The sequence below is a fragment of the Aulonocara stuartgranti genome (genome assembly GCF_965226115.1).
Source record: "Aulonocara stuartgranti genome assembly, chromosome: 20".
NCBI lineage: Eukaryota > Metazoa > Chordata > Actinopteri > Cichliformes > Cichlidae > Aulonocara > Aulonocara stuartgranti.
The window spans coordinates 4,179,432-4,287,100 of NC_138956.1; the positions used below are offsets into that span (position 1 = coordinate 4,179,432).

Sequence of the window (107,669 nt, forward strand, 5' to 3'; positions counted from 1 at the left end):
CAGAGACACATCATCAAACCAGCAGGAGTCACACAGGTGTGAAAATATTCTTGCTCCTATTTCTAACACATGGCTCTTGATGCATTCTCATAAAGTCCTCACTGCTTGAAAAACAATCTAAAAGGGAGTATAGAGTCTAATTGTAGCTGCCATTCTGCTGAGTAGTGGATTCAATAATATGCCACTCCAAGCCCAGGGGCCACTTTGAAGTCTACAGAGAGACATTACTTTAATTGATATTGGCTAGCATGTACTTTGTCTCACGATAAAGCAGGGACTGATGTTTCTGCAGCTGTTATGGTTTTGGCCACAATCGCTGTGTGCGTAAAAGTCAAGCTGTTTGCCTTCCACACTCAGTCACACGCTTCCTTCCTTGGCTTTCCAGTGCACTTTGAAGAACGTCTTCCCATTCTGTCATGTCGTAAACAGATCATTTCCCGCCACAGTGTAACATGGGAGACCCACAGATAGGCTGTGATGACTTAATAATGCACATACAGAGAAACTGTACGTGCACGCGCATTGATGGGAATTACACCAGCAGAAGATGTTTATCTAAAATCAGCGCACAAAGCCAAGACGCTACTTCCCATTTTCCCACTGCCACGCCACCTGATCCGGGAAAAGACTGTGTCTGCGGACATTTTTCACACTTTAACCGGCATTTTCCTGGCAGACTGAGTTTGCGTGGGCAGAGATCCATCAGTCATATTCTCACAGGCGCTTTCAGCTACTGTCAGCTTCCACAGCAGAGGCCAAATGGTCCTGTGCAAGGCCTGTTAAGAGGACCGGCCGAGGGGCCCTGACGGCTCATTAGTGTTTGACCAGCTCGTTGCAAACAACGCTGAGCTTCAGCAACACTGACAGTAAAGAAGGCTACACAGGCAGTATTTTCATCCAGTGAAGCTTTTTATTCGTTACTTTCTTTGAATTCAGCCTCTTAAGAGGTTTTTAGAGACCTCCAGCTTAGAACAATTGTATTATTTAAGCTACACATATTACTAGAATCTATTTCACTTTTTTCTTCTCTGTTGTAACAGAATCTTAAAATGATTTACAATTTGTTGTTACAATAACGTCAGTGAGAGATAAAGCCATATGTATTCTTCAATCTAACAGTAATGTTCAAAGCTGAAAAATTAAACCTGTAAGGTGTCATTTATAATTGGTGATGACCCCAACCCAAGCCCTAAGCCTTTGAAATCAGAATGTCATTTTTGCTATTTTTTAATTGTCGCAAATCTTGACAAACAGGAAGTAAAGGAAATAATCGTCGTTACCTGCACAAATCTAAAGCACTTACTGTTTTTCCAAAAAGAAAAGTCAGTTCTGCTTTTCTTGGCTTGGACATCATAGTAAGCCAATAAAAAAAGTGGTAGAATTTGCAGCTCCTTGATTGTCCACCTCAGACTGGGTTAAAAAATAAAATAAAATAAAATAAAATACTCACAAACAGTCACGTTAAAATGTCCAGCTCCACAGCAGCATAATCAGGTTTGCAAAGAACTGTTGGGTTTCCTTTGATAGTCCCACCCTTTGTAACAATTGTGATGGTGGCTTTTTTTCTCACTGTGAAAACTTTCTTAACGTTTGAATCATCATCATCACCACACCCATGCCCAATGGATTCTAAATTGGATGCCTGTTAGGCTTAGCCTCCATTAAATCAAATAATTTACCCTTTGATAGGGTTGATATACTTACACACACGTGTTTTGGTACTTTAGTTATTGTATCCCTATTATCAGCGCCTGTGTGACAGCCATAGTTTCTGAATTCACCTATCCAAGCTCCATAGTCAGCTAGTGACATGTTAATCCAGCCTTTCACCCAGTACTGTGTACCTTCAGGCTCTGCAGAGATCCAAAAACCAGTGGCTGATGTCCATCCTCTATATACAGGGTGTGGTTTTAATAGTCTCAAAACTGGAGTGCAGAATCAAAATAGCTCCAAAATGGGACTTTATAACTAATGTGACGGTAAGGAGAACGCAGAGTAGCACACACTCTCAAAATGTAATACTTTGATATATTTTATGCATCTCTCCTGCCAAATCGCTGTCATGTTTTCATACAACTGTGTTGGAAACAATTTGTTCTATAACCTTTTTTAAACTTGTCAGTCTAATTTCATCATATTTAGCTGACAGGCACAGTTAGCTTCAAGCCAACACTACACAGACTAATAACAACAACAACAACAACAACAACAACAACAATAATAATAATAATAATAGTAATAATGTATACTTTATTGATCCCTGTGGGGAAATTAGTCTCTCTGCATTTGACCCATTCACTCAGTGAAGCAGTGGGCAGCCACTAAGCAGGCGCACGGGGGAGCAGTGTGTAGGTAGCACTCTACCTACTGAGCTATCCCTGCCCCTTACTGAGGATATTTGGAAAATTCTGCCTTCTGGGTTGTTTATCTTTTAGCCAAACACATGATTGACAGTTTTTAAAAAAGCAGAGATTATACTGATGCTGAATTTAACCTCTTCGCACCTGCAGTGCTGTTTCAACAACTAAGTAGGAAACGTAGCCTCAGACAGAGATTAGGAGCAAGTTACAGAGTTCACTTCTTTCTGACATCTTTCACAAAGCATTCTTCAAGACCTAAAAAAAGACTTTTATGTTGGAAATCAATGGAATTTATTTATAGGGAATAAATAGATACAGTGTTACAAAGTCAGGAAATCAGTTTCAGTTACCGGTATGATGTCTGGAGAATTATAATGCTTTAACTGATGTCTACCAAGTAAATTGGTTTACAGCAACACTTAAAACTGATGTCTAAATATATGCATATATGTATATAAAGTGATGAAGGATAACAGTCATAATTAGCTGTGAGACTATTTGGACACAAAGAAACAGGTAGAGCAGGTCACAAGAGGCAGCTGTTTCCACTCCGTTTGTTTTTTCCTGTTGGATGAGCAGCAAGTTGAGTACAAGGCTTCATGCATTGGTGGGAGAGTTGGAGAGGTCAGTTATCTGACGCAGATAGAAGGGAAGCAGGAAGTAAGGGGAGAAGTTTAAGAAATACCCAAATTTAATGTGCATCACACCAAATAATTTAATGAGATAAAGGGAGACATATGGAGAGGGAGAAGGGTGAAATAAATAAAGACAGAAACCATGAAGAAATGTTAATGTAATGTTGTTAAGCAAAAGATCTCATAGATGATGCCTCTCAGAAAATCCTCAGAGCTGTGGGGACAGGAGCCGTTATCTCGATGCACACTCAATCCCTGCCGAACCACAATGCTTGAGACCTGGACACCAACTGAAAACCAACTTTCCTCAATAGTAGCATCATCAGCCCCAACTGTGAAGAGAAGAACAATTCATATTTACCTTTGCACAGAAGCCACAAATATCTCAAGATGAACAATCAGAGGGCTGTTTTTTCAACTACAGCATTGTAGCAACGCAAGGCAGAATGTCCTGCAAAAGCTGCGAGGTGCATATAGAAACCTTAACGTGTAAACACGGGAAGTTAAAAACAAAAACAACACTCCAGTACTGAGAAATTTCTCCCATACAGTTTCCTTTTTTAGCATTTATGCTCACATTCATCTTCGCATAAAAGCTATCTGTATCTGTGGGGTTGAAAGGTTAGAGGTAAACAGGAAGAGTCTTTGAATAGCACCAGGAAGCAAGAGCGAGTGTAGAGGTGCCAGGATCCATCAGAGGCATAAACAAACAAGCCCATAAACCAACACTGGTCAAATCAGGATTTCAGGAGTGATCAAATCAACAATCTGGTACATTTTGTAAAAAGAAGGAATGACACTGGTCAGCCCCACCACATCAAAAAGCTGGAAGACCACAGAAGACAGATCCGAGAATTATTTCCAGGTCAGGAAAAACAGCTTCACAACATCTGCACCAGGTAAACAACACTCTGGAGGTCAGTGTCAAAGTCTTAAATCAAGTAACACCTTTGTGAATAGAAATACAGCAATTTTACAACAAGGTAAAAAACACTGTTTACACTCAATTATAAAAAACCCAGATTAGACGTTGCCAGAAAACATCTAAAAGAGTTTGCACTGTTCTGGAAAACAATCTTTTTGAGGCTCATAAAATGGGAGACTTTGTGCAAAAATGGTTGTAAGTCATAAACATTTAATGTAACACACTTATGATAAACCCTTTGATTTAAAGCTGAAAGTCTGAGCTTTAATCACATGTTAGTCGTTTGATTTAAAATCCACTGTAGTGGTGCAGAGAGGAAAAACTACAAAAATGTTGTTTTATTGTCAACAAAAACATATATTATATGATGCATACTTTAATTTCTTTGTGTCTATTTGTAGTCCTATTGGATTTTCTCTCAGGCAGCTTGATTTCTGTTTAACAGATAGCTGTGAATTTGATCAACATTTGAGATATTCCTCTCGAGGAACATTTCCCTGGTAAGTTATTTTTAGAAGCAGTATCCGGCTTTCGGTCTTTTTGTCTTTTTTTAAACGTTAAATAAATAAGATAATCTGTGGAGAGCACAGTTGAAATTGCATTAACAAAGACTGTATTCAGCTCTAGTCTAATGTATTCTACGAGGGCTCCAGTCCATGACCCTAACCGAATAAGCTGTTAAGAAAACGAATGGATGATATCTAAAATTGGTTGCAATTTGTGCAGACGTTTGTGGTTCTTAAACGATGCGTCCTAAAGGATTTTGATAAAGTTTTCTTCCACAACCAGCTGAAGGTTAGCGGAACCAATGATTTATATTCCTGAATCACTGGATTAAAATTCTAATTTCTCTAACACCTGAAAGCTAATCAGCCTCAGCTTTTCTTTGTGTTCACCAGACCGGTGACCAGAACATGATGACAATGTGAGCATCTAAAACCCCCTAGGTCTCTTCAAACACAGCTTCAAGTCACATAATCCACAATCAAAGCAGGACACCTGACATAACTACGATCAGAAAACTAACAATTCTTTGACAACTCGTTAAGAATTTGAAGGTAGCACAGCAGTTCATGAAAGGACGACGTTGGTGCCTCAATGATTCTCTAGCTACCTGTAAGTGGGTGGGGATGGGTGGGGTGGGGTAGGAGGTTATCACTAATGCATTAGGCATTTAATGGCCCCAGTCAAGAGGGATAATTGCACAGATTCAGCCATTGTGTTGGAGTGCAGCTCTGAAACACCCCGTCTTTAATGACAGCTGAAGAGCAGTGGGCACTGATTAGAGCGCCACGAGAGAAAGAGTGTATGTTCTCATTCTCTAACTCCTCATTGATTTCAGAATACAATAAAAGCTTCATTATGCATTCCTAATGATGTACTTTGTACTTTGAGGCTGAAAGTTTCAAATGCAGCGTCACTGTAAAGACAGCGTTTTAACAAAACTTTGCAATATGTGAAAAAGAAATATTTTCGAGGAGCGATAAATATTCATACGCTCCGAGTGTTTACTTCTATTATCCATTTGTTTAATTATTTCCTTTCAGAAATTCAGGAAGTATTTGCATGGGAATAAATCGATCCAGCATTTCAAACACTTGACAAGGCAAATGCACATGCTAATAGCAAAGTTATTTCCCGCCTGTCTTTAGACATAATAATGGTCGAGCTCTTATAGATGACATCCATCCTCTCTGAGAGGAATCTCATCTCCAGTGACGTGAATTTACTAATTGGCAGCATAGAGCTTTAAGCTGTCCAGCAAACACTCAAACTTCTAGAAACTTCCCACTTAGTTAAGCTGACTTAGATTCACAAGAAAAAGTCTTCTTGGAAACAAACTATTGTCAAACTGTTTACAAGGACAGTCCGACAGCTGAGACGAGGGTGGGCTTCTCAGAAAAGCATTAAGAAGAAGCAGGGTGTTTTTTTTTTGTTTCTGTTTGTTTTGTTTTGTGTTTTTTTTTAAACCAGCTGGCGCAAATCCAACCAAGCCATTTGTTGAAGGCACATTATTGAGACGTCATTCTTTTCCAGGGCAGGAACATGACCAGCATGTTTGACTGTCAGGAAACGTGAGGGGTGAAAGGCTGAGTACACGTAGTGTGTTGTTTTCTCATGTAACAACTACTAATGTGTGCACTCTTTTTTGTACTTTATGTAGTGATTCTTTTTTCACAAATATCTAAAAGCTAAATATGGTAAGTCTATATTTTTAATATTCTAATATTTAATATAATATCTTTTAAAGAGACATCCTGTGTTTGATAACTATGCTTATTTCCATTCTTCCTGACAGTTGACACACTGTGTGCCACTCCCATTTACGAACACACATATCGAACACCATGCATCTAGCTCCTAATGCATGTAAACTGGCACCTTCATTATTCACCATTTATTTATTTTTCCATATAATGAATATGATCCTTGATGAGCTTGTAATGAATGCCCGGGCCTTGCTCTGGCTCAATGACTCATAAGCTGCAACTTGATCACTTATTAAGATGTGAATGCACAACATCTGAGCCTCGGGGGGAAATAGAAAATAGCAATTATTTATTCATTTACCTCTTTTTGGGGGAAAAAGAAGCAACAGATTTTATAATTTTATAACTTCTGTGATATAGTGGATGTACGAGGACACATACTAAGCAACAGCGATAAAACCACACTGATCAAACCTCTTGTTTTGGTATTATTTCAGTCACATGCTGTTAGCAACTAACTTAGCTGTTAGTCGCCCTTCCTTTTGAAGCTACATCCAGTAAACTTCATCTCTGTTAGTGCTCAGTCATAACACATTACATCCACCCCCAGCTGAGGATAAGTTGAGCCTTATTCAGGCTTGAAAGCCTGCCAGCTAGAATTCAAGTACCAATTTAAATCAAATACAATGCAGTTTCTGATTACAGGGGTCCGGGGTGTTCAGAGGGTTTGCTGCTGATGGTTTGAGCCATGTTTGTTGCGGTTAGAATAAGAAAAAGACATAAAAAAAAAAGAGCCGTGGCAAGAGTGGGAGTCTGATTTATAGTCCGCCAGGGTCAGCACTGATGGAGCTGTAGATTCAAAGGCCAATATAAATGTTCTTTCATTCCTGGTTCTACTTTTTACACTAACGCACACGCACGAACGCACGTGCGCACAAACACACACACACATAGACACAGGAGAGCAGGGAATGCTGTCCATTAGTGACCTACAAGTGGCCGGCCTTCTGCCAAACATAATGCTTCTGTTGTGGGGGTGAACTCACTTTAGGGTAGTTGACTGAGAAATAATTCTCCTGCTCTTCACAGATCATTACTTCTTCATCCCTGCTCACATGGTTGGACTGCTTTTACTTAATACTTAGCATTTTGTTCTTGTGGCTTTTCAGTTTAAGGCAATCATGATAGTAACACATATATTTGGTCTGTGAGGTTAGACTCCAACCACCTCGTGACCTGAAATATGATAAGTGGAAGAAAATAGATGGATGATTTGATGGCATCACAGCTGAAGACAGATCTGATCATCCTGATAATTGTGGTTTATTACAGTCTGCCTCATGTTTCTTACACCATCATCTCTATTCATCAACAGTCGAACACTAGTTTATCACGAGCTAGCTTTATAGCTTAAAAGTTATTTATTCCTTACTAGCCTAATTGGAGAGGATGTCTCAAAAAATACTCATTTTTAAAAGCGCTACAGAAAAATAAGGATATCTTTAAGTAACTGACATATGACACGCATCATTTCCTTTAGTATTTACTGTGCTACTATACACCCAAGACACCATTCTAAAAGCCATTTTATTCTTTCAAATATAAGATAATTTATAGGAAAAGACAGTGTGATAAGTTGTGTCTTTGTGTCCTCAGTGTCACAACCTTACTGTGACCTAAAATAAAGATGTTAGTAATTTTATTTCATTAAGATTTTAATTTCAAACCAAGTACTAAAGAAGCAGCAGATGATAATGATGATGGCGTCTCTTGGGCGGATGTGTAGCTTTACTGAGCATCTGCTCAAGCTCTGAAAGGCAATTTTGAGGTTGTTTTTAAAGTGGCATGATGCTTTAACTAAGAAAGTGAAGAGAGAAAAGTTGAAAAAAGAAAGCTGAGCCCCAAAGCGCCATCTGCATAGCAACCATAACCTCTCTACCAATCCTCTGAGTGTGGTGCAGCTGCTTTGGATTCTGATGTGTTTGATATGGCATCGTTGCAGACATTCAAAGCTGCTTCAACTGTTTTTGACAAAAGAACTGAAACAATAATTACAACATTCACTTGTGATCTTAAATTGCAGAGATAGGTAAAAGTATCTTCTGAATATCTTCTGAGCCTGGAAACATTTTGTCAATCAGAACAGAAAAGCAAACGGTGGATGTGAATAAATGCACAGACCGTCTCGTAACCTGAATAAATTCTGCAAAGGTCAGTTCAATGAATTGATCCAGTCCTAACTTTTCACATGCTTTAATCATGGTAAATGGCCTGTATTTGTATAGCGCTTTACTAGTCCCTAAGGACCCCAAAGCGCTTTACACATCCAGTCATCCACCCATTCACACACACATTCACACACCACAGAGCTTTTAGAATTGCTGGGCCACCGTATGCCAATAATGATGCACAATTTAAACATATGGCAAAAGAGCCTTCAAATAACATTAGTAGTCACCCTCTGCATTACATACACGTAAAGCCACATAAAAAAGAAGAAGTGTATTATGCCACCAGGCAAAATAAGTCAGGATGGTTTCTTTTCCACGGTGTTGCACCAGTGAATCAAACTGTGAAATGGCTCAGGCTCAGCCTCTCTCCATGGAAACTGGGCTCAATATTGTCATGACAACCTTCAACAAAGGAGGAAAAAAATCATGGAAGTAACAAGGGGAAACAATAAAAAGGCCTAATCAAGGGTGACAGGACAAGCCCAGTTTCCATCTCTGACTGGTTTTCCTCTACTGAGCTCATCTTATTTCATGAATCACATCCTGATACATGTCACTCATCTTTCTCCAAGCCCCCCTCCAAAGCTGCATCACTAACGTAGTTATTCAGGTACGGCAAAACGATCAATTACTAGCAGGTGACTGCTTTGTGTGAATATAGTCATTAAAATGCAGCATTCAGCAAATGTTCCAGCTGGGCAATAGTTACCCCAGAGCAGAGAGACATAAAACATAAATTTACAGAGGGCTGTTAAAGTGCTATTTCCCCATGGAGTAAGTGAGATCATTTGTGTTGTATGTTGTAAGCATGTGGCTTTTGCGCTGGTGCATTGACTCCAGTTGTAATATATGAACAGTACATTCTAATATGAAGCAAAAATTACCAGCTCTTACAGACAGAAACTAGAAACAAATAACATTCATGCATCAGTCACCCCATGCACCTCATTCGCCCACAATATAAAAAGCTTAACAGCATCTTAGAAATAAACTGAATTCTGGTGCTTCTTTAAATTGTGCAACTGGCAGCATGGATTTGCTTTGTTGCAAAAAGTGAAAAAAAAAAATCTAAAATGTTTAAACAAGCAAAAATGCATCTAGTTGGCACAGAACCAGCCAATCTCTTCTCTTTAATATTTAAAATGTGGAGTCCATTAATAACTCCCATTTTCTCTTGGAGGCAGTGGTTTTAATAAATATAATGTAAAAGCCAGCCTCAATCCCACATAAACAGGAAATCAGGAAAATTGGTTGACTGGAATCTGCTGTATTTACTAAAACACAGTTTACAGGAAGGTATCTTCTCTAAGTGTTTTTGAACCTATTTCAGTTTCTTTTGTCTCTTCTATGTAACATATTAGCTACTGTTACCACTTCCTTACTTACCTGCACTGTATCACTGGCTTATTTGGCATTTTAACAGTCACTCCAAATCTGAGCACTGGCCAAAAGTGATTTCACCATCAGAAGGCTTACTTCAAGTTACGTTTGCAGTATAAATGTAAACAGCTCAGAAATGTTCTTTAGCTGAACTAAACTACTGGTTGGGTTTCCTGCCAGACTGGTTTGTCAGTCTGGTTACCTATTTTTTTCTGGTTGAGTGGTTGGTTGTTTTTATACTTGTTCTGCTTTAGTTATACTGTGCTTTTCTCTTCCTTTACTTGCTGAGTTGGCTGTGACTCAGGGAGTGGAGTAGGTTGTCTGCCAATCAGAACATTGGTTGTCCAACCCCCTATCCTCCAACCTGTACCTCAAAGTATCCTTGGGCAAGATTCCAAGTTGCCCCTCAATGCATCAATCCAAGTATGTGTGTGGGAACATTAAGTTTTTTGTTTTTTTTTAAAGTGTTGTATGCATGGGGCTTGTAGTAAGAAACCACTTGCTCAAGTGAGCTCAAATTGAATAGAAAAGTATTTTAAAAGTAGTAGTCTATTTACTAGAGCAGGGCGATGTGACCAAAAATATTTATCACGATATACATTTGAAAATTTGCGATAACGATATAACTGACGATATAATTGACACTAGACAAAATGCTTTACAACTCCACAACTTTATTAGTGTAAAAAAAAAATCATCAATGTATTTTCACTTAAACAAGCAGCTGTTTTTTATGTGCATTAAAGTTATATAAAAATTTAACAGTGCAAATGCAAATTCCTTGCTGACAGTTTAACCAAAAGGCATTTCCAGTGGAAACTGGCTGACATATCCTCAGCATAACCATGTATAATATCCACAAAACTTAAAAAGAGGTTATACACACACAATAAGGTAATATTATGTTGAAGCACGGTACGTATCACTCCGCGAAGCTCCTGCCAACGATAGCCGTAATGCTCCTACAATCCATCAAGCGGTGCAGCTTCGTAGCTCAGCAAAGTCGTACTAAAACATTTGACAGATTTTTGAGCGCCGTGTACCACAGAAAATTGTTTCGAGGTCAGTAAACACAACCAGAATTCACACATAAGGCACACGGGATTATAAGGGGCACTGTCGATTTTCAGAAAAATCAAAGGATTTACCTTTACAAAGCACTACCAAAAATAGTGCTTTGTTGTGTATCTGATGGACGAAAGCTAAACCAGTTTCACACCACTGGAGTTGCAGCATTTTTACAAACCAATTCCGGTTCATCTGTTTCATTCTACGATAGGCTTTCGCCCTTCTCATTCTCCGTCGCCGGCACGCTTTTTCTGCCATGTGCGAAAACAAAGGCACTGCTCATGCGCGTTTTACCCATGTTCTATCGCGATATTTCATTTTCTTCTCGTTGCCCGACATTATACCGGTATTACCGTGAACGGTATGATATGGCCCAGCCCTACTATTTACCTTGCACTTTTAGAGTATCTTAGTCTCTCTCTTCTCACACAAAGCAGGAACACACACACGAACAACAGGAAGCACACTTGCAAGATAAGAAACATTCAACCACACTTTGCAGCTAAACACCACTATAAACAACTTTCTAACAAACAAGCAGACTCAAAAAAAATTTCTTTGATTTCTCTTTCGATCTCGTTATCTCAGTCTCACCGTTTCATCTCTCATTTCTATGTCAGTTTTATTCAAAATAATTGATCGTTTTCGCAATAATTTTAACAAAATCCTCCAAACCACAGCAAATTGAAAATTGTTTATATGACTGCATGTTTCTAGTCACAAATGTTCCATGTTTTAAATAACTGGAACTCATTTCAGTCACATCCAGTAGTTGTGCAAGTGCACGTAACTTCCACACTTTTTAATTTCTGTAAAACTGAGATTAGGAAACATAATAAGAGCATCATCTTCATTTTGTCATGCTTCTTATCTCAGTCTAACCAGTCTCTCTCAGTCCTCAGAGCTTTTAGTAAAAGACGGTGTGTACCTTTTTTATGAATACATGCCTTCTTGTTTTACACTTACCCATGACAACTTGCCATCCTCCCTCCCTTTGTTGCCATAGTGCTTTGCATTGTATTGCCAAGCATCAGAATGTTTCCTGTGTGCAACGACAGTAATGACGATCATGCTGGGCTGAGGTGGATGCATGTGTGTCTGTGAGGATGTGTGTGATAGAAAGAGTGGCGCTTCTTGCATGTGGCACACAGAGAGAGTTGGAGACGGAGGCAGCCGAGCAGTAATTAGCGTTGCCTGTCATACCAAATCTCCATGGAGACGTGTTCTGTAAGTCATCTACACCTTTGGTACATAATCGTGGAAGCTCAGGAGAGCAGGAAGCACAGCTGTGACTGCCGTTACACCACTCTGAACAAGCACAGCATCAACCTGTATAGTCTGGTGTTTGCTCTATAAATAGCTATACAGTAGAGGTGCTGTGATGACACAAACTTTGCAACGTGCAGTGGGAAGAATATGTGGATGCAATGCAAGCTGTGAATGAAAATAACAACGCACGACGCTCAGTTTATCTTCAACATCTGTGAAGAAATTGATTTTATTTGATTTTCTGCATATAAATGCATGCCTACATGGTTAAACATCACACCCACACACTCAAACAGGCACGCATACATACACACATGACATCTTACCGGGTTAAAAACCATCACGGTCACCTACACAGTGCATACTGGGGAAATGTTAAACCAGCCTACTGTGCTTGACCGTCATATTTGAGTACACGGAACAGGGAAAACAGGAAATGAGGCTTAAAAGGTGAATTATTAAAATAAGCTTTCATTGGTCAACAGCAATTTTAACGTTGCATCCACATGAACAGACAAGAAAAGAGCTTAATGACCTAGAGTATTGCACTGTGCTACATACATACAGCTGTGCTTATATATTACAAACATCTGCATCAGCATAGAAAGATTCTAATGAAGGTAAAATGAGCTTTCCCTTTGTTTATTTAACATAAGGCCACTATGGTAGACCATGAGGACTAGATTATAAGTCTTGAAAAAAGAAAAAGACTCCTGCTTCTCTTTTCCAAATATGTAACAGAGTTTTTACAATACAAGTAGAAGTGTTAACTTACCAATTGAATTACACTACTGCACACATTTAAACTCCATTACTCAACATGAGGCACAAGTGGAGATGATGATATTGTACTGTATGTATCTTTACCAACATGTACTGAAAGTCTTTTACCATCTAATCTAATTGAGTCTACATTTGGTCCTCACTCAACCAGTAATGATACATCAATTGTGTATAGCTAATGTAACAGACAGACAATACTGCTCCATTGATTTTCTTTTCTTTTGTTAAACTCTTATTGTACAAGGATTTACAAACAATGTGTTTCCTGGGCGGGTTCGTATCACATCTAGTCCCTGGCAAAGTATCTGCATGTTTCCATGTGGTTGGTTCTAAAAAGCAGCAGAACAGAGACCACATAATAAAATAAAATAAAAAACGTGGGTCTAATTTGTTGACATCGATCAATAACTTCAAGTTTCCATCTTGTCCTTTTTCACAGTAGGCGTTTTGCTGTACAAACCTACATTCACAAGCAGATTTTCTCACTCCTTATACAATGTAGGGGTTTTGCTGATGTGTGTTGACTCCCAAAATAGACACATGATAATAGAAAGTAACATGGTAACGAATGTAACAACACATAAAAAAGGATGTTTACAACAGACTCACAAAAGCCCCTGAAAACTTTCTTTAAGTTTTAGGTCTGTAAAATGTAATATTCACAATTACTTTTTTTTTTTAATCCAAGTTGACTAAGAGTGTCTTTTTTGAAAACCCAGATTATCGAGTGTGTGGCTTCAATTTGAATTATAGTGACCGAACGCCAGATTCAGATTCAACTGGTGCACGGAGGAATGTGATATCACACTTTCTCGACTTCAAATCAGGCAGAGAAGTGACCTTAACGTCACTTTGGAATAAATCTGTGATGCTTTTTTCAGAGCCTTGGAGTCAAGCTATGACATATCCACTAAATAAAATGCATATGAATGGTAGCCATTTTTTGGAGTATCATACAATGCTTGAGCATGCAGTACATGCAAAATGCTCTCTAACATGTAAGTAAGTGTACACGTGATAAATGTGCTATGCAACTTAAAACAAAAGTTCTCATCCTGAATTCAAAGAATCTCTTCAGCAGTTCATTCAGGAAGGGAAGTGTACGCCACTGAGGAAATCACGCTCTTTCTCCTTTTCATAGCCAATCAGCATCAGGTCAGAGTGGTGACCTCCGGCTGAGCATAGTTTCCCGTGGCCGCAAGGATGTCTTTACAGCTCTCTGTCAGGAAACACAAAGGACAGAATGACAATGAAATATAGTGACTTAGCATAAAAAACACTGAAACTGACCCAAGCGAGTGTGCTATAACCTAAGAACAACGGGGTCACCACCCTTCCCTCCATTATTAATTAATCCTAGGAAAGAAGAAGCCCTAAATGTGGATGCATATAATAATAATAAAACTAAACGTATTTCTTGACTATTAAAATCTTTATTTTCAACAACCACCAAATCAGTTAATATTTTAACTCTATTTCACAGACAAAAACAATACTTTTATTTGAACTTCACATGGGAGCCAGATGTTTCACTGTGACCATCCGTGTTGTTAATGGAAACCTATTAGTGGGAATCATATCTGAGGAATCACTTGGGAATATGGCGGCTCGCTTGAGCTTGGAAAACCTTCCTCTTCTCATCTGTATAGCTTCCTGCCACTTCCTCTTGCAGCACTTGAACTGTTTGCTATACTATTATGCACACAAACGGGTGGTTATCTCATCACAAATACACAAATACAATGTGCTTTTGAATCCCTGTGATGACCTTAGTCACTGCAAAAGCACTGTCTTTTTGTCCTGTTCCTGATAACCATCCAGGCATCTTCAAGCCTGCATCCATCTATCTATTCCTCTAATTACAGCCACACTGCCCTAGTGAAATATTAGATGTACCTTTATATCCTGTAACCCTGTAACTCACCAAAACCATCTCCCTTTGCCACATAGCTCTAAAAAGCGACTTTCAAATGTTGGCTAACAACTGAGTTTTTTTTCTTTTTAATTCTGCACTGAGCACTAAACACTGAGCACTTCTTGCAGATAATGTGCACTAAAATGTGTTGTGTACGTGTGATATAATCCACTGTAACAGACTGGGATATCATTATGTACATACTCACCAGATACCAGGCTAAGAATTGAATTACCCCCCCTCCTCTCTCTCACACACAGATTTGTATTAAGGTGTTCTGGCTTTTCTCAGCTTCCTATTGTTTTTGTCTCTGTGACCAGAATAGCGCTTATATGGTGATCTCATGAGCTGACCAGACAATTTTCCATTATTAGAAAGCTCAGTATGAAACCAAGGTCGGACAGTTTCACCCCATTTGTGTCATTTTCATTGTGTTTGTGAGGCTGTACATTTATATAGTGACAGATTACTTCGTCCCCTGAGTAAACCTGTCCACAAACATCACTTCTTCTCATTTAGGACAGATTTAATTGTGCATGCTTTTTTTATTATATTTTATTTTGTTCATATGACAACATGCCATTATAACTAGCACCAATTTACATCAACATCTTCAGGCAATGACAAGTTATTCAGGAACATTTCTGTATAATGAGCTGTTAAAAAAATACATGGGTGTACTCTCCTAGGAGAAAAGCTACCATAAGTGCTCCAGTTATGATAAACCCTGGTAGTGAAATAAACCTCCGCAAAGTGCAGGGTTTCAGCAAAACACCTTCAGCAATGTTGGACTGTTTGCACACAATTGTCAGGATGTTGACTGGATAGTGCTCAGGGTGTCAGGAATCAATCCACGGCTGCCAAATATAGAGCCTCTTCTCACAAGAGGCTTTTGGGTAGTTTGGAAAGCTCAGACATGAGATGCAGCGGTCATTCAAGCAGACAGAGATGGCAGGGTCACAGCAGAATTACAGCAACTTTGTCTCACCCTCACCCCCCATCTTCTGTTTAAGAATAATAGCGTTGCATACAAACGTGTAGCTTACACGGTTATGTGTGCTGATGTGATCTAGAAGTCAATAAATAAATAAATAAACAATTCAAGTCATGATTTTCATCTTGTGTCTTTAACTGTATCATTTTTTCCTCACATGCTAGGCTTGGTACCCTGCGAACACTTGTGCACTAATCCTAACCTGAGTACTAACTGTGCACACAGAGAGATTGATGATGCAATTAGGGCTCAATTGATTTTCTATTGATCTGAGTGGTAAATAATGGTTGAAACAGGATTTACTCCCTTAGAGGTGAAAGACAGGTGTTTGAATTCAATTCAATTTTATTTATATAGCGCCAAATCACAGCAAAAGTCGCCTCAAGGTGCTTCATAGATACAGAGAAAAACCCAACAATCATATGACCCCCTATGAGAAAGCACTTTGGCGACAGTGGGAAGGAAAAACTCTCTTTTAACAGGAAGAAACCTCCGGCAGAACCAGGCTCAGGGAGGGGCGGGGCGATCTGCTGCAACCTGGTTTGAAGGGTCCTGCGAAACATTCGTTGTGCTGTTCATCTCTCTGTTCTTTTTGTTAGATCAACTATAAGCACAATTTATGATGATTATTGAAACTTTGCTACAAGTAACTACTAATGTTTTACATTTCTTAAACATTTGTGTTTTTGTGTGTCATTTTTTACAGGTATTCATATCTTGCCACACAATGCACACTCCATGTACTGTAGGTATGAAGTTTAGAATAGCTTATAAGCACCACTGAAAGCATCTTAGCACTCTGCATACTCAGAATCAGAAAAAAGACAAAACACTGTGTTCCTTTTAGCCTTGCTAGCAGCAGGAAACTGTGATGGCATTATCTGTCAATCACTCTGTCAATCAAACTCACACTTCAGGTAAGACAAAAACATTCATCCCACAACTATACAACATCTTTCCCAAAAAATTGGTAAAGATATTCATGTTCCCCTCAGGGCTAAATATTTTATAAAAGAAAAAAGAAAACATTGCTCCTCTTCTCATTTTTTTTCTCCTCAATCTGTGAATTATTCTTGTAGTATAAAACAAAAACATTAAATTCCCTTTAACTTTGTATTCTTCATGTATGTCATGGAACCTGGGCTGTTGCCTGAGCTTTGAATTTTTGTTTTGTACAGTCTTTGTTTAGCACATGTTTCCTACATGATTTCTTCAAGATTAGTTGTTCAATCCAGTCTTTCGGTTTCTTACTATTATTTTCGCTTTATTTTGCAATCTAGTTTCTGTTTGTCGGCATGGTTATAGTTTAACTTTAATTCCTGCCCCGTGTCCCCTCATATCTTGGTGTTAAGCCTCTCTATGTCAAGCGTTTCCCATTTGTTACTTATTTTGGTAGCTGTTGTGTTCTTGTCGTTGTGTTCTTGTTGTTGTGTTGTGTTCCTGCTTGACTTCCATTGTCTCATTATCTTTAAATAGCTTCAGCTGTGTTTAGTTCCCCACCTGTTTCCCCTTCCCTCGTTGCCTCTTGCATATTTAAACTCTTTGATCTTTAGTAATTATACTTACTATCATAGCTAATTTATAATATAAGGTGTAATTTTAACATATAAGGTCATAATTTTACATAAAATCAGGAGTTACGTATTGATGCAAAAAATTAGTATTGTTAAAATTTTAGCATGACGATGTTGAAAATAGTCAATTGTCTCCATATTTTAGAATAAACTGTGTAGAAAAATCTACATGCATGTACTCCATAAGTGAAGTTAAGGCTAAAGCCAGCAAGGGGTAATGCTAGTCATTGCAAAAGAAAGTGGAATTGTTTGTGAAAATGATCCTACTTTTCTTTTGATTTTTTTTACCCCAGTTAACATTTTTCCAACAACTTTACTTTGTCAGTTGATGCTTTAACATATCTTGAATATAGCAACAGTGTCATGGTCCTGGGCCATGTTGGCCCAGTATTCTTAGTTTTCTTGTATTTTTGTATTTTGTTCCTTAGGCCATGTTTCCTGAGTTGCCCTGTTGTGTTGTTCCCTAAGTGTTTTCCCTTCGTGGCCTTTACCCCCTGTGTGCCCCTCTGTGTATCTGTGAGCCCTCGTCTCTCCTTATGTTTTATTCCATGTTTCCCCAGCCCGTTATGTCTGTGTTTTCCCCGTGCTCTCTCTCCTCCTGTCTGAACCTCTGTACTTCCTGTTTGACTGCCCGTCTCCCGTCAGTGTTATGTTCACCCCGCCCTGTCTCGTTATGGTTATCTGTGTCAGCTGTGTTCCCCGTGTGTTCCCACTTTCCTCGTTAACCCTCTGTGTATTTCTGTCTGCGTCTCCCTCTGTTCGGCGTCGCGTTCTCCCTCATTGCTGTGTGGATTCCCTGTGTCTCCCTACGAGTGTTAGTTTATTGATTCCCAGTTTAGTTGAGTTCTGTATTTCCTATGTTCTGCCTGTCAGCAATAAAGCTGCTTTTGAGTTCATCCCCGTGTTTGTGAATCTTGCGATTGGGTCCTCCTCCCGCCTGCCACACAGCCGATCCATGACAAACAGTGGTCCAATTTAGAGTAAAACAGACACTAAAGCGGGCTGTGCTACCATAGAACTGGAAGTTATTTCTGTGTGAGTATGCAGTATCCCTCAGCTTGTCAGTCATATCCAACCCGCACTTATTTTTTCAAATCAACAAGGTAGTGACAGCCAAAATGCTAAACTTGGAGCTTCATATCTGGCTCAAATGCAGCATGTACGTACTCACCAGTTTGAACGCTGGGGTTCTCTGAGGTTAGGAGGAAGCAGGTGCCCTCTTTCTTATTCTTGTCTCGACCTCGGGAACACCGCAATGTCCACTTTTCGCTGGGGGACAGCGGCTGGGTCAAACTACAGCCTTCCTCATCTGAAAGGGCCACATTTGCATCCCCGTTCTGTTTGGAGTCTGGACAGGAAGACAAAAATACATGCCAACATAAATGGCAAAGTTGATACAGACCCGAGGGCCCACACAAAGGCAGACAGAGGTATATTGCACAAAACTGGTATTTTTCTGTGATGAAATCCAGTTTGACTGAGATGCTAGGAGAGGTAATTTAATCCCAGTATGATGCTGTCATTGTGACTAAGTGCAGTTCATCTGTCAAGCAAACTCTACAAAACCTACAAAGTACAAGACTTGAAACACGATAGCTCTTTGTACTACTACTACAGTGCAACATTGATACAGTGCAACTTAAGATTAAAAGGTCAGTTTTCATGGTTCACACATGATGCATAAGTTTGTCCTCCAACCTACTGCAAGTGAATGGATGGGGTTTTTTGGTGCTGCCAAGAACAATTTCAAGTAATAAAATAATCTCCATAGACTGAAACACTTTTTTTGCCCCCACTACTCTTAGTGAGGCCACAAAGAGAACATTTGGCAGGAAGCATCTCCAGTGAAACCATGTTACTGCTTAAGGTTAAATAGTGTGTGCTTCAAAAACAAAACTGCCCCAGAAAACCTGAGCACGTGAAACACCGTCACCTGCATGGTAGCCACAACAAATGGTTTGTGAGAAAACATGCCTCTGACATTTTAGAGAGTTTAAAAATTGTACTGTAGCCTCACCTGAGCGGTTCCTACTGATGTTCTCCTCAGGAGCCAGTGGACACGTGTCACTCTGAGTACTGTCTCTGTGCGAGTTTGTTTCTGACTTCCCAAACGAGGCTGAGTCAGTTGGAGCATCAGGGTTTGGGTTGTGCTTCTTCTTCTTTTTTGGCAGCTTCTGTTTTGCCATAGCCAGCGAGTAGTACATCCCAAAGTTATTGACGATGACGGGAACCGGCATAGCAATGGTCAGCACCCCAGCCAGTGCACAAAGTGCCCCTACCATCATGCCGAGCCACGTCTGTGGATACATGTCTCCATAGCCCAGTGTGGTCATAGTGACCACTGCCCACCAAAAGCTGATGGGGATATTCTTGAAGTGCGTGTGATTGCAGCCTGTGGGGTCATTAGGCTGGATTCCAATACGCTCAGCATAGTAAATCATGGTGGCAAAGATTAGCACACCTAGCGCCAAGAAGATAATAAGCAAGAGGAATTCATTGACACTAGCCCTCAACGTGTGACCCAGGACACGCAGGCCTACAAAGTGGCGCGTCAGCTTGAAAATCCGGAGGATTCGAACAAACCGGACCACACGGAGGAAGTTTAGCACATCATTGGCAGCTTTGGATGACAGACTTTTCAGAGCCAACTCCAGGTAGAATGGTAGAATGGCCACAAAGTCAATGATGTTGAGCGTGTTTCTGATGAAGACTACTTTGTCTGGGCAGGATATTATGCGCACCAGAAATTCAAACGTGAACCAGACTACACAGATGCCCTCCACGGTGAAGAGGACTGGGTTGGTCACTATTTCGTTCCTTGTGATGTTCTTTGTCATGTTGCCCTGTACAACATGCTCCGTCCAGTTTTGCACTTCATAGAAGGCATCGTGGGTCTCCAGGCAGAATGTGGTGATCGACACCAGGATGAAGAAGAGAGAGGCAAGTGCAACTCCCTGGAGGAGAAAGATAATGACTATTAATCAATACAATGTTATGTCAACCCACAATTAGTGAACAGCCAGTATAGGGTTTCTAAAGCTCAAACCACCATCTGCATGATGCGCCCATGCTAGAAACGAGTTTTCAATTAACACGATATATAATAAGACCTCTTTTATCTTCAAACTTCAAAGTTTAAAAAAAAGGATGTGCCAATCAACTCTCGTGTGTTGAAGGATTTTATTACTGGGGGAGGTAATGAGCGTCAGTTGACTGACAATAAGCAAACACTGTATTTATGTATCACTGGAAAACTTAACTCAGGCACAACAACTTAATGATTTAAGTTTGTTGTGACTGATCATTGCCTGTGAAGCGAGTTTCACATAGGAGGATAAAAATGAGCCCTCAGTATCCCCAACTATACTGACCGAATGCAAAAAACGCAGGTAAAAAAATAACAATATGACACATACAAACAACCAAATTATATCTGGAATCATTTCCAGAGGAACATTTGTCCAGTAGCTTGACTAATGCAGCAGCAAGATAGCTGTGAATTAATAAAGTTAACATTTATACTCAAACAATTTCCCAGGTTTAACAAACGCAATTTTTTAAACATGTCTCCATGTAAAATTTTGCCAAGTAAACTAAACCCAAATCCAAAACCTTCACAATCATCCACTAATCATCTGTGTAACTGAGATGAAAGCAAAGGTCCTAATGAGTTCTCGTATGGCTTGCTGGCATGCGCTTTCATAATTACTTACAAAGTGAATGTATTTTTTGAACCAAATGCAAGAACATGTTATGAATAGTTAAGCTCAAGAAATAAAAGCTCACAGTTAGTCATCCAGTCCAAGTGAAACCCTCCCTCAGAAACATCAGACTCATTATTCTACCACTTTGCCTCCTCAGGGCATGCTATTTACCTGTCAGGAAATAATGGTTCAGATTGTCTTCAACAGCTCTACTTAGTAGGTGGCATTTTCTTTATGCTTATTTGAAAATGCTCTTTGTCTGTGGGAGAGCGAGGACAATGTTCTCAGAGAAAACAGACCAATTTAACACCAATTACTTTCCATGAACGTATAGACTGAACCATGCTGACAGAAGACGTGATTCTAATAACGCTGGCTGAGACGGGCACAAACAGCAGGGGGTGCTAATACAGTAACAACACCTGCAAAAATAATATGAACAGTCTTTAACATATCATTTTATTTATTTATTTTTTACAACACAAATCACTCTATGACTCACAAAGGAAACAGAAAGGGAAAAACAAGCAGAGTGTCCTGATGCAAAACTGAGAGGAGAGAATGCTGAACGCCTTACAGCCTCCGCACGTGTTTTAGAGCATGTGTTCTGCATGCAAGCCTTCCCTTGTATGAAAAATAGGGTCAAATAGCTTTTATGGTTGCTGACAGGCAAAATGAACAATGTGGCTCCACAGCATTCACCTGGTCCAGCACAATGGCTGTGCGCGTCTATGTTTGTGTTAACGCTGTGTGCTTACTCATACATGATATGTCTTTATTGTTTACTGATACCTGGGCAAATTGTAGTGCCTCTCCAGCCTTTCTAACCTTCCAGCTGGATAAATATGTAACTGGAACTTGCATGCACTTTGCCATTTTTTCTCCCTTGAGGGAATCTCACATATGAGTCAGCTAAATCTCATGAGGAAAAGAACAAATACTGCACTGAAAGGCTCAATGGGGACATTAATTCACAGTGGAATTAGACTAAAACAATAAGAAGTGGACATCTGATGGAGTTGGAGTAAACTTGATACTGCACACTTAAAAAAAACAAACCCTAAATAGATAAATCAACACGCATAACACATATTGTGGAGCTTGTAACCACTAAAACCTTTATATTTTCCCCTGTAGAACACTGAGGTGCTCACTGCTTTGATCCCCTGAGAAGATGACGACTGAGGCACAGGACTATTGGGAAGGAGGTAAAAGCAAAACTGTGCCCCGGGAGGATCTCCTGCTCTGCAGGCACGTTTTCCCCAAACATCATCAGCACTAACAGTGCTCATTATGTGAGAGTCACAGATCGCAAGAGACAAAAATGATGTTTAACAATTATTTTCTTTTAGTGACTGAAACTAAGGGGTGTAACCATGTCAACATAGACTCTAATAATAAAAGCTTTTAATTTCTAGAGGACATTAATTAAGCGCTAATTTATCTCCATTCATTGTATCTAGCTCACAGACATGCATACTCATATAAAATATATTTTCAATGTGTCGTCTCTTCAGTGCTTTCCTATTAGAAAGCTTTTGCAGACAAGGGCCAGATATGCAGCCGGCACCAAATAATTAAGCTTCTCTGAAGACCCGGCCACTTTTACAGCACCTCATTTTCCAGGCTCAATTAATAAAACATGGTGCCAGCATTTCATCAACCCCCTCTGGACTTCCCATTGTCCCAGTCCCTCTTCATGTGCTGTATGAGGGTCTCAAATGTTAACCCTGAAAGGTGGAGCTCCGTGTAAACACCAGACAAAACCTGTTATAGGACAACAGCGCAAGAACTGATTATAGATATATATGTGTCAAGATAAAAAGGCCTAATAATTTTTTATACCAACACCATAATTATATGATAAAGCTAAAAAATACCCCAATATCTATACATTTGCCGGAGCTAAAAGTAGCTTTTCAGATGCTGCTAGTTTGTTTGAATGTCTCATAAAAGGCTCTCACTAGTCATCTCTTTCCATCTGTCAGCAGTGAATTATATCAAGAGGATGTTGGAGTGGTGGTGTTTGTGGTAGCTCAACCAAATTTACCCCCTGGCTTCCCGCCTGAATACAAAGTTAGCTTTGCATAATGGAAAGGCAACAGAGCTGACTCCAGTTTCTTTAGTGGGGGGTAGAAAACTTGCACAAGATGTATGCTTTGTAATTACACATTTACACAAGCTGCTGTACAATAACTCTACCTAAATACAGCAGAATACCAAACTGAATAATATCCAATCGCTCTAACTTTAAGTAAACGAGAGTAACAGGGCTTCCAAACCATAAGCCCAAGTTGGACATTGTTATGTTAACTACTTGTTTTAGGCGTGGCAGCAGAGCTGCACACATTAGCCACATATTCATCTAATGACCTGTCAAGTCTGCTTATGCTCTGTAAACCCATTCAGTCCAGTCTGGTTCCAATCCACTCTTTCTTCACCCCCATCCATTTACCTTATCTCATTGCTCTCTATTCCCATCCATTCATCTTTTCTTCCCTCCTCTCATCTCCTCTTATTCAATCATGGGCATCCCTCTCTTCTCTTTCTTTTTCCAGGTACTATCTGGGGGCCGTAATCAGCTCAGGTGACACAACACCTGCCCCCATATTGAGCCTCCTCCTGCCATTAACTCCAACAACTTCCTCCTCCTACGTTAATTCCCTTCCCTTCATCCATCCATCCATCCTCAACATTCAATACTTTGTCATTTCACAAAAACCTTTAATCACACATTGTTAGTATAATTGAGTGAGGAGTAGAAGACCATTATTTGTAATGAGGAAAGAGGCTGCACTCTCCCAAGCAGCTGTGGAAGTCATAATGGAACAAACTACGCAGAATTTCCACCAGGTTGTACAGCAAATGTCTAACTGACTAGAGACAGGCGTTGTGACAGCGAAAATTTAAAGATCCTTTCGAGATCTGTTGGAAGGATCTGCTTTGAATAATAGCTGCTGTCTGATGGTTTCATAAAAGTTCAATTACCTGGTCATAAATTCTTAAAACTACATCTACGTCTCTTCCCTCACTGAAAGACCCAGAATATATAATGTGCAAAGCTCTTCTCAAAATAAGAAGCAGACAGACTTAACTACATATTCATTACTTCCATGCTAATTAATATTTTGTGATATCTATCTATAGATATATATAGATTCTAGATGCTATTCTTTATTTAATGTGAGGGTAGAAAACACACATCACACATCAGCTACTGTATCAGGTCATTCCTGAGTTCTGAAATGTGTTCCTTTATGCACATTTTCATGCCGCACAGTGTTACCAAAGACATCTTCTACCCAGCAGTAGAATTTAAAATCTGTACGTGTCAAACTGCAGGTACAAACTAATCACCACAGTGAAACTCCATCATTAACACCAATCATCACGCTTTTAAGTGTGGAGGTAGTTTCATTTTGTGTGACTCTAAATTCACATTAAAACACAGAAATATTCAGATGACACAGAAGTGTTAATACATCTTGTTGGTGCCATTCCTGAACCTGTTGAAGAGGGGAAAAATTCTTCCTCCTTACTTATCATCACTTGCAACAGTGTTTTAAAATAAAATAATGTTTCATCATTAGTCAGATCCAAATGTTGGCTGCACACATCTACTGATAATCTATTTTTTCCAAGTGCCATTAATTATTCTGGTGAGTATAAATAAAGCTCGCTCTGGAACGGTTCGCAGCCGAGTGTGAAGCAGCGGGAATGAGGATCAGCACCTCCAAATCTGAGGCCATGGTTCTCAGCCGGAAAAGGGCGGAGTGCCCACTCCGGGTCGGGGACGAGTTCCTGCCCCAAGTGGAGGAGTTCAAGTATCTCGGGGTCTTGTTCGCGAGTGATGGGAGAAGGGAGCGGGAGATCGACAGACGGATTGGTGCGGAGGCTGCAGTGATGCGGACGCTGCACCGGTCCGTCGTGGTGGAGAGGGAGCTGAGTGTAGAGCCGCCACCCTCCAAAGGGTGGCTGGCCATCCGGGAGGGGCTCAGAGTAGAGCCGCTGCTCCTCCACATCGAAAGGAGCCAGCTGAGGTGGTTCGGGCATCTGACAAGGATGCCTCCTGGGCGCCTCCTGGGGTTGGTGTTCCGGGCATGTCCCACTGGGAGGAGGCCCCGGGGCAGACCCAGGACACGCTGGAGAGATTATATCTCTCGGCTGGCCTGGGAACGCCTTGGTGTTCCCCCAGATAAGCTGGAGGAGGTGGCTGGGGAGAGGGAGTTCTGGACTTCTCTGCTTAGGCTGCTGCCCCCGCGACCCGGCCCCGGATAAAGCGGATGAAGATGGATGTATGGAGTATGAATAAACATTTTTCTTACAGCTGAGGAAATGGTTGGACTTTTGGCTTTGAAAAAAAAACCTAACCAAACAGAAAGTGCTCCTGTGGTATAACAACAGATCAGCAGTCACTTTGAGTCCTGTGGTTGTTCAGGAGCTTGTGATGAGCTTAAAAGGGTCTGACAGCAGTCAGTTTATTCAAATGCCAAACAGTTTATCCCACAACTAAACAGAGCTGGGTACTGCAGCCAGAATCATCTCTACAGGGAAGAATCTCAGGGGGCCTGACACACGCAGTGACAGCTACTCTTCTCATAAAATAGTCAGTGTAAAGAGTGCAATCACATGACACAGCCTGACTTTACAGCTCTGTGCATGTGCATCATGGCCCATTCACCTGGGGTTAAAGTGAAGTCTACGATGTGATATTTCTGTTATTTCTATACATCCATGTAGGTGACTGTTTATCTCAGTCAGTAAAGCTTCCAGTATTTAAATGTATGTGTATAGTTTATTTAAGAGCTGACATAACATCACGTTTGTAGTCCAGCAACAGATACTCAACGCAACACAGTCACCTTGTTGGAGTGATTGCCATAAGGACTCTTTACAGCCAAAGCACTGTGAGGCCAAGCGAGCTGTATGCCAGAGCTTTTTATTTTTCAGCTTCTATAATCTTGCTGGGGTTGAAAGCTGAGATCGAGACAATATTTAAGTAGCTTAATAGTTATTTGTAAATTTTGAATCTTTCCCAGTTATTTCTGGCCTGTCTGAAATACTTCCATTACCTGCTTCTTGTTTTGCCATAATGGGGATAAATTACATCTATTCGTGGTACTTTTGCTCAATTTTAAACATATTTGTGCTTAAGTGCTTCTGTGTGATTCTGCCTGTTTCTGCCATTTGTATGAGCAGAAATGCTGCAATTTCTGATGACTTTTGCTGACATTTCACCTCTGACACTGTCCTTATACCACTGTTCAGATCAGGGATGTAACTGGTAATGACTGTAATCTGATGACAGCTGAGCTGCTGCCGTCTGCTGATCAAGGCCATACGATCTTACTCAAAGCTCCAATGGCTAGTGACAGTTAGAGCCTCTTCAACCAACTGCAAGAATAAACGGACACTTCAGTTGTTATTGATATATTAATGTATCGATAACATCTATAGTGATATATTGTATTTGTAATAACTGGGTATACTTATATAAAGTAAACTTCTGATGCCACATATTACTATTTTCATACATGCAACTTTTACTTTATAGTCAAAACTTGTAGGAAAAAAGTAAGAATCTAAAAGTGTGACTTTATGTTGCTACATTAATTCAGTTTGAGGTTTTTTGTTTATTAATCTGCAGCCATACCCTCGTATGGTCAAGAGCTCTGGCTAACAACCGAGAGGAGACTGCAGATACAAGCTTTCTCCAAAGTTTGTCTGAGCTCAGCTTTAGAGATCAGATGAGACGTTGAGTCATTTGGGAGAGACTCAGAGCAGAGCCACTACTATTCCACATCAAAAGGAGCCAACTGAGGTGGTTCAGGCATCTTATTAGGATGTTTGCTGGACGAGGTGTTCCAGACATGTCTTACTGTGTTGAGGTCCCAAGACACACTCGAGAGATGATGTGCCTCTGTTGGCCTGGGGTTGCCTTGGTGTTTCCCCACATGAGCTACATGAGGTGGCTAGGGAAAGGAAGGTCTTGGCTTCTCTGCTTATGCTGCTGTCCAACCCAGCCATGGATGGATGGATGGGATGTTTTTTGATATCTTTGTCTCCTGCTAAGATCGCTTGACATCATTTGAGACATTTATTTAATTTTTTATTATTTTAAGGTGCTTTATTCATTTTAACTAAACAAGCCAAAAAACATTGAATACTATATCATCGCTTTGTATAGTTGATGCAGAACAGTGATTTGTAAAGACACATGCAGCAGGGACAGAGAACGTCACATTCATTAGGAGACATGTTTTGAATCAAATGGAGACCTTCTGTCTTTGGCTCGTGCTTTGGGTTGCCACTTGATCAACAGTTTGTTTCTAGGCTGATATATACAATAGATATTTATTATCTCTATTTATTTTTTTTACAACAAAGTGTGGTAGATCTGAGAACTGCAGAGCTGATAATGATTTGTGGATTGACCACTCATTCATTTAATGATATGGGGAAAATATTAAGTAGTCGACAGCAACGGAGTAGAGAGACACATTTGAGGTTATTTAATACATAACCCGATATCAACAATCTAAACGTGGGGCAAAGAGGATGCGAGGATGCCCAAACCTGGATTGGATGGAGTCGACGTTTAAATGGAAGTTAATTTGTTTTGTGTTTTTTTTTATGTGGTTCTCTTTTTACACCTGAGTGTAAAACAACTACCACTGACACGGGTATATATGCATGCATATCATCTTTTCAGCCACCTTTCTCATAAGTGACATTTGTTGACTTTTGTAAACTTTAGACAACCAAAATGCCAAATTATGGGAGAGGGGACAAGAGGATAAAAATGTTGTTCAGTCCAATATAAAGCGAGACACCTGGTCACCCTTTTAATACTGCAGGTGCCAAAAAGACAATCCAAGGTCACTATGCGTGAGCGTCCAGACAGAGCAGAGGTCCCCAGAGGGGACAGCAGCCAGGTCGCAGCTGGGAAAAGCAGAACAAGGAGCCATAACATGACACACAACAGGCAGCAGGCTGTGCATAAGTGCACAGCAGCTGGAGAATCCTATCACAAGCATCACCTCCAGCTGTTGAACAGTACACTCTGTTACTAATATGGACAGGCTATATGCAGAAACCAAAACAATGAGCCTTCTGAACAATCAGCAGCTCCAAAGGCAATGACAGCAGCTACTACCGAGATTTTCTTAGAATTCATGTCACACTTGTTCACGTCTGCAAGCCGGGACGTGAATGAATTAATCTCCACTCCTCTCCCGGCTATCTGGAAAGGAGTGGTTCATTACCAGATATTTATAATTTATAGATTCATGGAACCAGAAATATTTGACAAGCTGGTAGCGAGCATGCATAAAATGAGACAAAATTTTTAAGGAGATCTAAGGGGCAGTTCTAACATTTATTTCCAAATCAATTAAAAGGGGCATTACGTCACCTTCAGTTTTAACTACCATTCATTTCTGATCAGGGTGTGTTAGCAGGGACACAACATAAGATTAGTGACACGGTGCCTCCTCCACAAAACAGAATATACTTAATAAGGAGGTGGAGAGATCTGCATGGACAAAATCAACCAGTGTTGTAACATCTAGCAACAAGTCACAAACAGCCAGCACAGCACCTACTCTGTGAACACTCGAAACATGTGGATAGCATCAGTTGTCTCAATACAAATCTCAACCTCTGGAATTGCACATCTGATGCCAAATACTCCACCAAACGCCTTCCTTCTATTTACAACCACCGACACTCTCCAGCCAGCTGAAGTATATGGGATGTGGTTGAAAGCTCTGGCACTGACCTTTGAGCAAAGACAATCCTGTTGCAGTATCTTAAAAATATTGACTGAAGTAATTCCTAACAGCTGAAATTAAAAAAAGAAAAAAGACTGCACATATATTCGATGTCGGGATTTCAAAAAAATAGTGCAAAGTCAAGCCTTTCAAATGTCAGAATGCATGAAAATAATCAATCAAATCCTTTCAAGTGTCCTCTAATAGCAGCCAGTGAAAAGGAGCCTTTGGCAGATGTATGAAATGTGCAGATGCATTAAGTTAAACGTATTATATCAATGCGGCATTCAAATAGCTTTAAAAAAAAAATCTGCATCAATAAATGAAATAAAAAATAAAGAAACATGATATTTTCAGTAATGCATATTTATTTATTTTTTTTGTCTGCAAAACAAAGTCTGCAACTATGTGCAGGCATCCCAGACACTGAACTGTTTTCAGCAAACAGCTGAGAACTGAGCAGAGTAAACAACCAGTATAATCACACAGGATTATATCTCTTTCACTGAGACCAGTGGCTGTTAGAAAGTCTCCTTAACAAGGCTGTGCTGCTTTGATGATGTGCGAAAAATCAAATCCTGTGTTCAGTTCACAGAGCAGCCAGGAGAGAGGTGTTGGCATTGTGAAAGCTGATCCCAGAAAGGTTAGTGTTTCACTCAGAACACACTTTAATTATTTGTCAGCTGTGCATCGAACTCTGGATGTTTTTCATAACCAGTAATGTGCAAAGCTGTGATCATCAAGCTGTGATGTGATCGATAGTTAGTTCAATATCAATATAGTTTCAATGAATTTATATAGCATAAAAACACAAAAACAGTCTCCTCATGGGGGCTTTAAAAAAAACTGAGTCATGGTATGTAATCTAGTTTAATGTCACTCATTAAAAATATATATCTATATGTATATCTGAGACAAAATTCAATCAGTCAAACAGGAAACTCAAAATGCAGCAGACTTCAAGAATCCCACATCAGTCTGTCGCTTGGTTTACTGATATTAATTGATTTTTGCCTCTCTGTGGGAGAAAAATGCAATGCTCTTTTCTGTGGGAAAGACAGCTTTAATTGTTCACCACAGATTAAAAATGTGTAGCCCATTACCACAGCCGTAATTAATTATAGTCAACAAGCCTGGAACTAATGAAATATTGCATTATGGAAGAAAGCGCTAGTCTAAACTTAATGCTGATGTCAAGTCTAACTGTCACATGTCACAAAAAGGATTGCAAAGAGATGTTTCCTCAGAGCCTCTTTATAGATGATATAGAGACTCTCTGGATATAAAATCCTATTATGAAGCCTCCAGCTGAGCTTTTTTTTAGTTATCTTAGATTTTTTTGCAATCAGACATCACAAGCCAGCGACCGACTGACAGTTAAACTGAGGGACATGATGTCTGTGAAGGTTCTCAGTCATCCAGGTCATCGTAGTCAAAGGAGCTTGCAAAGAAAAGCGTCTGGACTTCTTTAAGTTACTTGAAGACGTTTCACCTCTCATCCGAGAAGCTTCTTCAGTTCTAAGGTCAAATGGTGGAGAGTCCCAGATATAAACCTAGTGAGAGTAACCCCCCACAGAGGGACAAAAGGACCCCCTGATGATCCTCTAATCGCCTGAGCCAAGGTGTGAAACTGGGTGTGGGTCCCAATCAGCCAGAGTTTCGGGTGAGTTCATTGTGAAACCTGGCCCCACCTGGCCCCCCACGTCTTCAAGTAACTTAAAGAAGTCCAGACGCTTTTCTTTGCAAGCTCCTTTGAGAGACATGATGCAGGTTCATAGGCAAAGAACTGTGTCAGTGACACAGGAACACAAACCCTTTCATTGTCTACCTGCACACTGATTGGGGACCACAGAAAAATAAATTCCAAAATGTAAGACTTTAAGCTATGAAGTCATCGGGATGGTTTCAATGCTAAAAGAAATGAGAAAAAAATGCAGGTTTAAGGCACTTTAATGTTGACCTCACTTTTCAAACCCAGAGGCTACATCCATATTTTATAAAGTCTATGCTTTGCCCTCTGTTGGTTGATTTATGCAGCCAAGTGGGCAGCAGCACATTTAGACCCATATTTTTTCATCAGCAGAGACAACTCACCTCCCAATGGACTGTGGAGAAGATCAGCAATCTTTAATACAGATACAGACAATGATGAAATAATATAATATCAACACGACCTATTTTCTGTACTTTCACCAAAAACAACAAAAACAACAACAGAAATGTGTTATTTATTAGAGGTTGTTGAAAGTATTTAAACCTATTTGTTTAATTCCACTTTAAACTGATAGACTGAACAATTTAGGACGAGCTTGTGGCTAAATGACGGCCCAAACATAGCCTGTATACAGTGGGTAAAATAAGTATTGAAAACATCACCAAATTTCTAAGTTAATATATTTCTAAAGGTGCCACTGACATGAAAATCTCACAAACTATCTAGTCCACACATACAAAGAAATGAATCCATAGATGCCCATAGTTTATGTGTAATAATGAGAAATGATACAGGGAAAAAGTATTGAACATGCTTACTGAAACGTATTTAATACTTTGTCACAAGCCTTTGCTGGTGATGACAGCTTCCTGTATGGAGGAACTAGTCACATGCATTTCTCAGGTACGATTTTGGTCCATTCTTAGAATCCCTTTGGTGAGAATTTCATGTCAATGGCACCTTTAGATGTATTTAATTATAAAATTGGTGATGTGTTTAATAGTTATTGTATTATAGTATGTATAAAAGATGGACATAGCCACCATGAAACCCCATAATGATTTGTGCATTCTGATTTTAGCCTCTGTTGTTGTTAGGATTTTTTGTTTGGGGCTTCTTCTTTTTTTAAAGCGAACATGACCATTTTTAGATTCAAGGATGGAACTGATCAGCTAATGCCCGTACCATAGCCAGTATAAAACATGGATGTGGCTTCAGAAAAATTAAGCCAATGCAGAAGTGCTGCAAGTTATATTCTATATGAAGACCAACAGATGATGATAGCTGTGATTACAAAAAGATTTCTGGTCCTATATAACTGTATGGGACAACAGTTTTCCATCGTAACATCTGTAAAGATTTTCCTGCTAATGTTTTTGGGCTCAGCCACTCATTTTCAGTTACACTGACTGAAATCTACTTTAAAAATCGAATTTAAAATCAAGGGGTCATCTGTGTGCCTCATCCACTAATGCCCTTTCAACCACAAGATCTTAAGGAGCATGCAGTTTCACAGTCAGACCTGCCTCTCCTCGCCGCATCCAATTATTTGCAACAAACCTAGCACATTCTGGAGTCATAGTTTGAATGGTGACCGACTTGTATCGGACTGTGAAAAGTGTGGCACAACCCATAAATGGGGACAGTTTGACGTTTGACCCTCAACACAATCAATTTTTTTTTTTTCCCCCCCAAACAGAGAACTTTGTCCATGCTAGCCATTATAAAGAATGCATGTTTAACACACTGGCTTCACTTTTTAGGACAAGTTCATCACATACATTCGATGTAACCAACAGATCAACAGTTCAATAGTGCAGAAAAAATATATCTGCAATTTTATGTACATATGAATAAGTATTAGCTACTTTCAGCTGCTCCCTTGTTACTACTTGTTACCACAGTAGTTCCACACGTTTGATCTGGCAGTTTTACACCTTTCCTGATGCAACCGCAAAGATGATTTGTGTCTTCAGCTGGAATAGAAGCAGTGACCTTTCATTCGCCAAGCGAATGTGTAATCCACCACGCTATGGAGCCACTTTAATGTGAGTGTAAACACTCTGAAAATTAGACCTGAGAGTAAACACGTAGCAAAGCTGCTACGCTCAATGGGGCAGCCCTATAAGATCACGTGGTGTCTTTGATGGCGCTAACATAAAGAGCCAACATACAGGTGGCTACTTTTCTTCAGTAAATTGAGTTGAAAACAGAAGCTGAGAAGAACCTGAGGAGAAATTCTTTCTTGGTCTAACATAAACTGGAGATGCATAAAATGTATAGTAGCGCATTCTTCTGGGCTCTATTAAATGTTCCCAGGGGACTGCACTCTGTGAACTCGCAGTATAATGGCCTCATGTGCTCGCTTTAAAAGAGCTGCATCTCCAGTCTTGGTTGATCCCAAAGAGGATGTGGCTTACATGATGGACAGATTAACTTCCCTCCAGCTTTTAGGAATCACATTACCTGAGATGAGCTTAGAGGCTCTCTGAAATAAAAAGGCCATAAAGGTAATGTGAGTCCCTCAAAATTCAGCCCCACATCCTTTCAGAAAGCATGCTCTCAGAATGCACACAGAGTAAACATACATATATGAAGTGGCTGGAATGGAAATGGATAAAGAGGATCTTATCCATTTCCATTATCCGCCTCCCTTCTGCAATATTTCAGAAAGCTTCACATGTAGATCTTTCACAAAACTTCACAAATCCTAATTGATTAATTTACAAATATTCAGCGGTGAGAGACAGACGTGATTAACTGGCAGGCACAGCGCGGGTCATCTTCAGACGACACCGACGCAGTGGCAGCTGTGACTCAGAGATGTGGGCTCCTCAACAGCGACAGCCTGCGAATGCCACCTGGACGAGAAGCTAAAATAAACACTATTTGTAGTGTCGCTGGCGTGCAGCGGGAACATTATTCTTCGGCAATGCTGTGAGAGTGTTTGAACAGACTATTCAACTGCACAAACAGACAAATAGAAATTAGAGTTAGCATGAGCCCCTCTCCTTCCTGAGCTAAATGTATTTTTCTTTCTGCCCGATGAAAGCTCCTGGCCTTTTGCCGAAAAAACTCTTGCAAATGATACTCGATACTTGCTTTCATGTTTACTTCAATAAGCATCCTGCTTTTGTTGCTGAGCCATTAGCTATAGCATGCTTTCAAAATGTTTACAGCAGGATGATACCCCCCGTGGAAAGATGGGAACCTTTTTTTTTTATAAACCAAATCTGATAAATAACTGAGATCTCTGTTTTTTGGGGTTGTTTTTTTTTATATATCATGCAGATCTTTGCATAAAACCTTACTCACATGTCACTTAGCATTGGCAAAAGCACAGTCAAGTTTCTTAAAAAAAATTTTAACAAATGATTAGCTTTTTTTTAGCCTTTTAGCTTTTTTTATAGCACTAGTGTAAGTACAGCAGATGTCCATCTACTGATTAATACGGTGTGATTTACGGTACACGGGTCTATGCTTCTGCAGCCTTTTAAACACTCATCTTTCTGAGCACCTTTTGAGTGCAAACCTTGAATAGGATGTGTGGGAACACTTCACCGGCTCTGTATTCCTGTCATGAAACAGCATTTTTGCTATTTTCAGTATTTTGCCACAATTTCGTAACGTATATTTAGGGGAGAAAAAAAAACGTTATTCACATGATTGAAAGAGATGTTTAGCCTCTCAGAGAAAATTCAGGTATTGAAATGCATTTTAGAAAAAAAATGAATTTCTTGTACAGATCAATACATAAATATGTAATGTTTTATAGCTATCAACAGCACAACAAATGTGTGGAGAGCACAGTAAAAGGTTTGGATCCTGAAGAGCTCAGGTCCTTAAAAAATCCACAGTACTTAGCATCGCTTTTTCAGAGTGAGGCATCATGAAGCTTTTTGTGTGTTGTTTTTTAAAACGTAAAATGTTTAACTCATGGATTTTCATATGCTCTGCAGCTTTGACTGATGTAGAGATCTTCCTTTTTAACAGATCCCTGCACTTCCTAACTTCCAAATACTGCAGTCTGTTTCAATTTCTTTTTGTTTCTTCATATGATATCAAACAGAGACAGACCTCGAGGTCTAACTGACCATTATTATGTACACTTTGCTTTGACTGCCTGCACTGCCTTTTTTGCCTTCAGAATCGCTTTAATTCTTTGTGGCATAGATTTAAACAAGGTTCTGGAAACATTGCTCAGAGGTTTTGGTCCATATTGACATGACAGCTTCACACAGCTGCTCCACATTTGTCTGCTGCACATCCATGATGTGAATTTCCTGTTCTACCACAACTCAAAGGTGCACTGTTGGATTGAGATCTGGTGACTGTGGGGGTCATTTGAGTACAGTGAATTTATTGCCATGTTCAAGAAACCAGTTTGAGATGATCTGAGCTTTGCGACATGGTGTGTTATCTTTGCTCGAAGCAGCCATCAGACGATGGGTACACTGTGGACATCACGAGAAGCAGCCTAAACTCATGATACAAGGCAGGAGAGATCCGTGCTTTCATGTTGTTTATGCCAAATTTGGAACCTAGCATCTAAATGTCACAGTATAGATTAAGGCTTGCTAGATTGGGCAACATTTATTCTGTTTTATATTCACCAATGTTAGTGATCCTGTGTGAACTGTAGCCTTAGTTTCTTGTTCATAGCTAACAGGAGTAGCACCCGGTGTGGTCTTCTGCTGATGTAGCCTACCTGCCTTCAGGTTTGATGAGTCTTGCATTCAGATACGCTTTTCTGCTTACTTTGGTTGTAAGGAGTGCTTATTTGAGTTACTGTTGCCTTCCTATCAGCTTGAAGTAATCTGACTATTCTCCTTTGACTTCTGACAACAACTCAGAGAAGTGACTGGATAGACTGTCTTTTTCATGTCATTCTCTGTAAATCATAAAAATGGTTGTGTAGGAAAAGCAGGTCATCTTGACCATGTTTTCATGCTTAAATGCACTGAGTTGCTGTGAAATAGCTGAATAGTGTATATGTCTAAAATCTTAGTAGATGTCTGTCTTGGACTAAAGCAAAAACACTACAGCATTCTCATATATAACTGTCTCAAAAGACCTAAAAGGCATACCAAAGGACTCCCCCACCCTCAGTGACGTTCTGAAAGATATATTTTCATTTGCTTTTTGCAGCTTTGGATGTTTGCTTTTTTGTTAAATGTGTGATCATTTTAACTCAGTGGGGTTCAAACAGTTTCTTAAATGAACTCACGACTACACAGACTCCTGCACTGTATGGTGTAAAAACTGCAGTGTAAGATAATAAGAAATGCTTCTTAAAAGTATAAGCAGCTGTCAAATAAAGAGTGTTTGAATGATGGGCTAAAAAGATTTTTTCTTTGTGTATTGTAGTAGATGTATAGAGTAGCAAAACAGAGAAAACATGTACTGAAGAACAATGCTAGAGCAGATGTTATATGCTGAATTTGGCTGCAAGACTTTGCTCCAAGCCAGATGGGATTGGCTCCAGCTGCTCTACCAGCCTGAATTGGAGAAGTGGAAGACAACGGATGGATGTACTATAAAGCCTGACTTCATAGCACAGAAAACTCTCCAAGGTCAGACTCTTAGCACACTTTTTGAAACAAAAGAGAGCTTTCTACATACTTTTGTCAATTTATTATTTCAATCTATTCAAAACTTGTCAAACAAAAAGAATATTAATCTCTAAACTATCATTTATAATTCATTTGTAATTGTTTAAGACTAGTGGTTGCATAATGTTCCTTTTGATCCTGATGTTCAACTAAAAAACTATATTTTTAACAGTCAGTGAAACTAATGTAAAGATATAAACTTTGGCCTGAAAGCTGTCATGTCCTAAAAACAGACAGACAAGGCGCAGACTGGATAAATACAGACAGCTACAGCCACGTTACAGTTTACAGATCTGTAGCCGCATCAGTAGCTGCTGCAGCCTGACTGGCTGACATCTGTTGATTTGGACAACATGTGCGCCTTTTTTCCTAGTTGGAATGACACAGCGGGCTTTTGCGGACGCACTCTGACATGTGGCCGTTAAAGGGCCGCCTGCTGAACTCACCCTGGCTGCTCTAGATGAATACGGGTCGTCAAACAGCGCCCAGATCTTTGGCTGCCAAACTTCGCGGCAGCCTCTCGACCTGTCGGGGACGTCTTCGATGCCGAACCTCCTCGGCATCTCTCTCTCGTCGTCGGTGTCTTCTGGGTCGGGCGGTTCAAATATCTCCAGGGCCTCCTCCGCGTCCCGGTGCTGCCGGTAGGTCATCCAGCAGCATGGCTCCACGTCAGTCTCGTCTATACCCCAAAACGCCAGCTCTTCCTCGAATAGAGGCCCGCAGACGTCAGCCGGGCAGTGCAGCTTGCCTGTCCGGTAATAGTTGAGCACGTACGCAAAGATGCCGGGGTGTCTGTCGAAGAAGAACTCGGTGGCACTCGGGGACGCAATGTCTGAGTCGGAGCTGACCTGCGACTCCGAGTCTGCTAGCCATGCCAGGCGCGTCCCCGGCAGGGTCCTGAGGGTGCTCTTGTAGGTCTCGTGTCGAGTGCCGCCTACGTTAATAATAATTTTATCCGAGTCTTCCCCTCTGGCCATGTCTTCCTTCAGACATGATTTAGACGGAGGTTTGTTGCCTGACTTGCGTCCTCGGTAAGACGAAACACAAACCGAGCTTATCATTTAGAAGCAGTGGGAGCAGACCTACTGGCTGTTCGCCCCTGGTTCAAACTGTTGTCCGCTGGAAAAAAAAAAATCAGAAAATTAAAGCAAAGTGAGCCTTCATTTCACACCCATGTGGCTCGTTTATTGCTGATTGTTAAGGTGCATAGTAATGGTAAAGCGCGATGAAAACCACCTGTAACCAAACTCAGTCTGGAGGCTGAAAAAAGCAAAACGCGGGTGGTGGAACTCGATCGGTGTTTGTAAACGTTTTAGTCGAATAGATTGGACAAGGTGTTTTGAGTTGTTGCCTCCAGATGTTATACTTAATTCCTGTCCACGGGCGCAAAGATGTTGGACTTATTTCCCGTCCACGAAGACATATTATTGCCAGGGAAAAAAAGAATATTGGCTTTTACGCATGGTATTTCCTATAGGAGAAAACGCTAAGTCAGAAAACATGTGACGATCATCTCCCCCTTTCTAAAAAAAACAAAAAAATATCCAAATTCTGCAGCGCCAAAATCAAATCCACAACTAATATTGGCAACTTTTCTCGCCCCTGCTCGTGATTTGGAAGTCAGAGATTGATCCACTGGTCCAGTCCATCTAATCATGCAGTGAAAAATTTGACAGATTTTTCCTCCTCAGATTTGGTCGTCCCGCGTGCCAGATGTGGGGTTGTTTTCCAGCTGAGATCTGTTGCTTCTCCACAAGTACCCTATATCTTCCCCTAGCGACACAGCCCGGTTGGATGGTGCGCTCAACTGCCTCAGCAGTTTAACCCTTTGTCTGCCGAAGCCTGGCGCACTATTGAACCACTCCCTCTAATTAGACCGAGAGGATGGACTGGTGGTGAGGTGTGCATCTTTGTGTTTGTGCGTGTGCGTGAGAATGAAACTCGGTTTAATTAAGCCCGTTTACGCTTTGCAGCCTTTATTGTACATATTCAGCTCTGAGTCACCATGGGGACTACTGACCTCTGATTTGTCACCAGCACCTGTAATTGTGTAGCGTCACATTAAGGAAGCGTGCCAAGGGTATAAAACGCAAACAGCCGTGGGGGAGAATAAATAAACTACTGTGTACTGTAACGCAGAATACCTTTATTTCATGGCATTACTGCATGCATGCTGGTAGGAGTTTATATTATAGTCACACAAGATAACCAACTTAAATTGAGTTAATAAGATTGATCACATACCCACCAATATCCAGAAGGTTTAGGTGGGATTTTTATCAGGAGTAGCCTCAAGGTGGTGATGATTCAGATTCTTTTTATTTTTCGGTTGTTATTGTTACAGTGTACAGAGTGCTCCAACAGGTAGCGCTTATGGCCAGTGGTTTTAGTAAACTAACGTCCTGATTTCGCCACCTAGAGGATCATTCAGTGAACAACATGTTTAAATGAGTTGCTTAGTTTTCAGTGAGTGTGATTTGTGTGCAGACCCTTTGACATAAAAGTACTAATATTACACAGAGCTGACAACACTTGCAGTATACAATAAAGTCTGTTTACTGTTTACAGCTAAAGGCAGTTAGCACAGCTCTATGAGGGAAATATTTGTATAAATCTCTTCAGAGAGAGCTGCAGAAATTTGTAAAAGTCTGGGGGGGAATATTAAAACTGAAAATATGAGCAAATCTGGAGGTGCTAGAAAGATGTAAACTTGCTATATCTCTGCAGTCTGCAGCTACCAAAGTGTGATAAACCGGCTGTGCTTGTTGCATTTTGGGTAATGCAGGCAAGAAAAGCATGTTTGGTATAAAACAAAATAAAAGTAGGTTTGGGTTGGTTTGTTTTAACAGAGGTGCAGCAGTAAAACTGTCTGTCATACACACTCATAGCACACCTACAGTGTGCATGTGTTCAAACTCTTGTTTGGCATCTAACATGTTTTCATATACATTTTTTATGCTTTACCTTTAAAGATGAGAACTTGCCTTTTGTCTATAAAGCTCCTCACAAGTCTGTCCTAGAATGACTATCCTGTATATTACTTTTTAAGTACAGCTTGAATAGGGAAAAAGAAATGTGAAACAATGTCTGAATAAGGTTTGTCAACCATCTTTAACAAAAATACTTATTGAGTACCTTTATGAATTCCATGTCCAAATTCATCAAAGTCTGAATTTTCTATCATAAACTCTTGGTACTCTCATTGGTACATGGTTTTAAAGAGAGGCCATTCTCAAAATTATAAACACTTTTGATCATGTGCATCAGTTAAAAAGGTTAGCGCTTGTTTCTTTTTTATTATTCTTTTATTCCATGTTCAAAAAAATATTTATCACAAACAATAATGAAGAGAGATGTGCTTTTATAGAATTTATTGTAGAAAAGGAAACAACATTGAAATCATTTATTTTTACTAAACCGCAGTCATAAATTTTCCCATGAGTGTGATATGCTGAGGTGAATAGCTTTAGTCCACTTCTTCAATAGTAGGGCCCTGGGAGGTTCCTCCTGCCTGGCCGCCGCAGCTTCCTGATGGTGTTGCTCCCTGGTACAACTTTGTCACAACTGGTCTGCACACCTTCTCGAGTTCATTCTGCTGGTGCTCATACTCATCTTTCTCTGCAAGCTGGTTGTTCTCCAGCCAGGAAATCGTCTGGTTGCACTTGTCAATGACCATCTTTTTATCCTCTTCGCTAATTTTACCTTTCAGACTCTCATCCTCAACACTGCTCTTCATCTGGTAGGCATAGGACTCCAGCGTGTTCTTTGCTGCAACCTTGTCTCTCTGAATGTCATCATCATCCTTGTACTTCTCAGCATCCTGCACCATCCGCTCGATCTCTTCTTTGCTGAGGCGGCCCTTGTCATTGGTGATGGTGATTTTGTTTTCTTTGCCGGTGCTTTTGTCCACGGCGGATACATTTAGAATGCCGTTGGCATCAATGTCAAATGTTACCTCTATCTGTGGAACACCTCGGGGAGCTGGAGGGATACCTGTGAGGTCAAATTTGCCCAGAAGGTTGTTGCATTTGGTCATGGCTCTCTCGCCTTCAAATACCTGAATCAATACACCTGGCTGGTTATCTGAGTATGTGGAGAAGATCTGAGTCTGCTTTGTGGGGATTGTGGTGTTTCGCTTTATCAGAGGTGTCATAACACCGCCTGCGGTTTCAATGCCCAGAGACAGGGGAGCGACATCCAGCAGCAGCAGATCTTGGACATTCTCTGAGGTGTCGCCCATGAGGATGGCTGCTTGGACTGCTGCACCGTAGGCTACAGCTTCATCTGGGTTAATGCTCTTGTTCAGGTCTTTGCCATTAAAGAAGTCCTGTAAGAGCTTCTGGATTTTGGGAATTCTTGTGGAGCCACCAACCAGGACAATTTCATGAATCCTGGATTTATCCAGCTTGGCATCCTGCAGGGCTTTCTCAACTGGGCCAAGTGTTCCCCTGAAAAGATCTGAGTTGAGCTCCTCAAAACGTGCCCTTGTGATGGAGGTGTAAAAATCAATTCCCTCAAAGAGAGAGTCGATCTCAATGCTTGCCTGAGTGCTGGAGGATAAGGTCCTCTTTGCCCTCTCACAAGCTGTACGCAATCTCCTCACTGCTCTCTTATTCTGGCTAATGTCCTTCTTATGTTTTCTTTTAAATTCCTCTACAAAGTGCTTGACCATTTGGTTGTCAAAGTCCTCCCCACCAAGGTGTGTGTCTCCTGAAGTGGCTTTGACCTCAAAGATGCCAGCTTCAATGGTCAGAATAGACACATCAAAGGTGCCTCCGCCAAGATCAAAGATCAGCACATTGCGTTCTCCTGTTTTGCCTTTATCCAGGCCATATGCAATGGCTGCTGCTGTGGGCTCATTAATGATCCTCAGAACATTTAGTCCAGAGATCACCCCAGCATCCTTGGTAGCTTGTCTCTGGGAGTCGTTGAAATAAGCTGGCACTGTGATGACTGCGTTTGACACCCTTTGTCCCAGGTAGGCCTCAGCTATCTCCTTCATTTTAACCAGGACCATGGAGGAAATTTCCTCAGGATAGAATGCCTTGGTCTCCCCTTTGTATTCCACCTGGACTTTGGGCTTTCCATTATCGTCAATCACCTTGAAAGGCCAGAGCTTCATGTCGGACTGTACGACTGGGTCATTAAACTTTCTTCCAATCAGCCGTTTGGCATCAAAGATTGTGTTATTGGGGTTCATTGCAACTTGGTTCTTGGCAGCATCTCCAATAAGCCTTTCTGTGTCGGTAAAAGCCACATAGCTTGGAGTGGTTCTATTGCCCTGATCGTTGGCAATGATCTCAACTTTGCCATGCTGGAAAACCCCAACACAAGAATAGGTGGTGCCCAGATCAATGCCAATGGATACTCCCTTTGGTGCAGACATTTCGCCGGTTCCTAGTACCTAGACAGATTTAGAAGACATTGCATTTAAATGGATAAAGTCTTGTTTTTGATAGTTTTCAGTATTAATAATATGTTTATTCCAATGATACTAACATAAAGTTTGAGCACTTGTCACACCCAAATCAGGGAGCTGCACTTAGAATTAAGAGCACACTGTCTGTGTAGTCGTTAAAGCTAATTGCTAGGTAGTAGTTTTACAGTGGTGAGGGCTAGAATTCACAAGACCAGTGAATCTAAATGCTTCACTTAAAAAAAATAAGCGAACTATAGATCGGTATCTGGTTATTCATATGTAGCCTTATTTTAATATTTAAATAAATAAACATTCAGACTAGGACTTAGAGACTATCCTTCATAAGTAAAGACTTAATATCAAGTATAACTGTTACACTGTTGCACATAACTGTTAAAGTTCTGGGGTTTTTTAGGAAATGAGTGAATTAGAGTAAGACACCCACACAAAGAAGTCCTCACTGTCTCTACAGTCGAAACTTTATCCAATCAGTGTTGCTACTTACTTTCAGTGGTGCGCTCTCTGGTGCTCAGAAGTTCAGAAGGATATCCTGGGGATGTTTCCTTCGTGTCAGCTTTTGCCTCTGTTTCTTCTGGAGTTCATACCTAGACTGGCTGGGGCTCCTTGCTTATATAGTTACAACCAGGTTTCCAGAATGCTCCCGCCCCCTCCTCCTCAATGACTGAAGTGTTAATATTAGAAACTAATGCAGCTGGCTCGGTGCTCGAGGGCCGGTGAATATTCCAGAGTGAGACGGCAATCTGACCCTCAGCCAGCAGGGCCGACTCAGAGGGATACAATGTGGAGAATGTGGCAGTAAGGCACATTTAGGAATTGTGATGTGTTATGTTGAAGTGTGAGCACCCATGAATGTCAGTTTTATCCCCAAAATATTTACCTACTGAGCCAGGGACTCACAAAAGGCCTCTCCTTCATTTTCTGTTCTCAGTTTGTCATGGTAAAAAGACTCGCTTTATTGCTGATTTAATGCAATCGTTTACATAGATAGTATACACTTATGTCATTTTGATCACATGAAATATTAAAGTGATCTTGTTGGATCAAATTAAGACGACTACAATCATATGCCTGACATAAAGTCTAATATATATATATATATTTTGCCAACACACAGCTCATACATTATAGTTATACTTACAACCAGAAGCAGTGGAAGGAAGACAGTTAATGTACTTCTAATAAATGCAGTTTTACAAAAAGGAATGGTTCATATAATTAAGCTCAGCGCTAGTATTATGTTGTTATAAATCATTTAAAAGGCACATTCATATCATGGCCTCAAAGGTACTATCCAGTCAGAAAAACTCTTCAGTGAGGCGTCTGGAATTAAAGTGAGCAAATGGAAACTTGGGATGAAATGAGGGAAGATAAAGCAGTCAAAAAGTGTTTTACCAGCTCTCTGTAAATCTTCTCCAACTGCCTTTTTAGGAAAGACATCAGCTGCTCCACACCCAGACATAAAACAACATCTTAATCTGTCATTAGCAAAACGACATTACTTGATCACAAGACGTGAATAAACAAGACTTCATCATTTTGTTTATGTAACAGGCAACAGTTCATCATCATCACTGCTATAATAAAGGATGACTGGATGTTACCTTTTAGGGCATGTATGCAGATACCATTGAAACAGATTATTTGACGTATATATAAAAACAAACATTTCTAAAATAATCTAAGTTGTAACACAGAGTTTGTTTTGGCTCAGCCTAAACTCTGGCTCATGGAATGTACCTGGCAAATCTTAATGTCACGGTAGACAAAATCGAAAAGGTATCCTCTGTTTCATTCTTACGGCCATCATTTGGCACTGTGCGTAAATGGGGTAAACAAATCAGCAACTCTGTGATCTAGTAACATAATCTGAAGCAACTAAATACGTGCACATACATCATAGCATGCAAGTAGGCTTTTGTTTAAACACCTGACAAGACGTGTAAAATGTTAGTTGGTTATATGTTTTCTACATGCCTTAACTCGTCCTTTTTTATCATTTAACTCTACTTCTGAGGTGCTTTTAATAAGTTACATTCAGCATAAGTAAAATAATTCCTCCATTCTGTAGCTATTTAGAAAATAAAATAGATATCTCTGTTTGTTGCAGGGTAACTGTGCGTTGAGGATCGGGCATTCTCATTAATACCTGTAGAGAAAAAAACAAAACAAAAAGAGAGTTTAATTAAATACCAGTTTAAAAAGTGAAAATATGGACTGGTGCGTGATAATAGAAGCAGAAAAAGGCAGGAGCACCTACCGGTAATAATTAGGTTTGAAAGGGCCATTCTTGTTGAGGCCCATGTATTTGGCCTGCTCGTCAGTCAGCTCTGTCAGGTGGGCATCAAAGTTGGGTAGGTGCAAACTGGCCACATACTCGTCTGGGGGAAAGAGACAAAATGTGTGTGATGTGATCTTTTTAGTGAAGCCACAGGGTGGCAACAATGAGCAGCCTTTCAGAGAAACAGTAAAAACTAATTAGACTTCACAACTATTGTGATCCACACTTGCATACTGCTTATCATTTCTATACCAAAGTAGCACAGTTTCAGTTTAAACAAGGCTGATTCTTACCCATTTTCTTTGGAAGGAGATACACATCCTGTTTGTAACGTCCTTCTGGAGCATTAAACAACTCAATCAGTGCCAGGGCCTACAAAACACAGAGCACACAGTGTTTACATGACTCACAATCTAGGAAACTATGTGCCTGCAGACTGCAGGTAGTTTAGTAAGAAGGGACACTGTTATTTACTCGCCCAAGAAGTTACTGACACTGGCTCTAAAGGAAGAGTAGAAATTACTAACCTGAGTTGTTGCAGTGATAGACAACACAAATGTCGGCACTGTGGAGCAGCTCAGATTTAAGAGGCGACCCTGGAAAAAAAAATACAAGATGTCTGACAAAACTGTTTAGTGCTGAACAAACTCCTGTTTCAACCTAGTTATGAGCGATACAAACACAAATTTTTGAGAATTTAAAAGACAGTTTTGTGAAGACTATTGAGGAAAGCTACCTCTGCCAGCAGGACGACCCTCTTTCCATCAGGCCAGATGATGTGGTCGACCTGAGAGCGAACCCTCTCCCAGGTCAGCTCGGGGCTGCGCAGGCTTGCCTGAGGACAAAAGACGTAAACACCATTGTGCGAACATTTCCATGTGGCTATGTTACCATGTAAACAAAGAATAGTGGAACTCCTTGAATTAGAAACTTCTTCCAATGAATTCACAAAAATTGAGAAGTACAGCCAAGTCCATAAGTATTCATACAATCACACAATTTTTCTAGTTTTACCTCTGTGCACCTCTACACTCTGCATCACAGCAGATCTTAAAACTAAAAAGAGAGAATCAAGATGTGAACAAGGTGGAGGCTTTAAGCTTTAATTTAAGAGATTTAACAAAAGTATTACACTAACTGTTTAGGAAATTGCAGCCATTTTTATACACAGTCGCCCATTTTCAGAGGATCAAAAGGACTTGGAGTACTGGTTGACAAGCAATTTCGTGGTCATGTGAGGACTGTTCCCTTTTTATTAGTGTTGAACTTCTATTGGTTAACTTTTCATGCTCTTGACTCGAGCTCGTTGCAGAAGGTGAAAGCTGAAAAAATTAAACAAAGGCATCAGAGAAAGAGCAAATATTTCAGCAGTCACCAAATCAACAGTCTCAATGAATGCACTGGCCACCTCAGTGACAGCAAAAGGCCTGAGAGATTACAGAAAACAACTAACCAAGTGAACATCACTCTCAAGGAGGTAGCTGTGTTATTGTCAAAATCTACAATCAAGAAACACCTTTATGAATGTAAATACAGTGTTCACAACAAGGTGCAAACCACTAGTGACACTCGAGAATGAGGAAGTCCAGATTAGACTTTGCCAGAAAACATCTAAAAAGAGCCTGCACAGTTCTGGAAAAACATCTTTGGGTGTATGAAACCTAGATGAACTCGTACCGGAATGATGGGAAAAGAAAAGTCTGAAGAAGGAGAGAAAAAGTTCATAATTCCAAAACATACCATACTAACCTTCGAACATGGTGGCAACAGTGTTATGGGATGGGTATGCATGGCTGCCTGCCAGTGGAACTGGGTCACTAATGTTTGTTGTTGTGATTGATAGAAGTAGCAGGATTAATTGTATACAGGGATATACTTTCTGCTCAGATTCAGCCAAATGTTGCAAAACTGATCGAGCAAATGGATAATGTCCCAAAGAATGCTGCAAAAACTACCAAAGAGTTTCTCAATTTAAAGAAATGGGAAATTCTTCAATGGCCAAGTCACTCACCAGCAGAGCCAGTTTTGTGTTCAGTTACTGAATACAAAACCTAAGAGTGACCCACAAACAAGCAGCAACTTGAATGTGGCTGCAGTAAAGGCCTAGCAGAGCATGTCAAATGAGAAACACACACATTTGGTGATGTTAATGTGTTCTAGACTTCAGGCTGTCATTGACTCCAAAGGATTTGAATCCAAGTATTTAAAAAATCATTATATTTACATTTTTTCAGTGTGTCAGATTATTTTTGAGCCTCTGAAAATGTTGACGTATTTGAAAGAATAGTTTTTATACATTTCCTGCGTGTGATGGTGAACAGAGGCGAAACTACAAAAACTGTGTCATAGTCAAACTTGCAATCTTTACTGTATGTTTTGGATCAAAGGGGCACACAGAGATGTTACTTATGGATGTTTAAATTGAGATATTCAAGCCACAGGAAATTCAATGAGGAAAAACAAATTAAGTCACTTTTGATCATTTTCAAATTTCATTTTTGACTGAAAATTTAACAACACAGAGAACAGGATGTTTTTTTGTTTACAGACTCCTTTCTGTGTTTTACTTGTCATTTAGTGCCTGAATTTTCACACCTTAACCTTTCACTTTCACTTATTTAGGCTCCCCTACTGTTTATTCTAAGTGACCGTGCTTAAGAAGCTTTTAAAATCCATTGGGTATTTGTGGGGTTATTTGTTTGAAGTTTACCACATCAATCTCAGTATTGGAGTGTCCCATATTGCAGACGATGCAGCCATTCTTCATTCGGTCAAGCTGTTCTCTGGTGACGACATTCTTGTTGCCTGTATTTGAAGAAAAGCACACGTAAGGTGTTGTTAACAGAGTCACCGAAGAGAGAATAAGCCAACGAAGATCAAATTTAAACTTGTGCTGCTGCTATAGCGGTGGAGTTACAGCTATATCTGTACTGGTGTTCATATTGCTGTCAACACACAAAACCAAAGAGCATCTGAGCATTTTGACTTTAAAAAATTTGGTTTTCACCCAAAGCCCTTAACTGTAATATTTAAAAAGACACATGCTGAAAATGTTGTGATTATCAAAGCAGAAGTAATGGATGTTACAGCATGGGGTACAGTACCAGTGCAAGTTATCACCACGTCCATCTGCCGAATGACCTCGCTCAGCTTGACCACTCGGAAACCGTCCATGCTGTGTGAACACGCATATTATAGAAGACCAGATTAGAAAAAAAAGAAAGAAAGAAAGGAAAAATCCACTGATAATATTCACTTGTTTGTAGCTTGCAATGCACAGGTGAGCAATGCTAAATAGTGAGAGTCAGTGAGTCACCATGCTTGCAGGGCACAGATGGGGTCAATCTCTGTGATGCACACAATGGCTCCGAGAGCTTTGAGAGCAGTGCAGCAGCCTTTCCCCACCTAAAGAGCACAAGACAGTGCACTAAAAAGATCTGCTGGACTTGTTAAAGTCATTCCATCTAAAGGTAAAAAAAAAATTAATAAAAGAATGATTCACCTCTCCATACCCACACACAACCACTTGTTTGCCTCCAAACATAATATCCGTAGTCCTCTTCAAGCTGGCAAAGACAACCAAAGCGACACATCATTGTGACCATATTGCTCCAAATACAACAAAACCTCATAACAGCAACTTTCTTGGTGATTAATTTTCCTCACCCATCGAGGATAGATTCACGGCAGCAGTAAAGGTTGTCGAATTTCTGCTTGGTAACCGAGTCGTTCACGTTCATGGCGGGCACACACAGCTTGCCAGCCTTAGACAGCTGGTACAGTCTGAAAGGACACATGGGGAAAACATGTTCAGGCATATATGCTGGCCGAACACACGTGAATCTTTCCACACAAACGTGGATGCAATTCTGTGTGACCTTACACTTGGCAGAATATCTGGCTAATGAAGTCCACTGAGAGCTTTGCATATACCGCAGAGTTGCTGTGCCCAGCATTTGAGCTTTGCCATGCTTTTCAAATATTCTCCCATCATCTAATCACAGCTGATCAGTAAAACTAACAGAAATGTATGCATTCTCCTGTCATTTTAAACCATTTGCTACACAAAAACTAACATTATGCTTGAGCACATAAAACTCCAATAAGCAAAACTAAACAGAAAATAATTTTAAAGCAGTGCTGGTGATTTTTATTTGTCCTTACCAAAAAATTAGTCTGTGCATAAAAAAACCTGAATATGACTTATATAATGGCCTTTGATACAGGTCCAATTTCTGTTGACAAAGCCATTCATTCAAAGTCATTCATCATGAAATGTATTCACTGAGAGCTTAAATTGCTTCTAGTGCATCTCTATCTCCAAAAAAATAAAATAAGGAAATACCAATAAAAAAAAAGGATTAAAAGCAGCTTAGTTAAAAAAAAGTAAAACGCAGAGGGCATGACTATGTTGGATAGTTTCTAGATTTATTTTAAACTCTAAAGTAGAGTCGTGTTCAAGACATAGGTACCAAACACACTCCACTAAAAGTCAAATCCGTGTGTGAAAAGCACTGCTGCAAATTATTTGTATTTGTTGGCTGCTACGTGCTGAACAGTACATCCCAGTTATGTTCAGGTAATTAGATCCTGTAACTGCCACTGTAGTGCTAATAGCAGTATAGTTAGTTTGTTTAGCATATATTTTGATCATTTTAAAAATGTTTTACACAACTGATATAAAATTCTAATTAGAAAAAATTTTAAATTTTAAAAAAATATCCATTAATGATAATTTAAGTTCTAACCAGTGCACTTGTCACAGCACAATGATTTGTCCTTTATCTTTTAATTTATTAAGTATTTACATTAGTTTGACTTTTATATTTTGTTGTCAGTATATACAGTACTGAATCTGCAAAGAGCTGATGAGTATTAAATGGCTCAAAAACACTGCGACAAGCTTAATTATTTATAATTCATAATAAGCTGCCATACGCACATGTCTATGCTGTAAAGAATATACAGCCTGGGTCTTACTGACATATTTTATAATGAAACCAATGTGAACCAAAAAGAATTACCAGACAGAAATTGCAGTTCAAAATACAAAAAGGCACGTGCTGCAGATAAAATGTAAACTCCACTAAAGCTCTAGATTTGCGACCTCATCTGACCTGTGAACACCAGTGACACTCTCCTCCACAATGCCCCTGGCTTTTTTAAAGACGCTGGGATACTTCTTGTAAACCCAGTGGGTTAAGTCTCCACCATCATCCAGGATCTATGGGGGGGAAAAAGTCAACATGGAAGATGTGCACACAGAAAAGAGCGAGAGATTAAGACAGGCATTACATTCATCACATGACTATCCAGGTAATACCATATTGGCCTGCCAGCCTTCAGTGTTGACACAGCGATCAATACACCACCAGAAGTCGTCCTCTGATTCACCCTTCCATGCAAACACAGGTACCCCTGCAGGAAACAAAGCACACATAATTACAGGCAAAGACAGCATGAGCCACAGCTACATTAGTGCACATTACACAGTGAAAGGAGAGGTGCAAAGTGCTCTTAAGTTTTAAGCTTTCTTTGGGTTCATCTAACCTTATGAGCAATAAAGCAAAGAAAAATACTTTATTTTATGTTAGATAGTACATAGTTATTTGGAATTACATATTTTTTGTTCCACCCTATTGTTAATAGGCCTCTTCTTGCTTCTTTATTATACTTACCCGTCTCTGCAAGAGCAGCAGCCACCTCATTTTGAGTGGAGTAAATGTTACAAGCAGTCCAGCGACACTGGGCCCCAAGTGCTACCAGAGTTTCAATCAGGACCTGAGAAGGACCAATGAAATATGAAGATAAAGAAAAAAGTAACAGACATAAGAAGAGAAAAAGATGTCACATTAAAGGGACCGCTGATGAGTAGGATGAGCGGACGTACTGCTGTCTGAGCAGTGATATGGGTACAGCCTACTATCTTCGCCCCAGCCAGTGGCTTCTCCCCCTGGGCTCTCTTCCTCAAGGAGATCAGGGCAGACATGTCTGTGGACGAACAGATCAAGCAGCAGTTAATGGTACCTGAGAGGACACAAAGGCCAGGTTTTGTTTTGGGCGAGATAAGAAGGAAAGACCTTTTCGAATTCAAAAACAAACGATACCTAGAAGGCGGATGTGCAGTACATGGCTGTAAAATGGGTACTAACTGAACAACAACGTTAGCAACAGCTGTTGCAACCCAGGTTTTAAGGCTGAACAACACTTGCCAGGCGCTTACGCCTACTTATCTCTCACATGGATAATGTAAACAGGCAGAAAGGCAGACAAGAACAGAGAAACAGCAAAAGAAACCACACCATTGTGTTTTGAATTGTGAAGAAAAGATCAAATGAAATATCATCATGTTCCAAATAACACCAGCTTTGGGTCATAAACCACAGACACCAGGTAATCTATATTTTAAATTAATAAAAGATGACGAACAATGAAGGAATACATATAGTGTGTAACAGTGTAGTTACATAACTACCCTATTACACACCTGCATCACGATAAAAATCAATATGTGGCCATCTTTTAAATTTAAACTACATCATCCTGTTTGAAAAAAGGATTTCATAAGAAAACTTTAACCTGTTATGATCAAAGTACAGACAATCATAGGTAAAAATCTTTCATCTTTGAAATGTCCACAATGCGCCAGTGAGGTCTGATGCATACATACCTTGTTCTGCAATTTCAATTTCTCGGCGCCCAAATTCAGCTTGTTTGATGTTCTTCACACAGAAGTCGCTGCTGCCGTGGGTGTTGACCTGGGCTTTGTCCCGGGGAGAAGTTTCATCATCGGAGCTGTCAGTGTAGGATGCAGCTTACAAATAGAGAACACAATAGGTCACTTTTGTGGTAAAGCACACAAAAGAGCCAGTTGTGAAATTTATGCTTTCAATGCATTGTGTAAAAGCTGGAGCTACAGTGTGTATTTTTGTGATGTATATGAATAGCTTTTCCAGGTGGACATGCAAACATAACTCAATCAAAGAACTGTTAAGTGAACTTCAAAAACATACAAAAAATGTTTTGTTTTGTTTTATGTATGACTGAAGTAATTGCTCAGTTTTCAGCAATGAAAGTGAAAGTACCTGAGCTGTAGCTGTCTGTGGAGGACTGCGAGATGGACCGTGACAGCGAGCGGCGCCCTGCCTTGGTCGGATACTTGCTGAATTCCTGTTTGTCCTCTGCATTCGCAAACTGAATCTACAGAGAGCCAAGGAAAATGCCACACAGTGTAAACATCAAAAAACAAAACAATCCATTTATTTAGCGATTTGATATTTGAAATCTTCTATCTCTATGGATTTATCGGACGTCAATGGGACAAGTGGAGGTCAAAAGGACAAGGTATCATCGTGTTTCACATCTTAAAAGTGATGACACTATACCTTACACCGTACCTTCACACTTCATTAGTTTATGTTTGCATTCATTGTCCTGTTTCTGTTATTATCCCTTCTAAAGATAAATCAGCTTGTTACAGGAAATCACAGGTGGATCAAGAACAAGGGTGCTGATGCTTATTTTTAGATGGTCCCTTGTGATTTATGTTTTGTTCAAATGCATGCGCTTCAGTTATTGTTGGTTGTGATTCATCGTGTCAATCCAAGCCTTCAAAGGGCCCAAGATGAAAGATCTGGAAAAAGATAAATTGGATCACCAAACAGCTAGTGTGGCTATTTTCTAGCCAGGCATTTGATTAAAGTCTAAACTGTTGAATCTCTAAACCAAAGCACTGGAGAACTGATTTTAACTGGTCACAGAACGGTAAATAGAGGACTGTATGAAAGACACAGTTTAGGCCAACATCACAGGCAGCTCAGTTACTCAGTGCTTATATTATAGGTAATATTTCTGGTACCTTTTTGTTTTGTTTAATTTTGTAACCTAATGATGACAGAAAAACAACTACTGCAAGTTTAGCAAGCTTGGTAAGTATGACCATTATCTTCCATGGAAGGACCAACAAAAGCAATGTTACCTAAACATTACTATGTACTATCACTGTCTGCCTTTCCAATAATTTCTACCCGTGTCTTTGTGTAAAGTCTGTGACCTCATCCATGATATTGTGCCACGTGTCTTCCTCACAACACTGTTTAACATCACAACATTGTATAATGTCATAAAAGCATGCCTAGTGTCCACGCACAAAATACTTTTTTCCATGAAAAATGTTACAAGAAAATTGTTCACTTGACCATGTCCAAAGTTCATGACACCTATTCAAAGGTATTCTTATTTCTTGAGCTTTTTAATTCTTCGTAGTCTTCATGGTCATGCAGTCGAGGAGTGAGGATTTCAGAAGGATAGATCTTTACACAACTCTACCATAAACATTTACTATGAGTCAGTGATAAATTGTGGCAATGCACAGAATTCCCTCTGTCTCCTATTTAAATCTTCATATCATGTGTTTGGACTGCAAACTCAAGTGCAGACTGACAGAGTTGACACAACACACAGATGAAGAATCCGGGAACACATGTATCCCAGATTAACAAGAGTGAGTCGGATCACACTCGAGTATGTGTGTGTACACTGCACATACATCAACCTGTAGCTATGTCCTTCAGGTAGCGCGTACTCTTAACAATTATGAAGAGTAATAACGCATTACTGGAACAAAATCAAATTAACAGATTTTCTTTATACATACAAATTTAGTTCTGATAGAACGTTTTACGGGTGGATGCAACAGCTACACATGACTTCACATCAACAAAATCCCCCAAAAAGCTGAGGCTGATTGAATGGGCTAGCATCAGCATAATGCACAATCACTAGGGAAAACACCCCAACATAACCATAACTTTAATTCTCTGCTTTTATCCTAATTACAATGATCTTCATTAACTTAAAATGTGTGGTCAAAACTAACCTTATTTACTCAGCATTTTAACCCACAACGCCTCTTTCCATGAGCAGTGACACCTGGGCTTCAGAAACCTACCGTGTCGGTATAAAGAAACTCAAGAAGCCTGTGAGACAGGCTAAGCTCAGGAGAGCTCTGCATGTCTCTGTTTTCACAACTGTGAGTGTGCTCCATCTCATATGTTCGCAAAATATGTCAACATGAGTACTTTTATGTTTACTTTGCATCACTTTGCAGCCTTGAGGATTCAACAGACATTTCACACAGTCTCTTGAGCTTTACTGAATTGTTCTTTCTCAATATTCAGACCAAAATCAAGAGGCTAATCGAATTAATGATGAATTACTCAGCGTTGGTGAAGACAGCATTATGTTTCCACTACGCCTACACGGGGAACCTGTGTGAATAACCTTGGTGTTTACTAGGAAAAATTGCGCTACTCCCTGCAGGTAAACTGAAATTTATGTTTCAAGGGGAAAAAAAAGTTTCTGTTAACTGCAGGAAGAAGACAAAAACCTGCGACTGCCAAAAAATACTAAGGCTCCTGTGTGTTTGAGCTATCTAGTATCTAGAAGAAGTTCTCAGTGATACATTAGCAGCAACTCACCCTTTCTCTCCCATGCCCATGCCCATGCTTGTGTGCCATTGTTTCTTCCGTTTTCCAGCCTATCTGCCTGTTGCTGTGTGTCCTCTGTGCAGTAGTACTAGGTGTCCCTGATGCTATTATCCCAGAACACTCCCAGGCAGAGCCAGGGGGAGGTTCCCACCTATTATCATGATTTCTAATGGCCAACCTGGAGAGAGAATGAGAGAGAGAGAAAGACCTAAAGAGAAAGGGAGGGTTTATTCCAACCAAGCTTCTCTTTCTCTTTAGTCTCTCCAGTTATGCCCTTGAAAACTTAACGCTAAAATCTGCAGGTTGTATGTTATGGTGAGTTTTTAATTGCTGAGGCAGCACATGCAAAAAGATTCAGGTATATATGTAGGTTGCGCACGAACGAGAACCGTTTCAAAATCACGTGCACACAAAGTAATAAACAAATTTGCCTCAGCTCTTATTTTACACCTATGCGCCTGATTTGCACAACTAAGGTAAACAGAGATTGACAGAAGGAATTAAACTCTGTTTCCATTAGCCTTCTGCTGCATCAATACGTGTCCCATGCAGTCCCTAAAGCTAAAAATACCCTTTCTCTCCTAGATAGCAGGCCAGGTCAAAGACTTAAGCTGTGGAGTGTGACTTTCAGTCAGTGTTGTAAGGGCTCAATGTAGGCCTGACATAAGGCGACGCTAGCTACTTAGTCAGACACAGCTAGTGCTCTAAATCACTGCCCTGCGGAAAAGGCATACAGTCTTATCCACATCACCTGATCTTTGTATACAGACTACTCACAGTGATTAAAACAGGTTCAAAGACATGTGGCCTGCAATATTTATATAAGTAAAAATGGTGCAGTGACACACTCAAAGGAGTGAAGTCCAGTTGCAGTTTTCAAATCAGGGTACTTCGTTTGGTGCGCAAAGGCACCTGTTTAGATCAACACATGCATGACCGATTACAGTGTTGTGAAAAAAATACAACTCTACTAATCCTTTCTCCAAGACTATCCAACCTTTACATAAGTAAAGAGCATAAGTCCTAAAGCAGTTCAGAATCCTAATCTTACTGTCAAGTTGTTTTTCCCCTGGATTATCTTACTGCACTGTTTATTAAGAAATCCAAACTCCTGATAACAAATACTGTAATTAAACTGTACCTGTACTGTACTTAGTGAATGCCAAGGGCAAAACCTAGAACATAGAAAATGGTAAAACTACTGAATGTGCTTTATTTTTAACCTCATGATGACTTTTCCTTCACTGGAAATGACTGTAAGTTTACACATGTAACACAGAATGTACCTGGTACATTTTATCTTTACATTTTTTCAAAGCACACTCATGTCTGTGTCTTTAGAGATGAATGTGAATGTCTCTGTATCCGATTCTGGCAGCAGGGCAACCCAAATCATCCCTGCTTGAGCCCCTGCTTCACCTTTAACTTTACCCATTTTCTTTGCTGTGCTGTTTTACCACACTACATTTTCCAGTCTTCGTTACCACTTACCAGGAGCGGAAAAGTTATGTTTGACCTTCATGAATCTCTTCCATAATGTTGGCAGACACGCAGGATGAGATAGTGAAGCTAAGGTATCATCACATTTCAGATCCTACAAAGCAGCCCACAGGAATCAGATAAATATGATGATGCATGAACAGATTCACGGTGAGCAAGTCCCATTCCCAGGGGGCGTATTACATAACCATTAAATGGATTCAGAGAGAGAGGAGGCAGAGGATTGGTGTTCTCTGACTCATCTGCCCTCACGCTAACTCACTCGTTTTTAATTTGTAGCATTGACTTTGTTTACTCACGTCACCTTTCAATGTAGTAGTTCTGCTGAGTTCTAAGTCTTCTTTTCAATATGTCATTTATTGTGATTTCAATCAGTTTGACACTCTTTCCAGTCATTTACAGTAATTTCTTTAATCATTCTTCTTTTTTTTTTAAGCAAACAGACTGCTCAGTTTGACACCGGGCTCTCACATTTATTCATAACACAGTGCTTTGTTTTCATAAGCACAGTTCACATTCCTACAATCCAATATGTTCTCATCAGGCACCCTGAGGCGGCTCACAGTCCACACATTATTGCATTCTGTGAGCTAGCAGCTTGAAATCTACGATGTTGAGAAAACAGGTGTTTTTATTATTCAGTTATTTATCAATTATTATAAACACACTTTGGTTAAACTTACTCAATTCACAAATCCAGCCACAAAGACAAGATGACAGGAATAACAAACATCCCTAGTGCAATTTTTCCACACTGCGTAATGATACATTGCTTGTAGCTTACTTATGAGTGAGTTTAAGGGCGAGAAAAATCTACTGTTCCTTTAACAAGGTAAGTCAGATGTTTCAGTCTGAACACTGTTTTTTGATGAGCCTTATAGAATTCTAATAAGTGGATCTTTAAGGCATCATACAAAAAAAGTAAGCTCAACCCTGATTATGTAATAAGACAGAACTCGAGACCACTTGTGCATTTGTGTTTTTGAGGTGGCATGAAGTAAGTTTACTCCTGAGTGCTGAAATACTCTTTGTTAAAACACATATGAGCCGATATTTTCATTTCATGCACCTGTTATGCACAAATATCTAATCAGCCAATCACATGGCAGCAAGTTAGTGAATTTAGGCAAATACATGTGGCTAATAATACATGCTAAAGTTCAAAACAATTCACATCGGTGATGTGGGGAGATTTCTTAGCACACTTTGAACACATCGTCTAAATGTCACAGACTGCCTGAGTAATGCTGCTGCTGCTGATGTCCATCCCATTTATAATACAGTGTAATCATCTTCTAATGGGTTCATCCATCAGTACAACACACCATTTCACAAAGCTCAAATCATCTCAAACTGGCTTCACAGTGAGTTCAGTGCACTCAAATGGGCTCCACAGTCACCAAATCTCAATCCAATAGAGCTCCTTTGGAATGTGGAACGGGGGAGATTCACATTATAGGTGTGCATTCAACAAATCTGCAGTAACTGTGTGATGCTATACATGATAAATATGAACTAGCACCTTGCTGAATCTATGCCAGACTTAAGATAGGTCTGAAGGCAAAGGGGTATCCAACCTGGTAGTAGCAAGGTATATCTAAATCTAATCAGGCTTAATATTAGGACCACTGACAGGTGAAGTAAATAACACTGATTATCTCTTCATCATGGCACCTGTTAGTGGGTGGAATATATCAGAGAGCTATTGAACATTTTGTCCTCAAAGTTTAGAAGCAGAAAAAAATGGAAAAGTGTAAGGATTTGAGTTTGACAAGGAACATTATGAAGGGTAAACAACCGTTTCAGAGCATCTCCAAAACTGCAGCTGTTGTGGGGTGTTCCCTGTCTGCAGTGTTCAGTATCTATCAAAACTGGTCCAAGGAAAGAAAAGTGGCAAAGCAGCGACAAGGTCATTGGAGGGCAAGGCTCAATGAGGCATGTGGGGGGTGAAGGCTGGCCTGTGTGTCCAATCCAACAGATGAACTACTGTAGCTCAAACTGATGAAGATTTTTCTGACAGAAAGGTGTCAGAGTACACAGACCATTGCAGGTTGTTGTTTATAGGGCTGCATAGCTGCAGACCAGTCAGGGTGTCCATGCTGAACCCCTGTACCCCCAAATGCACCAACAATGGGCACATGAGCATCAGATGAATAATTTTCTATGTGGTATAATTTTCTTTCATACCACATGGATGGCAGGGTGCACTTATCTGGGGAACACCTGGCACCAGGATGCACTAGGGGAGGAGAGCAAACCAGCCCTACGCTGGCAATGTTCTGCTGGGAAACCTTGGGTCCTGCCATCCACATGGATGTTACCTTGAGATATACCACCGAAGCATTGTTGCAGATAATGTACACCCTTTCATGGAAACAGTATTCCCTGATGGCCTCTTTCAGCAGGATAATGCACCCTGCCACAAATAGTTTGAGGACCACAACAATTTTGACATCTTGACTTGGCCTCCAAATTCCTCAGATCTCAATCCAATTGAGCATCTGTGGAATGTGCTGGACAAAAAAGGCTGATCCATGGAGGCCCCAACTCACATCTTACAGGACTTAAAGGATCTGCTGCTAATATCTTAGTGCCAGAGATCACAGCACACCTTCTAGGGGTCTAGTGGAGTCCATGTCTCAGTGGGTCAGCAGCAAAAGGGGGACCAATACAATATTCGGCAAGTGGTCGTAATGTTATGACTGATAAGTGTATATGCGAGTATTTAAAAGTGCAAAGCAGCTAACATTAGGTCATAACACAGATGTGTGAATCATAAAAATAGGTGTCAAACACAGGCAAAGTCACCCCCAAAGAACCATGGGTATTAGAAGTCAGAGGTCACCTTGAGGAACTGAAATATATCTGATATTACTAACACAGTTGCCAGACATTATAACTAAAAAGTTCCAGAGGGCTTAATCACCACTCTGTGACACAGTCTCATATGATCAGAAAAATTTCCCTGGTAGAAGAGTCTGCAGAGATTTGAGCAGGTTTGTTCTGAGAAACAGACAAAGAAGCCTCTAATCAGGAGTTCCATGATTATCCACTAGCCGGTACCAGATGCTGTGAAGAGCCACCTCATGTGGATTTTTGCTGTTTTCTCAGATTATATAACACGCAAGAAACTTAACATTCACAGGTTCTTCTCACAGGTGCACCCTGTGCTGCTTTTGCATGTTCATGATGCCTTTCCTCCAACTAACACTGATGATGTCCTCATTACCTGCACATGAGAACTAATTAAAGACAGATATAGAGCTCACTACACATTAATGTGATAAAAGTTTAGGTTCAGTTCCCATGTTATTACACATTTGCAAATCTCAAGGTTCTGTAACTGTAAACTACAGTTTATGGTGGATTTATTTTTTTTCCCCACAACACAAGGGTACACCTGATTAAATACCCCCTACTCAACTGGGGGACCCCACAGACTCAGTTGCGTTAGCCCTCACACAGTAGTTCTGCACTTTGCTGAGGTCTTAAATCAGAGGTTTAAGAGCTCAGCTTGGCTTTTAGTTGTTTCCTGCCTGCTGGCATAATGTTGACATTGTGCTTTAAACAGACGGGAAGGCAACTTGAAGACAGATTTTAACAATCATCTTGTCTTTAAAATTATATGTTCTTACCCCAGTAATAACACAGTAGAAGGTATTATTAGAGTAACACTACATATGAGACAGTTAGCAAAGCTTTCCTTAATAGCTGGCTTCTAAGATACATGAATATGGGTACTTTAAATGTTTAAGATTATTTTTGCACTTCCCACCTCACATTGGGATGGAGTGTCCATCATTCAAGAATGCATTAAAGCTCCAACAAAATTCCCAATGACAACTTTGGAGCAGACATTCACACTGCACCTTATTAACAATACATCAACACAGTACATTACATTGCCTACACTTGGACTTCACTGCAGCACGATGCGTACCAACGTGAAATCCCCTCCTTACTGTGTCTGTGCCCAATGGCAGTGACTGCTGGGAGCATCACGTTTCTTACCTTCTTGACGGATTTCAGTGTGGGGACTGCGGTGAACGCTGCGGAAGTCATTTCTCCAACGTTCATATTCACATCACTGCTGTTTTTGCTGACAGTCAACACGGAATATTTTTCCGCAACGTTTTCGGTCTCCTTGACATATTTCGTGCCCTGTTTAACCTCCGTCTTGCTGTCCACAACTGTGTCTGTCATTGCATCCGAGTGATATCGATACTGTTACTGGAGAGGAGAGGGGGGGGAACAAAAGCCGGTTCTGGATTGAGTTGAAACTAATACCCTTAGCTTCGCCTTCTTGCTCTCTTGGCTAAAGCTTCGTGGCTTAAAAATGACCGAACCGACGCTGAAGCACTACACCACGGAGCAAAGCTAACAAAGTAGCCCACTTCACTAGATATGACGCTTTTTTTCTCCCTTATCTACTTTCTAAAAGACTCGCACGGCCACTTGCTTCGGTCCTGCAGGTCTGCTGTCATCCACAGACGGCAACATCTCCCAAGGTGAGGGAGGGAGGGGGCGTTTTGTTGAGGCTGTCAGACAAACCAGTGGGCAGTGTGTAGGCGGTGATAAGCCAGTTAGCTCCAGTGGACAGGAAAGTGACTGCTGAATGTGTAACGGCTGAGGCCTCGCTACCCATAAGGAAATAAATTACATAATTTATTCGTCATTTGTGAGACTAAAATGTCAGATGTTCAGCACTGCAGTTTTTTTCTTTTGCTCTGTTTTTTATGCTTAGTGCTACACTTGACTGTTATACAGCCCCCTGTTAATCAGCGTAGCGCTCTTAACACAAGTCCCGCCCACTTTTTAATGATTGGCTGATCGGGGACCAGCGTCCGCAAGCTACAGCCCCTGATTGGCAGAGTTTGCTAATCGCGATGCTTTACCTGGGAGGTCCTGTTCAGGGAAAAGGGGAACTAAAGTCAACCTCCGGCTAAATGTACACGACTACGCATGACTACTTTGTTTCAGCTGCCTTACTGAATAAGATAATTAACTGAATTTAAAATTCTTTAAGACTGCAGCAGGACCAGAATTCTGTATTTGCAATTTCAAAGGTAATAAGATAATAAAGGCCTTATATATCCTATATTTCTGAAATTCTTTATATGGGTCAAGAGTTATTTTCACCAGCCTTCTCAGGTGGGATGAGTCTAGTCTCCCCAGCACATTCATCATATTAATGTGAAATGAGGGCAGCCAACCAGACAGGATGTTTTCTTTACCATCTCCTGTTTCGTATTATAAATGTTACGCAGGATCACAGACAGATGGCTAGCTCTGATGCCTTGCCCTGTTGCAGTTTCTCCAGCTGTCTCCTTACCTGGCCAGATGTCACAGTCAAGCAGAGGGTGTTAATCAAATATGGAGGAATCTGATCCATGGAGTTCAATTGGGGAAAAGAAGGGCAAATCACTAAGACAGAGCAGGTGTGGACTCCAGGATTTGTAGGTAGCAGCAGCTTAGTGTGAACTAAACCTGTTGAAAAAAAACGTTAAACTCGTTTGCTCTCTCCATTTGGCCCAGTTTGTCTTTCTGTCACCTTAAACCTAGTTATTTCCCCCATTCCACTCTACACATCACTGGTATTGTTCTGCTGGAGTGGGTTTCCAGTTTCTTTCTGTAGGTGTCCTTTCGTTCTTCCTTGACCCCAAGACCCAAAGGCTCTCTTTTGATTGCATTTCTATACAAGGTCTATATCAGCAGGTCTCTGTTGTCTCTAGTGGGCCAGTGTGCATCAATCAATCATAAAACCACTAGAATGTTGGCAGGTAGGTATTTGTAATACTGATCAAATGTGACCTTTAATTTAGTTATTTGGAGGCTACTGTTCACAGAGTAAGACTTACAAAATGTACTCTCATCAACTTGTACAAACCCTACTTTGCTAGTCAGCATCAAACATCACTGTTACTCTGCATATTAATTAATTCCCCACTTTTTCCCCTCTTCCCTGATATTTTTATACTGTTCAAGGTGAAAAACCTGAACTTCATCCCCGTTTCAGAATATGTCACAATATAGTTTAAGTTCAACAAATGATTATCCACCACCACTTCTGACCCCCAATTACTAATATTATGACCTAAGTAGTAGTCACTCAATCATCAGTTAGAAACATCTTGAAAATCTGGTAGTTTTATTTTTGTTTTTTAATCAAAGAATCATATAATGAGATAACTCCTTACTCCTCCTCTTCCTGTGATAGCAAACTGAATATATTTTGTTTTGGAACTTTTGGCTACATAAAATATATTCACAAACAGCTTTTGCTTTGGGAAGCTGTGGGCTATTTTTTGATTGTTTCAAAACATGTTGGTTTTGAAACAAGCTTTACACCTATTCCCCATTTTTCTAGCAAAATATGAAAATGAGGGCTGGTTCAAGACTTTTGCACAATGCTGGACATCTCATTATGAACAAATTAAATACATGAGAGTAAAAAAAAAAAAATGAAATAAGTGCACAAAGGTTTCACAGACTATACACAGAATTTTAATCATCCTTATCAAAAATTGAAATGTATGTTACTTTGTCCAAAATATCTGACAATTATACTCATGCAACAAGAGAAAAACAGTTTCTAATGAACATAGTTGTGAAAAAAAAAAATTCCAGCAAATGTCATCCAAGGCATTATAATGCAAACAAAACTACATGGCATTGGCTAAGACTCAGGGGACATTTTAAATAAATAGATGACAGTCTGAACTCTACACAATCAGGGAGTAAAAAAAAAACAAAAAAAACAGAAGAATCCACCTATAACCTTGAGTCACTTAATAAAATTTAATTGACAAAGGTTACATGAATACAATGTCAGAGTACTATTTAAAAAAAAATAACATTGCAGGACTGCATCTGACAGGTAAAAAACAATTCAAACAAAGAAGAAAAAAAACCACCTAGACGGACTGAACGATGAAGATGTAACTACGTGGATAAGAGTGCGTAAGGTGATGCAACACTGAACTACTTTTTTCCCAACAAACACCAACTACTAACTGTATAAAATGCATCCACACAACTGGGCAAATCAGTAGGTATTCCAAACACATTGGGGAAGTAATGGCTGTACAAAATCTTCACATTAGTATTACATTTCTGTTTTTACTCAGTGAACACAGGGCATGCTGAGACCACCCCTGCGCTATGTGGGTTTAAAAAGATGAAATTCCAAAATAAGGGCGCTTACATAAAGAACAGCAGTGTAGCATCAATGCATAAAGAATATCTCTTTTTAAAAAAAGAAAAAGGAAAAAAAAAACCACAACAGGTACCATTTACAAAAAAATATTTAAACCAAAAAGCATCCACTGGTGACAAAAATCTCATTTTCAAACAGACCAGGATCTGACATGATGGCTTCATGGCTGTCATTTCCTGTCACTAGCTTCGTTATTTTCAAAACTAATGCTTACGAAAATAAAAAGCTGGTCCTTAGTGCTCAACCAGATAAGCTGAGCATGACAGCATCCATTTTTTTGGATGAACAAGGCCAGAAAAGTTCATAGTCTCAGCAGCCATACAGCCAGCTCCCTGGAAGACCAGTGTAGGAGTAGAGACAACAGAAAAAGCCCAGTGGTAGCACTGTGGTTTGGTGTATGGCGGTGAGGCAGGAGGAAGTACAGATGAAAGGAAAAAGTGGTGGCAGGAGGTCAGCTGCGATGAAGAATCTCAGGCAGGGTAGAGTTCAGAAAGAAGTGATGATGTCAGTGACAGTGCTATGAAACTCGGATCATCTGAGCCACTGTCTCATCTGCTGCTGCCTGGGTGACATCCTGCATCAGAAGGGCAGAAATGGGAGGTAACAAAAGCAAATTGAGCTCATACACTTAAAATCTCACAGTTTTAAGTGTATGACAATTTGCAACAAGCATTATAGGCTTGAGTTGCTATGTTCTTTCTACACACAGCTGCCTACCTGTGATAATCCCAGACCCATTTCCTTGTCCTTAGGGGAAAAGAAACGACCACCATCTCCCCGCTTACGCTGCATTGCATGACGATGGCGAGACTCATGTAGATATTTCTGCTAGACAGGAAGAAGGTGAATTACTCACATTAAAATTTGGTTCACAACAAGCCCATCACTAAAAATCACACACAGAGTACAACACAGAAGAATTTAAATATATAGGGTTCCCCCCCCTCCCCCCCCCCCCTCTCAAGTCTATACGTTTGACAGAAATGGCCTACCCTCCTTTCCTTGGGAATCTTGCCCTCTGCTTCCAGCTTAGCCCGAGCCTGTCTTCTCTTTAGGATGCGATGGTACTGTTTGGCATTGACATACAGTGGCTCCTCTTCAAGCATTTCAGCCCCTGGCAATGGGATTCGCTGCATTGTGGGAACGCCGCCACCTCCAGGTACCATCTGATTGAAGGAAAAGACAAAGACACAGTGCTTAATATGTCACGCATTTTACAACAGATCCTACTCACAAAAAGACAAATATCAATCCATTCAAATAAAAGAAAAAATTCACACTGCTCTTCCACACCCATACAGATGTTTTAAGTCATTCTTATTTAGGCTCCCCAACAGTTGCATACTGGGTCTCCACTGCCAGGAAATTTCACAATGTCAGTTTATTCTACTAACTACTAGCTTAAGGATGCAAGCTGCCCAACCTGAAAAGTCCAGAGCAAAATGACACAATGAAACTGACCATCAACTACTGTTTGTACAAAATGGGTAGCATTCAAAGACAAGCCGGATTTGGATGACCATTCACGTCATTAGGATTACAGTCTATGCAGTGAACACGGCATCTTTTAAATGTGGACTTAAATTCAAGGAACCCTATTTATGCTTTGTTGTTTTCAGGCAATATAAGCACCAATAATGAAACTTCCAAAACATTATTAGTTTTACTTATGAACAAAATGCTAATGTGAATTGTATTTAACATGGATACAGCCCGGGAAGAGCATGTATCCAAAAATCACCTGTTTAGAAGGACCACAGGTTTACAGGGGGGGTTAAACAAACCTAGACGTGTTCATTTTAGGGTTTGATAAGGTGAGCTATAATTATAACTGACCTATGAAAACACCAGTGATCATTCATAAAAAATATATGTTTAAGCCCATGACCTTTACCATATACCCATGTGAGAGTCTAGATTAGGAAAAACAAAGGTAATAAGGTGCTGGGTACCTCTGCACAGGGCCTTACCATGACCATTCCACCTGCATTGACCATGTTGCCAGAGACGGGCAGGGTGACGGTCACAGTGCCTTGGCCGCTGTTGGTGGTGTTGGTGTTGGCACTCCCTGCTTGTACAATCTGGGCACCTGCCAAGCTGGCAGCTGGAATTGTGATCATTCCTGAAAACAGATAATCATCCCAAAACTTTTTGAACATGACAACTCACCCATGCTCCTATTTAGAAAGTCTAAATAGCAGAAGTCAAACACAAATTTTGGAGGACAGCCTAGTTTACCCTGCTGCAAGACAGTACCATCTGCATTGACAGGCTGGTAGACGATGGTCTGTCCATCAGCTGTCTGTGCCACCTGTTGGCCCTGCACGCTGATCTGCTGTCCCTTGATAGAGAGGGGGGAAATTACTTTACATTATTTTATGGGGATTTATTTATTCAATAGATTTTTAAATAAGAAGCTTGGGTTTTTGCTTTTTTAATTTTTTCAAAATTTAGTACTTGGTTCTGTCCAGCTGTCATGCCGGTCTGGGGCTGCTGGATGATGATCTGCTGAGGCTGACCCTGCTGGCCCTGCAGCTGCAGAGTCTGACCACCTTGCAACTGGATTTGACCTGGCTGCACCAGCTGGATCTACAGACAGGTACAAAAACATCAACAGTGGTTAACTGGATTATAGATCAACACCACAGCAAACAGAATAACAAGGATAAACATGGAAAAAAAGTACACTTTGCTACCTCGCTATCAACTTAATCTTACATAAACACTAAAAATAACAACAAGGGGAAAAAAACCTACTCAGTGTACAACGTGCTTCTCAAACTTCAGCGTTTACTTCCAAATCTATACTAGTTAGTTTACTATTAATATTATTCCAGAGTAAACAGTGTTGCTTTAGAGAACAATGTATAATTTAATTTAGATACTTTACCTGCTGTAGTCCCTGAGCACCAGATACAGGGACCTGCATTATGGTTTGACCCTGACTCCCTGACATGGCCTGCACCATAATGGGTTGCCCTGACGATGTGATGAGCTGTCCACCGCTCACCTGAACCATCAGAGGCTGTCCCTGGACCTACAGGGAGATTCAGACAGCTATTATAGCAGCACTGACAGTGTTCGTCTCGGTGTCTCTTGTGACTTGCAGAGCTGCATGCAAGTGGTATGACATGAGAAACATCCAGGATACTACACTGTGGATAAAAGCACTTGTTGATCTCACGTTTATGGTTTCCTAAAATACAAACATGAAAGCATCCTGTTATATAGCATAGATTATTTCTGGACCCAATGTATCTAGTGTATGTTTAATCATTTTTCTCATGAGCTTAGGCTACAGAAAAATACAAAACTTCTGCATGTAGAATTTAGGTCTTGTATTTACAGCCATACTGCTATTGAAACAAGAGCTTACAAGAACGGAATTTGCTTCCTGTACCTTTGTGGTCAAGATGTTGGTAAAATTAATTTGCATTCACATGTTCAACTTGGTACTGATATTTCACAGTGACCACAGCGTACAACTTATGGTCTGTGGCAGCAGCAGCAGCATGACAGGAAGTAAAATTGTAAGGGCAAAGGTACCTGCTGACATTATTCAGCACAACAGTAAGAAAAATATCAGACTATGATGAACAGTGGCAGCCAGTAATGGATGTGGATCCATGCAGACCTCAGAAGGTTGTTCTGTTGTATATTCTGCATATTTTTCTCCACAGCCATCGCACTTGAGAACAAGAACATCTGACTTTCTAAACTTGCTTTTAATAGCAAGAGACAAGCACAACTCAGTTTAGACAGCCATGAGAGCAAAAGCAAAAACCGGAGGCTGACACAGAAAACACTGTGCTGAGGAACGTGCAGTTGCAAGACATGCTTGGGAGGGAAATGATGAACCAAACAGCACAGATGGGTCCTGGAAAAATAAAAATACAAACAGCCCTGGCTTTGGCATGCAAACCGGTAGGCTGTGAAACAGTCATGACACTGACACAGGGCGGCGGTGACACCACTACCTGGAGTGTCTGCACCTGCTGGCCTGAGGCCGTCACCACTGGCGCCTCTGTTTGCAGCTGCACAGCCGTCACTGTGCCCTGTGTCTGCAGGCAGGGCAGGATACAGACTCATATATACAGACTCAACAACAAAGTACCAAGAAAATATATTGGAACTGGATTATTGCATCTCAAATCATCAATTTTTTTTTAAAAACAATGTATACTCAACCATTTCCGATTTGCCTAAAAATTATATGGTTTGAGGCTTGGACATATCTATAATGCCTGCTTTGAAGTGTTAGCTTCATGTTTGAAATATATCTAGATTTATTTATTTTAAAAGGCCAGTAAACCCAGTTTTCTGCCTTTTAGGCAGAAAGAATCTGCACAATGAAAACTCAAACAAAGTTTGAACATGATTACCTTAAAAATTTGACCTGAAAAGATAAAAAAGTTTGCATATTTTTAAACAATTATGTTCTTGGTTATAAGTAGAGTAATTAGAAAAGATCTGTTCTATTTAGATTATTAATATTTTTGTGGTATAAATGTGTGTCATGTCTCAATCTAGCATGAAACTTGAATGAAAATAGCATCTTCTTCATGTTTGTGACTGAGGATTTCATGTTAAAAATTATTATACATGTTATTTTGCATTATTGTGAAATACAGCTATATATCGTTGAGAAATTGTCACTAGTTGTCTTTTACAATGTGACTTTTTTATTAGTCTTTACTAGAGATACCACATTTTTATGTCCGATACCGATATCATAAATTTGGATATCTGCCGATACCGATATGAATCCGATATAGTGTTTTTTAATCAATAAAACTGTTTGTTTAATATATTTCTGCATTTTGTATAAGTTCATACTCAAGTTTAAATAAACAACAACACTAAAGCTATTCTGTTATACCTGTATATAAAAAATACACTGCACCCAAAATATTTCATAGTTCAGCAATACTGATCAATCTAATAAACTTAAACCTACTCCATCCTCCCTATTCTGGTATTTTAAAGAGTACTTAGCAGAAATATTAAGCAACCTAACTAATAGGGTTCCAACTCCCAGCAAAAAAAAAAAAAAAAAAAAAAAATAGGGAACCACCCCCCACCTCATGACGTTTAATCAACGTAATCAACTTGGAAAATAAAATGCACAGAAATAAATTATTTTTCAAGAATAATTAAATAGATTCAACGTCTTTCTTCAACAGAACTGCAGACTGCACAGATCGTACCTTCCCAAAGAAAAAAGTACTATAGCTTAGTAGGGTATATTAGACTTAATGGTTACTATATACAGTAATGGACTTCTATACATTTTACATCAGATTAAAATTTTGGGTGTGAGAATCAGATATTATTTATTAAAAGCTAGACAATAAAATTGTCAACCCTAAGCTCACCTGCTGCTGGATCTGTCCATTGGCTGTCTGAACAACAATCTGCTCTCCAGTAGTAGTGGTGGCAGTGGTGTACTGCTCCATGGCTTTTTACCGTGAAAAACCTGATGAGGCAAAGACAAAACATACAAATGAACCAATATTGGATTTCTATGGTTTACAGTGCATTTTATACGTAAACAAATGATAATTTTTTTCGACGGCAAAAAACCCCGTCTTTTTAACCGATATCTACGTGTTTTCAATTTATTGTTCTCAATATTTAAATAGGACCTACTGCTTCCTCACACCGACTTGTGCCGCACTGTGTCAAATGTGAAGTCTACGAATTTCATCTGAAACATAATCCCCCCAGGAGGACACAGCTGTGTCAGCTGCTGGATTCCTTTAAAGGGGAATTTTATTTAGCGGGTATTTTAGTGGGGAAGCTAACACGGCTAGCGCCAGTCCGCTAGCTAAAAGCGTGGTAAATTCTAGAAAGCGCATAAGGATGCCATTTGTGTCGTAAACTCCGAACGTGTATATTTTCTTGTGGGCAGCTTGTTTATTACAGCTCATTATAATGTACCTGGCAGCGTTTGCTGACGGTCGAACGGTGGCTTTATACCCGCTCTTTGTTCGAGAAACGATATTTTAGCGAAGGAGCTAACGCTAGCTAAGGCTTGTGGACCAAGCGAGGATCATGTTTCCTCGCGGTGGCCAACGCTAGAAACATGAAGCTATTTGTAGGTCTTGGGACGCAGCGGTCGAAATCAAACTGCAATTTGAGTTTTTTGCATTAAGCAGGGTTAGTAATTTGGTTGGTCCATGACAAACCAATCCGTGCTGACAACTACCAATGCCTTCAATCGGGGCTTCCTTACCGTATCTTCGCTGTCCGGTTTCCCTCTGATTGGCTCCAGTACAGCTTGCTAAAGCCCAATCAACAAAGTGAGCGGACAAAATGGCGCAAATGAAACAACGGCGACTGGGAGAGAGGTGCGCAGCTGCGTGACACTTGAACAGGGGGGCGAGGCAGCGTGCAGTGTCCCTGTCCCCTCGGCAGATGTCGCCATTTAGTTTGAGTTTTTATATTTCAGCAGACTTCTCCTGACTTGTATTATTTATGTTAACTGGTATTCGATCATGTTAAAAGTGTCAGTACCGTTAAACCTGCAACGCGTCCAATTTAAGTAGTGTTATGGTTCAGGTAATCACCTTTGTTCAGTACAGGGACACGTAATAATGTTACCTCCGTAGCGCTAGTTGGCAGTAGAGCGCCGATTTTATGCTATGAGCCCAGTGTTTGCGGAAGTACTTCTATGAGTGGTGCCATGAGTGCGTGAGCAGCAAGGTTAATTGTAATTTATAGTAAAATAAGTTTTTGTTTTCATGACACCTAAGTGACTCCCTAAAAACAAGAAAAGAAAAACGAAAGGAATAAAAGGACGACACATCGTTTATTGGCATGGCCAGGTCTGTGCAGATACTCTCCCTCCTCTCCAAGTTTGGTGCTCCATCTCTGATTTCCTCAGTGAGCGCTACCAACTGCCGATTTGCAAGCAGAGGGGCCAGCAAGGCACGGATGGGACAGGGCCCTGCGCAGGCAGACAGAGGATCGAGCAGACCAGGATACAGCGATCAGACATCTAATGGAGAACTCGAACTGGAGGACGTGGAGGACAAACTGCAAGCCTTAATTCAGTAAGATTCAATAGGACTTTTCACACATTTCTCCAGTGTAAAACTATGTTAAATAATAAATATATGGTGTCTTTATGACAAGATATATGAAGTATTCTGGGGATTTGTTTCAGGGAAGAAAGAAAAAGACAGAAGACTGTGAAGTATCACATATTGAGGAGGCAGATGACACCATCAGGAGCTCCAGAGAGGAGGTTAACCTGGGATGCCATTGAGCAGATCAGGTGAGAATGAGTGTTAAGTTTGTCCAGACAGTAAACTAAGAAGTGTTTCAAATTAAGCCTCATATGAAATCTCAATCAACTTTCAGACATCTGAAGCAAAATCAGCCAAATGAGTGGACAGTAGAGCGTCTGGCTGAAGGCTTCTCTGTCAGTCATGATGTGATCCTGAGAGTCCTGAGAAGCAAATTCGTCCCCTCTCCTGAAAGAAAAGCCAAGCAGAATGCAAAAGTAATGGCTAAAATGAGCCAGCAGGTGCTGCCTTCAGGTGCTAGGACACAGCAGGACAGGTTGAAACTTCCCGAAAGGAACTCACAAGCCATACTCCCACCTGGAAGCACAGAAGGTGCTTTGATCCCTGTGGCTAATCAGACTCCGGTGATTCAAGGTCATGGCTCACGTTCCCTAGCTAAGAGTCCTGTCCCTGTTACTGTTCAGCCCACACACATTGCAGCTGGTATTAGTGAAGATGCCACAGTGACAGAAACAACAGAACGCAGCACTAATGACAGTGACCTTACAGAGGAGGATGAAGAGAGTTGGGATGGACAGGTGTTGACACAGGAAGAACTTGAAGAGCTTGTGAAAATGGAAAAGCCCTCTCCAGCAGTCCAAGTTGGGAATGATTTCTTTGATGCAGATGGAAACTTTTTGTATAGAATCTGAGAACATGTTGTGTTGTTAGCTCAGCATGTACAATGTTGGGGTCGTGCAAATTACCAAATAAAAGTTATTTTGAATCTTTGTGCAAAAGATATTTGCACTTATATATTTTTTTTCGTCCAGATATTTCATGCCCATTTCGCCCATGTATTGACTTCCCAGTTTATCCCTATGTCAATTTTTATTGACATAGACAAATACACTCACAAGCCACTTTATTAGGTGCACCTTGCTAGTACTGGGTTGGATCCCCTTCTGCCTTCAGAGCTGCTTTAAGTATTAGTGGCACAGATTCAACAAGGTGCTGGAAATATTCCTCTAAGATTTTGGTCCATATTGACATGATAGGAATTATGACATAAAGTCATACAATTGCTGAAAATATGATACATACGTGATGAAAACTTCCTGTTCCACAACATCCCAGAGGTACTCTATTGGTTTGACATATGGTGACTGAGTGCAGTGAACTCTGTCATGTTCAAGGAATGAGTCTGAGATCATTTGAGCTTTGGTATCCTACTGGTGGGTTTAACTTGTGCATACATGGATGGATGCAGTCAGCAACAGTACTCAGGTTAGATGTAATCTGACACTCTAGGGATCCCAAGTCTGACAAGAAATTATCTCCCACACCCTTTCACCACAATCAGCAGCCCAAACTGTTGTGCCTTCAGAGATACTCTCCTGCATACCTTTGTTGTAATGAGTGATTATTGGGTTTTTGTTGCCTTCCTATCAGCTCAAAGCAGTCTGGCCATCAACAATTCAATGCCAGAGGAATGATTACTTCAGTTGTTGTTACACAACCACAGTTCTGAACTTATCCCTTTACAATCTTAAAACTGGGACGCTTTGTAAAATGTAAACAAAAACGGTCTGCAGTGATCTGCAAATCTCATAAAGCCACTTTTCATCCACAGTCAAAGACACAAAACATCACATTTAAACTGAACCACAGGGTACCATCACAAGAAAAATATTTTGAATTTGATGGTAGCAACAAATGTCCAAAAAGTTAGGAGAGTGCCATCGTGTAACATCCCCTCGTCTTCTAACAAATGCATTTTCTTTGTTCTACTGTGAATAAAATCTGGGTTTATGCGACGTACAAATCACTGCACTGTTTTTTTTTGGAACTGGGTTTTTATAAATCATGTGAAAATATCCCCAGTTGACAGTTACCCATTATTATTGTAAGTCTCACATTCTTGCATTACTGCCGTTAGTGACAAACCACCACGCAGCACAAATAGAGGAACATATGAATTTATTGGCAAACCCAAAGAAAATTGTCTCAAATATACAGAAAAGAGAAACATATCAGATAAAAAGGTGTAACCTTGTATATGTACAGAACCATCACAATGACTTCATTTATACAGCAGTTTTAAATTTTAAGAAAAAGTGTGTTACCTTCACCTAAAGCAATAAATGGTCGTAATAAGAACTCGCCAGGTCTCTTCCAGTGTAAAGCGGCTACATGATAACCCTGTGTCCACTCTGCTTTTATTCAAGATCACTTTCTTGTCAAAGTAGCCAGTATTAAATCTCATACCAACATAGGAAAAAAAAAAAAAAAAAAAAAAAATGAATAACCAAGTTATTACAGGTCATTTTCTTTTCACAGCTGTAGATATAAGTATTATTGAGAGTTAACATGCAGTTCGGTGGGAGCTCATATAAAACAGACATTTACTGCTGAAAAATTATTCTTAGGCAACAAGTGCAACTTAGAGATGTCACTGACATACAGGATGAAACTGATTACATATCAGATGATATAAATAAAAACAAAAATCAAAAATAAAATCAGTAAATAGATGCTGGCCACACATTAGGTCCTCACACCAGGCACTTGTATAACCACATCCAATTTACTGCACTCTGAACCAGCTTTTCACCAATAAATTAAACTTTAAAACAAGACAGACAAATAATTGTGCAAAACAACAAACAACATAAGACAGAGTCGTTAAGACTGATTAAAAACAAAACAGTAGTTCACTACAGCTTCAAATGCAGAGATCCACCCACCAAACAAAACAGTCTTGGCATGGCTTTGGCTCTTATCCAGCCATGGTTACAGCAGGAGTTATGCTATACAACATATATAGATTTGTTGGTTTTCATATTGCTATATTTCCAGAACCAAATAATGTTGATTAACTTGGTTATACGTTTGTGTGGTTTAAAAAACTCTTTAATTCTGTAATTTTTACTCTAAAACTATATTTGTTTCTGAACATCTTTGAACTGCAATCTGTCAGTTGTTATATAATTTGCAAAAGTTGATTAGTACCAAAACTGCTGAAATTGTTACAAACATGACAATTATATGACTACAGTGATCATTTGTCTCATCACAACAGGTCAGGTTTAAGAAAAATGTTATACTACAAACTCTTAGCATTACAGGAGGCCTTGTGCTTGAGGCAATTCGAACTGCAGACAACATTTTAAACAATTTCTGTCCTGAAACAGACATACTTCACTACCCTTGCAGTTAATGCACAACGACAACGATTCATCCAACAAACCTAAAAATAACATGTTACTACAGAATTTTTTTTGATGTGCACGGAGAATTTTATTGCTATAAAATGCTATGGACATGGAAATTTCCACATTCCTTATTACTTTAAAGAAGACGTGTGCCAAACATTTGGACGCTGGTATTCCAAATACAAGATTTTACATTTTGGTCAGGCTTAAGACCCCAAATTTATAAAGCCCTCAATATTGAAGGACAGTTTTTGACAAACAAATAGTTTGTTAAAACTAGGTTAAGAGTCAAGTGTTCCAAAAGAATTACCAACCATTCAACAACCTTTTTTTTGTTTTGCTTTTTTAAACACTTACCAAACTGATACCACATCAAAAAATGGCAAAGAAAAACAGGTTTATGTACAAGTGCATGAGAAAAGAAGTGTGAAATATTTCCAGGTGCACTCCAAGGTGATAGAGAGGGAGAACCCGTAATGTGGTGGCGATGGATTTATACAACCAGCTTTAGATTACGGCATAATTTCTTTATCTCCTAAAAATAAATAACTTTGGGATTCAAACTCACTCAACAGAATCAATAACTGAAGCAAAACACAGTAAGACCTTCGTTGTAATGCTCCTCAACTGTGGCATTAGTCTCAGAGAGCCTCTGTACATTCATCAGACTGAACCAATGACAGCAGAAGGACAGATTCTTCATCTGTAGCCAAGGCCAAAGTTTATACTAAAAGGTGAAAAGAAAAGTATCTGGAGACAAAAAGAGCGGCAGGAACAGCGGCAGGTCACGGGGCCCTGTAAGAAACCTGTTGCTCAGTTGCTTGACAGGTTGTGCCTGCTATTCAAGCAGATCCTGTGCAAAGAGAAGACAAGAGCGTAACAGGGAAGTCAGAGAGAACACGTAAGCAAACAAAGGCACATATGCAAACATTTACCTTTCCCTTTAAACACCAACCAGTTATCTATACTCCCCTACAAAACTTGCATACTATTTGAAAATTTTCTGAAAAGCTGAAACATTTAAAATTATTATTTTTCTATTATGTTGACGCTGAAAAACGGGTAATGAACAACTCGTTTCTACGACCATGAAGCTGCCCAAAAGCACCATTAACAGTAGCTAATATTCTTAATGACCACTACCCGTTCTTATTACCCATGTTCCAAAAAGGGAAGAAAAGTTAGCCACTGTACCTCATCTGAGTCATCATGAAACTCTATTTTGCCATTTTGAGTGTGGTTGGTCTCCAGCGGTTCGTCTATCCCATCAGCAGCATTGGCCTCAACATGCTGCTGTAGCACAGAGTACCTGTGAACCAAGAACCTGCAGGGCACATTCACACATTGCTCAGGTTAATCACAACCATTTGAAAACTATGCAAAGCAAACATGAAGAGCATTTTTTCAAAACTAGATTATAAAGTTTGTTATGCTCGACATATTTTCCTGTAGACAGCTTAAGGTTATCTGCTGGAGTAAAATCCTGTGTGCCAAGGTATACTAACCTGCCACCGCAGACATATTTCTTGACAAAGACTACTCCTACTGCAATACTCAGAATCAGGACTATGACAACTGTTATCACAACGGGCACAGACTTGGAGGCCTTATTGTCCACCTGTGAAAGTAAGAGCAAACAAAAAAGAAAATGGCAGTATAAGAAGACATACACTTGAACATGAATGGGGGAGGGGGGTGCAGGGGGCTCTTTCAGCTGCTCCCTTTGCTTCATAAAGAGTCACTACAACAGACTGGTCTGCATATCTAAGGAAAAAAAATAAAAATAAAAATAAAAATGAATTTCCCACAGGGGCGATTCTAGGATTAGAGCTTTGGGGGTGCTGAGAGAGAGAGCTGCCCAGCCAGGCAAGATAAATCATATGATTCTTAAATTCATCAAGTCTCTCTGTCCCTGGGTCCTCGTCTCAAAACATGACATCACTGTTTTGTACATTTTAACACAATTTAATCCCCACATTTGTGAAAGAAAAGCAAAACACTTTTTTGAAAAGTCTGTAACAAAACCATCAAATCTGATCAAGGTTATTTAAATGCTGCAAAAGAAGAATGGATTGGAATAAAACAAATACATATCCTAACCTTAATTACTGCGGGAGAATAATGAATGATGCTCATAGTGAGTAAAAAGTAAACTGAGTGCATTTTTTGGACAGAGATTCACTTTTAATGTGTATGTATAATATAATACAGATCCATATTAAAAAATAAATAAATAAATTTTTACAAATAAAAATCTTTACTGCAGATACTAATTTTACTAATTTAATAATACTAATTTTGTGTTGTAAGATTTATGGGTTTCATGCTTTCATAGTGGTCCTTGGGAGAGCTTGACATTTTTATCAGGTGGTCCACACTGTAAAAAGTTTGAGAAACACTGGTAAGTGTCTGTGTGCTTTTGGAAAACATTTAAAGCTGCTGTACAGAATCTTTGAAACACGCTTAAAAGATTTTTAGAAACAGAGCACTCTGCTTCTCTTTACAGCTCCTCACTCCACCAGGGCTGTTTGGCACTTTCTGATAGTGTGCAAATGTGTACGTACTGCGGCAGTCATACAGACAACTGGACGGTCCAAAAGTTGGCCTACCTATTACTGGCTGAGGTTTCAGTAGAGTTGTGGCTGAACCACATAAAAATATATCATTAATTTTAATCTCCCCAATCAATGATAATTTTTGGGGGTGCTGAAGCACCCCCAAAAATGGGCTAAAATTGCCCCTGATTTCCCACAGGAACCTACCCGAGGGATTAATAAAGTTCCATCTATATTTGATTTGGCATTTTTACACCAGATTCTTTTCCTGGTGAAACCCCATAGAGGGATTTGTGTCTCCTCCCAGTCTTGAATTGAGGAAATTTGTGTAAACCACTACACTACGGAACCACTAGCCTTGGGAGCTTTTGGGGGGGGGGGGGGGGGAGAGAGAGAGAGAATGGCAATTGGAGTTCTTTAGGCTTGTGACATTTCACAAACTCTTCCCTTTTTGGAGGTGGTGCTCAAGGTACTTGACCCACTACTGATCATGTGGGTCGTGATGTCATTAGCCAAAATGCGGAAAAAGGGGGGCAATCATCACTGGGGGTTCAATATGTGGGACTCTCCACCATTTGTTTGTAGGACTGAAGAAATGGCCTGTATTTATATAGCGCTTTACTAGTCCCTAAGGACCCCAAAGCGCTTTACATATCCAGTCATCCACCCATTCACACACTGGTGATGGCAAGCTACATTGTAGCCACAGCCAACCTGGGGCGCACTGACAGAGGTGAGGCTGCCGGACACTGGCGCCACCGGGCCCTCTGACCACCACCAGTAGGCAACGGGTGAAGTGTCTTGGATGACAGTTGAAACGTCTTCCTTTGTTCAAGCTCTCGAGACTACCTTTAAATCGATGACTGAGAACCTAAACAGTCATTTGAAACAACTAATATGCTTACATGGATAAATATGAACAATAAGTCTTAGGATGCAGAGATACTGACCAGAAGTTCCGGGCCGACTAGGTCACTCACACATCTCTTGCTGAGGTCGATCTCTTTACGCATATGCACCTCTCCTCCTTCACATTTATCCCCAGGGATTTTCCTGTAGCTGTGGACCGAGAGCACAGTGATGACTGCATGATCCGCCTATCAAACGTGCATGATTGCTGTGGTTTTGGCTGTGGACTGCATAATAACCCAGTTTTAAAAGTTATTCCCAGCAGGCTGTATTTACACTCATTCTACACGATAAGAAGTTATGTTACATAAGCAGAATCCTGAAACTAAACAATTGACATTCAGAGGTTCTTAGAGCATCGTTTCTTCTTCTAATTTGGTTCACTTAGATTCTTTTTATACTCCGATTATTCGATAAGCAACACCAGGAGGATGCATTACAAGGGTCTCCTTTTAAAAGCATCTATATATTTTAATACATCTATTAATATTTCACATTAATTTTTTGATAAAGTTTTAAAATAAGACGAGATATGATATATTGCCTCACTCTCAGTCCATAAGGGTTGAATTCAACAATTACTCACTTTTATAGATTGGTAGGTATGCAGTGAGACAACCAAGCCTAAATAAAAATGTACTTTTTCATGCACTCTTACTTTATGGCGTTAGTCTAAACTGTCACCCTTATCTGCTTCCTCTAACTACTCTGTGTGACAATTACTTCCTCATTCTAAAAACTTTCTCTTTTAGAAAAGAAAAACAAACAAACACATATTACACTTGTGTAATCATATCTGTTTAAATATTGTAAAACAAGAAGAATATCTCTGATCAAAGCTCAGTGGCAGCATGCTGCTTTGAATAAAATGATGGTGAAAGACGCTGTTTATAGGATAATATTGCTGCCAGTACCGCCGTTTAACATTAAACTAACAATAGTGGGGAGCAGAGATCTCTTGGATACGAAGGTTGAAGCTGGAACCTTACCCACTAGTCTGCAACTGCTCCTCTTTGCCCTGCAGACAGAACTCCAACACTTTGTCTCTCAGGTCCGGCTGCTCCACACACTCCGAGCTGTTCTCTTTACGGTAGTACCCAAAGTCACTGCAAGCAGTCACACAATGCCACATTTGATAAGTCCTTGAAGCCCCAGTTCGTTAATGTGGAAATAGCCATTCCAATTTGTTTTTACGCTGCAATTTGATCTCATTTCCTCATGCTAAAATTCAAATCATTTCTGTTTTTAAAGTCCATTCATTACAAAGACAACATCTTGAATGAGCTCCAGCAAAATATCTACAACAGTCTGATCATCAATAACAACACTCAGTTGCAGTTAGTTAGCGGTGCTTATACTTCAGCATATTACCGTCTCCAAGTCTTACCACATGAAGTCATCCAGGGTGCATAAACACGGGGTTGGCTGGGTGTTGACTATGTAATCGCGCCCGTTCCAGCAAACAGAGTCCTTCCTTAGACGCAAGAACTTCTCTTTGTAGCCCAGCAAGCAACCATCATTGGGATCACTGATATCATCAGAGTGGGCCAACCACTGCACATAGTCATAGTCTCCACCTTTATAAAAAAAAAAAAATAATAATAATAATTTGTTAGTATTACACCATGTTTAATTTAAAATAAAAACCTACTGACAATATGTTTAAATCGCATCACTCACATGTTCTAGTAAGAAGTTCTTTGAAGTCAATGGTAAACGAGGTCCAATACTGGCTGAGGTAAGAGTCTCTGTAGCCCCAGATACTAACATTCATAGAACGTGCTCCTGGCTCTGATGCAAGTCCAGTAAAGAAGATGGGATCTTTGGTGAAGTTGTACTCATTCCAGCACTGTCCTTCATCAGTAGAGAATCTGGCAGAAAAATATTCCAACATCAGCATAATCAGCATAAGCAAAAAGGCTAAAACCAACAGCATTTTATGGATTACACATAAGACTTTTTTACATTCATGTTCCTCAAGGCTTGGTTCAAACAATGTCCATGACAGTGATGACAAAGACCAAGAGTTTGCATACATATTCCTCATCCCCAACCAGTCATGGCAGATGGCCGCTCCTACCTGAGCCTGGATTTGTCAAAGGTTTCTTCCTGTTAAAAGGGAGTTTTTCCTTCCCACTGTCACCTAAGCGCTTGCTCATAGGGAGTTACATGATTGTTGGGCTTTTCTCTGTTCTTTTGTATTGTAGTGTCTCTGTGAAGGTTCTGTCATCCAGGTCATCGTAGTCAAAGGAGCTTGCAAAGAAAAGCGTCTGGACTTCTTTAAGTTGCTTGAAGACGTTTCACCTCTCATCCGAGAAGCTTCTTCAGTTCTAAGGTCAAATGGTGGGGAGTCCCAGATTTAAACCTAGTGGGAGTGACCCCCCACAGAGGGACAAAAGGACCCCCTGATGATCCTCTAATCGCCTGAACCAAGGTGTGAAACTGGGTGTGGGTCCCAATCAGCCAGAGTTTCGGGTGAGCTCATTTGAAACCTGACCCCACCTTATCATTCGCAAGCTCCTTTGACGTATTGTAGTGTCATTACCTTACAATATCAAGCACCTTGTGGCAGCTGTTGTTGTGATTTGATGCTATTTAATAAAACTGAATTGAATTGAATATTTACTAGCCTCTATGCAAGAGTTTGCATAGATATTTACTACAAGCAAAAGGCTACATGTCACTACACCGTAGTTTTGTGCATGCATATTGATCATTTGTGGCAGTTGAGACCTGTGCTAAGTGAAAGTAATACATAAAAGGTCAAACTTAGTAAGAATACCATTGTAACATTAGTGGAAAAGTGCCCAGAGTTATGATTATGGCATGAAAGAAAACATGTTCGTATTTCATCAAATTAGTGGAAAGGTGTGAATTTCTGCACACAGTCAGCTAAATCAGTAAATACCAGTTAAACAAGTCTGGCGTTCCCTTTAACTGCAACTCACTTAATCTTGTTGACAGGGTTTGTCACGCTGTGCTCCACGGCCACCAGCAGACCTCCCGAGTCCAGAATAGCATAGTGATGGGGTCCATCAAGAGCCTTTATCCAGGTATAGCCACCATCATCAGACACATACACATCTGGTCTCATCACTGAGATAGCATCACCAACACTTCCTGATAAAGCAAATACAGATAAAGAAATGTTAGAAGGGGGGAAAAAACCCTCTTATTTATTAAAAGATAAATTATGCTCAAGTTTATTTTAAAAAGAAAGTTTAAAAAATATTTTTATGAAAGCTCTGAGTTTACCGTGAGCTATGATGAGACCCACAGCATTTGGTTCAGTCAGAGGGAGCATGGGGATGTTGAGCTTCTGAGAAGTACTGTAGGCAGCATGGATGTGAAGACTGCACTGCAGATAATAAACCAAACACAGCTATTTATAGTATTAAGTAGTAGATGTGCTGGTCCTAGTTTCCTAGTTTTCAAATAGCACTATAAGGTACCTGTGAACACAAACACTGAGGTTTTTCAAGTGGCTTTAATGTTTTATATTATTAGCTACTAATAAGAATATATGTGAAGGGCCCTTTAAATCACATTGCTCACACACATACACAATAATAATATAAAAGACAGCAACTAATAATATACAAATAACTCCTTTAATATATTATAAGAGACTGAGGTGAATGCTGAGTAAGTAGCATAACAGTGTTCACAGATGGGAGGAGCTCTGCTGCTACACTAGTAAAGAACGATGGCACGGTTGGGGTAAATTTCTAAGGAAGCTTGGTGAATCAATAACCTTAAACCACTGGGTTATATTTCACACAAATCCTCTATCATACAGGCACACGGCCTTGTTATCCAACCAGCGCTCATATTTACTGACACAGAGTGTACACTCCCTCTTTGTGCAATAAAAAAAAAAAACAAACAAACCCAGAAGCATCCCTTACTAACACATTCAGGGCAATCAGTTTCATATCCACGATTGAGCTCCTGTACTTACATGAACTAAACACAAGTTACACAAGTTTTCTTTGCTTGATATACCAACACACTGTCAATGCTTCCTTAACAATTAAAACTATATCAAATGTTCACTGCCCAACATGACCGACAGTTTCCAGTCTGTAGAGTTTATAAACAACAATCTGAATCCATTTTTGTTTCCTTTCCTCTTCATATGAAGAGAGGAAGGTCTGGGTTGGAGTTTTTGTTATCAACATAAATCGGACTAAAGGAAGAGCTGCATCTGCTTTTTAGAATTTGTTTAGGTTTAAAAACCGCACTCGTTTTACTTTATTTCTCATTACACTGCTTCTGGGCTGAACCTTTACTATGGGCAGGGCTTCAATAGTTAACACATGCCAGAGTGACAGAACCAGGTAAGGCAAAGGTAACACATTACTCAAGGCTAACAAGTGTTTTTCCAGATGACAGAATTCCATGAAGTGTGAAGGAATATCTCCAGGAAAAATAGCTAGTTTTTAAAGCTACACTTCCCAGGCCTGCTGCAGAAACACTGTTTAAAAACATCAGCAATAAAAAGACATTACAACAAGCAGCGTTTTAAGGCCTGACACCACAGTCCTGGGCTAAACATTTAATGTTTGGTAATAAAGCTTTAAAGTAGATTATTTATTGATTAGTGTGGTTTTATTTTATTTATGCTTTAATGTCATTATAAAAAAGAAAAACCGTTTATTTTATAAAAAATATGTCACTGTAAACATCAAGGCTCAACTGAAAAAGTAGAAGAAGAACTGAGCCCTAGTCTCAATAACATAAGTTTTGATCTGTACTTAAAAAGTGATTTCTCATAGCAGTTTGACCCTGTACTTTATAGACATGTACAACAGTTTTCACAAGGACACATCAATTTTGTTTTTTCTCTAAACAAAGCAACTTCTTCCATTTTCCCCTTTTATTTTATTTATTTTTCTAATATTTTATTTACCTTGTCTGGGTCCTTGGCTGTAGCATCACACTTGCTGTTGGCAGGTTTCTGGAGGGGTACCCACTCCCCTCCCTGGTCAAAGGACACCACAGACTGCACAGAGTTATCTGGAACGACAAGACAAAACTTCTACAGTTGCAGAAACTTTGTGGGAACTCCTGTCTGGAAATAGCATGCTGGGGAAAAAACTTCAATATGTTTTTGTCCCCAGCAATATTTAGTCAGATTTATACTGTCTGCAAGGTTTAGGTGGTGCTCAGTTACTTCAGACAGGTAACACATCTAACACTGAGCAGCTATTTAAATATTTATACAACACCATCTCTCTGGTGTAAAATAGAGCAGTCACAGGTGTGTGTATGTGTGTCTTTGTGCATGCATGTCTGTGTATTGCGTCCATGCATGTGTGTGTTTCAGGGGGAATCTGATTACATGTATATGTTGTTACTTCTTTATCTAAGAACATTCGAATAGAATAGAGCTACCTTCAGCCAGGACGCTGGTGATAAAAACTCCTCGTAGAGAAGTAACATTAGTGAAGTCTGTATCTCCCCCCGTAGTGGTGTAAAGGTGGCGCTCCAGTGACTTGGAATACACAGTACCTCGGTCGTCTGACACATAGATTGTACCAAATCCAGTATCTGTAGAAAAAAAAAGTATTAAAATGTAATGTGAGGTAATAATACCCATTTCAAGATACTGTTTCAGGGCTGGTTCTGTAATAAGATCTGCCAAGACACACTCTCTGACGCATAGGTGGGGTGAAACAAGCTCTAGGGCCTTTTTAACAAAAGCCATTTGCAGGCACTGTTCAAACTACCACATAAAACTTTGGCTCACTCAGAAAAGTCCCTGCATCTAAAAGAAAAATCACATTTGGCTTTGTGTGCTAAACATGAAAGTCATCAGAAGTGCTGTGAATGACAATTAATGATTGATGTATGACTTTTGAATGTAACTTATTACTCAGTACAAGGTTAATATGTTGAAGGTCTAGTTGCTCACGTGAGGACGAGTAAAAACCTTCACACTGTAATATAGTAATAAATACCATGCTTTCAGTTCACTCAGTTCTCTACATTCACTACAAGCAAAAGTACAGAGTTTCTTTATCTGCTGACCTCCTGGCTCGTCGACATGCATGAAGACCATTTCATCGTTCGCTGCCAGGATAGAGTAGAACTGCTCATGACCAACAGGAGGCAGCTGGGCAATGTTCCAACTATCACCCTGATCCACTGACACGTGGATTGTCCGCAGAGTGCCCTGTGGAAAAGGTGGGGAAGGAAAGAAAACAGATGAAAGGAGGCAAGGACAGGAACAGCTCACATACTTTTATTACTAATACTGTTTACCTGTACTGGGGCAAATTAGAAGAACACTTAGCAAGCTATTCTCATATCTAGGCTCTGATAAATTGAGTAAAAATGACCTCTCCTGAGGGAGGAATATGAATATGCTTATGATTGTATTGCTTTCTGCTAATTTCTCCATCAGTCGCAATGTCACTTTTAAACTTCCTCATAAGTGTGTAGTTACATGAACCACGTGATATCTCTTTAAAAAACAAACCAACAGAAGGAACAGCTATTTTGAATACGCTTGTACTACAACATAATGATGATAATAATAATAATAATAATAATAATAATAATAATAATAATGTCATGAACAGAGAAAAGCAAACAAACAATATTTCGCCTGATCTAGTTTGCATATTATTATCTAGATTACAACCCGCTGTACACTGACCTTTCCCGTCATTACAGATGCAAAGAGGAAGCGTCCGCCAAGGCCAAAAGAGTAGATCTTACTGGCAACAGTCTTGATGGTTTTGCCGTAGTTGGTCGTCCTCCTCAGTTCCAGCATTCCTCGATCACCTGAAAAATTGAAGGAAAAAAAAAAACCCAAAAAAAAAAAAAAACCCCACAACTTAGACGTGCAAGAGCAACAAATACATGCAAAAATATAAGTGCAGCTAATAGTTACGTGTAATTTTTAAGAGAAATTACAGCCTAAATCGTGAAAATATGGAGGAAGTTAGAGCTGGCTGGGAGTATACATCAGTGTGAAGCATGTTTCCACTTAAATCTTTTATGTGAAAAATTCTACACTGCCCTAAATAAATTCAAGAGACATTTCATGCACTGCTCCCCAGTCATCTACAACACAAAAATAAATGAGATTAAAGTACATGTCGATTTACTCCAGCGTTGGTTAGATGGGGGAATTACTTACTGCAGGAGCCGTTGAGGCTGGCTGTAAAGTAGATTGTATTTTTTCTTCCCCTAGAAGGAGAATGGAGATCATAGAGTGATTACACAGTCAGTGACATATTTAGTAAAACAAATGCACACTGCTTTATTATGAGTATGTAATGGTATGCTTGCATCTTAATAAACAACAGTGCATGCAGAAGCATTCTTGCAACAAGGAAGAAATCTGGTCTAATACAGGACTCTGCTGTTGTAAGACTACTGTGAAGTCTTGCTTCACAGTGCAAGTCACATGATACTGCTTATCGTATACAACCAGCCCTTTATAAATATGTACTTTCTGTTTCTGTTGAGTGTTGTGTTCAGAAAATTCCTGACCCAGATAAAAGTGACCCATTTTCCTGCAGCCTTTTAAGCCTAACTTCTTTATGGACAATAATCAAAGGTTATGTTTCAGGAAGACTTTTTTGAACGCGCAGTTCCTCTGGACACCTGGACAATACAGCCTTAAAGCTGAAACTTAAAAGACAGAGATGCCAAGATAAGACTGTGACAAATACCAGGAAGGGCCATGAAAAACAGCATTTGTGCTGCAAGGGCTTGGCCACAAAATGGGTAGTTAAACAGCCGATGACTGCAATGTAGTTTTAGTGCCCATTTGGGGGGGAAGAAAAAAGGTGCAGCAACAATAAACCCTGATAGAAAACCACTGAACATGTATGTCCCATAATGACAAAAATTGTATATCTTCCTTTGCTTATCTTAAATCATCAAAGGGGCATGTTTGAATAACTTTAAACACATTAAGAAGAGAGTAAGTTTAAGCATATTTTATTTTGATAAACAATGAAGAACTATATTAGAGACAGGTGGAACTTCACCGTCTTCCTCTGTCTGTAACAATGAGGCTGTTGGAAAAACTAAAAGTCATGCTGCCTTGCAGGTTGTACAATCACTTCCTGAAATATCGCAGCATGTCATACCAGTTAAAAAAAAAAAAAAAAAAGCTCTACTTCCCCCTTAAAGTGACTCAAAACAATTCCATGAAACTTTTTGCTATTGTGGTTATAAAGTAGGTACTTGTTCACTGCACACCTGAAGAAGATTCTGGAGCTATCAGTTTGTCTTTTCTTACCATTTTACCAGACACACCATTCTGTGAATGTTTTTCCAATTTACGCCAAAGTCTTCAGACAGCCACAGCTCATACTGAGAAAGGAAACAAAGAATAAGTCAGTACGTATCTGCAACAGCCCCACATAAACATGGGGCAGAACAGAATTCTATAAACCAGTTCACAGACTCAAAAGCCATGCTTATAAATGCACTGTGTGCAAACGTACAAAACAATGAAGACTGCTTGACCTTCATTGAATTATTTGATGTAATATATGCATGCAGAGGCACTACTTGAGCTTTCAACTTGACAGAAACAGTCCACTTTGAATCCTAACTGGTTCCTTTTCACACAAAATACAGGTCTTTAGTATTCACTCCTTACGTCGTTGCTGAGGACAACCAGCACACTGGAATTCTCAGGGTTGTACGTGATCTGCGTCAAGGGGTTGAAAGGCAAGTTCCGGTCGGTGAAGCTCTTTCCAAAGTCCTCAGAGACAAAAATGCGGGTCTTGAGGTCTCCAGACACTTCAGCTGTCAGAATCACCTAAAAGCCAGAGTTCAACAGGTTCTTAACTGCAGGAACAGTGGTTAGTTCACGTCTAAAAATACTCTTGATGAGTACATGAAGTACATGTGGTGAGGACTTGATCAAGATAAGGCTTACTTTGCCTGAGTTATTGGGGCTGATTGCAATGCCGAACTCTGATCTTATGAAGGTGTTGTTGATGAGGCCGGTTACATCCTGAAATGACTTGCCGTAGTCCTCACTGGCAGAAAAATTGTTTCAGTCAAATTAAATGCAAATAAAATGTAAGCCATGTGCATTTTTCCCAGATTAAAAGGTAAATTCCATTACCTTCGATAGAGTTTCGACTGTCCAAGTTTTACCATGAAGAACGGGACCTGAAATGTCGTCAAGGCCAGAATAACCTGCCAAGAAGGAAGGTTAGCTTAAGGAAAGTGGACCATGCACCATTTATTAAAGTGCACAAGACCCTTAAGTGTGTCATCTGCATTCAGTGTACAAAGCCAAGTTTGCAAAAACCACACCACATAACTAATGGAAAACATGTTAGGTGCAAATGGTGATAAGTACACTCACCCCTGTGCCATCTCCAACCCAAGCCAGCGACACCGAGCCACTCAGGTCATGGAATTCAAACTGAGACAAACAGCCAAAACATGTTCATAAATATATAAAACATAGAAAAGGCAACAATAGCAGTGTGAACTGTGTGAAACAGCACAACTATTTCAGCTGAGCTCACAAAAAGGGACAAACTGACATTGCAATTATAAACTGCAGCCACAGCCTATTTGAGTTTTTGCTTCAAATGTATTTTTGCTTTGACAGGCAGCATGTTTCACCTCACCATGTGTTCTGGCATAGACAGTTTAGTGTACAAAGTGTCTGTTCTGTTAGCAGAACAGGCGAGCAGACCTAAAGCTTCAAGCAGTTACTTGAAAGGCTTCTACAAAATACCACAAGACAAGTAATTTAATTTTGGGGGAAATTAAACCTTAGCTGTATTTAGCTGAATTTAGCTGTAGGGCTAGGGCAAAAGTTAAACAAAGAAAACTTGCTTTAATTGTCAGTCACAAAAGCTTTAAATCTTAAGTTCTATCAAGTGTCCCATTATTCATCAACTGCATGGATGGTCACAATGGGTCTTTTTCAGCATAAGTAGCTTCAGTACTGGTTGAACCTGCAGCACTATCCTCAGGGCAAGGAGGCGGCTGAGCCACTGGGAATTCTATCAACTCCAGATTACTGGGGACAAGTATACAAAGACTGCAATGCAAAGTTGGTCACATGGCAGTGAGGAGCTAGGGAAATAAGCAGCACAGGACTCTCGTTTGCTTTGTGGAAAGAATTGCATAGTTGTGTAGATCAGATGTTTTATCTTCCTGGATAGAGTATATGCTATAAACGAAGAAGAAGAAGAAACAACAATCTCTGAAGCTTAAACTTTGCTTTTGATACCACACAAACACAGCTTTAATTACAAAATAACTGCTGCACAGCAAGTCACATGGATTCCCACTGGGCCAATTTTCCTGGAAACATTAAGGCATATTCACTGAGTGAAGGCAGAGGAAAGATTGGATAGTTTAATACCAGAATACAGTTCCATGCTTAAAATGACAAATAACATACAGGTCACAGCCTTTAGTGCAACGCTTGAAAAAGCATTGATGTCATTCTGTGCAACCAATGCAAGTCTAAAGCATGAGGAAGACTAAGTACAGTGTACCTCACTGCTCCAAATATTAAAGAAAAGAAATCATTGCAGCCTAGAGGTGTTAAGCAACAAGGCAATGGGATACCTGGCAAGACTGCCTGAGCCCGGGAAAAGTACTAGGTACATTGCAACACCCCTTATGGTAACACGTAAGGTGTTTTGTTTTGAATCTATGTTTATTGACACAAAAATACTGGTTTATGCATTTTAGGCTACCGGACATACAGGTAATAAGAGGACATGGGAGTCCACTGATGAGTATGAGTGCAATGAATAGCTTATTAGGCCTAGTCCCTGCACTTGCTTAGCACCTGCGTATCATCTTCTCGTTGTCAGACGTGTGAAGTGTAACAGGACCTCAGAGGGTAACTTACATCGTGGGTGTTGGCGTCCAACTTGGTGACATATCCTTGAAGAGCTTTACACGAGTCGTCCTCTTCGGTGCTTCTTCTTTTTATCTTGTGGTTTGGTGATGGAGCCAGCCATGCGGGAAGAGACCTCTTTACGATTTTCGCAGCTTTCCCTTCAGTGTTTGAACGCCTCACAAAACCTGACTGCCCGAGGGGCTTGGAGCCCAGCTGAAAATCTACACCTGCTGTGAAAGTGCAAGCCGATAACAGCAGGATGCCGCGGAGCAATAGTCCCATCTTCGTTCCTATTGCCACTGACAAAACAAAGGAGAGGGGTTTAAAAAAAACAAAAACACGTCTTTGTTTTCTTGTCTAGAAACTGAAGGTCGCTACAGCTCTGCCACGGATGACATCAACAAAACAGTAGTCCTCCTGACAGCGACTATTTCTATTTTGGGCTTTGGAAACACGGAGCGCCCTCGAAGCTCCAACTGTCTCACTCCGCGGTAGCGCAAATTAAATCAATAAAAAAAAAAAATCGTAATCTTGCAAATCAGCCGGCGTGCTACCGCCAATTATCCACAGAGTAACTCCTCACCAACATGATACACTGTGACAAACATAGGAATTGTGTCTGCAGGTCGTAATGCTCTATGCAGAGTGACGCTGCGATTGGCTGGTCTTTAACTGTGGCCCACCTATCAGGCCTTCCAATTGGTTCAATTGTGAAAAGGCAGTGCCAAAAGAATGGAATGGAGTGGAGGAATGGTCTGGCATTTATACACGAGCCACATTTAACCATACATTTATTTACTCTACACCAGGGATGTCATGCTCATTTTCAAGTGGGCCAGACCAGTGAAATTGCTCTTTCTGTCTGTGTAAAGAAGCTTAACCATTTCCTCAGTTATCTTTACATACAATCATACAGTATGATACAATTTTCTTTAAATGAATCAAAGTCGTTTTTTTGTATGGCCTGGTACCCTCTCAAAGTACATTTAGCAATTCTGTTTCAATTCTGACTAATTTAGAATTCATTAGACTTGTGCATGTGATGCATAATAATCCCATGACTACTGGTCATGTGTTCAAAATAACTTAAAATAACCCTTAACCCAAATTCAAAACAATCCTTAGCTGTCTGGATATGCAAAACCCCAACCCAATACCTGTGATCACATTTGAACTCTGGGTTTTAGTTTTTTCAGCAAATCTGTTGTGAAGGAGTAAAATAATATCTTGTCATATAAATGAAGGTGGGTAGACTAGATCAGAAGTCATGCTACTTGAGTGTTGTGGCTCAAGCCAGTCCAGCAACTCTGCCAGCAGCAAAAACATTGACATAGCATGGCAGCCCAAAATAAAAAACCTGTTGAACAAGTTTCAGTGGCATAAAACTCCCTGAAAACTTGAGTTTGAATCTAGAATTTAGCTATTCCCAAATGTTTCTTGGGTCATCAAGGATACCCCATTAGTTTTGTTTATTGAAAGTATGTTTCTTTATTCAGATACATTCAGGAAACCCGACAATCACAACTGTGAAGCAGGATTCCTTCACAAAGAGGACTTACAATGGACCTGAACTCCCTCCCACTGCATAGTCAGCTAATAAAAGGTAGGGAACAAAGGCAGTTTTATTCATTCGAGATGTGACTTGCAAAAACGAGACCAGAGCTTTTCTAAAAGAACCAGAATCTTCCAGTCCTGCTGTACAGTGTGCTGAGGAAAATTAGTCATATTAATAGATGGCACAGTGTACCTTAATTTGCCTGAGCACCCAGCCCATAAACAGGCGTTGCCATTCACTGAGACTGTGGGAAAGGAGAGCCTCTGTGTAAATAAGTTTGACCCACATTGACGAGAGTCATGTTAATCACATGACATGAGTTTAATAATGCTCATTTAACATCTGCAGAAATCTCAATATCTATCAATCACTCTTACTGTGCAGTCACTTAACGTTTAGCTGTTTGCTATGATATCAGGCATCGTTAAAAAAAATCCTCCTCACCTTGTACTGTCATTAAAACAAATTAAATTGTTTAGTGGAGCCTATCAGCCATAATTAGTGCCTGAACAATTGTTTGAAAGAAAAGTTCCACTTTTAAGAAGCTCTGACATATAAGCATGAAAAAGCATAAAATACCACACCCAGATTAATTTTGGCTCTGCAATTCATTAATATATAAAAGAAGGTAGGATCTAATAGGGGATCACACCTGATCCCCATGCATGCCTATTTACAGTGCTTGATACAATGTTTAGACCAGGTCACGGCTCACGGGCCACATCCAATTATATCTGGCCTGCGAGATAATTTCATATGTAAGTTATTTGGTATGTGGGAGCTGAATCTTTTGCCCTGCTGACAATCCATGCACACAGGGGTGGAACTTCATTTTGAAAGGTTTCAGTAGTAGTAAATGCATAAAAATAAGGCTTTTATGAAAACACTGAATAAAAATTGCTTCCTTGAAAAAAAGCCAGAATTTACAGTTCACTATTAAATATTACATCAAATAAACTATATACAAAGTGTCTTTAAAAAGCAGAGATGCAGAAAGGTCTGCATGTAGCATATGTATTGTCATGGTCCGCGGCCCGGTGTCCGAGGAGCTGATGGGATGCCCACGCCCACGGGTGTGGCTGTCGACTCTACACCTGCATCCCATTCCAGGCGATCATCAGGTGGACTATTTAACCCCGCTCAGCCAGCTGCTCCACGCCAGTCTGTTAGTCACCTTTCAGCGGTAACTTGGCCCCCAGGTGAAGGTGGTTGTGAAATTCTGAACAACGCTAATCCTTTCATTGTGTGCTCAGGTAACCGTTCGGCATGTTTTGAGCCTCCTCCTGTCTGTCCTCCTGCCCGCCTGGAGTTCGGATCACCACCGGTCATCATCTCCTCTGTTTCCCTGCAGCTCTCCCGCGGACCCTCACCCCTCCCTCCGGTTCCCACGGCCCAGCCCTGATCGTGAGATTAATAACTCTACCCCGCGTATGCTGTTATTCCCCCGCTCCCCAGTAACTCTCTTCCTCTTTCTGTTGCAGCCTCCCACGGTCCTGATTACGGCGTTCCCGAGTTGCTTATCTCCCGGTCCCTTTGTTTCCCATTTACTCGGCGTGTTTTCCTTTGACCCTTTCGGGACACCCGTAATTAGAAATAAAGTTTATTTTGCGTGCACCTTGGCGTATTGTCTCTGCTTCTGGGTCCAGCTTGTGTGCTGAACTACGGCTCTTGACATGTATGGTTTATCCACAGCTGCCCTAAATTACCAGTATTGGTAATAACCTTCTTGAATCGCTACCTTATTGTGGTGGACAGGTTTGTGTGTCCCAGGAGCTATGTTGTCGGGGGGGTGCCCCCTGGTAGGGTCTCCCATGGCAAATTGGTCCTGGGTGAGAAACCAGACAAAGAGCCATTCAAAAACCCTTATGAGTAGAAGATCAAGAGAACAGTTCACTGTGCCTTTGGTTTGGGGAACAAGTTGGTGGACTCTGTCATCTTACTGGGAGACTTCAATGTTCATGGGGCAACGACAGTTTGACCTGGAGGGGTGTGATTGGGAGGAACGGCCTGCCAGATCTGAACCAGATGAGTGTTCCATTACTGGACTTGTGTGCAAACCACAGTTTATCAATAGCGAACACCACGTTTGAACATAAGTGTGGTGAGGCGTGGCCCGTGGTGCCATGCGGACACACCTGCGCGGCATCTGCAGATCACGCAGATGCTGTTAAAACACGGGGACTTTGTTTTTTGCCCTTCTCCCCCGTCCCTCTTCTCAGCAGTTTCTCTTTCCCTCTTTCTTTCTCCCCTTCTTTCCCCCAGTCAAGTCTGTCCCGTATTCAGCAAGTGAAAATAAAATAAACAATAAAAGGTGAATCAAATGGACCATTATGGCAAGGCTGGGATGGTCAATTTGGTAAAGTAAATCTTTTGGGCATCTTTCTTTGCCTTTAGACAATAATTCTGATGGCAGAAGAGCCAAATGAGACAGGCAAAAAAACCCAACAAAAAACAAACAAACACGGGGACTCAGGGGTTGGTGTTGTTGTGGTGTGACGCATGTCAATAAAGATGGCTCAAAACTATGATCCTTGGACCCGTCGTGTCTCATTCACACCACAATAAGTTTTTCCATAAGTGCACGTAACACCAGGACACCCTAGGTTGCAGGTCGATGATTTATTTTGTATTCATATCATCAGATCTGTGTCTGTATGTTCTGGACACTCAAGTGAAGAGAGCAAGTAGTTGCTGAAGCAAATACTATGGGAGTGTGGGAGTTCAGAGAGGCCTTGGAAAAAGACTTTTGGACTGCCTCACAGACATTCTGGCAAACCGTCAGGCTGTTCAGGAGGGCAAAGGGGTGCTGTACCTGCACTGTGTAAAGTACTGGTGGAGCACTGCTGACTTCAACTGAGGATATTGCACTGATAGGTCTTCCATAGATGAAGCAGAGTCTGGACACAAGGGGAACAACTCGTCCATTACCAGGGGTGAGGTCACCGAGGCAATTAAACAACTCCTTGGTGACAGAGCTCCTGGGATGGATGAGGTCCGCCCTGAGTTCCTGAAGGCTCTGGATCTTGTAGGGCTGTCTTCGGACACACCTCTACACTGTTGCATGTAGATCAGGGGCAGTACCTCTGGATTGGCAGACGAGGGTGGCGGTTCACATCTTCAAGAAGGGGGGACTGGAGGGTCTGCTCCAACTACAGGGGGATCACACTGCTAAGCCTCCCTAGCAAAGTCTATCCCAGGGTGCTGGAAAAGAGAGTCCATCTGTTAGTCGAACCTTGGATACAGGAGGAACAAGGAGTGTTCTAGGTCACGGGACACTGGACCAGCTCTTTACCCTATCAAGGATATTTGAGGGTGGATGGGAGTTTGCCAGTCTACATGTGTTCTGTGGGTTTGGAGAAGGCATTTGGGAATACTGGGAGTCTGGCCCATTGCTATGAGCCATTTGATCCTTATACACTCTGCCAGGGTACCTGAGATACCCTGAGTGTATGTCCACATCCCACCTATGGTCACGAGCTTTGGGTAATTACTGAAAGAACAAGATCGTGGATACAAGAGTCAAAAGTGAGCTTTCTCCAAATTATGGCTATCCTTAGGCTAGTGTTCTGGGCATGTTCCCCTATTTCGAGGCCCCAGGGCAGACCCAGGACATGCTGGAGAGATTATATTTCTCAGCTGGACTGGGAATGCCTTACTGTTTCCCTGACCCCCGGACAAGCAAAAGGAGGTGGCCAGGGAGAGGGAGGTCTGGGCTTCTCTGCTTAGGCTGCTGCCACCATGACCCCTGGTTAAGCAGAAGAAGATGGATGAATGGTAATAACCCAAATCATTTGTTATGTTTCATGGCTAATGGCCAGTCAGCCAATATGCATAAGCTCTTGAAATGTTGGTTTTAATGTTAAAATATAGTTATTGTCAATATCCACAAGTTTTACAAACAAAGCTGGAAAAATTGGACAGCACATTGTTATCTTTTGATTAAGATGCCAGATTGCATTTGCTTACTTTCACCTGTAAAGACAGAAATAAAATCTGTTTTTTAGTGTTTGAATGTTCTCTTGATTAATTTCTGTCCAGTGTGCCAGCTAAAATGGGTGTGTAAAAATATGAATTCAGTTTAGTGCATTCAGTCATTTTAAACATGTTTTTGACAGATTTCTAAAATATTTATATTTTCTTATTTTTGTGGTAGATGGTCTCACAAATTTGTTAAGCACTGGAGGCCTAACCTGCCACGAGATCAATTAACTAACAATATAATTGATAATATGCCAAGAAACACAAAGAAACAAAAAGCAGTTTGTTAAGTTTGTTAAGCGCTAGATTATTTGATTTTCGAATATGTCAAATTTTATTGTGGGATATGCACTTTATATCCACAATATGAAGTAAAATAAAACTGGTTCCCACTAAATAAAGAGAAGCATGATTAGGGCAGTAAGGAAGAATATTCAATTATACCTAACCCCTAGTCACATTCTGTATCTTGATGTCACAAATTCCTTAAAAAAAACAATCAAATTACTCATCTATATGTGAATCTTTGGTTTTGGAGCTGTTGAGAGTCACAGCTGTCTTTTTTAATCCAGTTGGTAATTCATTGTGATATAATACACATCAACATCCATCCATCCATCCAGATGCGCAGACCTCCCTCTCCCCAGCCATTTCCTCCAGCTTGTCGGGGGGAACACCAAGCCATTCCCAGGCCAGCCGAGAGATATAATCTCTCCACCATGTACTGGGTCTTCCCCTGGGGCCTCCTCCTGGTGGGGCATGCCCAGAACACCTCACCCAGGATGCACCCAGGAGACATCCTTATCAGATGGTAAATGTATTTGTACCTGTCTTTGTATAGCGCTTTACTTGGTCCCTAAGGATCCCAAAGTGCTTTACACATTCAGTCATCCACCCATTCACACACTGGCGATGGCAAGCTACATTGTAGCCACAGCCACCCTGGGGAGCACTGACAGAGGCGGGCCCTCTGACCACCACCAGCAGGCAACGGGTGAAGTGTCTTGCCCAAGGACACAACGACCGAGACTGTCCGAGCCTGGGCTCGAACTGGCAACCTTCCGATTACAAGACAAACTGCCAACTCTTGAGCCACGATCGGTCCCAGATGTCCCAAATGCAAGTGTTGGTAGCCGGGGATTGGTCCGCAAGGGCCTCTGCTCCTGGCCACTGCACGGCACACATTGACCTGACTCCCACTGTGCCTCCAGCTGGTCGCCTGCAGGAGGATGGGCCCATGTCCCCTTTTCAGGCTGTGCCCGGCCACCAGATGCTCACCCTTGGGCACCCTCCCCAGGCCTGGGGTGGGGGGCGCCCCAGTAACCCTATCCCGGACAGGGTGAACTGTTCCCTTGATCTTGCACACATCAAAATCTTGGATTTTATTGACTTTTCTTCCATGGGCAAACAAACAAATACAGGCTCAATACTGACTCTGAGTCACAGCAGTGTCAATGCCATCACTAATGCACCAGTTTAACCAATAAGATTTTGTAGCAAAATAGTTAAATTTAAAGAATTATTTGAAAATGTGACAAGTAGATTATAGACACCGAAATAAATAAATCGCTACTTTTTCAAAAGGTCAAATGGTCATCACTTTGGTAAGCGAAGCAAGAGTTTCTCAACAGGCTTAATAAAAAAAAAAGCCAAATTTACTTAAGTGTTAAAAGGCTCCTCCTTAAGTCAACACATCCTGGTTGGGTTTTTTTTTTTTTTTCATTATATGCAATAAACTCTGCACAGCACCATCAGATGATTCACAGGAATCATAGTAGGAATCGAATTTGCTTCCACAGCATGTCAACAAATTTAACAGAACCTGACTGCAATTTTCAGAAACATTAAATACACTTGGACACAGTGCAGCTGTGGACACATATACAGGCCTACAGCTCATACTATATACACACTAAAGACATCCATGCATGAGGGATGTGAAGCAAACGTGAGCAAACTTTAAGACATATACGGGCAAGTCTTAGACAAGAAACACTATCAGGACGATTAAATTAATGGTACATCTCACTTAAAGCTCATGTAAGTCCACATGAAAACTATAAAGAATAACTTGTGTGATCTCAAATGTTCTGCAAATACCACGTTTACTTCTGGCACTTACACTTCTGTGTCTTTAGGGCAACTAGTAAAATTTAATTTCACATGTTTTTTGCATTTGTAAGCTCTGAAAAACTCTTTCTTGTGTAGTGTAACCTACAAAGATGAAGGCCTAGTGGCGAAAAACAAACAGGAGCTACCGGATGGCATTTCCTCCACTTTGAGCCCTGCTGTTAAGCAGCGCCCCCCTTCGTCGGGGATCACGTGTTGTCAGCTCCAAGTCAGCAAAGTTGTTGGAAAAGTTTTGACAAGACCAAGGATCTTCGACGCAGCTGCAAAGAGACCAGGATCGGCGATTCATAACCGCTCCTAAACTCTGATTTTGAGTCTGGGGAAACAATGGAATCCGTTGCGCAGGTAAACGCGCTACAGGAAGAGTTTAGCAGTTAATGACGTATATCTGATGAATGGACACTTTTGAGCAAACACTCCTATTTACGCCCGACCCTCCTCGGCAGTGCAACTCCGTCTTTCTCACGCTGTGTCTTTATTTTCGATTAGAAAGTGATGACTTCGGGATTCAGTCTTGACTTTGGACCTCTTAAAGAGCCTTTGGCATTCATCCGTTTGCTAGAATGGGTAAGTTTTTTCCTCACTTTTCTTTTTTTTGCTTTCTTTCCTTTTACTTTTTACCATATGGCCTGTATGGCGGGGTGTGCTTTGCGTAGGAAGCCTCCTTGGCTGCAAAACTACTTCATAACTTGATTGTGTTATTTGTCTTGTGACCCACTGCTACGCCCAGATAAGCCATCCAATTCATCATTTGAGCTGTAGCACTGTTATAAATACGGCATGCAGTTGCACTCGAGTCAAGATGCCTTCCTATAATAGGCCTTTATGCGGCTCAAACCAAAAACCAACGTGTAGCAGGCAGGATGTTCAGTGTTCTGCACGCCAGAGGGTTTACAGTATAGGGTCCGATTAACATGCGTAGCCGCATAAAACCAAATTTTATTTCATATGTGCAGGTTGATATTCATTTCTGCGCTTCCAGCTACTGGATAAAGCATTCTGGCAGCATTGCATGACTTTAAGACCGGATTTTGCTACTCTGTACAGCTGTCACCCTGATAGTTTTGTGTAAGACTTCCTGTCTTACACAAAACCAAACCAAAAAAAAAGTTAATTGCATAAAATCTGGAAGGAAGTGTGGGTACATTTGTGTGACAGTTATGTTCAGCACTCTATCCTGAGCACTTAATTTGTATCCCTTTATCTTATATATTCGTGTGTGTGTGTGTGTGTGTGTGTGTGTGTGTGTGTGTGTGTGTGTGTGTGTGCAGGTCTTCTCCATATTTGCCTTTGCTACAACCGGAGGTTACAGTGGCTCATCCAGCATCAATGTCAAATGCAACGGAACAGAAAATAAAGAAATAACAGCAAACTTTAACTACCCATTCAGGTGCCAAAACAAACAGTGCCACACCTCAGATTCCAGTTTACCGGAAAGTGTGTTTTCTTTAACGATTGTCATAATTTCTAATGCGTTCTTTGTGTGTACACAGGTTGATGGATCATCCCTACGCTGTCCCTAACTGTAATGGAACATCCACTAATTACTTTCTGACTGGAGACCACTCATCCTCTGCGCAGTTTTATGTCTGTATTGGTGTGTTTGCGTTCCTCTACAGCACCGCCACGCTAATCATCTATTTGTGTTACAACCACTTGTACAGGGAACCTAGTCGGGGCCCAATCCTGGTAGGTTTGACTGGATTCACTCTATTTCTCTGTTGTTTTGGCTTAGCTAGGTCGTCCTCCAAACAGCTCACAGGTCAAGATGACATTACAAAACGACCAATTTAAAGCAAATTTGAAGTAAGGACATATTTTATGATTTGTAATTATTCACTTTAGTGATGCAGGAGAGCAGAGATAACGAGATGTCCACTCTCAAGTTTGAGGATTTAACAGAGATATGAAAATGAAAAACTGGGGAGGGCGTGGTTTCCAAGCAGCTGGACACTGCTCTGTTCTCTGCTGAAAACATTTCAGTTGGGTCTCCTTGTGGGTTTTGTAGTGACATGTATTTTTTGCTGCTCAATAAGGACCTGGGGTTGACTGCAGTGTTCGCCTTCCTGTGGTTGGTATCATCTTCTGCTTGGGGTAAAGGTTTGTCTGATGTCAAGAGGGCTACCGATCCTACATTCTTGCGGACTCTTATTGACGTTTGCAAAGGTGGCGTGAACACGTGCGCACCGGGGGCTCTGCCTTCCATGGGTCGATTGAATGCCTCTGTGGTAAGCTTTATGCAATTTATTTTAAGTAATAAGCCTTAAATGGATAATTATCCTTGCTTTTTTTAAAATTACCCATGTACAGTTTTGACTTCTTCTGTTTTATTTTTCGGCAGGTATTTGGTTTTCTTAACCTCATCTTGTGGGGAGGCAACTGCTGGTTTATTTACAAGGAAACGCCTTTCCACAAATCGGCCAACCCACCTGCAAATGTGGAGGGGTGACCGAAGCCATTCTAACTACACAGCCACGTCATTTTAAAATAGTCTAACATGTAGTGCTCCTACACAAATGCTTTTGGTTAGGACTGCAAAAGGAAAAATACTATTCTACGTATAACAAATGTATTTCAAACTGACTGCTCTTTTTTTTTTGCAGTATTAATTTCAGATCTGGATTTTCTCTCAAGCACATTTTACAAAGAACATTTTTATATCTATGCATCAAATATGAAGGGCCCCTTATTTCTAATGAGACTATGGATGTGCAGTATTTTGTAACCATACATTCTGCATTCAGAAATTTTTTTTTAAAGGCTCAGGGCTGTTGAGTGTATGAAGTGCAAGAAACCTAACAAATAAAATATAGTTTAAGTGCATTGATTCTTAACACAACTGTAGACTGTGGATACGAATTTCAGCACAATCTTTATTATAAAGGCCTGAAAATATAGAGTTTCGAAAAATTCATTAAAAAAGTAGCCAGTGTGAGATTGTTTAAAGTGGGTCAGAGTCCCGTTTAATCTTTTTTGTTATTACGCCTCATCATCTCTTCACGTCAGGCTGATTTCACTTGTTTAGACTAACGGCTAAATATTTTGTTGTATGTGATGCCTCTGTTCATTAGGAACATGCCAACTCTTTAGGAATTTCACATTTCTCACGATTGCTTGGAATTATAAGATATTTATTGGGCGCTTCTCCCAATAGGACTTGCATTTTTCTGTTTCTAGATCTTTCTAAATCAAGGAGTGTGTTTAAATTGAGGAGTTTGTATTAAAATTACATTGTTCAATACACTATTTCAGTAATGTTGTCAACCCTCTTGTGTGAGCTTAGCTACTCATTGGTTCTTTTATTGTTTTGTTTTTTTCTTAAATGGTTGACTAATCTCTTGCCTGTTTTCAGTAATTGTATATTTCTTATCTCTCTTTTGCGAGGCTTCTACCTCCTCTTTGTTATAAGGGAATGCAAGCCATCTGCCTTAATTTCCACCACTCTTATGATTTCCTACTTTTTGTGAGCGGGCTTGATTCCCAGTTTCCAGCTTTATCAATCAAATTGTTGTTAAAATGCTACAGAAGAGAATGGAGTCTGTGGTCGAATACAGAAAGAAATTGTGTGGACATGAAATGTCTTGCTTGATTAAAAGAAAGAACCATATTTGTTGTCAGATCAGTTTTTTATGCCTGTTATTTCAGTGGCAGCACATATTGCATAACATGTTTGTAAGGCGGGTACACTGGAGTTCAGGTCTTACACACATTAAGGGTTACGTGTGTAATGGTTGAGCCCCACTTAAAAATTTTACAACCTGTGTAGACCTGATACCTGACCTTTGCTGAGCTTCATCACCGCATAAAGTGCAGAATATTTTTGAACTCAAAAACACAGCGTGTATATGTTTAATTTGTTTTACTGGAACATTTTTATGGTTTGCACAGTTGTTCAGACACAAAAAAAGCATATGACCAGCTTTGTGAAATTGCTGTGGAGCCATTTTTCGTCGAACTACAGCGCTGCAGAATAAGTTAAACTTTTACTACTAAACTAATATATATATATATATATATATATATATACAGTATTTATTTAAAATAGGTAATATAAAGCGATGCAAAATCTCAAATTTTGTACTTTTATAATAAAAACTCTGGCAATATATGAGTAAACATGGATCAGCACGGTCACGAGCTTCGTGAACTGCGCGTGAACTGGCGAATCGTGAGCGCGCAAGAGCTACAATGGCCGCTTTGGATCGGCGAAATCCTAATCTCGACGACTTTGTCGGATTAAACTGGAGCTGTTGGGTAGACAGAGTGAATGTTTTATCATCTGACGGTGAGTCGTGCACCCCAGCTCCAGACCTGATTCCCAGCACGTCATAACGTCAGCATCCGACGATTTGTTTCGTTTTTTGGTACTTAAACACACACAGCGACACAAGGCACGACCCAAACAAAAGACGCGCTGGGTCCTAGTGCAGCGAACTTTCGTCGTTTGTTGACAACCTATGAGCACAAATGGAAAGAATTTCCTCCTTATTCTGTTATGTGGTGAAAACAGAATGTTAAAGTCTTACTGAAAGACGCGGTTTGTTTTGGATCAGAGACAAGAGCATTAATTTAGTTGAAAATTTGCTCAACTTAAAGCTTTTACAGCAAAAGTGACTGTAATCAGTTGGCAATAGCTGTGGATGAATAATTCAAACTGACGCGTGAAACCCTCTCATGTGTGATATGCATCTGTTACTGTATAACCAAATAAACCCGTTTGTTGCAAGAAGATACTAGAATTTAGTATTTCATGCTCACGGGTTTGCTTTGCCTGCAGCTGGGTCTAAGGTTGAAGATGACGAGTATGGGATGAACTGCTCAGAGACCATGACGCTCGGAAAAGAAGGTGAGGACTGTGACTGGGCGCATTCAGTTAGAAATTTGCTTACAATCGTCACGGACATGAACGTCGTGGTTATTTGTGGATTTTAATAATTTCTTTGAACTTTTGCTTTTCCGGGGTGTAATGATTGTACAGCATACATCTTAAATGACTTTAAAAAAAACAAGAATTGGATGTACATGTTTGAATTTATTTTGGATTTTTTTTCTCATCCACACAGGGTCGAAATAATAGGCTCAAATGTAGACATACAGTAACTTACATTTTTAATAAGTGTTGCTGAAGTTTTTACGGTATCTTTTAACTTGACAAGGCCAAGGCTTATTAACTTCTTGTTAGTGATCATGATTAATTACAACTGGTAGATTTGCTTGACATCACTCATTGGCTTAAGCGATACTGACTGCAATAGGAGTGTTTAAAGAACTCAGTGAAGATCTAAGAAGGAGAAACCACCAAGGCTCAAGCTTGTCATGCATTGGAAACTCCTGGAGCACCAATGTCACTATGTTTACATTGCATTGGTACGAGAAGGTGCCTGGTCCAAAGCTGACGGCTTCAAACTCGACTGAAATTTGCAGCCGCCTGCATGGACAACCCATATGCCTTCTGCACAAAGGTTTCATGGTCACGTGAGACAAAGATTGAGTTATTTGGCCACAATGAAAATTGGTATGTTTGGAGAAGTAAAGGTAAGACTTTAAAACATAAGAACATTGTACCTATTGTTAAGCATGGTGGTGGTAGCATCATGTGGCACTGGTACAATTCACAGAAAGAGGACTAGCTTCAAATTCTTCAACTCCACGTCAATTCAGCAGCTAGCTGGTTGAAACTTGGATGGGTGTTCCAGCAGGAAAATGATCCCAGGTGCACATCAGAGCTGGTTTTAAAATGGATAAACCAAGTTCACTTTAAGCTTCTGGATTGGCCTTCCTGAAACTCAGACCATGGCTGTGTTGAGCCCGTATTTATACTTCTGACCCTGTGTGCTTTAGAACATTTCCAAAATAAATTCAAACTTGTGCACCTAATTCTTGTTTTTTAAAGCCAGTAAAGATGTTTGCTGTACAATCATCCACCCTGGAAAAAAGAACAGTTCAAAGAAATAATCGAAAGCCGCAAATGACATTCACATCATGTTGTCATGAGTGTATGTAAACATCTGACCATAAATGTACCTAATTTTGTCTCTCCTTCTTTTTCTTCTCTATAGATATGCACATATATGGCCACTGCCCAGCACACGATGATTTTTATTTGGTGGTGTGCAGCCAGTGTGGTCAGGTGGTGAAACCTCAAGCCTTTGAGAGGCACTGTGAAAGGTTGCATGGTTCTGTTACAAAGATATGTAACCCGCCATCCGCTGTGGCGCCTCAGCAGCTAAATTGCTCCAGCCTCGGTCTTTCTAATAATTCTTCCTCTATGGAAAGGAAGAAGGAAGGCAGATGTCAAAAGGGCGGCACCTCATCTGCAACCTCACCTGCCCAACAGCACAAGTCTACAAAGACCCACAAATATATAGTGAGGTACTGTTTACGAGTGCCCGTTCAAGAATTAGTAGTCAATGCTAAAATTAACAGATTAATTGTTATTGGAGAACTCTTCCCTGCTCTTCCTGGAGATGTAGGCAAAAACACATTTACATCTTCTAGTTTATATCTTGCATAAATATCAGTGTTGTCTCTCGTGTAAGTCTGAATATCATGAATCTAATAAGTTAATTCTAAGCTCATTTTAAACTTCTTTCTGTAGTTTATCTTCTGTGAAGTTCCCTGAGGAAAACCCTCACTCGTCCTCCATGCCTTGCCTTCCTCCATTCCATTCAGCACCCCTGCCCCCTGACGACTGTTCCACCTCCACTCTGTTAGAGAAATCCTCTGTGCAGAAGTTGACAGCTGAACAGTCCACTGAGTCTCACTGTCCTCAGCGGGGCATAAGAACCTACAGCCGGATTTACAAAAACATCCACAGTAAGTCAGCTTTTTCCCCCCAACTTTTGTCTATTACTTCCCCTGCTGCTTTCTAGGAAGTCTGCCCACTTAGTGTGTTAACTTGGGCTTAATGTGTTGTACATCAGTATTTGCATTTTTAAGTAACAGCCTGCATGGATCCTCCTGACAAGTCCTGCTGTTGCTGACTGACCTTTGTGTTTGTGCTTTTCTCCACATAGAAAAAGAATGTGATCTGAATAAACACGGCAGAGTTTTGGACCCCGAAAGGAAGACGCTGTGCAACAGGGAGCTAATGTGCAATGTAAACTCTCAGTACATTGTCATGGCACATTGCCCAGAGTTGTTATCATTTACTTATTGTAGTTAACTGTATAAAAGTTTGGAAATTGCATCTTTTATTATTTCATACAAAACCAAACTATGTCACTTTTTCCTTTTCTCTTTTGCACTGCTCTCTCACGGTTCTTTCTTTCATAGGCTGATTCAGTCAAGCATCAGCAGAAAGTGTTGGGAGAGACTAAGACCACTGATCAGAGAACTACCTCAGCTACAGATCAAGATATGGAGAAGCTTCGTGATGAATCAAAATACAAAAAGAAACATGTGGAAGCTGACGGGGAAAAAATAACAAATAAAGACAGCAACAACTGCCACATTCAAGGGTATGAGTCTTAGTGTATACCTTAGCAGATTATTGCAGTAAATTAAGTATTTCTTTCAGTTATATAAGAAAGCAACATACTACTGCATACTCAGCGTCGTACGGTGATGCAGGATAATTGCAAATTGTTGAGCTGCAGTTCTCCCATTGTAGTTCAGTCTGTGTTAGTCCACGCTATAATGAGCTTTCCTCCATTACGAGTAAAAAAACCCCCAAAAACACTTTGAATGGAAATCTTGAGGATTACCAGACAGATGTTACAGTCCTGATAAGTATGCATCGTCTTTTGCATATCTGCATATTTATTTTATCACATGAAACTGATGTAGGTTTTTTATTTTAATGTTTTTTTGTGGGCCATGCGCTAGCTGTCACAACAGTCTCACGTTTGCATTACTTTGCCTTCACACAGGTCCAGGAATCCATCAGGAAGCTCTCCCGAGGAGGAGGGTAACGGCACTGTGGAAGCGGAAGTGCAACCTCCGTACCCGTTCACTTTGTCAAGTGACGACAGTGAAGAAGATGAGCAGGATGAAGCCACAGACCTACCTGCTACACCCTGGCACCCCAAACCTCTTGGGGTGAGGGCGAGATATACAAAATGCACAGCAGCTGGTTGATGGGAAGGTTGTTACGTTAAAAAAAATCTTTAATGACTGTCTTCAGAGGGGCTGTGTGATAATCTTTCTAATATAGCATAAAATCCATGTTATATTTCTCAAAACAAAAAAGGGTGGTGTGGATGTTTATGTACTTTCAATTCTTTTTAAAGATGTTAACGGTGGAAATTTACACATTGCTTTCATGCAGCTATGCACTTTTGGATGTCGCACGCTCGGCTGCAGCATCTTCACATTTGATCGGCGTTTGCACCACCTGCGCTTTGCACTCAGTGCCATGTTGGAGCGCCATGTCAGCACACACTTGTGGAAGTGAGTATTACTGTTTTTTAAATGGCACCCATTTGCCCAAAACAAGTTGAAGAAAAGACCTGCTGACTGAGCTTAAAAGACAACTATCCACAATATGCAAGAGCCTCCACTGAACTAGACACTGAAATCGCTACAGGGAGGAGGTCTACTGTGGATGGCCTCAGCTACTCCCTGGTAATTGTCTAAATAACAGAAACATCAGCTTTTTTTTTCTTTTCTATTTCCTACCTTTGCTGACGGGTTGAAAAACATCTGTTTGCACTGCATGTCTTCACTTATATTACAAAGAAAAGCCTTGATGCCTGCCGTGAGGCTCATTTGCAGCTTCATAGCTTTGGATGCTTTAATGCTCAAAGAACACACTGTTTCAAATCCTTCATCTTGATGCAAACCCCCACCAACCGCATCCTCTGCTTTTTAACCACAACCATGTTGGTTACATTTATAAATAACACCCCTGACAAAACTCAGAAGACTGAAACACAAAACCATACCTGGAACAACAATGCCATGGTATCCGTCAGCATTACAATTTTGCCATTGGTCTGGCATAAGGGCATAAGCTAACACCAATGTTTGCCACAATATAAAGAAACATCTCTTTTTGTGTGTGATGTGATTTTGCCCGATTGTGCCATATTTACAGTACAAACTTTTAATTTTAGCATTGCAGCGCAGTGAGGTGAAAATAACTCGTGACAGCTGGTTTCCATGAGTATTATTGGACTGTGTTTCTTTTTGAAGTCTAGTACTAGAAACAGTTCAGACCTTAAGCCTGCAGATGTCAAAGCAATCACAGCTAACATCTTGAGGCCGCTGTTTAATTTATCTAATAACAAAATGAGGCTTCAGCTAATAGTGCAGAAAACTCATGGTAAGTGAATCTGCCTTTGAGTTTTATTTTATTGGAATTACCTTCACTTTTTTTTTTCTTTTACTTGCAGGAAAATGCCTAAAGTATCATCAGGTCTCAGGTCACACTCCCACAGCCTTGAGTCTACCTCACTGGTACAGTTTGAAAACAATCCTTGTCAGCCAAACTCTTACAGTATTAAACCGCCTTATCCTACCACGTCTGCAAGTGTCGGGTCAGGGAGAGTGTGTAGTCCCAGCAAAGCTCAGCTTATAGAGGTGGAACTTATGCAAGATGCAAGCGCAGCACAGAAAGCTGTCAAGAAGTTACAAAGCAGTGAGATCAAAGCCTCCAGATACATCAGGGATCCCTTATTTCATCAGAAGGGCCAGCCTCAGCGACCAGACAGTGCTACCTTCTCAAATGGAAAAAAGCCACGAGAGTCTACGAAGAGACAGTCAGATGTGAAGAAGTGTCGCCCTTTGCCTGTACCAAATCACCGCTCTCCCCGCAGCAAAGGGAAGCTCCCAGGCGATCAGCAGAAAGTGGTGGCCTATGACCACATGAGTGTTGCTCAGAAACGCAAAAGCAGCAGCGAGTTACTAACCTGAACTTCTTCACTTTCAACGATCTCTAAGTTGAAATGTTTGTCCCATTCTTCCTGCTCCAGCTTTGCCTTCTGGAAGGGAGAAAATATCCAACATGTACTTACATAAAGGTTTGACAAAAAGCTCGACCCCTAAACACAGTATTGCTTTTATCTTATATTCTGAATCCATTCCTCTTTTTTTATTTTAAAGTCATGAATGGACAGTACGTCTTCTTCATTTTAATTTGAATGTGATGTAACAACAGTAAACGTGTTTGGTAAGTGACAGTTGCTGTTTACATCTCAGCTTTTCAGCCAAACAAGAGGCCAGTCTTAAAACGACCACTTGGAGATGAAGCGGTGCAGGACAGCTGGTACCAGCATAGTATGAGTGTGTGAATGTGTGTGTGGTTTTTGTCTTTTGTGTATATTTGTCTTCAGGTTTTTATGCAAAGATTTCAGGAACAAGTGTTTGTATTGACATATTTGTAATTGTTCTTGCTAAATTTATAAAAACTGTTTAAGAACATAAGTATACCTCAGTCTGTTCATAATGCTGCTAAAGTTACTAAGTTTTTTTGTTGCAGAACAATTAAAGTCTTGCATTACTCTTGCTCTCTGATTTTCATTATTTCACAGCGGTTCTGTACAGATGAGTCATTAAAGACTAATGACTAAAACTTATTTTGATAAATTGAAATCCACTCAATTCATAAAAGCGATTGCATCTACTCGTCTGATAATTTTTCATCTTTAAACACCAGATGGTGCTATATATGCATCTGGAAAATGCACTGCTTTTTCTCTAACGATATAAACGACATTGATCTCAAGCCACCTCTCATTTCTTTATATTTTGTTTCCAAGGAGCCAGACTCTTATAATTTGTTGTTCATCAGTGGTTCTCCAGGCTTTCTGAAGGTCTTTCAAAGAGGACTTTTTTGTTTGTGAAGCCATTTAAAATATTCAAGTGTTAAAAGACAGCTAACTCAAGGGATAGAGCTGTGTTGAGTCTACATGTAATGGATAACTTGGCAAAGAACCAATTTTAGATTATATCTTTGGACACTTTGTTACTAGCAGACTGTTGCAAAAACACTTTCATTCCCATTTATCAGCTAGTAGCTGAAGACTTGGCACATCTCAGCAGGATGTGCAGTGTGTCCTTAAAAAAACTGAGTCTAGACAAGTGGAGGAAAAAAAGAAAATGTGCTGGGCCTAAAAACAATTTTCAACAAATGAACAGTACCTGAAAGTCATGTTTTCAAGAAAATGGAAAAAATAGGACTTGGGTGATGGCCCTTAAGTTGATCCTTCAACCAAGTTCCCGGAAGTCTCGTCAGATATGATCTCAGTGGAAGAGTGGCTGTCAAGCATCCATTCTTAAGGAAAACAAATGTGGAGAAAAGGCTGAGGTTGCCAAATTATACAAGAACTGGACTGAAAATCAGTTACAACAGGTGATGGAGAGAGAGTGGAGGCTGCATTTCAGCCGAGATCTTTGTCAAAATTGATAGAAAGTTGAACACAGAAAAGTACCATCATGTTTTGATTCACCATACAATATCATCTGGAAAGCCTCTGATTGGTAACGGCTTCATGTTCAGCAATGACAATGATCCCAAACAGACTGCTAGTGCAGTAAAAGAGAAAAACGCAATGAAACACTATCAGTCATTGATTGGCCTCCCGGAAGCCTGAACCTGAACATTATTGCAGCAGTGTGGGATGATCTAAAGACAGTCAACATCCAAAGAAGAGCTTTGAATGTCCTTGTAGAAGCCCAGGGAACTATTTCTGAAGACTAGTTAAAGAAATTAGAAAAAAGCTGCCCAAGAGAGTTCAGACTGTGTCGCATAATAAAGGTGGTCACAACACATATTGACTTTTAAGCTTTTAGAATTGTACAAACTCTGATTGTGACTTAAATACTGTATTTCCATGTATGTTTGCAGACCTCAATAGAATCGCTGCAGCTGAGAAAATGTGAAGAAATCATGGCTGACTCGAGATTTTTACACAGACCTGTAGATCTACTTATTTATATCAATAAATTAAATCCTGCTTCCTGTTTTAGAACATTGTGATTGTGGTGCACAGTCAAAGGTTTCTGAGAAAGTTTGCAATCATTTATGAATTCATTTGTAATACACAAGGGTGCCACTGATTAATTTTGGTGTTCTCTGCATAGATAAAATACCCGCTATCATCTAAGTGATCCCAGTTTTTCCAGCACCAAATATAGATTCAGTGGAACCATTATAAAAAGACATAATGCTCCTATGAAACTACTTACCTTACTTTCCTAGTGAACAGCAAATGTCAATATTTACAGACTGTAGTGTTTTACATAATGTTACCACTAGATGGTGTCAAGGCATCGATGATGTATTTCATATGTAACCAACAGGATCTCTTCTATTCCCTCCACACGATACAAGCAAAATGTAACTTTGGAAACTTCGATGTATTAGTTTCATATCCAAACTGGTACTAAATCTGAGAACATTGCTCCATACTCTTTATTTAATGCAACACCTGCTAAGATGTGTATGCGAAGAACAAGTTTCATGAAACAACAATTTCTGATAAAAGTGAAATCAGAGGCAACAAAGAGTGTAAATTTGAATCTTTTATTAAGTCAAAAGATATATCAGTATTTTTTGTCTTTAACGCCTACTGGTTTATTCTTATGAAGTCAGAGAAGCTCCTAAGCATACCATGCAAAGCCATTCAACTTTAGCTGCGAGACCTTTCATTTCTTAGGGCAGTGACCAATCGTATCATCTTTGAAGCAGTGGTAAATAAACTTAGTGCTTTGTATGCTGTTAAAAGCTTCCTTCATGTCCTTTGGAGACTAGCAGCACTCTTTTAAAGCACCAAGCTTTTAGCCTCAGCAAATCATGAATGTTCCCTTAACTGCTACTTCATAGCTAGATGAGTGGAGATGTGTGCTGGGCAGCGAGAGATCACTCTCCTCCCTAATTGGTGAGTCTAATGTACCATTAGGGTAAATAGCAAAGGGCCTGTAACATGCACAGATCTCGAGACCCAAACTTTGTCTCATTGATAGTACAAATATGAACTCTTTAAAATGTGATCCCTATTGTGTGACATAGTCCTGAGATTTACTCACCCGCTATGTTTAAAGCCATTGAGAACCCATTACATTTCAGGAATTTGTTGGTGTGCTTGGAGATCATTCCTGATTTTTATTTTAAAAAACAGGAAAAGATTTGTACGTACAGAAAAGCTCTCGCTTTGTTACAACACTGCTGCTGCAAAATGCACCTACTTGCACCTCCCTTCATCATCTGACATGTCACCAATGTGATAAAGCAC

General features: G+C 40.3%; 8 protein-coding genes and 1 long non-coding RNA gene across 22 annotated transcripts; 4 read left to right on the plus strand and 5 right to left on the minus strand.

Annotated features, from left to right (window-relative positions):
* Window positions 1–12,271: 12,271 nt before the first annotated feature.
* Window positions 12,272–37,966, minus strand: kcnc4 (potassium voltage-gated channel, Shaw-related subfamily, member 4). Of its 2 annotated transcripts, XM_082518801.1 has the most exons (5): window positions 37,383–37,966; window positions 36,593–37,265; window positions 19,362–20,298; window positions 18,516–18,692; window positions 12,272–14,080 (listed from the first exon to the last, which is right to left on the minus strand). In XM_082518801.1, the coding sequence occupies exons 2-5, from the start codon at window positions 37,205–37,207 to the stop codon at window positions 14,013–14,015; spliced, it is 1,797 nt and encodes a 598-aa protein (XP_082374927.1). In that variant the 5' UTR covers window positions 37,208–37,265; window positions 37,383–37,966; the 3' UTR covers window positions 12,272–14,012. The 2 variants fall into 2 exon arrangements, with proteins under 2 accessions (XP_082374927.1, XP_082374926.1); XM_082518800.1 differs by having other exon boundaries at window positions 36,593–37,966.
* A 1,536-nt stretch (window positions 37,967–39,502) lies between these two features.
* On the minus strand, window positions 39,503–42,161 carry hspa1b (heat shock protein family A (Hsp70) member 1B). The gene is made up of 2 exons (XM_082519459.1): window positions 42,071–42,161; window positions 39,503–41,550 (listed from the first exon to the last, which is right to left on the minus strand). The coding sequence occupies exon 2, from the start codon at window positions 41,530–41,532 to the stop codon at window positions 39,613–39,615; it is 1,920 nt and encodes a 639-aa protein (XP_082375585.1). The 5' UTR covers window positions 41,533–41,550; window positions 42,071–42,161; the 3' UTR covers window positions 39,503–39,612.
* Window positions 42,162–42,510: 349 nt separating this feature from the next.
* On the minus strand, window positions 42,511–59,378 carry ahcyl1 (adenosylhomocysteinase-like 1; the record flags this gene model as incomplete). 3 transcript variants are annotated; one of them, XM_082519599.1, is made up of 17 exons in its annotated part: window positions 58,864–59,378; window positions 50,950–51,064; window positions 50,535–50,678; window positions 49,755–49,855; window positions 49,543–49,645; window positions 49,188–49,282; window positions 48,982–49,088; window positions 47,531–47,647; window positions 47,367–47,430; window positions 47,181–47,269; window positions 46,969–47,039; window positions 46,575–46,669; window positions 44,601–44,699; window positions 44,392–44,460; window positions 44,158–44,236; window positions 43,844–43,964; window positions 42,511–43,732 (listed from the first exon to the last, which is right to left on the minus strand). In XM_082519599.1, exons 1-17 carry the CDS (start codon window positions 59,053–59,055, stop codon window positions 43,726–43,728), a joined length of 1,668 nt encoding a protein of 555 aa, XP_082375725.1. In that variant the 5' UTR covers window positions 59,056–59,378. The 3 variants fall into 3 exon arrangements, with proteins under 3 accessions (XP_082375725.1, XP_082375727.1, XP_082375726.1); XM_082519601.1 differs by lacking the exon at window positions 58,864–59,378 and adding an exon at window positions 53,344–53,547; XM_082519600.1 differs by lacking the exon at window positions 42,511–43,732 and having other exon boundaries at window positions 43,840–43,964.
* Window positions 59,379–61,333: 1,955 nt separating this feature from the next.
* nfyal (nuclear transcription factor Y, alpha, like) lies at window positions 61,334–68,574 on the minus strand. Of its 11 annotated transcripts, none has more exons than XM_082517570.1 (10): window positions 68,304–68,574; window positions 67,444–67,544; window positions 66,046–66,129; window positions 64,959–65,105; window positions 64,526–64,657; window positions 64,307–64,409; window positions 64,039–64,190; window positions 63,061–63,234; window positions 62,786–62,893; window positions 61,334–62,642 (listed from the first exon to the last, which is right to left on the minus strand). In XM_082517570.1, exons 2-10 carry the CDS (start codon window positions 67,522–67,524, stop codon window positions 62,586–62,588), a joined length of 1,038 nt encoding a protein of 345 aa, XP_082373696.1. In that variant the 5' UTR covers window positions 67,525–67,544; window positions 68,304–68,574; the 3' UTR covers window positions 61,334–62,585. The 11 variants fall into 11 exon arrangements, with proteins under 11 accessions (XP_082373696.1, XP_082373692.1, XP_082373691.1 ...); XM_082517566.1 differs by having other exon boundaries at window positions 64,021–64,190; XM_082517565.1 differs by having other exon boundaries at window positions 62,786–62,896; window positions 64,021–64,190.
* Window positions 68,575–68,583: 9 nt separating this feature from the next.
* ngrn (neugrin, neurite outgrowth associated) lies at window positions 68,584–70,101 on the plus strand. Its single transcript, XM_082517572.1, has 3 exons — window positions 68,584–69,123; window positions 69,237–69,347; window positions 69,434–70,101. The coding sequence occupies exons 1-3, from the start codon at window positions 68,888–68,890 to the stop codon at window positions 70,008–70,010; spliced, it is 924 nt and encodes a 307-aa protein (XP_082373698.1). The 5' UTR covers window positions 68,584–68,887; the 3' UTR covers window positions 70,011–70,101.
* Window positions 70,102–71,260: 1,159 nt separating this feature from the next.
* Window positions 71,261–87,480, minus strand: sort1b (sortilin 1b). The gene is made up of 20 exons (XM_082517560.1): window positions 86,841–87,480; window positions 85,326–85,385; window positions 85,080–85,153; window positions 84,888–84,990; window positions 84,606–84,767; window positions 84,240–84,313; window positions 83,127–83,176; window positions 82,641–82,768; window positions 82,010–82,154; window positions 81,374–81,529; window positions 80,889–80,995; window positions 79,232–79,334; window positions 78,925–79,096; window positions 77,657–77,847; window positions 77,364–77,553; window positions 76,966–77,082; window positions 76,018–76,126; window positions 74,018–74,130; window positions 73,707–73,836; window positions 71,261–73,365 (listed from the first exon to the last, which is right to left on the minus strand). Exons 1-20 carry the CDS (start codon window positions 87,111–87,113, stop codon window positions 73,351–73,353), a joined length of 2,472 nt encoding a protein of 823 aa, XP_082373686.1. The 5' UTR covers window positions 87,114–87,480; the 3' UTR covers window positions 71,261–73,350.
* Window positions 86,573–89,784, plus strand: LOC309696375. The gene is made up of 3 exons (XR_014273448.1): window positions 86,573–86,586; window positions 88,328–88,434; window positions 89,640–89,784. It is a non-coding gene; the product is annotated as an uncharacterized lncRNA (long non-coding RNA).
* Window positions 89,785–94,645: 4,861 nt separating this feature from the next.
* Window positions 94,646–98,101, plus strand: sypl2b (synaptophysin-like 2b). The gene is made up of 6 exons (XM_082518802.1): window positions 94,646–94,839; window positions 94,984–95,061; window positions 95,766–95,884; window positions 95,988–96,183; window positions 96,531–96,722; window positions 96,836–98,101. The coding sequence occupies exons 1-6, from the start codon at window positions 94,822–94,824 to the stop codon at window positions 96,941–96,943; spliced, it is 711 nt and encodes a 236-aa protein (XP_082374928.1). The 5' UTR covers window positions 94,646–94,821; the 3' UTR covers window positions 96,944–98,101.
* A 546-nt stretch (window positions 98,102–98,647) lies between these two features.
* On the plus strand, window positions 98,648–104,925 carry atxn7l2b (ataxin 7-like 2b). Its single transcript, XM_082518986.1, has 9 exons — window positions 98,648–98,779; window positions 99,272–99,340; window positions 100,554–100,866; window positions 101,093–101,310; window positions 101,511–101,593; window positions 101,770–101,954; window positions 102,366–102,534; window positions 102,764–102,885; window positions 103,830–104,925. The coding sequence occupies exons 1-9, from the start codon at window positions 98,683–98,685 to the stop codon at window positions 104,347–104,349; spliced, it is 1,776 nt and encodes a 591-aa protein (XP_082375112.1). The 5' UTR covers window positions 98,648–98,682; the 3' UTR covers window positions 104,350–104,925.
* The last annotated feature ends 2,744 nt before the right edge of the window (window positions 104,926–107,669 follow it).

Coding starts and splice junctions, on each gene's coding strand:
- ngrn (XM_082517572.1), top strand. CDS start 68,888: ATGGCCAGGTCTGTGCAGATACTCTCCCTCCTCTCCAAGTTTGGTGCT. Junction 69,124..69,236: donor AAACTGCAAGCCTTAATTCA/GTAAGATTCAAT, acceptor GATTTGTTTCAG/GGAAGAAAGAAAAAGACAGA. Junction 69,348..69,433: donor GATGCCATTGAGCAGATCAG/GTGAGAATGAGT, acceptor ATCAACTTTCAG/ACATCTGAAGCAAAATCAGC.
- kcnc4 (XM_082518801.1), bottom strand. CDS start 37,207: ATGATAAGCTCGGTTTGTGTTTCGTCTTACCGAGGACGCAAGTCAGGC. Junction 20,299..36,592: donor ATTCATCTAGAGCAGCCAGG/GTGAGTTCAGCA, acceptor TTTCTCCTCCAG/GGAGTTGCACTTGCCTCTCT. Junction 14,081..18,515: donor GAACCCCAGCGTTCAAACTG/GTGAGTACGTAC, acceptor GTTTCCTGACAG/AGAGCTGTAAAGACATCCTT.
- atxn7l2b (XM_082518986.1), top strand. CDS start 98,683: ATGGCCGCTTTGGATCGGCGAAATCCTAATCTCGACGACTTTGTCGGA. Junction 98,780..99,271: donor GAATGTTTTATCATCTGACG/GTGAGTCGTGCA, acceptor CTTTGCCTGCAG/CTGGGTCTAAGGTTGAAGAT. Junction 100,867..101,092: donor ACCCACAAATATATAGTGAG/GTACTGTTTACG, acceptor TTCTTTCTGTAG/TTTATCTTCTGTGAAGTTCC.
- nfyal (XM_082517561.1), bottom strand. CDS start 67,524: ATGGAGCAGTACACCACTGCCACCACTACTACTGGAGAGCAGATTGTT. Junction 66,130..67,443: donor ATGGACAGATCCAGCAGCAG/GTGAGCTTAGGG, acceptor CCCTGCCTGCAG/ACACAGGGCACAGTGACGGC. Junction 62,897..63,060: donor AGATTCCCAAGGAAAGGAGG/GTAGGCCATTTC, acceptor CTTCCTGTCTAG/CAGAAATATCTACATGAGTC.
- sort1b (XM_082517560.1), bottom strand. CDS start 87,113: ATGGGACTATTGCTCCGCGGCATCCTGCTGTTATCGGCTTGCACTTTC. Junction 84,991..85,079: donor CAGTCGAAACTCTATCGAAG/GTAATGGAATTT, acceptor TTTTTCTGCCAG/TGAGGACTACGGCAAGTCAT. Junction 77,083..77,363: donor ACCCTGGATGACTTCATGTG/GTAAGACTTGGA, acceptor GACTGCTTGCAG/TGACTTTGGGTACTACCGTA.
- hspa1b (XM_082519459.1), bottom strand. CDS start 41,532: ATGTCTGCACCAAAGGGAGTATCCATTGGCATTGATCTGGGCACCACC.
- sypl2b (XM_082518802.1), top strand. Junction 96,184..96,530: donor CTAGTCGGGGCCCAATCCTG/GTAGGTTTGACT, acceptor CTGCTCAATAAG/GACCTGGGGTTGACTGCAGT. Junction 96,723..96,835: donor GTCGATTGAATGCCTCTGTG/GTAAGCTTTATG, acceptor ATTTTTCGGCAG/GTATTTGGTTTTCTTAACCT.